Below are 144,179 nucleotides of genomic sequence, written 5' to 3' on the forward strand. Positions count from 1 at the left end.
TTGGCTCAGTTGATGTGATGTCTAAAAGCTGCTTAAAGGCACAGAAGTGACCTGCACAGCTGCTTTGCTATCTTGCTTCCCACTAAAGAGGAAGACTGTTTATATATAAAACATGTCCTATTTATATTTCAGCTAAATAATGAACACGTCAATCACATTTCACTCTTGTCATGTTATGGTGATGTCCGTTATTGCATGTGATTATGTGATGGTATGAAGTGTTGAAGTCTTTGTTGCTAAAATGAAAAGGTCAGTTTAGTCATCTCCACTTTGAAAGAGACAATACAATGATAAGCTGTAACCCATTGTTTAAAAGAGACAATACAATGATAAGCTGTAACCCATTGTTTAAACATGTTGCTTCTTGCTACTGCTGGGGTATCCAAGCCACCTCATGATAAGTATTGACTTAATTAAAAGATCAGCAAAACCCTTTGAGTTTAAATGCTGAGGAACCCTAAAAATGAGTCCACACCCTGTTAATCATTATTTAAGGTCTGGTCAAAGTCCTAATTTATTACAGTTGAAATGCTCTTTCTGAGCAGTAGAGCAACAGAGGGACAGATATGTCACATGTTCTGCCCTGCTACTATCAGAAACAAACAAATGACTTATGTCTAGACTTATATTGGCTCATTTTCATTCCAGGGTTGTTGAATGATGGTAGAGTTCACTGAAAATGTCATACAATGAAAAGGATTCTGGCTCTTGCACAGTAAAGTTAGTTATAAGCAATGTTATTCTACCTTTAGATATGACCAACGACACCAGGAAATAAAGAACGGTTAGGAATAGGAACTGAAATAGGAAACAGTAAATTCTCACAGTTAAAGATTCAGTCCGAGATCTTAGGCACTTACAACTTCCTAACATACCATACGAAGTGGATGACATAGTACTCAACTGTTTTCTACTTTCGTGTACCAGTTTTGGCTCAAGAGCACTACTTTCGAAACTACTGGCTGAAATTATACAAAACCTTTGGAGCGTCACTTTAATGGGATTCTTAGTTTTAGAATTACAGATTTCATCGCCCTTTACCTCCCCTTTATGTTGTGCCATTATAACCCACCAAAATTAGTATATATTTTTTAAAGAACCAGTACTGTATGTTTATGGGAAACGTTAGAGTATGCTATTCTTTGAAATCCACCTATATAAGCAGAGATAAGAATGTATTTTATTTCATGAGGTTTAGCTACATAGGTCAAGATGAATCCAGTTTCAGATGTGATGCTTTTGTGATTGTGTATATACCAGTATATATGTATAATATGAAATATCTGTATATATTGTATGTTAGAGATTTACTGGAAAAACACCATGTCCTCTCACAAATACAGTATTATTTTCTCAAATATATATTTAGATACTGTAGCTTCAGTAATCTTCTCTATTGTCAGTTGAGTCAAAGACTGATTACACAATAAACTAACATGGGAATTAAACACAATGTCTGTTCTTTTAGTTTCTCTTTGTCTTGATGTTCAAAGTGTTCTTTTGATATGCTAATGTCAACTGTATCCAGTATCCACAGTACATTGTCATGACGAATCAATGTCAACATTTCTGAGGGTATTCTTGTGTCAGTAAACAATGCCAAACTTATTTTTCATTGCTGTTTGAAGCCATGGGGATAGTGCCAGCTATAGAGAGCAGAAACCACACTTATGTGTCATCTTGCAACATACTGTAATTAGGTTTGGTTGCCCCTCTACAGAGCTTGGTAAACCATAGCCATTTATACTGTAAAAAGAGCTTGTTTGCCCGTTCTTCCCATTGGCAGCTGGGTCTCTTTTTTTCAAATCAACACACTAATCACATGGGACAGGCTCAGACAATCCCACCTGGGACCCTGTGACCTGGGGGTGTTTCCCTGCGTTGGTCCAAATACAGACCTGTCATGTTTTATATCCATGCGGTTGAAACCCAGCCTCGTCAACAGCAGGATCTACTTAAAACACCCACGCATTTTGAAATGAATCGACGCTATTTATATGCTCTGATGAATTTAAGCCCCCTTTCGAGAGATGATGTTATTCTGGGTTGACATCCCCTCCCCCATGTCCATTTCCAGGGTTAATGTTGAGCTACCGTTGTGCGCTATAGAGGTAAAAAAAATTAATAAAAAAAAAGACAGCGGGACACATCCATTTCCAACGTTAATCTCTTCATATACTGAGACCTAGAATAGACTCTCTGTCTGCACTGTAAACCCGCTAGAGTAACCGTGGCTGTGGCACGTCCCTTTAACCACACTGTGTAAAACAGGAACAATCCAGGCATTCTGTGAATTCTTTTGACATCCGTGGGCCTGGCTATACAGCCCAGTGTTGTTGCAATTCTCAACAAGAGCAATATTGTTCTGCTATACGATAACAGTGTGGAGCAGCTGATGTGGGAGTCGTGCTGGAGATAAAGGAGTCCGAGGAAGCAGAAGCGGAAAAGTGAAGACATTAAATAGCGAGTTGTTTTGTTAGAATGTCCAACTGAGAGGAGTAGAAGGAGTAGAAACAGGGTTCTGACGTATTCCAGCATGGGGAACAGGTGACAGACAATTAGATCTAGCCCTGGAGACTTTGGCAGGGTTTATACTCAACAGACCCCCCACACTAACTCAAACCGTCTCAGTCTACATTTGTAATTACTTTTGAGGGGATGAAATTTGAGCTTAACCAAATGACAGCACCATTGCATAAAGGACAACCCTTTAATCTCCCCCCTGCTGGGGGGAAAAAAATGACTTAATGATCAGTTGCTGCTGCTACAGCTACTGTTGATAGATACTTTAAATGTTCAGGCTTCAGGAAGTCCTGAGTCTGCACAGTCGTGCAACATATACAGTACATTATACACTACTGCTGTGCTTTAAGTCCTCGTAGCTATAGGTCTTGCCAAACAGTGCAGCCATAGTTTAAAAGAGAAGGCTTAAAATACTACAGACTGTACATCTGGAAATGATATGATAATGGAGTGAATTGAAAACGGTTGCCATGGAAGCAGTTCCCTTCTGAGAATAGGAGTTTCTTAAGGTAGACTCACTAGAAAGCAGTATTAAGAAAACAACACACTAACCATCATCAGTTTATGTTTCCCTCACTGTCATAACATGTTAACCATTTTAGTTGCTGAAATAAATAGCCTAGTTTGTGGCCGCGTGTCGTCATTTGTAGTTATTTCCATTAATGAACAACGGTCTGTACGATAATATCCATCTGTCGATGTACTATATTCTGTGTGTCAGCTGCAAGTTCCAAATGGGAGAGAGAAGCTGTTTCCAAGAACACAGGAAGTCCTATGTAGGTGAAGAGCATTGAAACATGCTGCCAACTAGCCTGAGGACAGACAACAAGACATGACCCTGTGCCTGGACACAATCAACTCATTGTCTCCCCTCAGCTCCATTGTCAGAGCTACATCTGTGGAGCAGCCAGCAAACAACAACAACCTGCTATAGCCTGACCAGGAGAGAATGTTGATGTTCTTGATGAGAAGACATTGGTGAGGTCACCATGTTTGCCACTGATCCCCTTTACCCTCGTATCCTATGGTCTATTTGCAGAGTTACTAAATATACATAGCATTTGGCCAGGGGCTCTCTATGTTCATTGGATGAACAACAAGAGAAAAGCATGCATTTAAGCTACGTTTCAGGCTGCAGAAATAGCACGAATAGCTATTATACCAGCTAACAGAGGGTTAATACAGTTAACACGCTAAAATAGTAGAATGAGCTGCTATGCTATTAACTGTAACCTGCTGTTAATTAGGTTAAACAGGAGCTTACATGTGCCTTAGAACATGCTAGACCACCTATGTAGCTTGCCCATTTGGTTTATCACTTAAACCTAGCTGTTTCGGTTGGCTGACACCCAGATCCCTCACAAAATCTTTCAAAACACAGCCAGTCGGTTCCTTCAATAACATGTAGCAAAATCAAGTGCAAGATAAGCCTAAATTCTGTAACCTCAGGAAAAAGAAAAACAAGCAGTGATTAAAAAAATATTATTTGAGAATTTCTGGGTGTTGAGCACACTGAATCAGACTTGCAGCCTGATATATTTCCAGTCTTGTCAGTTGGCTAGGAATTTGCTTATCTCCTATGACAACAGCACTGTAGGACGGATGATGAGAGCAATGACCTCATGATCGGAGTAGAGTTGGACTCTGGCTACACTGCTGTCCTGTCCCTGTAACTTCCTCTGACGGCTGATGATAAGCTGTACTACACAACATGGATTTGGGGTGGGGAGGTTTACTTTAGAGACGCTCAGTGAAATCATCCTCCCTGTCCCACCCTATCCTCTCCTCTCCGCTGGGAAGACAACCAGACCAAAGCACATTTTTTAAACACTATCCACCCTTCCTCGCCTGCCAGCCATACTCTATGATCTCTACCCCCTCTCCCTCAGATGAGGACCAGAGAATCAAAAATACAATAACAATGAGAACAGAATATCAAGCAGGGCCCTGGAACCACTGGAGGATCCTGTCCGTGTACGATGCCCCATCATGAGGCTGTGGTTGTGGGTCTGGAAGACTGTCAGAGAGCCAGCAGCATGCCAGGCAAAAAGGCCTGTTAAGTGAAGGCAGATGAATGTGTTCTTCTTCTCCCCAGTTTATTGAAGCCCAATAGACCTCCCACCTCCTTTCCCCCAGAACCCACAGACAGAAAACTGGCACAGACTAATAACATTTGGATGCTGTTCACATTGTCTTGTTCGTAACTTGTTGCGGTATTTGTTGTTGTTCTTTCTTTGATGGTGAGCCTTTCTTTTGTGCTGCCGTACCAAGGGGTATGAGTTGTGGAAGGATTACTCCTTTGACATGTTTTGCATTAATCACAACAAAACCCTCACCCCACCCCTCTTTCTTCATCCTATTATCAAACACCCACTCACCCCCTGAGAATCTAAGCAGTTCATCATAATCCGTCAGGGAGTACAGTACTATCACCGTACATCAGATCGTCTGTCTAATTAGCCTGTTAGAGAGCCATTAACAATGACTCATTGTTATCAATAAACAAGGAACAAGCTTACATTATGGCTCAAAGGATGTCCAATGTGGCACACAGATAGTCATTCTTTCAGATAATGTTGGTCTTTCCAAAAGCAACACCAACAACAACGTGTATGGCACACACGCACGCACACACCTCCTCCTACTCCTCCCAACCTACCTTCGCCAGCGTCGGTGGGAGCCAGTGGGGTGTCACCCAAGAAGACTAGTGCACTGTTCAAGGAGGCAGCTGGACCTGCTTTTCAGAGCGCAGGTGCACAGTTCACTGTGGGTGTGTCACAACAACAGCCACATCAACTGATCCCAGGTCAGTACCCTCTGACCTCTGCCAGATGGGGATATGAAGTACACTATGATCTCTTCTTAGCCACAGTACACTAGCTTTGCCAAGAAGGCACAAACAAGTCTGTTATACTAGAGACTATAGTCTTAGAAAAAAAGGTGCTACCTAGAACCTAAAAGAGTTCTTTAGCTGTCCCCATTGCAGGCCCACGGACCAATAAAAAAGAAAAGAAGCTCAGTCGGGGTCTCAACTTACTGTTGAGAGTTAGAATAATAGAATACACTAAGCACAAATTATACATTTGGTTGTTCATCAGCAGTCACTCAATTAGCCCATGTCAGCTACATTTTTATTTAGATTGGTAAGTTAGCAGCCAGCTATCTAAACATGTAGTAAGATGGTCAAATTATCACCCGGGGTGGGGCCCATTGATCATCAGTAATTATATTAAAAACTGCAAACATCCACCCTATTGGCAAAATTTGTAGAATTGCCTGAAACTAGTTATAACATTTAAAAAATCTTCTCTTCGCCCCATGGAAAAATGTGTAGAATTGCAGAAAACTTGCTTTTAAACGGAAACATTTTCTCTACGCTCCATGGCAAAATGTGCAGAATAGAGGAAATTAACTTTATTTTTTCTTCTTCTCTTTGCTGTCAAGATGGGGCCACTAAAATGGTGGGGGTGGTGAGTTCCATTTTGTTGTGGCACCTGCCCCATCAAAGTTGCCCATCCCTGCCATAGGAGAAACCTTTGAAGAACCCTATTTGCGTCCAGGTAGAACCTGGAACTAAAAAGGGTTCTACCTGGAACCTAAAGGATTCTCCTATGGGGACAGTCAATGAACCTTTTTGGAACCCTTTTTTCTAAGAGTGTATGGCCTCTGTGAATCACATCTGCAGTAAACAAACATTTTGTTGCTATTTTCCATAATATACAAGCTCTCTAGACTCTTGACACAACTATATCCACAAAAAGGACTTCTCGAAACATGCCAAGCCACTACTGTAGCATTGTTTTAGTTAAGTTCATAAATCATCAATTATCAATACTAGTGTGCCTCCCAGTGGTCATCCATTGATGATGCGCCAGTATTTGACTACAGTTTTTCTCAGTTGCTACAAACAAGTTTTGGATCTGTGTTGGAACCTACAGAGTGTGAATTAGACTGTGACATTCAGGGGGTCTCTATTTGTTTTATTCTACAACAAGTCATGAGGTTTTCATCTGATTGTCAAACAAATCACTTAAAAAAGTAGGCTACCTGCAAACGTTCGTCCACTCCAAAATTAATCCAACTTCCAAACAGTACACTTTTTGCATATCTTAGACCACCTTTCGCAGAACTTTAAATACAAATGTCATCAGTGAATACAAAATTCACTCCTAAAGACCTACTCCAGTCTCATTGTGACCTGTTCATCCCGTGATTTACTTGACCTTTCACACGTGGCAGGAATAAGTGTGCTGGTTTATAGTATTTGTTTTGTTCACAGAATGCTTACACATTATTTTCCATATTTCCCTCCCTTGGTTACATAATTTTAGATCATAAGAGAAAAGTGTGCAATTGACCTTTCACTAAGCCCCGCCCCCCTTGGTTACTGTTGCAACCTCCGACAACATTTTCCCTGGACGCTCAATCGCCTCACAATGATCTCATACTGTGGTTCTAATACACAATTAAATTAAACACAGACTACCCCTTGCTAATTAGGAAACTCTTGGGTATGATGTGGTGGACTGTGATTACAATTACTTCACGGGAACCTGGTAAAATTGGGTTTTTAGTGTAGCTAGCCACTGAATGGCTCTGAATTCACTGTCAGCATGCAGTCAAAGCTATAACCCCTTGTAGAGCTAACTAGTGCTCTCAAATCTTATCCTGATGTGGACAGCAGATGGGAGTTGAATTTATAACATTGCTAACTTAGCTAGCTAACATACACTACCTTTCAAAAGTTTTGGGTCACTTAGATATGTCCTTGTTTTTGAAAGAAAAGCACATTTTTGGTCCATTAAAATAACAACAAATTGATCAGAAATACATTGTAGACATGGTTAATGTTGTAAATGACAATAGTAGCTGGAAACAGCTGATTTTTAATGGAATATTTACATAGGCGTACAGAGGCCTATCATCAGCAACCATCACTCCTGTGTTCCAAGGGCACGATGTGTTAGCTAATCCAAGTTTAGCATTTTAAAAGGCTAACTGATCATTAGAAAACTCTTTTGCAATTATGTTAGCACAGCTGAAAACAGTTGTACTGATTAAAGAATCAATAAAACTGGCCTTCTTTAGACTAGTTGCATCAGCATTTGTGGGTTCGATTACAGGCTCAAAATGGCCAGAAACAAAGAACTTTCCTCTGAAACTCGTCGGTCTATTCTTGTTCTGAGAAATGAAGGCTATTCCATGTGAGAAATTGCCAAGAAACTGAAGATCTCGTACAACGCTGTGTATTACTCCCTTCACAGAACAGCGCAAACTGGCTCTAATCAGAATAGAATGAGGAGTGGGAGGCTCCGGTGCACAACTGAGCAAGAGGACAAGTACATTAGACTGTCTAGTTTGAGAAACAGACACTTCACAAGTCCTCAACTGGCAGCTTCATTATATAGTACCCGCAAAACACCAGTCTCAACGTCAACAGTGAAGAGGCGACTCCGGGATGCTGGCCTTCTAGGCAGAGTTGCAAAGAAAAAGCCATATCTCAGACTGGCCAATGAAAATAAAAGATTTAGATGGGCAAAAGAACACAGATACTGGACAGAGGAACTCAGCCTAGAAGGCCAGCATCCCGGAGTCGGGATCCCAATTAGCCAACTCCAATGGGGACAGCTAGTATTACTGGGGTCCGACACATACATTAGAAAAATACATTAGAGACAAGACTTTACAATTTACATTACTTAAAAACATTAACATGTGGTGTGTGTGTGCATCTATCAGTTACACATACATGTCAGTACATACACACAACAAATAGTTCACATTGTGGAGAGTTGTTGTGCCGTGAGGTGTAGCTTAATTTTTGGTAAATGAGACAGAGAGCTAGCTAGTGAACCACCTGAGCTAGCAAACAATGTAACAAAAGCATAATTTCAGATTCTAAAAAAATACTCTATCAAAAGTCTCTGCATTTCAGGAATCACAGTAGCAAGTAGCCTACTGTTCAATAATTTAGCCATTTAAGCATTACTTTTTTTGAAGAAAACTTTGCCATAACCCGCACTATTTTTCATGCGATTTGAACGTGAGCTTGGAGCTCTGCTATTGGTTAGCCAAAATTCTAGGGCGGGTAAATTGTGGTCATTGTTTCCAGCAATCCGTAAATACTACTGCATGAAATTCTAAATTACCCCATCAGTGTCATACCACAGTATGGAGAAAGATCTGTCTAATTGTTGTGATTTTTTAACAATACTGTTGACATGCAGAGATGCAGAAAAAGAAGTTGGGTTACTTCTTACTCCTAAATCATCTCCAACATTGGGACCTTCCATTCGGAACTTTGCTTTGGTGTGGATTTAGACCTATAGATTAGTATCAGTTGTGTTCCTTGTATTCACCTTTCCTTATTTCTATTGTAGATTAAGTTTCTGTGTGCCAATGGAAAGTCTACAAAACTATGAGCAAACCAGCCTTTGTATTCAATTGGATTGTGATGATACTGATGAATGAATGTTGCATACAATGTGCTAATTTGTTGATAAAAGAAAAAAAATCTTGAATAATATTTCGCTTGATGTGTATAAAATATGCAAAAAAGGAGAGCAATTGCCCATAATTCTGCACCTTTGGATAGTTTTCCTTCCAATTTGAATCATGATTTAGTGACTGCAAAGAAAATGTGTTGATCTTCTGGGATTTTTAAAAGACAGACTAACTTTCTGTTTTGTCTGCTTGGACTCAAGAGATAGAGTTGAAGTCGGAAGTTTACATATACCTTAGCCAAATACATTTAAACTCAGTTTTTCACAATTCCTGACATTTAATCCTAGTAAAAATTGTTTTAGGTCAGTTAGGGTCACCACTTTATTTTAAGAATGTGAAATGGCACAATAATAGTAGAGAGAATTATTTATTTCAGCTTTTATTGCTTTCATCACATTCCCAGTGGGTCAGAAGTTTACATACACTCAATTAGTATTTGGTAGCATTGCCTTTGAATTGTTTAACTTGGGTCAAACATTTCAGGTAGCCTTCCACAAGCTTCCCACAATAAGTTGGGTGAATTTTGGCCCATTCCTCCTGACAGAGCTGGTGTAACTGGGTCAGGTTTGTTTTTTCTTTATTTTGACTATTTTCTACATTGTAGAATAATAGTGAAGACATAAAAAATTTGAAATAACACATATGGAATCATGTAGTAACCAAAAAGTGTTAAACAAATCAAAATATACCACAATCCCCCGACCTCGACCAAATTGAGATGGTTTGGGATGAGTCGGACCGCAGAGTGAAGGAAAAGCAGCCAACAAGTGCTCAGCATATGTAGGAACTCCTTCAAGGCTGTTGGGAAAGCATTCCAGGTGAAGCTGGTTGAGAGAATGCCAAGAGTGTGCATAGCTGTCATCAAGGCAAAGTGTGGCTATTTGAGGAATCTCAAATCTCATTTGTTTAACACTTTTTTGGTTACTACATGATTTTATGTGTTATTTCATAGTTTTGATGTCTTCACTATTATTCTACAATGTAGAAAATAGAAAAAATAAAGAAAATCCCTTGAATGAGTAGGTGTTCTAAAACTTTTGACTGGTAGTGTATTTTATATTTTATATTGTTCAAAGCAGCCACCTTTTGCCTTGATAACAGCTTTGCACACTCTTGGCATTCTCTCAACCATCTTCATGAGGTAGTCACCTGGAATGCATTTCAATTAACAGATGTGCCTTGCTTAAAGTTAATTTGTGGAATTTCTTTCCTTCTTAATGCATTTGAGCCAATCAGTTGTGTTGTGAATAGGTAGGGGTTGTATACAGAAGATAGCCCTATTTGGGAAAAGACCAAGTCCATAATTATGGCAAGAACATTTCAAATAAGCAAAGAGTGGAATAACTACAATGCTGTTGATTTATCCTCAGTTTTCTCCTATCACAGCCAGTAAACTCTATAACTGGCCTCATGGTGAAATCCCTGAGCGGTTTCTTTCCTCTCCGGCAACTGAGTTAGGAAGGACACCTGTAGCTTTGTAGTGACTGGGTGTATTGATACACCATCCAAAGTGTAATGAATAATTTCACAATTTTTGTACCTCTACCAATAGGTGCCCTTCTTTGCGAGGCATTGGAAAACCTCCCTGGTCTTTGTGGTTGAATCTGTGTTTGAAATTCACTGTTCGACTGAGGGACCTTTTTATTTTATTTTATTTCACCTTTATTTAACCAGGTAAGCTAGTTGAGAACAAGTTCTCATTTACAACTGCGACCTGGCCAAGATAAGGCAAAGCAGTGCGACAGAAACAACAACACATAGTTATATGGAATAAACAAGCGTACAGTCAACACAATAGAATAAAAAGAAAGTCTATATACAGTGTGTGCAAATGGCATGAGGATGTATGGCAATAAATAGGCCATAGTAACAAAGTAATTACAATTTAGCAGATTAACACTAGAGTGATAGATGAGCAGATGATGATGAGCAGATGATGGTGTGTAAGTAGTGATACTGGTGTGCAAAAGAGCAGCAAAGTAAATAAAAACAATATGGGGATGAGGTAGGTAGATTGGGTGAGCTATTTACAGATGGACTATGTAAAGCTGGAGCGATCGGTTAGCTGCTCAGATAGCTGATGTTTAAAGTTAGTGAGGGAAATGTAAGTCTCCAACTTCAGTGATTTTTGCAATTCGTTCCAGTCACTGGCAGCAGAGAACTGGAAAGAAAGGCGGCCAAAGGAGGTGTTGGCTTTGGGGATGACTAGTGAGATATACCTGCTGGAGCGCGTGCTACGGGTGGGTATTGTTATCGTGACGAGTGATCTGAGATAAGGCAGAGCTTTACCTAGCATAGACTTGTAGATGACCTGGAGCCAGTGGGTCTGGCGACGAATATGTAGCGAGGGTGTCACGTCCTGACCAGTAAAGGGGTTATTTGTTCTTATAGTTTGGTCAGGACGTGGCAGGGGGTATTTGTTTTATGTGGTTCAGGGTGTGTTTGTGTATGTGTTCATGTAGAGGGGGTATTTGGTTTATATGGTTCGGGTTGGTTGTGTATGTAGAGGGGTATTTGATTTATTAGTCCAGGGTTTTGGTTATTGTTCTATGTTAGTTTATTTCTATGTTCAGTCTAGTCGTTTGTATTTCTATGTTTAGCTAATTGGTGTTGGGGCCTTCAGTTGGAGGCAGCTGTCTATCGTTGCCTCTGATTGAAGGTCCTATAAATAGGAATGTGTTTGTCATGGGATTTTGTGGGAGATTGTTTCTTGTTTTGCTGTGTGCCTGACGAGACTGTCTAGTTCGTTTGTTTTTTGAATACCTTGTTTGTGTTTTTCCCTTCTTCACTAATAAAAAGAAGAGTATACATTTTCCCACTGCGTTTTGGTCTACATCCTACGACACCCGTGACAGAGGGCCAGCCGACTAGAGCATACAGGTAACCTTACAGATAATTGTATGTGAGGACAGTGGTGTAAAGTACTTAAATAAAAATACTTTAAAGTACAACTTAAGTCGTTTTTTAGAGTTTCTGTACTTTACTATTTATATTTTTGAAAACTTTCACTTTTGTACTTTTTATAATGTACTTTTTACTCAAATTTTGCCCGAGACCCAAAAGTACTTGTTACATTTCAAATGCTTAGCAGGACAGGACAATGGTCCAATTCACACACTTGTCAAGAGAACATCCTTTTGAAACTTAAGTATATTTAAAACCAAATATTTGTAGACTTTTACTCAAGTAGTATTTTACTTGGTGACTTTTACTTGAGTCATTTTCTATTAAGGTGTCTTTACTTTTACTCAAGTATGGTAATTGGGTACTTCTGCACCACTGTGTGTGGGCTACAGAGATGAGGTAGTCATTCAAAAATCATGTTAAACACTTATTGCACACATTGAGTCAATGCAACTTAATATGTGACTTGTTAATTTCTGGGGGGAATGGCCCTAGCCCTCACCCTCTGATCCAATGGGTCCCAGACATGCTCAATGGGATTGAGATCCGGGCTCTTCGCTGGTCATGGCAGAACACTGACATTCCTGTCTTGCAGGAAATCACAAACAGAATGAGCAGTATGGCTGGGGGTCATGTCAGGATGAGCATGCAGGAAGGGTACCACATGAGGGAGGAGGATGTCTTCCCTGTAATGCACAGCGTTGAGATTGCCTGCAATGACAACAAGCTCAGTCCGACGATGCTGTGACACATCGCCCCAGACCATGACGGATCCTCCACCTCCAAATCGATCCCGCTCCAGATTACAGGCCTTGGTGTAACGCTCATTCATTCGACGATAAACGCGAATCCAACCATCACCCCTGGTGAGACGAACTGTCACTCGTCAGTGAAGAGCACTTTTTGCCAGTCCTGTCTGGTCCAGCGACGGTGGGTTTGTGCCCATAGGCGACGTTGTTGCCGGTGATGTCTGGTGAGGACCTGCCTTACAACAGGCCTACAAGCCCTCAGTCCAGCTTCTCTCAGCCTATTGCGGACAGTCTGAGCACTGATGGAGGGATTGTGCGTTCCTGGTTTGACTCGGGCAGTTGTTGTTGCCATCCTGTACCTGTCCTACAGGTGTGATGTTCGGATGTACCGATCCTGTGCAGGTGTTACACGTGGTCTGCCACTGCGAGAACGATCAGCTGTCCTTCCTGACTCCCTGTAGCGTTGTCTTAGGTGACACACAGTACGGACATTGCAAATTATTGCCCTGGCCACATCTGCAGTCCTCATGCCTCCTTGTAGCATGCCTAAGGCATGTTCACGCAGATGAGCAGGGACCCTGGGCATCTTTCTTTTGGTGTTGTTCAGAGTCAGTAGAAAGGCCTCTTTAGTGTCCTAAGTTTTCATAACTGTGACCTTAATTGCCTACCGTCTGTAAGCTGTTAGTGTCTTAACGACCGTTCCACAGGTGCATGTTCATTGATTGTTAATGGTTCATTGAACAAGCATGGGAAACATGTTTAAACCCTTTACAATGAAGATCTGTGAAGGTGTTTGGATTTTTACGAATTATCTTTGAAAGACAAGAGTCCTGAAAAAGGGCCGTTTCTTTTTTTGCTGAGTTTATTTAGGCTTGCCATAACAAAGGGCTTGAATACTTATTAACTTGAGACATTTCAGCTTTCATTTTCAATTAATTCATAAAAATACTGAAAACGTTATTCCACTTTGACATTATGGGTTATTGTGTGTAGGCCAGTGACCAAAACATCTCAATTTAATCAAGTTTAAATTCAAGCTATAACACAACAAAATGTGGAACAAGTCAAGGGGTGTGAATACTTTCTGAAGGCACTGTATGTACCTCAAGTGCTTTTCGGTCCCAAATGCCACCCACCACTCCTCAAATTATATTTCAGAAAATAACATTTCCATTTTGGAGCACTTCACAATTCTCCTTTATGATTGTATCAAGTCAAGTCAAGATATCATAAATCAAGCTGTTTTTGAAATGTTCATGAAGAAAGCTACAGAGGAGCAAGTCCTCTCACAAATTATGCTTTGGTGCGGCACATCAAAAGCAAATAATACACGTTATTTATATAGCTTTTTCCACAACATTGAGTGCTTCACAACAACCTGGCCTAAACCCCCAAAAAGCAAGCGGTACCAATGTGGAAAGGAACAATTTAAAAAAGATGAAAGGAACCTTCTTTAGCTGTACCGGGTTGAAGGTTGGAGTGCATATGACCATCTGGTCCAGATAAGTTGTAAATTTAGACGAGAGTATGGTAGAGTATGTGACAGTTAATGAATCAGTTGTTCATTTAGGCAATATTCATGGAAGGGATGACCAACAGGGTCATAGTAGATGAGAGTGTGCAAGACCCTCTAGCCAGAGAGTTGTCCACATAGGTTGACAAAGATCTCATATTCTATATTTCAATACACTTCATCACTATTGGGACATAAGTCCATAATGAGTCTATATCTTGGCATTCTGAGAATGTGGCCAAGCCATCAGAGATGTGCTGTGACATTTTGGCAACTGGTCTTTTTGTATAGCTTACTGAAGTATATTTTATTCGTCCAGAAGACGCAGCAGATTCTCTTGAGACAACCACTGCTAAAAGACTCCACCCTTCTCATGTCATTCTTGACAACAGGGCAACATGCCAGTCCATAAAAAAGAACAGATTTGACATACAGTTGAAGTTGAAAGTTTACATACACTTAGGTCGGAGTCATTAAAACTTTTTCAACCACTCAACAAATTTCTTGTTAACAAACTATAGGTTTGGGAAGTCGGTTAGGACATCTACTTTGTGCAGGACAAAAGTAATTTTTCCAATATTTTTTTTACAGACAGATTATTTCACGTATAATTCACTGTATCACAATTCCAGTGGGTGAGAAGTTTACATACTCTAAGCTGACTGTGCCTTTAAACAGTTTGGAAAATCCCAGAAAATGATGTCATGGCTTTACATCATTTGAGTCAATTTGAGGTATTTCAAGGCCTACCTTCAAACTCAGTGCCTCTTTGCTTGATATCATGGAAAAATCAAAATAAATCAGCCAAGACCTCAGAAAAAAATTTGTAGACCTCCACAAGTCTGGTTCATCCTTGGGAGAAATTTCCAAACGCCTGAAGGTACCACGTTCATCTGTACAAACAATAGTATGCAAGTATAAACACCATGGGACCACGCAGCCGTCACACCGCTCAGGAAGGAGACCCGTTCTGTCTCCTTGAGATGAACGTACTTTGGGGTGAAAAGTGCAAATCAATCCCAGAACAACAGCAAAGGACCTTGTGAAGATGCTGGAGGAAACGGGTACAAAAGTATCTATATCCACAGTAAAACGAGTCCTATATTGACATAACCTGAAAAGCTGCTCGGCAAGGAAGAAGCCACTCCTCCAAAACCACCATAAAAAAGCCAGACTACGGTTTGCAACTGCACATGGGGACAAAGATGGTACTTTTTGGAGAAATGTCCTCTGGTCTGGTGAAACGAAAATAGAACTGTTTGGCCATAATGACCATCGTTATGTTTGGAGGAAAAAGGGGGAGGCTTGCAAACCGAAGAACACCAACCCAACCGTGAAGCACGGGGGTGGCAGCATCATGTTGTGGGGTTACTTTGCTGCAGGAGGGACTGGTGCACATCACAAAATAGATGGCATCATGAGGAAGGGACATTATGTGTATATATTGAAGCAACATCTCAAGACATCAGTCAGGAAGTTAAACCTTGGTCGCAAATGGGTCTTCCAAGTGGACAATGATCCCAAGCCTACTTCCAAATTTGTGGCAAAATGGCTTAAGGACAACAAACTCAAGGTATTGGAAAGGCCATCACAAAGCCCTGACCTCAATCCTATAGAGAATTTGTGGGCAGAACTGAAAAAGCGTGTGCGAGCAAGGAGGCCTACAAACCTGACTCAGTTACACCAACTCTGTCAGAAGGAATGGGCCAAAATTCACCCAACTTATTGTGGGAAGCTTGTGGAAGGCTACCCGAAACATTTGACCCAAGTTAAACAATTTAAAGGCAATGCTACCAAATACAATTGAGTGTATGTAAACTTCTGACCCACTGGGAATGAGATGAAAGAAATAAAAGCTGAAATAAATCATTCTCTCTACTATTATTGTGACAATTCACATTCTTAAAATAAAGTGGTGATCCTAACTGACCTAAGACAGGGAATTTGTACTAGGATTAAATGTCAGGAATTGTGAAAAACTGAGTTTAAATGTATTTGGCTAAGGTGTATGTAAACTTCCGACTTCAACTGTAGCTTTTCTATTCTAGGTGGATTTTTGGCAGCTCTGCTAAGACATCGACATGGGATGAGTTGCGTAAATGCAGAATGAGAGGAGTTTGTTTAGAGATGCTACAGCTGAGAGAAGAGGGTCAATACCTCTGCGTTTGTATGATGTGGTTTTGGTCATGATCCATTCAATTGTATTAAAGGATAGGAGAGATGACTGACCCTGGCCTGTCTCACTCCAGACTGCACAGTGAACCACTTAGAGAGGGTACTGCCAAAGAGAATATACATGAAGAGGTCCAGAAACTGATTCTCCAATAGAAATCCTGATCATGTCTGTAGTCGATGTCATAGCGACTTTAGCTAGCTAAGCTCATGCACAGTAACACGCCATCGGGTCTAACGGTCATGCAGGCCATCAAATCAAAGGGACTCCTTCGATATAAAGCTGTTTTTGACAGAAATTAGAACATGTAGCTTTGACAAGGTTGTTTTAATAGCATGATGAGCTACTTTACATTGGCTTGAATATAGGTTGTGCTTTCACAGAAAAGTAACTACTAAGGAAGACAATTTTCTTTCTCCCAATGACTCCACAAACCCCACATTGGTCACTTGGAACTCTGGGTGTGAAAATTCTTTGGTATTGCCCATAATGACTCTGCATTTGAAGTAGTCGAAAACATGTCCATGATTGTAACAATACCATAGAATCTCAGAATCTGTGGAGAGAGCATACATCTATTCCATCCTTGTCATGTGCAGAATCCTTCTTGCTCCTGCCTTAGCTTGGTGTCAATGGCTGACTCCATACATACATTTTCAGTAAAGCAGAATAAAAATGATTGATTCCGCAGTACTCCTAAACTGGGTTTTAAGTCGCACTCCAGTCTCCGTTTCATTGCATTTATCACCTGATTTACTTAACAAAAGGCACATCTCAAGGTCGTCCAGATATCCTCATGGCATGACACAAGTGGAGGGTTCGGCCTTTCCTCTTTTGTTCTCTATTGCTCCTCTATTGTTCCCGTAAGCAAGGGGGAGGCCGATGACATCAGAGGGCACCATGAGACCAACTCCTTGAATGGCCTACTCCTTGAAGTTTGCTGTTATGTCAACAACAAAAAACTTTTACTCAAAACATACTTCTTTAATTAATATAAGTGTGTATACATTACTGTATTTATACATGGGATATTGTTTTTCAACAGGAAAGTAAAAAAAAATTGCTGGAGTGCATCTTTCAAGTATGAGGTTTCTCAAAATATATATATATTTTATGAATCAACAACATAAATAATATGATATAGTGTACGTAGTCAGAAACTGATTTCATTGGATTTGTTCACATGGCTTACCATGGTAGTCCACAATTATATAATGAACTGAACTGTTTTTTATGTTGAGCACGGCATCACGTTGTTCATGGCTCCAATCAGGCCTTTATGGTAGAGTGGCCAAACGGAAGCCACTCCTCAGTAAAAGGCACATGGCAGCCTGCTTGGAGTTTGCCAAAAGGCACCTAAAGACTCTCACACCATGAGAAACAAGATTCTCTGGTCTGATGAAACCAAGATTGAACTCTTTGGCCTGAATACCAAGCGTCAGGTCTGGAGGAAACCTGGCAATATCCCTACGGTGAAGCATGGTGGTGGCAGCATCATGCTGTGGGGATGGATGTTTTTCAGCAGCAGGGTCTGGGAGATTAGTCAGGATCGAGTCAAAGTACAGAGAGATCCTTGATGAAAACCTGCTCCAGAGCGCTCAGGACCTCAGACTGGGGCGAAGGTTTACCTTCCAACAGCACAACATCCCTAAGCACACAGCCAAGACAACGCAGGAGTGCCTTCGGGACAAGTCTCTGAATGTCCTTGAGTTGCCCAGCCAGAGCCCGTACTTAAACCCGATCGCACATCTTTGGAGAGACCTGAAAATTGCTGTGCAGCAACGCTCCCTATCCAACCTGACAGAGCTTGAGAGGATTTGCAGGGAAGGAAAAAAAGTAATGGGGTCTGAATACTTTCCGAATGCACTGTATCCTGGAGACAGGCCTGATCTGGAATAAGTCAATGTCATAATGACCCACTCACTCTACGGGGCATGTTAGCAGCACAGCCATTCAGAGAGGGTTATGAGAGGACATGAAAGCTACAGTATGTTGAATAGAGAGTCTCTATGGTGCATGGGTGAGCCGTGCTTCCAGGAAGCTGGCCCTCTTTAGAGTGTGTTATCCTCACCACTGGGCCCCGCGATACACTGGGCTCTGACAGGCAGTCATGTAGTCCGGCTCCTACAGCACCCTGTATGGAGCACCACTGTAATTCACCAATAGGCATACAGTACACAGAACCAGGTCCTCTTACCCACTGGGTGGGTATTCATACTGTCTGGAACCCATTGAAAGTCATCACATGACTGTGTGATATGAATGCATTATGAATGGGTGTTGGGATGAGTGTTCTCATTATTTGTGAATTATCTCCTAGCTGTTTTGATGTTGTAGCTATATGATTGAAATGTGCTATCCTCCTTCTTAAGGCTCCACTCCTTTTTTTTCAATTTTCGCCTAAAATGACGTACCCAAATCTAACTGCGTGTAACTCAGGACCTGAAGAAAGGATATGCATATTCTTTATACCATTTGAAAGGAAACACTTTGAAGCTTGTGGAAATGTGAAATGAATGTAGGCGAATATAACACATTAGATCTGGTAAAAGATAATACAAAGAAAAAAACATGCATATCTGTTCAATTTGTTGTATGATGACTGCCCAAATGTGCCTAATTGGTTTATTAATACATTTTCAAGTTCATAGTTGTGCACTCTCCTCAAACAATAACATGGTATTATTTCACTGTAATAGCCTTCCCTGTAGCTCAGTTGGTAGAGCATGGTGTTTGCAACGCCAGGGTTGTGGGTTCGATTCCCACGGGGGGCCAGCACAGAAAAATAAAAAATGTATGAAATGAAATGTATGCATTCACTACTGTAAGTCGCTCTGGATAAGAGCATCTGCTAAATGACTAAAATGTAAAAAAAAAAATGTAAATGTATAGCTACTGTAAATTGGACAGTGCAGTTAGATTAACAAGAATCTAAGCTTTCTGCCCATATCAGACATGTCTATGTCCTGGGAAATGTTCATGTTACTTACAACCTCATGCTAATCACATTAGCCTACGTTAGCTTAACCGTCCCGTAGGGAGGGACACCGATCCTGTAGAGGTTAAGGCTTAAACATCCATCTTTAACCTGTCTCTTCCCCTTCATCTACACTGACTGAAGTGGATTTAACAACTGACATTAATAAGGGATCGTAGCTTTCACCTGGATTCACCTGGTCAGTCTATGTCAGAAAGAGCAGGTGTTCATAATGTTTTGTACACTCAGTGTATAATTTAGTGTGGAAATAGCTTATTTATGCCAACAGGATCTTTGTGTTTGCCTGTGCATCTGTACTGAGATCAGTTACACAATGCATAAAGAAATAAGCCCCCTGTGAAGAAGAACTTCCTGTTTTGGTGTCAAGGCCAAAATGAGCAGCATCAGTCTGCCTGCCTCAGATACACAGTGTGAATGGCGATGTAGAGCAGTTAGTATGGTAGTTACATGAGCAGTTCTGTTCCATCCACCAGATGGCCGTATCTAAACACAGACTGGCTCTGTACACTGTCAGATAGCTCAGCTGTCACAGAGGCACTACACTATCCACCATCAACCGCAATAAGAAGAGGGACACAGTCATAATATATTTAATAAAGTCTTCAATTGGGTCTACTGTCTGTGACTGTCTGTGACCCACTTGCTGACATTAAGGACCAACCTCAGAGGAAGTGTTCAACTATGAGCCTCATCTAAGCATCATCTGGTGTCCATCCCTCTTTCTCTCACTCCCCCCTTTTCTTTCGTCAAAATGTATTCTGCTCGGAGGTTAATTATCTTCCCTCTTTTTTGCTTTCTCTCTTTACTCCTCCTGTTTTTCTCATCTTGATAACAAAGCTGTGTTGAAGAAACCAGAAGCCTCTAAAGGGCATCAAATGTAATTATGAGGAGAATGGGGCAAACTCACAACTCACTTTGCTTTTAATACATAGCGGGGTCAACTATTACCTGTAAAATATAAGGAAGCCATGCTTGGCTGTCCTCATTTGGCCTCTTGAAAAAATATCTGTTTATAGTCATGGGTGTTCACTAACAATTATCTTCTAATCTATGAGTATCCTATACAAAAACAGTTAGTGACTAAAATGTTTTGTGATTGAGAGCTCTGCATACCCTTTTGGGACTAACAAATCTATTTACCTTCTACCGCCTGGTAAGCTTTCTTATCATCTGTGTTTCCCTTGGAAGCAGGCTGGTAAAAGTGGCATCAGTGGTATTTACTGGAGTTCCACATTAAAGCCACTCATGCCAGATTCCCTCCAGCTGGACCCAGTTAGGCTGTCCTATGCCAAATGTTTTTCAGTGCTTTTTGAAACTAGTGAAATATGTTCACTATGCAATGGAAACATTAAACAGATCTGCTGTGAACAGGATGTCAATGCAAACTCCTTTGAGAGGCTTAACTAAGAGGAATGAGGTATATGCCTATAAAGTATATACAGTATAGTGATGTATGACTATGACCTTATACAAACGATATACTGTATTCTCTGACGGGATGTGTACAGCGCTGTGTTTTCCTTGCTCAGACTAGATGGACTCTACAGATGAGGCTGTTTCCTCGGGCTACTGTCTATAGACTATGTACATAGAGACCTGGGCCAAGTTACATCTGGAACCTTTAGAAGATCCCATAGCATCCACACACCTCGCTGGGTTAATAATTAGGTCACGAAACCTGAACGCTGAATGCTTTGAGCAATTCAGGTAGGGTTCAGGGAGAGAGGTGTGAGGGAGGAGGGGAGAGGAGGAGGAGGGGGTAGATGAGTGAGGGAACAAGCATGGTCACAAACAAAGCAAGTTTCATGAGGGAGGAGGTCTAGTGATCAGCTCCCGCGTTTGCTTGAGCGCTCTCTCCTCCTCTTCTTCTGGCTCCTCTCTCTCTCTCTCCCTCTCTCCCTGGGTTGGGGTGAACAGCAGGTGGCGCAGGCAGTGAGTGCAGCCTCAGCTGGACATGGGGATTAGAAATCGGTGACACTCCACTGACTTCTGCACTGGAGCTTCACACTGGATGGACAACAAGCCCACCACGGAAAAGTAAGTGGTTTTCTCTGCTCTCCATCCCTGTGTGATATTGTAGCTGTTTTATAACTATTACAGAGTTGAAGAAAATAAATAGTCTCAGATATTAGAAGGAGAAGGTGCAAACTTGAATTGGATGGGAGGTTTCAATAGATCAGGACCAGAGATGAATGGGGTTTTTCCTCTGCTCATTGTTAGATTTCATTTCACTTCAATGGTGTTACAAATTAGACAGTTCAAGTTGTTATTTTCAGATTTAAGATTGTGTAAAAAATGGGGACATTCAAGAGTCCATTCTAGAAAAGAAAATGAACGTGTAGCCTGGTGCGGATAAGCTGCCTGTTGCGTTTGGGGTTGATGGACCATTTGTACCTTCATGCCCAGTGAACAGAAAGTGATTTGTGATGTATCATTTGTTATCCGCTCTTCATTTTTTCACACTAACCTACATGTCTGAACTGGTAGATTGACATCCTGTTTCCCTAGAGAGACAGGGAGCTGTCAAGTCTCATGTCTCACTAGCACCATGCATCTCTTCTTCTGTCCACAACAACATAACCCCTCCTTAGTTTCTAGCGATAGATGCCCAGCTTGATTGCAATAGGGCCATTGCGGGAGCTTTTTGCCTGGTGCTTAAGCTTTTTAGCTGGCTTATAAATGGGGTGTTATGACAAAAGCTGTATAATAACGCAAAATGGGGTCACCAGACAGTGCAGATGGAGGATAAACAAATTACATATCAAGCCAATTAATACAGATAGAATGCCTCACATCATTCTGCCTCAGGCTATAAAAGTCTTCCTGGTAACAGGAGTTTTCATGTATGACTGTACTAAACGACATAAAGGGTCAAATAAAATGTACCAGTATGTTTATCTTTGAATTATACAACTGCCTTTATAAGGGAATTATATTAATCTTAGCTTTCCTAACGTGGGTCCTGTTGATTCCTGATCAGCCATCCATCTTGGTCCATATCAAAATAAAGTCCCCATGTCTAATCTAAGTGGGCTGGCATGTCTTTCTACACTTATCTGCCTCCTAGGACTGCCAGTGCCATTTCATTGGCAATATGTTCCAAAACCATCACAGCAGTTTGAGGCTGCATTGTGGAAACGTTAGATGATGTATTGCTCTAAGTGTCAAATCCTTCATTCTGCTGGAAGTCAAAACAGACAGTCAACGTTTGTTTGCCAAAGGATAATGGTAATATACTGCATGGTTGGGTTAGCAAGGCTTCCTGGATGTTTCTCAGATGGCTCAGAGGCTATTCTCCCTGTGAGATGAGATCCCTATATCTCATTTATCCAGTTTTTTTTTATTTCCTGTGCATACATGCTTCATGGCTAAGGTATGGCTGTGAAAGCCAGCACTCAGGGGAGAGGAGGCAGCATTAATATTGCAGAGGTTTTCCTTTTTGTAAATGAAAAGACTGAGGGTCTGAGTGTGAACGCATGCTAAAGGTCAAGGTTCCCTCTGCACTGACGGAAAACAGGCAACGGGAAGTGTCATGATATTATTTACACTGTAAAGGGGTTGCTGTGAATTGAACAGTAAGTTACAGGCAGCAAAGAATCATGTAAGTTACTGTATTTCATATTGCACACACCACATACTGGTTAAATTGGTACAGCATTCTTACTAATAGGTGGAACAAATATTACAAGGCAGGCGTCAAAATATTTTAATGAGCCAGAAACAACAATACCATGCACCTAGAAGTGGTTAAAAGGTTTTGGCGCTCCAAAAAAATACAGTACAGGGATGGATTACAGTACCATTCGAAATACAGCAATTCTTTCCCCTCCTACATCATTTTCTCACAATGCACCATAATTTACAATATGCTGCAGTAAAAAGTTTCATGGTATTTTCCTGTTGATAATATCCCCAAATTACCATATAACTTAGTTTTCCTTTACAGTGTAGCTTAGACTATTGTTTAGCTAAGACCAACGTGGAGAAATTAAAATTGGGATAATGTGCAAAACAGTCAGGGTTAGATTAATGTTGTATTTTTGTTAGTAAAGGCTGGTGCACGATATCTAAGGAAGTCTCAAGGTTTTGCTTGCCTGAGGTAGAGTATCTCATGACAAGCTGTAGACCACACTATCTACCTAGAGATTTTCATCTGTATTTTTCGTAGCTGTCTACATACCACCAAAGACTGAGGCTGGCACTAAGACCGCACTCAATGAGCTGTATTCTGCCATAAGCAAACAGGAAAACGCTCACCCAGAGGTGGCTCTCCTAGTGACCGGGGACTTAATGCAGGAAACTTAAATCGGTCCTACCAAATTTCTATCAGCATCTTAAATGTGCAACCAGAGGGATAAAAACTCTGGACCATCTTTACTCCACACACAGAGACTCATACAAAGCTCTCCCTCGCCCTCCATTTGGCAAATCTGACCATAATTCTATCCTCCTGATTCCTGCTTACAAGCTAAAATTAAAGCAGGAAGCACCAGTGACTCGATCAATAAAAAAGTGGTCAGATGAGGCATATGCCAAGCTGCAGGACTGTTTTGCTAGCACAGACTGGAATATGTTCTGGGATTCCTCCGATGGCATTGATGAGTACACCACATCAGTCATTGGCTTCATCAATAAGTGCATCGATGACGTTGTCCCCACAGTGACCATACGTACATACTAGAGGTCGACCGATTAATCGGAATGGCCGATTTAATTACGGCCGATTTCATGTTTTTACAACAATAGGTAATCGGTATTTTTGGACACCGATTTGCCGATTTTATTTAAAAAATAATAATAATTTTATACCTTTTATTTAACTAGGCAAGTCAGATTAAAAACACATTCTTATTTTCAATGACGGCCTAGGAACTGGGGTTAACTGCCTTGTTCAGGGGCAGAACAACAGATTTTTACCTTGTCACCTCAGGGATTCGTTTTTGCAACCTTCCAGTTACTAGTCCAACGCTCTAACCACCTGCCTTACATTGCACTCCACAAGGAGCCTGCGTGGCAGGCTGACTACCTGTTACGTGAGGGCAGCAAGAAGCCAAGGTAAGTTGCTAGCTAGCATTAAACTTATCTTATAAAAAACTATCAATCTTAACATAATCAGTAGTTAAACTAGTAATATCATCAACCATGTGTAGTTATCTAACGTGTCCTGCGTTGCATATAATCGATGCGGTGCCTGTTAATTTCTCATCGAATCACAGCCTATTTCGACAAACGGGTGATGATTTAACAAGCGCATTTGCGAAAAAAGCACTGTCGTTGCACCAATGTACCTAATCATAAACATCAATGCCTTTCTTTAAAATCAATACACAAGTATATATTTTTAAACCTGCATATTTAGTTAATATTGCCTGCTAACATGAATTTCTTATAACTAGGGATGTGACGTTGTGTTACTTCTCTTGCGTTCCGTGCAAGCAGTCAGGGTATATACTTCAGTTTGGGCCGCCTGGCTCATTGCGAACTGTGTGAAGTTCATTTATTCCTAACAAAGGCCGTAATTAATTTGCCAGAATTGTACATAATTATGACATAACATTGAAGGTTTTGCAATGTAACAGGAATATTTAGACTTAGGGTTGCCACCCGTTAGATAAAATACGGAACGGTTCCGTATTTCACTGAAATAATAAACGTTTCGTTTTTGAAATGATCGTTTCCGGATTCGACCATATTAATGACCAAAGGCTCGTATTTCTGTGTGCTATTATGTTATAATTAAGTCTATGATTTGATATTTGATAGAGCAGTCTGACTGCTCTTCGCAATTCTTCAAGCATTGCGCAGTTTATGACTTCAACCCCCAAGATTAGGCTGGTGTAACTGATGTGAAATGGCTAGCTAGTTAGCGGGGTGTGCGCTAATAGCGTTTCAAACGTCACTCACTCTGAGACTTGGGAGTGGTTGTTTCCCTTGCTCTACATGGGTAACGCTGCTTCGAGGGTGGCTGTTGTCGATGTGTTTCTGGTTCGAGCCCAGGTAGGAGCGAGGAGAGGGACGGAAGCTATACTGTTACACTGGCAATACTAAAGTGCCTATAAGTCATCCAATAGTCAAAGGTATATGAAATACAAATCATATAGAGAGAAATAGTCCTATAATTCCTATAATAACTACAACCTGAAACTTCTTATCTGGGAATATTGAAGACTCATGTTAAAAGGAACCACCAGCTTTCATATGTTCTCATGTTCTGAGCAAGGAAATTAAACATATTGCACTTTTACTTTCTTCTCCAACACTTTGTTTTTGCATTATTTAAACCAAATTGAACATGTTTCATTATTTATTTGAGGCTAAATTGATAGTATTTATGTATTATATTAAGTTAAAATAAGTGTTCATTCAGTATTGTTGTAATTGTCATTATTACAAATAATAAATGAATACAAATCGGCCGATTTAAATTAGTATCGGCTTTTTGGCCCTCCAATAATCGGTATCGGCATTGAAAAAGCATAATCGGTCGACCTCTAGTACATACCCCAACCAGAAGCCATGGAATACAGGCAAAATCCGCACTGATCTAAAGGCTAGAGTTGTCACTTTCAAGGAGCGGGACTCTAACCCAGAAGCATCCCGCTATGCCCTCCGACCAGCCATCAAACAAGCAAAGCCTCAAAGCAGGACTAAGATCAAATCGTCCTACACCGGCTCTGAAGCTCGTCGGATGTGGCAGGGCTTACAAACCATTAAAGACTACAAAGGGAAGCACAGCCGAGAACTGCCCATTGACATGAGCCTACCAGACGAGCTAAACTGCTTCTATGCTCACTTCGAGGCAAATATCACTGAAACATGCATGAGAGCACCAGCTGTTCCGGAAGACTGTGTGATCACGCTCTCCGCAGCCGGTGTGGGTAAGACCTTTAAACAGGTCAACATTCACAAGGCCACAGGGCCAGACGGATTACCAGGACGTGTACTGCGTGCGTGCTCTGACCAACTGGCAAGTGTCTTCACTGACATTTTCCACCTCTCCCTGTCCAAGTCTGTAATACCAACATGTTTTAAGCAGACCACCACAGTCCCTGTGCCCAAGAACACTAAGGTAGCCTGCCTAAATTACTACCCGTAGCACTCACGTCTGTAGCCATGAAATGCTTTGAAAGGCTGGTCATGGCTCACATCAACACCATTATCCCAGAAACCCTAGACCCACTCCAATTTGCATACCGCCCCAACAGATCCACAGATGATGCAATCTCTATTGCACTCCACACTGCCCTTTCCCACCTGAACAAATGGAACACCTATGTGAGAATGCTATTCATTGACTACAGCTCAGCGTTCAACACCATAGTGCCCTCAAAGCTCATCAATAAGCTAAGGACTCTGGGACTGAACACCTCCCTCTGCAACTGGATCCTGGACTTCCTGACAGGCTGCCAGGAAAACAACCTCTCCCTCAACTTGATCAAGACAAAAGAGATGATTGTGGACTACAGGAAAAAGAGGACTGAGCACGCCCCCATTCTCATCGACGGGGCTGTAGTGGAGCAGGTTGAGAGCTTCAAGTTCCTTGGTGTCCACATCACCAACAAACTAACATGGTCCAAGCACCTATTCCCCCTCAGGAGACAGAAAAGATTTGGCATGGGTCCTCAGATCCTCAAAAGGTTCTACAGCTGCACCATCGAGAGCATCCTGACTGGCTGCATCACTGCCTGGTATGGCAAATGCTCGTCCTCCGACCGCAAGGCACTACAGAGGGTAGTGCGTAAGGCCCAGTACATCACTGGGGCAAAGCTTCTTGCCATTCAGGACCTCTATACCAGGCGGTGTCAGAGGAAGGCCCTAAATATTGTCAAAGACTCCAGCCACCCTAGTCATAAACTGTTCTCTCTGCTACCGCACAGCAAGCGGTACCGGAGCACCAAGTCTAGGTCCAAGGCGCTTCTAAACAGCTTTTACCCCCAAGCCATAAGACTCCTGAACATCTAATTAAATGGCCACCAAGACTATTTTAATTTGTCCCCCCCCCTCCCCTTTACACCGCTGCTACTCTCTGTTGTTATTATCTATGCATAGTCACTTTAATAACTCTACCTACATGTACGTATTATCTCAATTACCTTAACTAACCGGTGCCCCCGCACATTGACTCTGTACCTGTACCCCCCCGTATATAGTCTCGCTATTGTTATTTTACTGCTGCTCTTTAATGACTTGTTCCTTTTATTTCTTATTCGATAATGTTTACTTTTTTTACATTTTAACTGCATTGTTGGTTAGGCGCTCGTAAGTAAGCATTTCACTGTAAGTTGTTGTATTCGGTGCATGTGACTAATAAAATTTGATTTTGATTTGAGATTGATCTAATAGCTTTGTGAGTCTAAATAAATTACGGTACATGATCTATTATCAATAATACAATTAAGCAAATGTAAAGTGAAGAGAGAACAGCGACTGGAACGAGCTGCAACAAACACTCAAACTGGACAGTTTTATCTCAATCTCTTCATTCAAAGACTCAATCATGGACACTCTTACTTACAGTTGTGGCTGCTTTGCGTGATGTATTGTTGTCTCTATTTTCGTGCCCTTTGTGCTGTTGTCTGTGACAATAATGTTTGTACCCTGTTTTGTGCTGCTTCTGTACCATGTTGTGCTGCTGCCATGTTTTGTTGCTACCATGTTGTTGTCATGTTGTGTTGTTACCATGCTGTTTTGTCATGTGTTGCTGCCTTGCTATGTTGTTGTCTTAGGTCTCTCTGTATGTAGTGTTGTGTTGTCTCTCTTGTCGTGATGTGTTTTGTCCTATATTTTTATTTAATTAATTTTAATTTTTAATCCCAGCCCCTGTCCCCGCAGGAGGCCTTTTGCCTTTTGGTAGGCCGTCATTGTAAATAAGAATTTGTTCTTAACTGACTTGCCTAGTTAAGTAAAGGTTAAGTGAATAAAACATTGATTGAACATTGATTTATGAAATGTCTTTACTGCGTCACTGTTTAGGAATATAAACATATCGTCTCACAGATTAATGATATTTGCTTATCAAGAGTATAACAAGGGCTGTCTCTTACGTGTATAGAAAGCATGTGCCCCGCTCTAGCCAAAACATCAGATTTAGAATGGTTTTGTTCAATGTTAATTAGCTCGAAATCTATTTTCCCACCATCCCACCAATTAATAAAAATTAAGTCTGTAGCAGGATGATAGACTGAGCTAGCATTGGCTGAAGATTTCAAAGCAGCTGGTTTTCAATGAATCTGTTTAAGCCTGAGAATGTGCATTTTAATGTCCTTTGGTAACCACCAACGAACTTCGTCTCATCTCGGAATTAGTAGAGACAAACTGTTGAGTTCAACCATCATATATGATTGATTGCTGTGTATACAGTTCGATACCAGTAAATCATTTTACCTGAGATGAAACCTCTGGTCCTTTGGAGTTTGATATGTGCTCAGTCACTAGACAGACAATCAGACATATGTCATTTGACCAAAGGCTGCTGAGCACCTAATCCTTCTTTCATGTAATGACTTTCTTCTTCTGTCTTCTCCACAGCTCAGGTGTCACAGCAATAGCGTCACAGGCTGAGGTTGGGTGAATAAACATGCACATGGACTGGATGAGACAAGCCAGCACTGGAATCAGAACGTGTGAAAAACAAACGGCTCAAAAAAAGAGAAAGAAGCAAAGTCCCTAAGTACATGTTGGTCCTTAGGTTGAACCACATGGATCATGTAAGCCCTTAAGTTGAACCACATGGATCATGTAAGCCCTTAGGTTGAACCACATGGATCATGTAAGCCCTTAGGTTGAACCACATGGATCATGTAAGCCCTTAGGTTGAACCACATGGATCATGTAAGCCCTTAGGTTGGACCACATGGATCATGTAAGCCCTTAGGTTGAACCACATGGATCATGTAAGCCCTTAGGTTGAACCACATGGATCATGTAAGCCCTTAGGTTGGACCACATGGATCATGTAAGCCCTTAGGTTGGACCACATGGATCATGTAAGCCCTTAGGTTGAACCACATGGATCATGTAAGCCCTAGCAGCCTCTGCCGATAAGAAAGGATGATATCAAAACATGGAGGTGCTGCTCTGTGTCTGTACCCTCTGTCATCTATTGCTAGGCAAACCTTGATATCAACATGGGGTCAGACAACCCTTAAACTATTTATATATTTATAAGAACTGACTTCTGTCAGCATGCAAATGGAGCATAGATGAGAGAACCATTTGAGACAGAGAATCGGGCATTGACACGATTGAAGTATGTAGGCTATATGACCTATGATTCAGGACCTTCAAAGCAAAGACACAGGCAGTATGGAAGTGCAGACCACCTCTCTGGTTCAGGTATATGTCAACGGTACGGAGCAACTAAACACCTCATACGACTACAACGTCACGGACGCGTCTGAGAACCCAGACACCTATCAGTTCTACACCATCGGCCTCTTCCTCTCCTGCCTCTACACCATCCTCCTCTTTCCCATCGGCTTCATTGGGAATATACTCATCCTTGTGGTCAACCTCAACCACAGGGAGAAGATGACCATCCCAGACCTCTACTTTGTCAACCTGGCGGTTGCAGACCTCATCCTGGTGGCAGACTCCCTCATCGAGGTCTTCAACCTCAATGAGAAGTACTATGAGTACGCTGTTCTGTGTACCTTCATGTCCTTATTCCTGCAGGTCAACATGTACAGCAGCATCTTTTTCCTGACATGGATGAGCTTTGACCGCTACGTGGCTCTGGCCAGCTCCATGAGCAGCAGTCCTCTGAGGACCATGCAGCACGCCAAGCTCAGCTGCAGCCTCATCTGGATGGCCTCCATCCTGGCTACGCTGCTCCCCTTCACCATCGTCCAGACCCAGCACCGCGGCGAGGTGCACTTCTGCTTCGCCAATGTCTTTGAGATCCAGTGGTTAGAGGTGACCATCGGCTTCCTGGTGCCCTTCTCCGTCATCGGCCTGTGCTACTCGCTGATTGTGCGTATCTTGATGCGAGCGCAGAAGCACCGGGGCCTGTGGCCTCGCAGACAGAAGGCCCTGAGGATGATCGGGGTGGTGGTGCTGGTGTTCTTCATCTGCTGGCTGCCTGAGAACATCTTCATCAGCATCCAGCTGCTGCATGGCACGGACGACCCGGCCCAGCGCAGCACCTTCAGCGGCCACCTGTGGCACGACTACCCGCTGACGGGCCACATCGTCAACCTGGCCGCCTTCTCCAACAGCTGCCTCAACCCCATCATCTACAGCTTCCTGGGGGAGACCTTCAGGGACAAGCTAAGACTCTTCATCAAGCAGAAGGCCAGCTGGTCCGTGCTCTACCGCTTCTGCCACCACACCCTAGATTTACACATACCTGTGAGGAGTGAGGTGTCGGAGGTGTGATGCTGCAGGATCAGCAACATCTTTGTATGAAAGGTTAGGATGTAACAGAAGTCCAGGGGGGAGGAAGAGCTATGTGCTGATGTGTCTACCCAGCAGGATCCTGGGAATTGTCTTCATGACACTCTCAAGGCTTCCAGAATTCAGCTTCTTATAAGTGGTAGAGATACCATGGAGGAAAACTGAAACTAACCATGAGGCAGCCATTTTGTCTCCTGTAAGCGTGGGTGGAGAACACACTGTGTATCTACATGTCATTAGATATAAATAATGAGATCAGGTTATCAAATACACATTTGGAAAATGGAGAAGGCAAATTGATGAAAATACCAGGTTTGGTGTTCTTTCAATGTCTTCTCTTCACTTATCAAAAGACAAAGTCATTATTCTAATGTAACAAAGCTATACCTGTCATGAAACCGCAACAATCTACTCAGAGAAATGGCAGTGATGGAACAAATTAAAACAGACACATCAAAGGGACCAGTGACTTGCTTCTCCTTGACCCCAGTGTGGTTATTGTAACACTGTATACTGCTCAGAACTGTTTGAGTAACCCATAAGACTGCTAGACAAACCTGTTGTCGGATCGGTTTTTATGTACTGACAATTCACTGGATTGTAAGTAGATGTCCCTTTCCTCGTTTGCCTGTGCAAGCAATTGTCCACTAACACCACTTTTATTTAAATAAATAAAATAAGCGTTTGTTTTTTAGGAAGCTGTTGAGAAGCTCTTTGCTGACTTAGTACTGACAACCTTAAGTGTATTACAAAAAGTGGAAGTGGAAGACATGATATGCCTTCCACAAATCTAAACAAATCATTTTTCTACATATGAAAACAAATTGTAGGTGGTGACCTGCTGCATGCGCCCGGACGTCAGAAAAAGCTTCTTTACCTTTAATTTTTTCCTATGTTTACAGAATTCATTTGAAATATTTTTAACAAAAATATTCTTCAAATCAGGGTAGATAGCAAAGGAAACATGAATGTTCATTTTCCTCAAGCATACAGAAACAGTTGTGTGCCAGTGCCCTCAGTATTTGGAGAACGCTAAATATATCTAGTCAAGACCGATACTCATTCTAAAGACGGATGTTATCCACAGTATTATGACCCTAGTTGTCAACTCCTGTTTGCCTGAGGCAGAAACAAGGAGGCAGGTGTTGCTCTGAGCGGAGGAGATGGGACTATATGTAAACACATTACTCAATGAAAACGACAGAGGCGCTGCGATCATCTCTTGTGTTTACTCTGTCTCCAACAGTTTCAGTCATTCTAAAACTACAGTGAGCAGGGACAGACTTATTTACCAAATACTATTTTGGGTAAGGGATGAGAGTAAGGATTAACGTCCTTTTAAACATCCTTTTCTGTCTTGCTAATCTGTCTGTGAAACAAGGCTGAATAAAGACCAGATTTTTAGTTCTTGTTACAGTGGAGAGCATGTACAGTAGGCTACTGTAAGGAGTCGCACCTGCTCCTGTTTTGCTAGAAAAAATCTCCTCAATTACAGGAAGCCGGCAAAAGAACTGCTCCCCTCAACTATTGTTCTCATTCACTATAAACACAAACATTCTGCGGAAATACACCAATCTTTGTAAGTTTATGCCATGACCCTGTTAACCCTTATTGAACTCTAAGACCATTGCCTCAGTCATTACTGTGTATGATATCCTTACTGTGCATTACGGTGCATTCTGAGAAAAGTATCCATTTCCCATGAATGTAAAAGGAACCAATAGAAAAACAAACAAATACAATGGATTCCAGTAATTGCAGTTCCCAGCAGTTAGGTTTTTGTGCTATTTGTTTGTGTTTGTGAATTGATCCTAGGTTACTCAAACTGTAACAATCCATTCTATCTCTAATTTGAATCTGGGGAAATGATGGATTAGTGCATGTGTCAGATATTGTTTGACTAATAGGCCTACTTACTGAAACCACAACAGAAGAGGCATGGTATGTTTTTATAGACATCATAAAATATCTTATAAAATCTGCCAACAAGCCTTTTATGTGCGCCTGAATTCCCACACGTGAACCATCCAAAACAAGCAAACTATTTTCAGTCAAGATATCAATAATAACATAGTCTGGGTGTTACTTCCATGGCATTTCCTTTCCACCAACATGTACACATCAATAACCTCGAGATTTGAGATGTCGATGTTTGGAACCAGTTCAGCTCATCATTGGAATGTGTGTTTGGTAGTAGAGTAGTGTGAGGGTTCGTAGAGAAATAACTTTGATTCGTAGTTTAGCAATAACAAAACACACGCACAGCGTGTAACTGCCATTGCTAGTCATAGGCAATTTGAGGCTATGTACTTCGGGATTATGCAACAGGCGGGCCACACAAACAGGATGGCAGTGGCTCATTTGGGTGCCACCACTTTGTAACATTTATGGCCTAACCCATGTGCGTTGTTGAAGAATACAATAGCACATTGATTTTATTTTAGAGTGCCTGGCTAAAAAAAGCCAGGGAATCAAAAGCTGGGTTCCTAGTTGGAAGTAGATAGACTATCATGATCAACTTGTTTCTTACCTTGTAATAAATACTAACAATACACACTATGAAAGGAGAAATAAGGAGTAGTAATTAACAAACTATTCCTAATAATTACAAGGCAACTAAATACTGGCTACTAAGCCACACAAGAGGAGTAGAAAACCCATTGGACAGTGCTATAAACTTGTTAATTGAGGCTCCAAATCATCTGACATAAATCCAGTTTACAGCCTCTGTGTATATCATTGTCAGCCAGAGCAAGTGCAATAAACAGTTAATGCATCAGGTTGAATCTAACATGGCTAAAAGTGACCTGTCTTTTTATTACTCTCATATTACTGTGAATTGCACCCTCTATCCTAAACAACATGTTGGAATTAATATTCTCAAAGCTACAAACAAAAAACTACTTCGGTATCATTCCAGAGAGCAAATAGGTTCCCATTGAAAAATGGTTTCAAGGATGATACAGGGCACGCCTGCATCTAGCATGTACTGTAGTCGTATCCTGTGGTTTAATTATTGTTTCTGTGGGTGTTGCTGAGACAACCTCCCTGTGGGTCTGTTACAGTAATGCCAGTGAGAGTTCAGTAAGTTACATTGTGTGTGAATGGGACAGTGTGCTGCTGGGCTGGATGGTTGTTAGGGCTCCATGGCCAGCCTGTGGCTGTGATAAGGCTGGGCTGTATTTGTGGACGGAGCTGCACAGCGGGAGATGGCGGCTTGGCGTAGTCTGGGAAAAGCATGAGCCCAAACCACAAACTGTTTTTCCAGCTGTGATGATCCAGGCAGCCTGGGAAATCAGCTCAGAGCATTGTTTGAATAATTGTTTGTAGGGGGTCTTTCGTGAAAATGTCAAACTTGTTGTGGTACATGATACAAAGATCTGTCCTTTTCACACAAAACACATCATATCCTTTCAGAGTACCTCATCTCTTTTGGGTGAAACAGCATGTTAAATTGCTTGTGCATGAGAACATACAGGAGATACTCTCTGTGTACACTTGTGAACCACATATAGCAGAATGTTAAAAAATACTAGAACAGGGCTGGGTATGTCTGCCTATACAATGTTTGTATGAGATTTAGAAATAAAATAAAGATCCCTGTGAGAATGACCTGAGGATGCGACTATCAAGGAAGGCGACAGAAGGGACCAAGACAGGAAGATAAGTGAGTGATTACGCAAGGATGACTGAAAAGTTCAATAATATACAGAAGCGGCGGCCAGACGGACGGAACCAAAAGCACCCCAGGTCACCCACCCCCTGGGGTGAGGCAGAGCAGGACCCGTCCGGCACACGTGTGGTGTACACAGACACACACACACAGGGAAATATAGACTGTGAGAAGAGTTTGACAGGGGACTGTGTGCGCAGCTGTCTGTTGAGTAGGGATCAGAGTTGGATGTGACTGACGTCATAGAAAGCAGAAATGGTGTGACTTTTTCCTTCGATTTATCTACCGCATTTTTTCTCTTTGAATGAGGTTTGCTTAGACCCTTGAGCATGCTTGGGCAGTATAACTTGACTTTTAAAGATGACCAGAGTAATACACCCTGACATTCTATGGCAAATTGAAGAAAGGTGAAACCCATTCACCACAGCCAGTGTTGGGAAACTACTCCGAAAATATACTTTACCAAGGTACCAATTACTTCACACAAGAAGTTAAGCTACACTAAAGCAACCTTAAGAAAAATATATTTTACTTAACCAAAGTTACTTTGAAAACTTAAATTAGAAATTGAACTACATGGAGTTCACTACTCCCCAACACTGACCACTCCAAGGAGTGAGAGAAGGCTGCTGCCATGTCAAAGTAATTAAGACTGGATAGGGCTCATGCATAATTGTATGACAATGCACGCTGTAGCGCTTGGTAGATGAATAATGGATCTGACTCATAATTGCATTTGTAAATTAAAATTATTCACAGAAAAACGAGAGGTGAAAAAGAAAGATTGCATTCTGGGTAATAGAAAAGGCGAAGGATGATATTTGCACGTATGCTGAGACACACAAGCGTGCATTCAAGCAAATGATTGGCTGATTTTGAGACAAGTTCAATTTAGACAGCAAGCATACATAAAATGAAGAGGGCACGTGGTGACGAAGTTGATGTACTCTATCTGAAGCTGAGTGAAAGCTTAATGTGTTTTCATCATTCCTCCCCCTTGCCTAGCAGCACCCCTGCTCTACGTATAGATTTGACCTGCTACAACAACTGCACACACACCAATACGTGCAGACAGACAGACAGACAGACAGACAGACAGACAGACAGACAGACAGACAGACAGACAGACAGACAGACAGACAGACAGACAGACAGACAGACAGACGGGATATAGTAAATATGGTTATGGCTATGTCCGAGGTAGATCAGAAGAGTATGTACTGTATGCAGCCACTGATAAGTGAGAAGTGTTGAGCAGGGTGGATATGGGCTTCCTCTCCATCTTCAGTTCTATTTGTCTTTATCATGCAACGTGATGAATCGCTGGATAAAGCACAGTCAGATAATACTACTCTGCCCTCTAGTGGTATACTAACCAAGCATTATACTCTCTCTTTCTCTCACTCAAACATGCATGGCATGCATGCATGCATGCACACACACACACACACACACCGACATACACACACACACACACTACAATCAATAGAACATCCAGCGTCACTTTACTTGGACTAAGAAAATGCACTTTGACACTGTCAAGTAGAATTATGACCATCCTGTGTCACTTTACTTGGACTAAGAAAATACACTTTATGACACCATCAAGAAGCATTACGACCATCCTAATTATATAATCCAGCAGTGGTGAAAAAAGTACTCAATTGTCATACTTGAGTAAAATTAAAGATACCTTAATAAAAAATTACTGAAGTAAAAGTCCCCCAGTAAAATACTACTTGAGTAAAAGTCAACAAATAGTATAGTGGTGGAAAAAGTGCAACATTGTCATACTTGAGTAAAAGTACAAAGTAAAAGTAAATGCTATACTTCAAAATCCTCATATTTAGCAAACCAGACGGCACGATTTTCTCTTCTTTTTTTTCCGGACAGACAGGGGCACATTCCAACACTCAGACATAATTTACAAACGCAGTATTTGTGTTTAATGAGTCCGCCAGATCAGAGGCAGAAGGTATAACAAAGCATTATATTGATAGGTGCGTGAATTGAACCATAACTCTGTCCTGCTAAGCATTCAAAATTGAACGAGTGGTTTTGGGTGTCAGGGAAAATGTATGGAGTAAAAAGTAAATATTGTCTTTAGGAATGTAGTGGAGTAAAATTAAAAGTTGTCAAAAATATAAATAGTACAGATACCACAAAAAACAACTTAAGTAGTACTTTTTTGCCTAAGTACTTTACACCTCTGTAAGCCAGATAGGCCTATCACGTACATGCCCTTATGCCAATCATCAGTCAAAAAGAGGGTGTCTTGTCCTGCTCTTGAAATCTGCTTCTGCATTCATCCCAGTCATCTGAAACAGAGCATTAGGGTAGGTGCATGTCTGACTTCAATGAGTGCGCAATTACAAAAATAATTACATTTATTAGGTTTCCCTCTCCAAAATTACAATTGAACGTAGGCCCTACACATACAGTAAGTGAGCAAATATTACAGCAGATGGTGTTAACAACTATAGCATATCCTACCTGTGTTTAGTTTCAATCAAAGCACATAATGCCAAGTTGTGCGTGCTGTTGAGTTGTGGCCGCAAGAGAGAAAAACGAGACCATTCGCACAATCATCAGTGGCGTAGCGCCGTTTCGTGGGGCCCCCTGCAAGGGAAGAGAGAAAAATGTGCAGCTGTATAGGTATTCTCATGATGTTTTACCAGTGGCGATTCTAGCATGTATATCTTGGTGGTGCAAACTCAACTTTTTTGGGGTTGTTGCATGCCAGCAAAGCCACAACACAACACAACACAACACAATAGTAAACAATACATTAATTGCACTATAACAATAATGATAATTGCACTATTATGACAAACGGTGCCCACAAAATTTTAGGGCCTACATAAAGTTGTTCCAACAGCAGAACTTTCTTCTCAGCACCATGGAGTGAGCCCTTACCACTGCTATAACTGGCTATCAGCGGAGCCTTGTCTGGCAGCGAAACCGTTCATTCAGCCTCATTTACTGCCTTTTTAAAAAACATAGCTGATATGACTGACTTTCTTAAATAAATGTGGTTTCTACTGACAATTGAGATGTACAAACTATGGCATAAGGGAATGATGAGCGAATTATAGGCAAACCATCATTTTGATGAATACATTAATGTGCGAGCTAAGATGGACATAGGCAAGATAACTGATTCCAGTTATCCACTGATTCCTTCCAAACCACTCATTGTTGAATTTGCAATTTTCAAATTCTTGTGTAATGTTTATGTCCAATGCAATAGCCGATGAACAGCGATTCGTTTTATCTATAATTTATTTTCATATGACAAGGATTGAAAAGGATTTGCCAGTAGATTGTCGACGTGATTCATGATGATGACTGCTTGTCTAGCTTGCTAGCTAACATTTTGAAAGTATGTTTACACGATCAGTCCAATCAAAGCTACGGTAGATATAACATGATTTGACATCATTTTATCTGTGGCCACCGACCTTGAGCCTTCTTGGATGGGCACTTCTAATGTAACTCTATGGCAGCACCCAAGGGGGCTTGAACATTCTACCTCTCCCTGTAGATTTTGCAGTGACATAGTGTCCCCATGAGTGACAGAACACTGAGCCAATCCTGGCGCAACTAGAGAAGATGACCAACCCCTACGCACTGTATTTTCCGCTGGCTGCCCCTCAACCACAGAAAACACTGAGCTAGACTGAAACACCTGCATTTTGGAGCTGCCTTACTCAAGAAAGCAAAAAGGAGACCATGTTTGTATGCGGCTTTATTAACTCAATAAAATAAATGTTAAATTTTTTGCAAACTGATATGTGACACATATTAATGCCAAAATAACATGCAAAACAGGCAACAACAAAATATATATATGAGCAGTTACTGCCTTTTTGCTTGGTATGGCAGAGTACAAGTCAGAAGTTTGGACACATCTACTCATTCAAGCGTATTTCTTTATTTTTTACTATTTTCTACATTTTAGAATAATAGTGAAGACATCAAAACTATGAAATAACACACATGGAATCATGTAATAACCAAAAAAGTGTTAATAAACAAATCTAAATATATTTTATATTCTTCAAAGTAGCCATCATTTGCCTTGATGACAGCTTTGCAAACTCTTGGCATTCTCTCAACCAGCTTCACCTGGAATGCTTTTCCAACAGTCTTGAAGGAGTTCCCACACATGCTGAGCAGTTGTTGGCTGCTTTTCCTTCACTCTGCCTCCCACCATCTCAATTGGGTTGAGGTCGGGTGATTGTGGATGCCAGGTCATCTGATACAGCACTCCATCACTCTCCTTCTTGGTCAAATAGCCCTTACATAGCCTGGTGTAAAGAAACCCCCTTGAATTAGTATGTTTGTCCAAACTTTTGACTGGTACTGTATATATGTATTATTGGGGTTTTTTGCAAAAAAAATGACGGGTTGCCACTGTATTTTACACATTTTTCCATGAGGCCGAGAGAAAGTGTTGCTGTTTTAGAGCTAACCATGAGGCTGAGGCAATCATTCTAAAATATCATTCGAAATTAAGTTTTTTGTTGTTGTTGTCTTACAGTAAGTTTTACTATGCTATTATATTTGGTTCTGATATGTACAATACTGTGATTTGTGATCTTGCAGACATTGATTCAGCAATGATCTCACTTAATTAAACAAGCACCCTTCCTCAGAGTAGCCTGTTCTCTAGGAGTAGAGTAGAGACGGCGCGTAAAGTAGAAGCATCGGGCCTTTAGCTGTCAGGAAGAAGGGTCGAGTAAAAGTCGAATCCACAGTAGGGTGACAATATGTTCCGGATTGTGCGGGACAGTCCTGCATTTTGGTCCTTTGTCCCGCAACCAAACAATCATGTCCCGCATTTTATCAAACAAATTCTAACACCACTAATTTACAAAAATATATGATTTATTACGTATTTTAGTTAGGCATTCAAATGTCTCTTTTCAGCAGAGAGGAAGAGGCGAAGCAAGAGGTTTCAATCGCCAAAATATGTCAAAAATAAGGCCAACGCGTTTCTTTGTGCTTATTTCGACCTAAGCTTTTCGCCTGCCTTCCCGCCTTTGGGACAATGACTCCCATTGTTAGGAAGCATACATGGGCATCTCGTCATTATATACTGATCTCTGTTTGCAGTCCCGTTTCTCTTTAGACAAGATATGCATCATATAGATGTGGTACTGATGATGATAAACACTTCTCCAATCCTTGTTGAGATCTGATATTCTGCGCAGCGCAAGGTGATAGGGCCAATGTCATACCGTCAATCAATCACTTTTGTAAAATCCTTTCGGTCTAAATTCCAGCTAAACTTGATGGGAACGTTTTAAAAATCATGCTTCTGACAAAAAGCTACAAAAGTAAATAAATAGCCGTATTTGAAAATATATGTAAGGTTATTAAGCTGAAAATATAGAATGTGATTTTATCAAATTTGTGAGGCTCTCCATGCTCATCAGTTGTTCGTCTAACATATCTGCTGCTACATCACTCAATCCGGTTGTCAAAGTCTCCCTTACTAACTGTTTTACATTCCCTGAGACCAACCAGAAATGTTTCCTTGGCCAAGTATTCCCAGATTTTCACAAAACAGACACACATTTGCTTTCTCATTTCTGCGTGATCGAATTTTGCGTGAAGCAAAGGAGTAGGCTGTAGGCGCGCTTCAATTAGCTTGTTTGGTGCAGTGGGAGTGTGTTTTTTGTGTGTGCTTGTGTGTGGGGGGTGCGTGTGTGAAGTGAGACTTCCTAACATGAATGCCATTGGTGGTCCCACCTATGAAAAAAAAATGTTTTAAAGCTCAGGTTACCTCGTTCAAATTACAGGTCAGGTGTATTCAGGATTCTCTTAAAGTTGAATACAAACTAAAAACTTGACGACTTGGTTTGAAGTTACTGTGAGATTATTTCTGCATGGAATTTAGAGTATGCTTTTGCATAGGTTTTTTGTTAGAAAATGTTACTAATAATGGTCTAACCATAGGATGGATTGCAGTCTCTCCTTATCCATAAGTGTAAATACCAACATGTAAATAATAATAGGAGTGTAAAAAGTCCTGCCTAGAGGTAGCTCTCCAAGGGGTTTGGCCAACCCTGACCTATCTTTCCCAAATACTGGGGTTTGAATATGTTCATGTGACATTTGACATTCTACAAAGTATCCCACATTTGAGAAAAATCGAATGAAAATCAATCTTCAGGTGGTTGAGGCTGATTTACAAAACCTTGCCATCATCCTATTCTACATAGGCAAGATATTTTGCAATTATGCCCACCGTTTCTGCCTAGTAGCTTGTGCACAATACTAAAATGAGAAATCAGGATACTTGAGGCAGGGGCATTTCAATATCGCCTATTCTCATTTTTAGACTACAGTGAGCTCCAAAAGTATTGGGACTGTGACACTTTCTTGTTGTTGTTTCGTCTCTGTACTCAAGTACACAATAACTATGAAGTTAAAGTCCAGACTGGCAGCTTTAATTTGAGGGTATTTTCATCCATGTCGGGTGAACCGTTTAGAAATGACAGCACTTTTTGTACATAGTCCCCCATTGATTAAATCAAGCTTGTGACTCTACAAACTTGTTGGATGTATTTGCTGTTTGTTTTGGTAATTACAGATTATTTTATTCCCAATATAAATATATGGTAAATAACTGATTGTGTCATATTGGGGTCACTTTTAAATAAGAATAGAATATGTTTCTAAACACTTCTGCATTAATGTGGATGCTACTACCATGATTACGGATAGTCCTGAATGAATCGTGAATAATGATGAGTGAGAAAGTTACAGACTCACAAATATCCTAACGGTGAGAAGTTAGCATGTCCTGAGGGTATGATATTTCTTTGTTTTTATTTTTTATTTTACCTATATTTAACTGTGTTTGTAACTTTCTCACTCATCATTATTCACGATTCATTCAGGACTATCCGACTATCTGTAAAACGTGTCACTGTGCCAATTCTTTTGGAGCTCACTCACAGTCCATAAATGCTTACCAAAATGCAAAGCCCTCGTTGACATTTATTTTGTTTCGTTTTTTTCAAAGACACAAGTTCGCATATCAGATTTCAAATAGCCTAATTAAACCAGCAAACTTACTTAGATGTGAAATAATAAAAGTATGGGGAATAACAATAGCATTTTTGCTGTGATAAGGTTGATCATGGGACTCCTTTTTTTTTAAAGGAAAATCGCCGCGGTCATTTTAGGGTACCACACTTATCGTTGTTCAACCCCATCACCTCTGGGTGGCGCTGCGGTGTAGACTACATTTGAACCACGATCGACTGTAAAAAGCTGTTACAGATGCATGCAAATCACTCAACGTAGGCTATGACGAATTGTAGCCTTTTTGAGTAGCCTATAGTAAAACTCATAACAATATCACAAGCAGTAGAAGTAGATGTAACAAGTAGGATGGCTAGTAACCAAACAGATTCTGACTATAGCCTACACGACGTGATGGAATACTTTTTAACACACATCCATAATATTTTGTTCCTTGCTGACTCATACAGTGAATAGCCAAATAATTCGGGACTTCACTCTTCCTCTAAGGGAGCATTTCCTCTGTTACAATGACCGCTGGTGAAGAGATGCCTTGGTAGAGGAACATGCTGTGATTCATAAGGGAGTTATACTATAGACTTTAAAAACTCTGTAATAATGTTGCGCGTCGTAGTGGAATCAGCCAAAGGCATCCCCAAAAAGAAACTCGGAAACCCAGATCCCATAGCAGCGGTAGTGTTCAAAGGTGAGTTATTGTTTTGTTGCCTCTTGCTGTGGCATTTAGCCTACATTTTCTCTTTGGCTTCAATGCCTTGATTGTTGGCTATTCTTGAGAAGTTCAAAACATCTGGATCAAAGACGTTCTCCAAATGTAGGTTAATATAAATCAAAGATGAAGACATGTGGAGTTGCTTTCAGGTTGTAGCCTACTTTTTAGTTAGGCTACTTTATAGTTCTCTTTATTTTAAAGGCACATTATCCTTTCTGCCCTTTGCTGTCAATGTTGGGTTAGTCGACCAATTTTCTGTCTATCATTTATTCTTTGAACCAACAACTGCAATATTCCACAATAAGATGATATTCTGATGGATTTTGTAGTCCCCAAACATTTCACATGTTCAATAAACACAAACATGATGCTCTTTGTATTCAAAGTGGAGATACTGCATTATTAACTGTGAGCATGTAAGGGCACAAAACTACTATGAATTGCATTGAAGGTACAACAATGGTACTGTGCATTAGTTCTGAGCGTCCCGAACCTCCTTTTACCTGCTTTAAGGCAATGAGTCACATTAAATAATGTTGCCTATATTGTGTTACACAGAGGGAAAACACATTCCCTTATAAACGGTTGGAATCATCCATTCTCCCCCTGTCATGAAGAGCTCTGCAGCTGGGTCAATGTGCTTCATTTTTGTATGGATATTTTAGGACATGAGTCAGTCCAAGATGCACATTCAACTTTTATGGTTCAATATGTTGCCACTGTAAGTTGTCTCTCTATGTTAGCAGCCCCAGGGACGTTGTAGTTATTACTCATTTTAAAACTACCTGTATAAGTTAAAGGCCCAGTGCAGTTAAAAACATGATATACCTGTGTTTTATATATATTTCCATTATGAGGTTGGAAATTGAAATTGTGAAAATGACGATAATGCCCTTTTAATGTAAGAGCTGTTTGAAAAGAACGCCTAAAATGTCAGCCTGTTTTGGTGGGATAGAATTTTGGCCTACCTGGTGACATCACCAGGCAATAAATTAGTTAAGAGACCAATAAGAAACAAACCACTCTGCCAATAACAGCTAGTTTTCCCCTCTCCACTTAAACCACTCCTAAACAGTCCTAGAAAAATGATTGCTTGAGAACTTAGCATTTTTGCAAAGAAGCTATTTTTGTTTATTTTTGACCATTTAATTAAAAACAATCACAGTAACATAATTGTTATCCAGAAATGATTTGATATTCAGATAAAAACGTCTGCATTGGACCCAGAGAAATATATTCCACCCATGGATATACTCCCGAGTGGCACAGCTGTCTAAGGCACTGCATCTCAATGCTTGAGGTGTCACTTCAGACACCCTGGTTTGATTCCAGGCTGTATCACAACCGGCTGTGATTGGGAGTCCCGTAGGGCGGTGCACAATTGACTCAGCGTCGTCCGGGTTTGGCCTGTGTCGGCCATCATTGTAAATAAGAATTTGTTCTTAACTGACTTGCCTAGTTATATGCAGGATACATATAAAAACGTATATTCCATGTTTTAATCTTGCCACTTTGTGTGAACGCTACAGGTGAAAAGAAGAAAACTAAAGCAATTAATAGTGAACTCAATCCCGTGTGGAATGAAGTAAGTATAAATATTTACATTACAATCCATCCTCTCTCTGGCAGTCTCTGGGAATGTTGAAAAAGGCCTTGAGAGGAAAGTTTTATGTGGATTAGGGAATGAGGCAAAAATTTTGTCCGCTGTGTTTACTGTTTGTTGATGACTCAACATGGAGTAGTTATTATTAGATAGAGGAATGATAACTGTGAACACTTCCCCTTTGATTTAAAGCATTTGTACCCCCCCATGTTTCATAATTTAACTAACATTGGCAAAGTTGCGTTTTTTATGAACTAACTCAATTTGTGGTTGCAGGTGCTTGAGTTCGACCTAAAGGGCTCCCCATTGGATGCGTCCTCCTTTATAGACGTGATTGTGAAAGACTATGAGACTATCGGCAAAGACAAGTATGTACCTGACATGTAGCTACTGTATATGTCTCAAAGGTTTTGTGAGAGAACACACATCACACACACGCACACACACCTCCTGCTAATCGGACGCTGCTAGTGCTGCTAGGGAGGAGGTGGGACATAGTGTTTTACTCAGTTTGACCTCTGTCATTTCTCAGTCAAAGTGCCCCTCCATTAGTATGTGAACCTGGTCATTACAATACAGTGTCTGGTAAGCACAGGGTATACAGAGAATGACTTAAAGGGAAAGTTCAAACCCTGAGGCCATTGCCGAGTTTAAACTGAGTTGTAAAAAACTAGAGTAAGCACTTCTGCGGAGGGAGATCCATAATGTTCATTAAGGTCAAATCTTCAGGTTACTTGCGTAACCCCGGGTTCTCTGATAATATGAGTGAGCTATCTTACATATGGGGCGAGATCATAAGGAAGCTCCAATCACACAACATCTGTCGTAAACAGACAGGAGGCGTGGCGAATAGTGAGGAACCCCACTTATTATAATGCGTCAAGTCCCACACTCTAGCTCATTATCAAACATATGTTTTCCTCCTTATGCATATTGAGATACCCCAATCATATTATCAGAGAACAGGGGTTACGCAAGTAACCTTAAGATTTGACCTTAATAAGGAACATTATGGATCTCTGACGGCAGAAGTGCTTACCCAAGTGCTCTTTCAAATACTTTTTTCGTTATCTCAAATATGGGTTTCTCACATACAGTCAACTCCCATAGCGCTCATGTGCTCTCCGAAGCAAGATAGTCTCGACATAATCATTCCTCAGAGGCCCCAACACAGCAACGTATATGTCAGCAAGGGCACAGTGACGTCTAGTTCGTAAATCCTCATAAACGTATGAGGGGTAGCCCAACATGCCGCATTGCAGCGTCACCGCTTGCTAGTTCAAAAAACAGCGGGCAGTGTGCGTCTTTGCGCATACGTAGAGATCTATGGACATTTGTCCATATTTTTCCACCACACTTGAGCCACCACTTCAGGATGGAGTCCCCATACAAGTGGTTCCCTCTGGACTACAAGTCCGTACCTGTCACAAAAAGAGCCGTGTTGAATAGACCAAACTGCAGCGGGAATATGGATGCTCATGTTTTAATTCAAAAAAGGAGTAACGCATCCACTGGAAAACAATATACACGACAGGAACAGTTTTGCAGGCACACAACACGCAGTGCAAAAACAACTACCCACGAAAACCAAACAAACACACACCTACTTATGGGACTCCCAATCAGAGGCAACTAGAAACACCTGCCTCCAATTGAGAGTCCAGCACCCAAAACTACACATAGAAAAACAAACCTAGAACCTATACCAAACTAATACACCCCACTACACCACACACAAAAACCCATAATACAAAACAAATATACCTCTGCCACGTCCTGACCAAATATAATAGAAATAATACCTAAATATTGGTCAGGACGTGACATTCCCCCCCTAAAGGTGCAGACCCCGGAATGCACCTTAAAAGAAAACATAAAAAAAATCCCCATTACCCCAACAAAACCAAAAAGCAATACCCCCTAAACAATAAGGGAGGGAAGGGAGGGTGGCTGCCGTCAACGACGGCACTGTGCTACACCCTCCCTCCCCAACCCACCTATCCTGGAGGTGGCTCCGGTGCAGGACGTGGACCCTGCTCCACCCTCGGCGTCGCCCACTTCGGTGGAGCCGATAGCTGCGCCAGGCAGACGGACCCCTCGGGCTGGGCCGGAGGACAGGAGGGCCCCTCGGGCTGGGCCGGGGGACAGGAGGGCCCCTCGGGCTGGGCCGGGGGACAGGAGGGCCCCTCGGGCTGGGCCGCTGGGCCGGGGGACAGGAGGGCCCCTCGGACTGGGCCGGGGGACAGGAGGGCCCCTCGGGCTGGGCCGGGGGACAGGAGGGCCCCTCGGGCTGGGCCGGGGGACAGGAGGGCCCCTCGGGCTGGGCCGGGGGACAGGAGGGCCCCTCGGGCTGGGCCGGGGGACAGGAGGGCCCCTCGGGCTGGGCCGGGGGACAGGAGGGCCCCTCGGGCTGGGCCGGAGAGCAGGAGGGCCCCTCGGGCTGGGCCGGAGAGCAGGAGGGCCCCTCGGGCTGGGCCGGAGAGCAGGAGGGCCCCTCGGGCTGGGCCGGGGGACAGGAGGGCCCCTCGGGCTGGGCCGCTGGGCCGGGGGACAGGAGGGCCCCTCGGACTGGGCCGGGGACAGGAGGGCCCCTCGGGCTGGGCCGGGGACAGGAGGGCCCCTCGGGCTGGGCCGGGGGACAGGAGGGCCCCTCGGGCTGGGCCGGGGGACAGGAGGGCCCCTCGGGCTGGGCCGGAGAGCAGGAGGGCCCCTCGGGCTGGGCCGGGAGAGCAGGAGGGCCCCTCGGGCTGGGCCGGGGAGCAGGAGGGCCCCTCGGGCTGGGCCGAGAGCAGGAGGGCCCCTCGGGCTGGGCCGGAGAGCAGGAGGGCCCCTCGGGCTGGGCCGGAGAGCAGGAGGGCCCCTCGGGCTGGGCCGGAGAGCAGGAGGGCCCCTCGGGCTGGGCCGGAGAGCAGGAGGGCCCCTCGGGCTGGGCCGGAGAGCAGGAGGGCCCCTCGGGCTGGGCCGGAGAGCAGGAGGGCCACTCGGGCTGGGCCGGAGAGCAGGAGGGCCACTCGGGCTGGGCCGGAGGACAGGAGGGCCACTCGGGCCGATCCTGACAGGCAGGGCACCCTGGCAGATCCGGGCAGGCGGGCACCTCTGGCAGAACCGGGCAGTCTGGCCACCCTGGCAGTTCAGGGCAGTCTGGCCACCCTGGCAGTTCAGGGCAGTCTGGCCACCCTGGCAGTTCAGGGCAGTCTGGCCACCCTGGCAGTTCAGGGCAGTCTGGCCACCCTGGCAGTTCAGGGCAGTCTGGCCACCCTGGCAGTTCAGGGCAGTCTGGCCACCCTGGCAGTTCAGGGCAGTCTGGCCACCCTGGCAGTTCAGGGCAGTCTGGCCACTCCGGCAGTTCAGGGCAGTCTGGCCACTCCGGCAGTTCAGGGCAGTCTGGCCACTCCGGCAGTTCAGGGCAGTCTGGCCACTCCGGCAGTTCAGGGCAGTCTGGCCACTCCGGCAGTTCAGGGCAGTCTGGCCACTCCGGCAGTTCAGGGCAGTCTGACCTCTCTGGCGACTGTTGACTGGCGGGCAGCTCTGACGACTGTTGACTGGCGGGCAGCTCTGACGACTGTTGACTGGCGGGCAGCTCTGACGACTGTTGACTGGCGGGCAGCTCTGGTGATGGTTGACTGGCGGGCAGCACTGACGACTGTTGACTGGCGGGCAGCTCTGGTGACTGTTGACTGGCGAGGCTGGGTTGACACACTAGACTCCTGATGCGTGGGGCTGGTATAGGACGTGCCAGCCTGGAGACACGCACCTCCATGCTAGTGCGTCTGGCGGGAAACACCGGACCGAAAGGGCGCACTGGCGGTCTTGAGCGCAGGGTTGGCATCACCCCTTCCGGCTCGATGCCTACTTCGCCCTGGCACATGCGGGGCGCTGGTACCTTGCCTACCGGCCTGAAAATCCCAGGCCTCACCACAGCCCCAACCCCAAAGCACGGGACCTGTCCAGTCTGCCCTACAAGGGTACGGGGAGCTGGCCTGGGGCTGTAATCTCGCCCCGCCAAATAGCCCTTGTGCCCCCCCCTAAAAAATTCTTGGGGCTGCCTCCAACATTCCTCCCTCACTTGCCTCTGTCCTCTTCTCCGCTGCTTGGTCCTTTGGTGGTGGGTAGTTCTGTCACAAAAAGAGCCGTGTTGAATAGACCAAACTGCAGCGGGAATATGGATGCTCATGTTTTAATTCAAAAAAGGAGTAACGCATCCACTGGAAAACAATATACACGACAGGAACAGTTTTGCAGGCACACAACACGCAGTGCAAAAACAACTACCCACGAAAACCAAACAAACACACACCTACTTATGGGACTCCCAATCAGAGGCAACTAGAAACACCTGCCTCCAATTGAGAGTCCAGCACCCAAAACTACATATAGAAAAACAAACCTAGAACCTATACCAAACTAATACACCCCACTACACCACACACAAAAACCCATAATACAAAACAAATATACCTCTGCCACGTCCTGACCAAATATAATAGAAATAATACCTAAATATTGGTCAGGACGTGACAGTACCGGACATGAATCACATGTAAAGAGTGATGTGCGCTGCTCCACAGAATAATTTTGTGGGCTGGTCTGCACAAACGCAGAGATCGGGTGCCACCTTGGTGGTTGATGTATGCCACTACAGTCGTATTGTCCATTCTGACCAGGAAAAGGCAGAAAATGCTTTAGTGCAAGCAGCACTGTAAGCAACTCAGGATAATTTATGTGAGCATGACGTAGTTGTGGGGATTACAATCCATTCAATGCTCTCCCCTCACAGACTCCGCCCCACCCTGTGAGAGATGCGTCTGTTATCACAACTTTCCTCACAGACACTACCTCTAGGGGAATGCCCTTGGCGAAGATCGAGGGGTCCCGTCAGTGGCGGAGAGATGCTATGCTTGGTGAGGACACTGTTATCCTCCGATGGAGGTGACTACGGGGACACAGGCGTAGGGCAGACACCCAGTACTGAAAATATCTCATCCTCAATAGTCCCAACAGAACTACTGAGATGGTGGAGGCCATCAACCCCAACATACAGAGACACGTCTTGAGCGTGACCGTATGACCCCATTGGAACATGGAGAGACACTGGTGAAGCAACATGATTCGCCCGTCTGATAGTGCGGCCTGGAAAGAGGTAGAATTCAGAACCACGCCTAGATATTCTATTCTTTATGTGGGCACTAAACAACTGTTTATCTGATTGATCCTGAAATCTACAAGGGCAGCTCTGTCTCTCACTGCATGCTTCTGTTAATGGGAGCAGAGCAGGTAGTGGTCTATGTACGTGGAGATCCTGTGTCCTCTGCATCTCAGAGGAGTTAGGGCCACCTCCACACACTTGCTGAATGTCCGAGGGCCTAGTGATAGCCTGAAGGGAACAGCTAGATACTCGATACCTTGACAGACAAACTTGAGAAATCTCCTATGTGCTGGCAGAATGCTTTTGTGAAAATCCTGCAAATTGACTTTAGTGAACCAATCGCCTCGACAAACAAAGCAAGACGGCACTTTGTGTGTAAGCATAAGAAATGTGAACTTTTTCAAATAGCTGTTGAGGATCTGTTGGTCCAAGACGGGGCGCTGGAGAATGGATGAAAATAAATGTTTCATCATGCCAGGGAGAGACCTGTCGGTGAGGGAGGCACAGCGTTCGGGGTGGAGGTGGTTGGTGAGATTGTTCCACTGCTCCTCCATACCTTGCATGTCCATGGCAGTGAAGTCCCTCGGTGGGACCTTACCGGAAAGGGGTTTGTCCCAGTTGTGTTTAGCCTCCACCAAGCATGCTGGGATCATGGGGACATGCTGTTTCCTAGGGACGGTACGGGATGAGAATCTATTCCCATCGAACCAGTCTATTTTGCCGTTTTCGCACAAATGGATTAGCCTGTACTCCAGGCTGGGAGAGGAGGGCCCTCCACTCAGGGTGCTGAAGGCCTTGAGGCCTGAGCCTTGGGGTCTTCCTCACCTTCCTCATCCTCATTGCAGAAGAGTCACACAATACTGTTGTCCTCCTCCTCGTAAACCCCTATACCTCCTTTCCCTGCTGCTAGCTCGTCAAACAGAGAGTGGATATCTGGGGGGAGACCGCCCATAACCTTGGCCCAGCTCGGGGTTGTTTCGTTGCCTCTTCGTCCGAAGGCTGGGAGGAAGAGGAGCCTCGAGGGGGGGCTGCTCTGCACACCCTCCATCTGAGGCTGGACTCCGGCAACTCCTTGCAATGCTCGCAGGACTCTGGGTTAGCAAGAGCCGCCTGAGCATGCTCCAGTCCCAAGCAGGCAATACAGATAGGATGTGTGTCCTTCACTGACATCATGGACCCACACAGGCATGGGTGAGCCGGTTGGGGAACAGGAGACCAGCTGGGTACACACTGTGAAGGGGTAGTAGTATCCATAGCTCCGAATAGTGGAGGGTTCAAGGCTATGCGTGTACTGGCCGATGCTTAGCTGTGTAGCAAGTCCTGACATTAGCTAGCTAGTGTTCACCCCGTGGGCTATTAGCCTAGCTTTTGCTAACACACTGCTAGCTGCGGATAGCATTCGTTTTTGATGAGCTAGCTGGTTAGCTTTACCTTGCAGCGTGGGCTAACAGAGTAGAAAGAGCTAGTGGAATGAGCTATCTCTAAGCGTGTGCTGGTGTAACAGTGTAGCTTCCGTCCCTCTCCTCGCCCCTACCTGGGCTCGAACCAGGGACCCTCTGCACACATCGACAACAGCCACCCTCGAAGCATCATTACCCATCGCTCCACAAAAGCCGCGGCCCTTGCAGAGCAAGGGAAACAACTACTTCAAGGTCTCAGAGGAGTGACGTCACCGATTGAAACGCTGTTAGCGCGCACCCCACTAACTAGCTAGCCATTTCACAACGGTTACACCGGCCGACATTTAGCTGTGAAGCTTGTCCTGGTGTTAGCTAGCTAGCATTCACCCTGTGCCTAATAGCCTAGCTATTGCTAGCACACTGCTAGCTGAAGGAAAAGAGTGTGATGTAAGTCTTCGGTGAGCTAGCTAGGTTAGCTTTGCCTTGCACCGTGGGCTAACCCCTTTTAAAAAAGATTGCCATTTTGAAACTACAGTAAAAGTGCAGTAACTGCAGTTGACTGTGGTATTTCAGACACAGTAATTGCAGAATAACTGTAGTGTACTGCAGTTAAGTTATACTGCACTGTAACTGCATTTACACTGCAAAATGACTGTAGTAAAAAAAACGGTGTTATTTTGGACGCATGTATTTGCAACATACTGCAGTTATACTGCACTCTTAACTGCAGTTTTACTGCAGTGTATTGCATTTATACTGTACTCGGACAGCAATCTTTTTTTGAAATGGACCGAATCTCAAAATTGTCTTTTCTCCCTTCCACTGTGGTGGTAATTAGCAGCACGAAGCAGGTACTGCTAAGTGGGCGAGTGGGGCAAAAGTTAGCCATGTGGCGCTAGTTTTGACTGGAGACTGAGAACAACCCAACTTTTCATTTTGGTAAAAGTACTTAACACCCTACACGAGAAGCAGTATCCTGTCCTCGGTGGCGAGTTCACAATTAAGTCGGAAAACAATGAGACAAGTCATGCTGAGGAGAGTGTAGAGAGAGCTTGTGATCTCCGTAAGTCTATGCAGACGACACCATTCTGTATACTTCTGGCCCTTCTTTGGACACTGTGTTAACAACCCTCCAGACGAGCTTCAATGCCATACAACTCTCCTTCCGTGGCCTCCCAACTGCTCCTAAATACAAGTAAAACTAAATGCATGCTCTTCAACCGATCGCTGCCTGCACCTGCCCGCCTGTCCAGCATCACTACTCTGGACGGTTCTGACTTAGAATATGGGGCAACTACAAATACCTAGGTGTCTGGTTAGACTGTAAACTCTCCTTCCAGACTCACATCAAACATCTCCAATCCAAAGTTAAATCTAGAATTGGCTTCCTATTTCGCAACAAAGCATCCTTCACTCATGCTGCCAAACATACCCTCGTAAAACTGACCATCCTACCGATCCTCCTGCGACCTGTACGCTCTCGTTGGCTGGCCTTCGCTTCATAATCGTCGCCAAACCCACTGGCTCCAGGTCATCTACAAGACCCTGCTAGGTAAAGTCCCCCCTTATCTCCGCTCACTGGTCACCATAGCAGCACCCACCTGTAGCACGCGCTCCAGCAGGTATATCTCCCTGGTCACCCCCAAAGCCAATTCCTCCTTTGGCCGTCTCTCCTTCCAGTTCTCTGCTGCCAATGACTGGAACGAACTACAAAAAATCTCTGAAACTGGAAACACTTATCTCCCTCACTAGCTTTAAGCACCAGCTGTCAGAGCAGCTCACAGATCACTGCACCTGTACATAGCCCATCTATAATTTAGCCCAAACAACTACCACTTCCCCTACTGTATTTTTTAAATTTATTTTGCTCCTTTGCACCCCATTATTTATTTCTACTTTGCACTTTCTTCTACTACAAATCTACCATTCCAGTGTTTTACTTGCTATATTGTATTTACTTCACCACCATGGCCTTTTTTGCCTTTACCTCCCTTATCTCACCTCATTTGTTCACATTGTATGTAGACTTATTTTTCTACTGTATTATTGACTGTATGTTTGTTTTACTCCATGTGTAACTCTGTGTTGTTGTATGTTGTCGAACTGCTTTACTTTATCTTGGCCAGGTCGCAATTGTAAATGAGAACTTGTTCTCAACTTGCCTACCTGGTTAAATAAAGGTGAAATAAAAATAAAATAAATAAATAAATAAAAAGGAAGAAAATTATAATGAGCTAGAGGGCGGGACGTGGCGCCTTACGATAGGTTGTGTGATTGGAGTGTCCTTGTGATCCCGTCCCGAAGGGCTTACCCCATACGTGAGATACAGAAACAAGTATTTGAAAGAGAACTTAGTTGATCTACAATTACATAAAAAAGCTCAAGTTTTTCCATTGCAATGGGCCACATAACGTTTACAGGAACTCCTCTTGCCATGCCAACATGTGTTGAGGAACATTGTGTTACCGCAGAGCTTCAATGATTACCACATTGGTAAGTGAAAAGTGAGGGGTGATTTGAAGTCGCACAACCCCTTACAGCTCCACTACCACACCCTGTACCTGCCTCCGTGTTCAGACTCGCTGTGCTATGTGAGGAGGATTTATCTCTCAGTATGATGGAACCGTTTTCTCTCTCCAAAAGGCTATTGCTTCACCATGAGCACAAATCACTTCAAACTCAATAGATTCAAAATGGTGTCTTATGTGTCTACTCTGTATCAAGAGAAACAGGTCTCAAAATGCTTTTTACTTCACATATTAGTGCTTTTATATTGATGAAACATATCTAAGCTGTATTGATGCTTCATTGTTGTTTCATTTCCAATGTGACATTTTTAAGTCACGTAATGCGCCGCCTCTATTTAGCACCATGCTTTTCACCACTTATCAGCAGGAACTCAAATCTAGATGTCTAGAGAGAGGGGGAGAGAGAGGGGGAGAGAGAGGGGAGAGAGAGAGAGAGAGAGAATTTAAGTGAATTGAGAGAGAGAGATAGAGAGAGAGAGAATTTAAGTGAATTGAGAGAGAGGGGGGGATAGAGAGACAGAGAATTTAAGTGAATTGAGAGAGAGGGGGGGATAGAGAGAGAGAATTTAAGTGAATTGAGAGAGAGGGGGGGATAGAGAGAGAGAGAATTTAAGTGAATTGAGAGAGAGGGGGGGGATAGAGAGAGAGAGAGGAGAGGAGAGAAGAGGGTGGGAGAGAAGAGAATGGGGGGAAGGTGGGATGTTGTCATGCCTCTCCCCTCTTGGCTATGTCACCTCAGTGTGGAAGTCATTTGTCATCACACACAGAGAGATAAACAATCATGCGTTAAAACAGGTCCTGGAAATGAAGTTGAACTACAGGGTCAGCGGTAGAGATCACACCTTGGCATTGAAAGCAGGCTACTCTGAAGCTGAGAGTCTCTCTCTCTCTCTCTCTCTCTCTCTCTCTCTCTCTCTCTCACACACACACAAGGCCAGAGTACAGGCATGCCTGTGGTAGATGCTAATTGCTCCCAGCGGTTAGTCTTTCCTCGTCCTCCCTTTCATGATTCTTTGCCCTCGTCTATGGGAACGAGTGTTGTTCCTAACTACAGAGCACAGATTACTTTTTTTTCCCCCAGTGTTCTCCGGGGAAGGCTCTAATGATTGCCAAAATAAGCTATGCTAGGCTGATGTTTGTCATTGTGACAGTTTATTAAGATCACTCAGTTACAGGAAAGTCGTCTTCTCGCTACAATCCTGTCACTTTGTTTTTCTTGAGTCCCTCTAGTCCAGTACAAGCAAAGTGCCTCAATGGTATCAACAATATGTTGACATATACACACTTCTTTAAATTGTGGCTGCACGGCACGGTGGTGGCTTTGTATACATAACGGGAATAACTGAGATTAAGCAATGCAACATGATTCTTAATAATTGGGTAATAAAGAACCCTTGGTACCTTTCTAGTTAGTCCTCAGTTCCCCCATAAGGGACTTTCATCAGATCTGTGTGGCCAATATAACTGCTCTATAGGACGATTTGCTAGGTTTGTCAATTCTGAAAGAAGTACAAATGAGAACTGGATACTGCCTGTGATTAGTCAAAAATGAATATATTCCTACATATAAAATTACATACATCATTGTACACAAACAAGAGGAAATCTACACCTCTTTATGCAGTAGACCAGCAAGCATAATACATACATTTGTTTAAGTGATCTGGGTATGATATTATTATGTTACTGTATGCGTTTCCACAAGAAAGATTCATATCACAGACATACAGGTGGTGCTCATTACTTTTTACCTGTATTCCAGATTTATTGGCTCAGCTAAGATCTCTCTCCTAGACCTGGCTCATGGTCATACCAAGTCCCTCCCAGCAAAAAACCTGTCCCTGGTCAATGAGAAGAAACAGGACACTGGGGTGAGTTTCTCTATGGCTACACACTTGTGTCACTGAGAATTAACAGCTTCAAGAATGAGCTAGATTTATAAACATGTATAAGCATTTATAATTGGCTTATTCTTAAAAGTAAATGAAGTGTAACCAATAATACACTTTATTGTAGTGACATTGTCAAGAGGTTTGGTGCTTTTGTGCTTAACGGCTAATGTGTTGGATTGACAATCGCTGGACCCGGGTTCGAGTCCTGGTCAGAACTAACACACAAATTCCCTACATTGGTGTAAGAAGTGGGATGGCGCCCATAAGGTCATCGGAAAGGCGTGTACACATGAAGGACATGGAATAAAGAAGCTTGGGGAGATGTTCTCCTGAAGGGAGGGGCTAGTGCAGAGTATTTCACTACACTACAAGCATTTCGCTACTCTCGCATTAACATCTGCTAACCATGTGTATGTGACCAATACAATTTGATTTGATTGGAGTAGCGACCTTAACCCAACACCTAGGGACCTCGTCAAGAGGTTCAGGTCTCTTGGCGTAACCGCTAAGGTGCTGGGTTGACAGTTGCTGGACTCAGGCCTCAGTCAGAACTACCCCATGCATATAATAACTAGGTTAAAACTTCTTGATCATTGACCATAACATGTCAATGTAAAATAATGTAAGTTAAAGTTGTCAATACATTGAGACATTGTCTTGAAGCAGCATGTTTACATTTAATCCCATCTTTTTTTAGGCGACCATTCATTTGATGATTGGGTATGAGCCGCCAGCGAACACAACTCCTAACCCTAACAATCAAACTGATGAAGACCAGTCGTATGGGGACACAGGTCAGTTTAACATAACAAATATGTGCACGCCATCTTTTGTTTTGGTTAAGCAAAATGGTGTCCTCTCATGAGATCAGTTCCAATGTCTTTGGTATGCCAGTAATGTAAGTAAACTCTTATACATGCAGTTTGGGAAAAGTATGCAGCTATCTCAGTGGTATGTTTGGGTTTGGTATTGCAGTGGTAGCCTGGTTCCCAGATTTGTTTGTGTGTTAGCCAACTCCTCTGTCGTTCAATGTCATGTAATGAGCAGTTGACTAAAGTACAGACAGATCTGGTAGCCAGGGTTGTGTTCATTAGGGCACACAACAGGAAGCGTTTGAAAACGGAAAACAAAAGCTTGCATTTCTTATTGGGCAAGTCCAGGTAGTCCCTACCTGTTTCAGAGTTTTTTTTTCTCACCATTTGGTCTCTAATGAATACAACCCAGGTAACCAGGCTAGTGAGGTGGTGTGATGTTGTGGTTTTAGGCTTTGGTTGGTAGTATTGGAGTGGTACTGGCTTGTCTGTGGTCATTACACAAGTGAAAGGCTGCTCGCTGTTTATGGAAATGGAGGATGCAAATTGAAAAGACAAACAACACTTACAGCCTTTGGCAGACTCTGCCACGAGGAAACAGAATCAATAGAACATATTTTGTAGTACGTTCCATCGGGGGCTCGCTTTTGGAGTCAGGTCCGGGAATGGGTGTTATGTCATAATATCAGGATATAGATGGACCTGCAAACTCTTTTGTTAGGTGATCTGAAAAACCACGATCAGTGAATGGGAAATATAATTTAACTCCTGGGTAAAGTATTTATTTTTGGGGCAATATTGGTAGAAATGTTACAAATAGGGAGGTTCAGGACTCTCATAAGACATCATAGTAAAATGGATGGATGTATTGCAAAAGGAAATAGCAAAATGGCATTATACTGGGAAAGATGGGTGAATCTGTGGACATCGGAGGGTTGGAGTTCAGATTGAATGGTGGATTGGCGCTGTGGGTAAAAATCTAGCACTTGAGGAAATTAGGAATGTTTCTGTATGTCTAATTCTTTAGCTACAGGTACTGTAGATATGAGGGAAAATAGCTGTAAGTAGCAGTAGAAGTTTTGTTGTCTGTTAGTTTACTCTAATCTAATGGTAGGGTATGAATTTTTTAATGTATATTTGTATTTTTTTTTTAAATATACACACGACACAAGTACTCTCAGCAGACAATATGCTGAACACAAGTCACCTGGACCAGAAGTCCCCACAAGAATTGTAAACTAAAATGTTTTTACCAACTGGAGACATTTTGTAGGTCCCCACAAGGTCAAATTCTATTTCTAGGGGGTTTAGGGTTTAGGTTACAATTAGTGTTAGGGTTAGAATTAGGGTTAGGAGCTAGGGTTCGTTTTAGGGTTATGGTTAGGAGCTATGGTTAGGTTTAGGTAATGTTTTCGGGTTAAGGTTAGGGTACAGGTCAGGGTTAGGTTTAGGGTTTTAAATGGGACTGAATTGTGTGTGTGTGTGTGTGTGTGTGTGTGTGTGTGTGTGTGTGTGTGTGTGTGTGTGTGTGTGTGTGTGTGTGTGTGTGTGTGTGTGTGTTCTGGCTTCCCAGGTGGGGGTGAGGAAGGGAAGGATGGGGAGGAGGTATCCCTTGGGGGTCAGGTGGGGACCCCTGGAGTTCCACCCACACCTGGCCAGCCTGGTAACCCCAACCAGAGGCCTGTCCGGACCAGCCGCAAGAGACACCGGGCCCTGGCCAACAAGCCCCAGGACTTCCAGGTAGAGTACATAGCTAGGACATGAAGTGCATGTCAAAAGTTTAAAGTATCCTCTCCTCCTCATCTCTCTTTCCTTCATTTGCACTGATCTGAAACCACAGGACAGATGAAAGCAGTATGGTGGATGGTGGCTTTCAACCTCCAGTTCTTTCAGATCAGTGGGAGGGAAGACTAGCAAAGGACTATTGAGATGCAGCCCTGGATGGTAGTATGGGGCCCTGTTTAAATACTTATGAAATGCGTCCTTCATCCTATTTTATCTTACTTGAGGTAATCACTAATCTGTATAGGCATGAGAGGTGACAGCAATATGATAATTATGCATTCATAAATCCAATCACTAACAGATCAGTGATTGCCTCAAGGAAGGAAGGAAAAAAGGAAGGAGATATGCATTTTGTAGTAGAACAGCGCATCTTTGACCTCTCGTATTATTGACAAATTAAATAAATAAAAGGCGTAATTAAGGAATTTTGTGTTTGTTGAAGTCACTCAGTGTTAGTTAAACTCTTATACTCTTGTCTTCAATGACCAGATTCGCGTTCGAGTTATCGAGGGCCGACAGTTGCCGGGAAACAACATTAAACCAGTTGTCAAAGTGAATGTGTGCGGACAGACCCACAGAACCAGGATCAGACGAGGAAACAACCCCTTCTTTGATGAGGTAATCTCTTCATAACTCCATACTTTTAAACTGCCCTTACACTCCAAAATCAAAACCACTAGGGCAAAGTTACACTTCTCTGATTGCGCTGAAGGGAATCTTTGTTTCAATATTTAATCTTTTGATTGACTGTCTTTTTCACCTCTTTAAACGCTTGTCTTTCTAGGGAGTTTTTCCTAGCCACCGTGCTTCTACACCTGCATTGCTTGCTGTTTGGGGTTTTAGGCTGGGTTTCTGTACAGCACTTTGTGACATCAGCTGATGTAAGAAGGGCTTTATAAATACATTTGATTGATTGATTGATTGTCTATTTGACTCCTGCTCCTCTTTTATCTTGTCCTGCTGATCCCTCTCTCAATCCTTCTCCTGCTTCAGTGTTTCATTCGGATCTTCTTCTCTCTCTGCAACAGTGATATGTTTGAGTAAATCTAAAGCGTAATCCTCCGTTAGATACATTATCTATCCCCCTTGACCTCTCACATGCATTCTCAACCTTTTCTAGTCAATTACTATACAATTGCTAAAGTATGTCTGTATGAATTTCCTTCAAAATCAAGAGTATAGAAAGCTATGGAAAATGGTCATGGTTATGCCTAACTCTTTACTATGTACATAAATAAACCATGAAAATACTGTATATATCAACATATTTATAAACCCTCTCCACAGATGTTCTTCTTCAATGTCAACATGCTGCCTTCAGAGCTTTTAGATGACTGTATCAGTATTCGGGTAAGTACAACACTCCCTCTTAGACTGGGTATAGTCTATATACAGTGTGTTCACGAGTTTGGCTTCTCTCCATCTGACGAACATGTCGGAAGGGGTAGTAGTTGGAGTATGGTAAGGGAGTTTTGGCGTGGATGGTGGACAGGGAGGCTAGACCCCGATTGGGGATCGGGGTTGGTAGCTGTCCTCCCAGCAGGATCAGCCCCCAGTCATGGACTGAGGTTGTGCTGAGCCTGCTGGCAGTGCCAACCCCTGGCCATAAGCCAAGGTTGTGTGAGCATGGATCTGATGAACATGCAGGAAGGGGTTGTGCTGGCCCACCATTGTGCAGGAAGCCTGGAGGCGATGGGGAGGCCAGACCCTGGTCGGTGATTGTGGTTGGTAGCTGGCCCCCCAGCAGGATCAGCCCCAAGCCATAAGCCAAGGTTGTGCTGGCCCCCCTGCCAGTATACAAGAGTGAGAAAGACTTTCTGACAACGAGGTCGCTACTGTTGAACTGACCAAGTTGCACTTCGGTGAATAAGCTTTATCACCTACTCAACCTGGTTGAAGTACTTGCTGTAGACATGCTCTAGAGTGAAGCACATTGAGTGTCAGATGGTGCATTTAGCACAGAGGCGAAATGAGCCAAAGGGAATGGAAGGGGTGAGAAGGTAGTGTAAGGAAGGCCCAGCCCCTGGTCGTGTACCAAGGTTGTGCTGAACCCCCTTCCTGGTAGGGCCAACCCTCAGTTGTTGACTAGGTTTGACCGGACTTCCCAGTGCAGGAAAAGGCCCTGGTCATGGACCAAGGTGTGGTCTGGTCAAACATGTGGTTTCCATATGGTTGATGTGTTTGATACTGTTGCAGTAATTCCATTCCAGTCTTTAGAATGAGCCCGTCCTCCTATAGCTCCTCCCACCAGCTTCCTCTGGCACACACACACATTCACACACACACACACACACACACACACATTCACACACACACACACACACACACACACACACACACACACACACACACACACACACACACACACACACACACACACACACACACACACACACACACACACACACACACATATATTCACACGTTATCTGCTCCAAGATCCTCCACTTGACCTATATGGTGTGTATCTGACCGTTGGGAGGTTATCCAGAGTATGGTTTAAATAGAATGATATACACTGAGTCTACAAAACATTAAGAACACCTTCCTAATATTGAGTTGCACCCTCTTTTGCCATCAGAACAGCCTCAATTCGTTGGGGCATGGACTCTAGGTGTCGAAAGCGTTCCACAGGGATGCTGGCCCATGTTGACTCCAAAGCTTCCCACAGTTGTATTAAGATGGCTGGATGTCCTTTGGGTGGTGGACTATTCTTGATACATACAGGAAACTGTTGAGAGTGAAAAATCCAAACAGTGTTACAGTTCTTGAAACAAACCGGTGCTCCTGGCACCCACTCATACCCCGTTCAAAGGCACTTTTGTCTTTCCCATTCACCCTCAATCCACATCTAAATTGTCTCAAGGCTTAAAAATCCTCCTTTAACCTGTCTCCCCCACTTCATCTACACTGATTGAAGTGGATTTAACAAGTGACATCAAAAAAGGGATCATAACTTTAACCTGGATTCACCTGGTCAGTCTATGTTAATCTATGTCACTTCCGTGTTGTCTCCGTACGGCTGTACTTTTTGTTGCTACTTGGCTACCTGCCAAACCTTTTAACTATTTAATCAAACTCTGTATTTAACAAATTTACCAATGTCTTAGTTTTGTCCTCACACAACTTTTTTAATTGAACTTTTTCACCCCGGATACTTTATTTGGACATAGATCTGCAGGACCTCCTCCGGCCGAAAAAAGACAGGAGAACCATTGCCTTATGGTGAGCATAGCCAAGTTTCAAGCTCGGCTTCAGACGCAATCGTTAGACAAGGGCAATTTAAGTGTAGGAAATCACTGATCATAACCTTGATGTGATTGGCCTGACTGAAACATGGCTCAAGCCTGATGAATTTATTGTGTTAGATGAGGCCACTCCTCCTGGTTAAACTAGTAACCATATCCCCTGCGCATCCAGCAAAGGCGAAGGTGTTGCTAACATTTACAACAGCAAATTTCAATTTATAAAAAAAATGACTGCACTTTCTTCTTTTGAGCCTCTAGTCATGAAATCTATGCAGCCCACTCAATCACGTTGTATAGCTACTGTTTACAGGCCCCCTGTGGCGTATACATCATTCCTCACTGAGTTCCCTGAATTCCTATCGGTCCTTGTAGTCATGGCAGATAATATTAAAAGTTTTCTTGACTTCAATATTCGCATGGAAAGTCCAAAAGGCTTTCGGAGCCATCATCGACTCAGTGGATTTTGTCCAACATGTCCCTGACCTACGCATTGCCACCGTCATACCCTGGATCTAGTTTTGTCCCGTGGAATAAATATTGTGGATCTAAATGTTTTTCATCATAATCCTGGACTATCGGACCACCATCTTATTACACTTGCAATCGCAACAAATAATCTGCATAGATCCCAACCAAGGACCCTATTCCAACTAAACTACTGAAAGGCAGCAACTCACTGTCTTCCTAAAGACAAATAATGTACATATATAAGAAACGCTCCAGCCTGGTTTTATACCCCATCATAGTACTGAGACTGCACTCGTGAAGGTGGTAAATTACCTTTTAATTGCGTCAGACCAAGGCTCTGCATCTGTCCTCATGCTCATAGACCTTAGTGCCGCTTTTGACACCATTGATCACCACATTCTTTTGGAGTGATTGAAACCCTAATTGGTTTACACGGACAAGTTCTTGCCTGGTTTAGATCTTATCTGTTGGAAAGATATCAGTTTGTCTCTGTGGATGGTTTGTCCTCTGACAAATCAATTGTAAGTTTTGGTGTTCCTCAAGGTTCCGTTTTAGGACCACTATTGTTTTCACTATATATTCTACCTCTTGGTGATGTTATTCGGAAACACAATGTCAACTTTCACTGCTATGCGGACGACACATATTTCGATGAAACATGGTGAAGCCCCAAAATTGCCTACCCTGGAAGCCTGTGTTTCAGACATAAGGAAGTGGATGGCGGCAAATGTTTTAATTTTAACTCGGACTAAACAGAGATGCTAGTTCTAGGTCCAAAGAAACAAAGAGATCTGCTGTTTGATCTGACAATTAATCTTGATGGTTGTACAGTCGTCTCAAATAAAACTGTGAAGGACCTTAGCGTTACTCAGGACCCTGAACTCTCCTTTGACGAACATATCAAGAATATTTCAAGGGCAGCTCAGAAACGTTTTGTCCAAAAATTATGCAGAAACGCTAATCCGTGCTTTTGTCACTTCTAGATTAATCTACTGCAGTGCTCTACTCTCTGGCTACCTAGATAAAGCACTAAATAATGTTTGGTTAGTGCTAAATTCGGCTGCTAGAATCTTGACTAGATCCCAAAAATTTGATCATATTAGTCCAGTGCTAGCCTCTCTACACTGGCTTCCAATTAATACGGACTTAAAGATCGAGACCAAGTCTGGGTCTCTCACATGGATAGGCAGACCTTTCCATAAAAATTGAGGTCTATAGGGGAAAGCCCTGCCTCCAGCTGTTTGTTTAGAAATTCTAGGGACAATAAGGAGGTCCGCGTCTTGTGACCGTAGTGTACGTGTAGGTATGTATGGCAGGACCAAATCGGAGAGATAGGTAGGAGCAAGTCCATGTAATGCTTTGTAGGTTAGCAGTGAAACCTTGAAATCAGCCGTAGCCTTAGCTATACTTGACTTGAGTGGGTTGAGTCACTGAAGTGATCCTCCTCTTGCTGGTCTTGCGCCCCCTCGGGCTCGTGTGGTGGAGGAGAATTTTGTGGGCTATACTTAACCTTGTCTCAGGGTAGTAAGTTGGTGGTGTGTTGATATCCCTCTAGTGGTGTGTGGGCTGTGCTTTGTGGGGGTTATATCCTGCCTGGTTGGCCCTGTCTGGGGGTATTGTTGGACAGGGCCACAGTGTGTGTGTGTGTGTGTGTGTGTGTGTGTGTGTGTGTGTGTGTGTGTGTGTGTGTGTGTGTGTGTGTGTGTGTGTGTGTGTGTGTGTGTGTGTGTGTGTGTGTGTGTCCACCTTTGAATGCTCGGCTATGAAAAGCCAACTGACATTTACTCCTGAGGTGCTGACCTGTTGCACCCTCTACAGCCAGTGTGATTATTATTTGACCCTGCTGGTCATCTATGAACGTTTGAACATCTTGAAGAACAATCTGACCTTAATGGCCATGTACTATTATAATCTCCACCTGACATAGCCAGAAGAGGGCTGGCTACCACTCAGTGCCTGGTTCCTCTCTAGGTTTTTTCCTAGGTTCCTGCCTTTTCTAGGGAGTTATTCCTGGCCACCGTGCTTCTACATCTGCATTGCTTGCTGTTTGGCGTTTTAGGCTGCGTTTCTGTATAAGCACTTTGTGACATCTGCTGATGTAAAAAGGACTTTATAAATACATTGGATTTGATTTTGATTTGATGTCATGGAAAGAGCAGGTGTTCGTAATGTTTTGAACACTCAGTGTAAATCAATCATTTTAAAACTCCTTGATTGTGGTAAACTATGAAGCAGTTTAGGACTAAGGGCTGTATTTGTTTCAACATCTCTCTCTCTCTCTCTCTCTCTCTCTCTCTCTCTCTCTCTCTCTCTCTCTCTCTCTCTCTCTCTCTCTCTCTCTCTCTCTCTCTAGGTCTATGATTCCTTCTCCCTCAGAGCAGACAGTCTAATGGGGGAGTTCAAGGTGACATAGACATTTAAATATCCTTACATCCTAATTTGCAAAAAGTGCATTTCATTTAGTTATTTACAGAGCAATACATCAATTACATCCCATCTATTATGTTAGCCTTTCATAACAATGACAGAAAACATTGGATAAATCACAGGAATCCTTTGTTCAAATATGGTATGGCTACAATGCACACTACCACGCTGTATTTATACTGTATTGAATCTGTAATCATCCTTCCAGGCAATAACCTCAATATCCATATTTGTTTGATATTTAATTGAGTTGTCAACAAACATGCATTTTTATTGAAATTAAAGTAAAATGGTTGAAATCTGGTTAAAATCAGTTGTGTGATGTATCTGTAACCGGACTTTATTTTGATTTGAACAGTTGGATGTTGGGTACATATATGACGAACCTGGTAAGTTCCTCTTTACAGAAGAGTGATACAGGAAACAAAGTATTATATTGATCTTCAATTATCTTCAAAGACATCCTTTGTGTGTGTCTGTGTCTGGAATGTGTATATTCTTATGGTCAACAGCCCACGCCATAATGAGGAAGTGGCTTCTCCTGAGTGACCCTGGTGACTCTAGCTCGGGGGCCAAAGGTTACCTGAAGGTCAGCCTGGTCATCGTGGGGACAGGAGACGAGCCACCGGTACGACTGCTGTTTCACTATGCTATGTCACCTCACACCTCACCTGTCTTTCTCTACATTCTCTACCATTGTACTTAATGTAATATTGATTATATAGTTTATAAACTCAGCAAAAAAAGAAACGTCCTCTCACTGTCAACTGTGTTTATTTTCAGCAAACTTAGCCTCTCCAGCGTCTGATCCCGTCAGCGGGATCAAAATCCAGCGAAAAATCATATCGCCAATTAGCATTAAAAAAAAAATCATAATTAAAAAAAAAAAAAATTAATATATATATCTTTTTTTTATAGATACACCTCTCCTGAATCGACCCACGTCATCCGATTTCAAAAAGGTTTTACAGGAAAAGCAAATCATTAGATTATGTTAGATGAGTCCATCGTAAAAAGCAGCTTCATAGCCATTTTCCGACCAACCACTTGCATCACATATAATCAAAAAACAGCTAAATGCAGCACTAACCTTTTACAAACTTCATCAGATGGCACCCCTAGGACATCATGTTATACAATGCATGCATTCTTTTGTTCAATAAAGGTCATATTTATATATAAAAACAGCATTTTACATCTCTGTCTGACGTTGACTAAATAATTTCCCCTCAAATGCGTCCCGGTAAACAATGCTACATTTCCCTAAATTACTAGCCAATAACGAATTTTTTAATTTATATTGTCAATCTAACATTTATAGATGAATATCTCTTGAGAACACCTGTCATACCAGATTTTAAATTAACTTTACTGGGTAATCACACTTTGCGATAAAAGGAGATGCGATACTCAGAAAATGAGCTAATATACAGAGCTCGGCGCCATCTTGGAAACAATCGCATGTCACATCTCATCTTGTATAATATTGTCAATAATCGCCTACCTTTAGTTGTCTTCATCAGAAAGCATCCCAGGTCCACAACAGATGTATTTTCGGTCAAAAAGTCCATACTTCACGTTCCATTAGCCGTATGTTGGTAGCGCGTCCTATGGCTCTCTCCAAGCGCAGGGCTGAAGTTCCGGATAAAATGAGATTCTCCCGCCTGTAGGTTCGTTCAAACATGTCAAACGTTGTAAAACATTAATCTTCAGGGCCTGTAACACCAAGAGAGCCAATAAGATTCGAGGGGGATGATTTAATTGTCTTTCAAACCCATTCCAAAGGTGGGGGTAGACATGGCCGCCGGCGTCATAATGGTGATGGCCCATCCCCTGTGACCAATTTCAAAAGAGTCTCATTCACTGAGTTTCGACTGTATAAGGCTCAAACCACTGTGAAAAGACTGGCGACATCTAGTGGAAGCAATAGGAAGTGCTCACTGAACCATGGTTAACGGTGTGATTTATAGAGAAAGATGAGAAGTCGAGTCCACAATTCTGAATTCCACTTCCTGTTTCAATCGGTCTCGGGGTTTTGACTGCCATTTGAGTTCTGTTATACTCACAGACACCATTCAAACAGTTTTAGAAACTTTAGGGTGTTTTCTATCCATATATAATAAGTATATGCATGCCCTAGCTTCTGAGTTTGATTAGTAGGCCGTTGAAAATGGGAACGATTTTTTTTCAAAATGCGCTGTGGCGCCCCCTATCCTAGGGTATCCTCAAGAGGTTTTAACATGTGTACATATTTGTATGAACATAACAAGATTCAACAACTGAGACATAAACTGAACAAGTTCCACAGACATGTGACTAACAGAAATGGAATAATGTGTTCCTGAACAAATGTAACAGTCAGTATCTGGTGTGGCCACCAGCTGCATTAAGTACTGCAGTGCATCTCCTCCTCATGAACTGCACCAGATTTGCCAGTTCTTGCTGTGAGATGTTACCCCAGTTTTCCACTAAGACACCTGCAAGTTCCCGGACATTTCTGGGGGGAATGGCCCTAGCCCTCACCCTCCAATCCAACAGGTCCCAGAGGTGCTCAATGGGATTGAGATCCGGGCTCTTTGCTGGCCATGGCAGAACACTGACATTCCTGTCTTGCAGGAAATCACGCACAGAACGAACAGTATGGCTGGTGGCATTGTCATGCTGGAGGGTCATGTCAGGATGAGCCTGCGGGAAGGGTACCACGTGAGGGAGGAGGATGTCTTCGCTGTAACGGACAGCATTGAGATTGCCTGCAATGACAACAAGCTCAGTCCGATGATGCTGTGACACACCGCCCCAGACCATGATGGACCCTCCACCTTCAAATCAATCCCGCTCCAGAGTACAGGCCTCGGTGTAATGCTTAGTCCTTCGACGATAAACGCGAATCCGACCATCACCCCTGGTGAGACAAAACTGCGACTCGTCAGTGAAGAACACTTTTTGCCAGTCCTGTCTGGTCTAGCGACGGTGGGTTTGTGCCCATTGGCGACATTGTTGCCGGTGATGTCAGGTGAGGACCTGCCTTACAACAGGCCTACAAGCCCTCAGTCCAGCCTATTGCGGACAGTCTGAGCAATGATGGAGGAATTGTGCGTTCCTGGTGTAACTCGGGCAGTTGTTGTTGCCATCCTGTACCTGTCCCGCAGGTGTGATGTTCGGATGTACCGATCCTGTGCAGGTGTTGTTACACGTGGTCTGCCACTGCGAGGACGATCAGCTGTCTCCCTGTACCGCTGTCTCCCTGTAGCGCTGTCTTAGGCGTCTCACAGTATGGACATTGCAATTTATTGCCCTGGCCACATCTGCAGTCCTCATGCCTCCTTGCAGCATGCCTAAGGCACGTTCACGCAGATGAGCAGGGACCCCAGGCATCTTTCTTTTGGTGTTTTCCAGAGTCAGTAGAAAGGCCTCTTTAGTGTCCTAAGTTTTCATAACGGTGACTTTAATTGCCTACCGTCTGTAAGCTGTTAGTGTCTTAACGACTGTTCCACAGGTGCATGTTGTTAATTGTTTATGATTCATTGAACAATCATGGGGAACAGTGTTTAAACCCTTTACAATGAATATCTGTGAAGTTATTTGGATTTTTATGAATTATCTTTGAAAGACAAGAGTCCTGAAAAAGGGACATTTCTTTTTTTGCTGAGTTTAGTAGAATGTGCATACAATATCAATATGTTATACAACTACATAGAACACACCATTTTTCATCAAGGCTCTCCTCTACCCTCTCCTCTCCTCTCCTCTCCTCTCCTCTCCTCTCCTCTCCTCTCCTCTCCTCTCCTCTCCTGTGTGTTCAGATTGAGAAGAGAGAGCGGAACGAGGAGCAAGATGACATAGAGAGTAATCTGTTGGTGCCGGCTGGGGTAACACTCAGATTGGTCACTCTCAACCTGAAGGTGTACCGTGCAGAGGACTTGCCTCAGAGTACGTGTATATTCCTTCTTTCTCCATCCTCCACCCTTCTTCCTCCATCAGCAGCAAAGTATCATTTAGTCCAGTCCAAAAACAACCCCTTGCCCCTTTCTTTATCCCTAAACCTCTTGTTTCTTCCACCTATCACTTGCCCCTTACCCCCTACCCCATTGGGTATGCATTTTTCTAGGTAAAGGAAACATGTAAGCAATATGGCAGAAGTTAGTGTGAACAGCCAACACCATATTGATTGCACGTATCTGCAAACACCAAGTGATTAAGGGTTATTTTTGAATTTGGAAATTAATTTCAAGTAATCCAACATTGTTATCAGTGGGCCTATTCTTTCAAAACGTTGATTGAACATCTGTTATTTTTTTATGTTGGTGTATGTTAATATCCATTCATTCCATCTTACAGTGGATGATGCATTTGTACAGACTGTGAAACAAGTATTTGGAGGGGAAGGCGATAAGAAAAACTTAGTTGATCCATTTCTGGAGGTCAGCTTCGCTGGCAAGAAGGTAAAGCTAACACTCAGAACTCCTAGAATGCAAGAGAAAGACAAAACGCAAGTCATTAGGCAAATATTTTCAGATGTTTGGTTTGATGTTGCTTAATGATGACATTGTTTTGGTTTCAGCTGTGCACCAAAATTATCGAGAAAAATGCCAATCCTGAGTGGAACCAGCTGATCAACCTTCAGGTCAAGGTATGAACTAGCTCTCTCGTATTACATGTAGTACACCACAACACAATTGGATGATATGAATGGAAGCCAAACAAACACAACATGCTCTCATTTCCCTCTTTAGTTCCCATCCATGTGTGAAAGCATCAAGTTGACTGTATTTGACTGGTAAGACTTTGGTTATCCTCCCTGGAAGACAGATATGTATGTTTGGATTTTCAAACAATTGTTATAACGGTTTACTGTGTATTACACTATACACATTCACGTATACCTTCACCTTCAAATGCTGCTACTTTGAGTTTGAAGACATGGATCTCGTATGAACGTTTATTAACAGCGTATTGATCTTTTCACACAGGGATCGTCTGACCAGGAATGATGTGATAGGAACCACATTTCTAAATCTGACCAAAATAGCCTCATCTGGTGGTGAGGTTGAAGGTATGGTATTGCTCTTTCTCACTCTCTCTCTCTCACTCTTTGTGTGTATGTGTGTGTGTGTGTGTGTGTGTGTGTGTGTGTGTGTGTGTGTGTGTGTGTGTGTGTGTGTGTGTGTGTGTGTGTGTGTGTGTGTGTGTGTGTGTGTGTGTGTGTGTGTGTGTGTGTGTGTGTGTGTGTGTGTGTTCCCTGTCTCATCCACATTGCATCTGTCCCTTCAAACAGATACACCTGCAGAAAATTGCACCAATCTGTCATCTGAAGGTAAAGAACCATCATCTTTTTGTATGAGGCCTCCCTATAGGGTGGCAGGTAGCCTAGCGGTTAGAGTCTTGGGCCAGTAACCGAAAGGTCCCTTGTTGAATACCTGAGCTGACCGGGTGAAAACATCTGTCTATGTGCCATTGAGCAAGGCACGTAATCCTAATTTGCTCCAGGGGTGCCTTACTACAATGGCTGACCCTATAAAACAACACACTTCACTGCACCTCTCTGGTGTGTGACAATAAAACTTTTTCTTTTGATTGCTTTTGTCAAACAGGGACAGCATTTGTAAATACTAAAGTTTGACTACAGATGTAGCAGAGGCACCAGACCACGTTGTATTACCATGTAAAAAAAAAAGGTGGGGAAATAACAGAAAAACAGCTTCCATCTCCAGACCATCAGATTGTTAAATAGTCACCCCTAGTCGGCCTCCGGCCAGTAGCCTGCCCTGTACTTAGTCACTGTTACTAGCCGGCTACCACCCTGTACTCTAGCCTGCACTTTAGAGTCTGCTGGCCTACTGTATGTACATAGTCATTGAACACTGGTCACTTAAACACTGTTTTACCCACTTCATATGTATATACTGTATTCTAGTCGAAGCTCATCCTGTATAACTACTGCTGTACACACGTCTATTCATATACTGTCCATAGCGTCTATACACACCATTATATACATACATACACTATATACAGTATATTTCTATTCCAGACTCATTCTGATATTTCTACATTTCTTTCTTTAAATTGTTTTGTATTTGTCTGTATTGTTTTGTATTGTTAGTTATTACTGTACTGTTGGAGCTTGAAACATAAGCATTTCACTACTTCGATAACTTCTGCAAAATATGTATACACGACCAATAACATTTGATTTGTTTTGTTAACACTATCGCTCAGAGTCTGGTCGCCAGGCTAATTACACTGTACTTGGCAATGGACTGGAGTAAATATTACATTAATTCAAAATATCTGTAGCAAACCATTTCACAAAGAGAACCTGCCTTTTATTTCAGTGAGCAGTGGGGAGGCAGGGGTGGGTTTCCTCCCAGCGTTTGGGCCTTGCTACCTAAACCTGTACGGCAGTCCCAGGGAGTTCACTGGCCTACCAGACCCGTACGAGGAACTCAACTTTGGCAAGGTAAGACCATCCCTGGGGTTGAGGACAAGTGCTTCAGCTCTGGCAGGATGTTTTGTTATTTCTTATTGTAAATATTTGCATATCTAACATGCACACCTCTCTCACAGGAACATGCAATAGTTCAGGTTCAGAATGTAAATTGTTGTAGAAAATTAGCTCTTGTAGTCAAGAAAATTATGAAGCATTCACCCAGGGTTTATTCAATAGTGACCTGTGCAGGGGAGACCTTTTCTGGACGCAGCCAGCATTGGTCTCGCTTAGACAAAATACATTTTAGCTTATATAGGCAAGGAACATCAGTATTCTCTTTTCTGATAAGTTTCTTGGCAAGCTTATCTATTCTATAAAACATACAGGTATCCCCCCCTCTTCAATGTATAACACGTGGGATTGCCACGTTTCATACTCCCCTTCCTCAAATCCAGATTGTCCGGTTCTAGTTCAACTTGGATAATAGCTTTAAAGCACACACTACAGTTGTCTAACACAATTGTCATTAAGCTGAATTTTTCCTTCACATTGACATTGACTTTTTTTTTTCTCAAGTAATTTCCTGTGTTGATAGGAACATCTTGTGTAGCAACACGATTACAGTATCACTGTGTTGTTTCGTCTGTCTGTCTGTCTGTCTGTCTGTCTGTCTGTCTGTCTGTCTGTCTGTCTGTCTGTCTGTCTGTCTGTCTGTCTGTCTGTCTGTCTGTCTGTCTGTCTGTCTGTCTGTCTGTCTGTCTGTCTGTCTGTCTGTCTGTCTGTCTGTCTGTCTTGTCTGTCTTGTCTGTCTTGTCTGTCTCTGTCTGTCTACCAGGGTGAAGGGGTGGCCTACAGGGGCAGAGTCCTCATCGAGCTCTCCACTCAGCTGGAGGGCAAAGCTGACAGGAAGCTGGACAACATCTCCAGTGATGACATCCTGGTGGCCCAGGTACACAGAGAGGGTGGGACCCTGTCATAGCTGAGATATTGTTGCTTCATGTATTAATTAAGCTCTGGAACAGGGTTGGTGTCAATTCCAATTGAAGGCAGTCAATTCAAGAAGTAATTTGAAATTCCAGATCAATCATTTAAAAAAGGGCATATATTTTCCATGACTTCTCAATAAACTGTAAGGTGGAAGCTATTTACTTCAAAAGTAATTCAAATTACTTCCGGAATTGACTTCCTTCAATTTGAATTGACCCCAACCCTGGTACAAAACTTGCAAAACATAGAGAAGAACTGATGAGAAATGGATAGAGATAGCTAGAAGGGAAAAGTTTACCCTCCATCCAGATTTCTTGTGTGTAGACCAGTGTTTCCAAATCCAATTTTGTTTTAGTCCCACAGTAACACACCTTTAATGAATGTACAATGTAATTAAGCACCCCTGACCTCTTGTTTGTGCTTTCAGAAGTACCAGCGGAGGAGGAAGTTCTCGCTGTGTGCTGTGTTCCACAGCTCCTGCATGCTCCAGGAGCCCGGTGAGCCAATCCAGTTCGAGGTCAGCATCGGCAACTACGGCAACAAGCTGGACTCCACCTGCATGCCGCTGGCATCCACAACCCAATACAGCTGTGCTGTATTTGACGGTGAGAAAACCTAGACTATACACCAGTGTTCTTCAACCTGATGGGTACCCTCCTGGTGTGCTAGCTATTGTTCCAGCCCAGTGCCAACACATTAGACCTTGATTAGACCTGATATCTGAATGTTTACAAAATAAAGCTTTTTTGTAGCTCCCATGCTTCGAGAGCATGTGTTTGTTTATCTATCAATTCTAAAGGCACAAGGCAGACGAACTATACACAGTCATGCATATCAAAAAAGGAATACATACAGTGCCTTCGGAAGGTATTGAAACCCTTTGACTTTTTCCACATTTTGTTACGTTACAGCCTTATTCTAAAATGGATGAAATAAAGCAAATTCCTCAGCAATCTACAAACAGTACCCCATAATGACAAAGTGAAAACAGGTTTTTAGAAATGTTTGCTAATTTATTAAAAATTAAAAATGGAAATATCACTTTTACATAAGTATTCAGACCTTTTACTCAGTACTTTGTTGAAGCACCTTTGTCAGCGATTACAGCCTTGTGTCTTCTTCGGTATGAAGCTACAAGGTTGGCTTAGCTGTATTTGGGGAGTTTCTCCCATTTTTCTCTGCAGATCCTCTCAAGCTCTGTCAGGTTGGATGGGGAGTGTTGCTGCACAGCTATTTTCAGGTCTCTTCAGAGATGTTCGATCGGGTTCAAGTCGGGCTCTGGCTGGGGCACTCAAGGACATTCAGAAACCTGTTTTTGCTATGTCATTATGGGGTATTGTGTGTAGATTGATGAGGGGAAAAAACAATTTAATCAATGTTAGAGTTAGGCTGTAACCTATCAAAATGTGGAAAAAGTAAAGGGGTCTGAATACTTTCCGAGGGCACCATTCATGCCTATCAAAACTGCATTGCTGCTCCCAATGCAGTAGAAACATCCCCATACAGCAGGACTAAATTGTCAAGTTCTACAGGTATATACCACTCTGCAGCTTGAACTGAATATGACTCAGTTCTGTTTCTCCTGTAGGTAACCACTACTATTACCTGCCCTGGGCTGACACCAAACCTGTTGTCATCCTCACATCCTTCTGGGAAGACATTAGCCACCGATTGGATTCAGTCAACATCATCCTCTACATCGCAGATAGACTGGTGAGAAACACTTTCAACAAATCGACCAATCAAATAATCAATCAACCAATCATGGGATAATTCTCAGTTGTTGCAACTTATTATTTTGTTGTCATTTCTTCCAGGAATCCAACCTCACTTCTTTGAGAACAGCCATCCTTGCCAAAGCCTCAGAGGCGCGCTTGGCTGAGATCTGGCTCAAACTCATCAACCACATGATTGAGGATCTGAGCAAGTAAGACATTCATCGATTGTATCTTAGCTTATGATAGTTTCTTGCTAGGTTCTGTTAGCTTCCTTCTGACATATCCTAGCTTCATGCTAGATTCAGATCGCTTCATGATATGTTCTGATAACTTAATGCTTGGTTGTGATAATTTCATGCTAGGTTCTGGTAGCTTTGTGCTTGGTTATGATAGCTTCACCCTAGCTTCACATTCGTTAGTTGACGTTACCCTAGGATAGGGGGCGCCACAGCGCATTTTGGAAAAAATTTGTGCCCATTTTCAACGGCCTACTAATCAGACTCAGAAGCTAGGATATGCATATAATTAATACCTGTGGATAGAAAACACCCTAAAGTTTCTAAAACTGTTTGAATGGTGTCTGTGAGTATAACAGAACTCATATGGCAGTCAAAACCCCGAGACCGATTGAAACAGGAAGTGGAATTCTGAATTGTGGACTCAACTTCACGTCGTTGCCTATTATTCACACCGTGAACTATCGTTATTTGAGCACTTCCTATTGCTTCCACAAGATGTCGCCAGTCTTTACAAAGTGTTTTGAGCCTTCTACTGTCGAAACTCAGTCAATGAGACCGTTGGAAATTGGTCACAGCGGGAGGGCCATCACCATTATGACGCCGGCGGCCCTGTCTACCCCCACCTTTGGAAACGTTTTGAAACACATTGAAATCGTCCCCCTCGAATCTTATTGGCTCTCTTGTTGAAACAGGCCCTGAAGATTTATGTTATACAACGTTTGACATGTTTGAACGAACCTAAATGGGAAAAAATAGCTTTTTTCCGACACGGCTGTCCCGCGGCCGGCAGAGCTTTTGGATACTGCCTTGAGACGCGCTAACAACAGCATGCTAATGGAACATAAAGGATGGACTTTTTCGACCGAAAATGCATCTGTTGTGGACCTGGGATTCCTGGAAGTGCTTTCTGATGAAGACAACTAAAGGTAAGGGATTATTGACAATATTATACAACATAAGATGTGATATGCGATTGTTCCAAGATGGCGCCGAGCTGTATTTACTAGGTCATTTTCTGAGTATCGCATCCCCTTTTATCGCTAAGTGTGATTACCCAGTAAAGTTATTTTTAAATCTGGTATGACAGGTGCTTTCAAGAGATATTCATCTATAAATCTTAGAATGACAATATTACATTTTAAACATGTTTTCGAATAGTAATTCAGTAAAATGTAGCACTGTTTCATCGGATGCTTTTGACGGGAAAATAGTTACTCAATGTCAGACGCCGATGTAAAATGCTGTTTTCATATATAAATATGAACTTTATTGAACAAAAGAATGCATGCATTGTGTAACATGATGTCCTAGGTGTGTCATCTGATGAAGTTTGTAAAAGGTTAGTGCTGCATTTAGCTGTTTTTTGGTTATTTGTGATGCAAGTGGTTGGTCGGAAAATGGCTATGTTGCTGCTTTTTACGATGGACTCCTCTAACATAATCTAATGATTTGCTTTTCCTGTAAAACCTTTTTGAAATCGGACGACGTGGGTCGATTCTGGAGAGGTGTATCTATAAAACGAAGAAAAAAAAACATTTCAAATTATTAAATTTTGTTATGCTAATGGCGATATGATTTATCGCTGGATTTTGATCCCGCTGACGGGATGAGACGCTGAAGAGGTTTTTAATGTGAGGTTGTAATAGTTTCATGCTAGGTTCTGATAGCTTCATGATACGTTTTGATAGTTGAACACTAGCTTCTGATAGCTTTATGCTAGGTTTTTATTGCTTAATGCTAGGTTCTTATAGCGTCATATAGGTTCTTATAGCTTTAAAGCGTTTGATAGCTTCAGTATAGTTTCTGTAGCCTCATGCTAGCTTCTGATAGTTTTCAGGTACCAGAGCTTGAGGGCAGGCCCAACCTGACGGCGCTGGACGTCCAGATTAAGAAGCTGCGTGATTCGACGGTGGCCAACATCAGAGAGATGGCCAAACGCTTGAAGGAGGAGGCCACCGACGTTATAGCCACTCTGACAGACATCGAGGACTGGCTGGAGAGACTGAAACAGCTTGCAGAGGAGGTTAGGAGCAACAAGACATTGACATTCTCACGACATTCAGGGTTCAATAGCACATTGATTATTGGGATGTCCTTAAAGTAAGTGCGTGCCCTTATTTTGAGGGTGCCATGACTTGTTATGGGAGTGCCAAGCCCACTCAATTTGAACCCTGAGCACACGTACCAGCCTCTGAATTGAATTGCCTGTCTCTCTCTCTCTCTACTACTGTCAACGGAAAACTCTCTCTCTCCCCATCTCTTAATAATCTCTCTTTCATAGCTGTCTTTTGCTCTTCCCTCAGCCCCAGAACAGTATGCCTGACGTGGTGATCTGGATGCTGCGTGGAGAGAGGAGGGTGGCGTACGCCCGTCTCCCAGCCAATCAGATCCTCTACTCCACCTACAGTGAGCAGGCCTGTGGGAAATACTGTGGCAGGACCCAGACCATCTTCATGCAGGTACTAGGATGGAGAACAGACGGATACTAGTGATAATAGTAGTAGTAGTAGTAGTAAGTGTAGCAGTATGATAATGGTAGGGAAATTCTACGGCAGTACCCATACTATCTTAATGCAGGTATTATGATGGAGAACAGAGACTACTGATCATGCTACTACTATTATCACTAGTATTAGTAATATTAGTGCTAATAGTAGTAGTACTTGTTTAAGTAGTAGTAGTAGTAGTAGTAGTAGTGGTATAATTAAGCATAAGGCCCGAGGGGGTGTGGTATATGGCCAATATACCATGGCTAAGGGCTGCATCCAGGCTCTCTGTGTTGCGTCGTGCGTAAGAACAGCCCTTAGCTGTTGTATATTGGCCATATACCACACCCTCTCAGGTCTTATTGTTTAAGTATAGTACAGGGGTCGGCAACACGTGTCACACGAGCTAAAACCAGCCCATAAGTGATTTTTTTTTACCCCCACCCCACTCAATGTTTTTTTATGGCAAAAATATATATAAATAAATAAAGGATTTTTGTATTATTTAAAAAAAAATTGCAGTAAAAAAATAATTAATTTAGGTATTCTGTACCCAAGTATTCACACAAATAAAAAAAAGTGGCGTGATCATGTCTCAATGTAATCAAGGTATGAAATAATTATTTTCAAATACAATCTCTTTTTGGAATTAGTTGTGGTCAGTTTGCAGTGTACAAATTATTCTAATTATGTTCCGGCTCCCGACCATCCGATCCGACAAAAATCTGCCCGCTGCTGAGTCTAATTGCCTACCCCTGGTATAGTGGTATGATAATAGTACAGGAATACTGCAGCAGGACCAAGACAGTCTTCATGCAGTTATTACTAAGGTGTACAGAGACTTAAAACTGATGCCACAGACATTGTTAGTGGATATTAAAGCGAAACTGGTTGAAATGACGTCATTATAATCAGAAAGTGATGTCCTTTCAACTAGTTTTTCTCAGTTTTTCTCAGTTTTGGCTACTGGGAAGAGGCTCAAAATCAATCAGTTTTGTGTCAATGTCCAATGACAATGTCTGTCAGAGTGCGAAGAGAGGAAGAGTCCAGGGGGCAGATCTGTTTAAACGCAGGTGCATTGGTTTAACCTGAGATATGGCATAGACATTCGGAGATAACATGCACTTAGCTACTTGCCGTTTTCATAGGTGATGTACAGTAGGGTTGGATGATATACCGTATATACCAAATACCAGTGAATTTCGAAAACTCCCAGGTAGGATTTTCAATACCGTCAATATAATTTCAACATTAGCCGGTTAGCTAAAGGTAGCTAACGCCGATTAGTGCTAGATATGAAACTCTGTATACCGCTCAACCCCGATGTATAGTATTTCGTTTTGATGTTTGTTTGTTTCGGCCAGTACCCCATGGACAAAAACAAAGGCGTGAAGATCCCTGTCCAGCTCCGTGTCAACATGTGGCTGGGGCTCTCTGCCCATGAGAAGAAGTTCAACAGCTTCTCAGAGGGAACCTTCAGTGTGTTCGCAGAAATGGTATTATTATTGTTATTCACATTGGTTTTGTGGCAATGCTTTGTTTTACAGTCCTAAAGTTGGTATTTTAGCTGGTCTTTACTATGCTGACAAATCTCTTTTCCCTCACCCCCTCGTTCTCGCTCTCCCTCTTCACCCTCAGTATGAGAACCAGGCCCAGGTGTTTGGGAAGTGGGGCACCACAGGGTTGGTGTGCCGGCATAAGTTCTCTGACGTGACGGGGAAGGTGAAGCTGAAACAGGAGCGCTTCATGCCCCCCAGGGCGTGGGAGTGGGAAGGCGAGTGGTTCGTCGACCCCGAGAGAGGGTGAGAGTGACCTGTTGGCATGCTTAAACACACACACAAACACATGTACGCGCACACTCACACACGCATACTTATACTCATATCCACACACACTCACTCAGACACACACACACACACAGAAGTTTGTGGACCCTGATAGATGGTGTGTGGGAGATCTCTAGCGCTATAAATAATTGAATTTAAGTAGAAACTTCCTGTTTTCATTGTTTGTTTTCAGTAGTTTACATTTCAGTTGGACTACTCCACCCACACGAATCTAGCTTGGTCTGACATTGTCTGTGGTTGTGGTTAGGGAATCATCCTCTTTCCGTCTCTATAGATGTGCAGGGAGTCATAGTGCTGAGTATAGTACTCAGTACACAATAGTCCCACTTCCACCTCATCCACTCCACCTAAGTCCTCATTGTTTGCCTCTAAATCAGGAGTGCACAACACCATCCCCCTCATAGTACTCCTATATAAACACTTCCCCAGACCTCATTGATTTGGTTGATTTGACCTTTCCCCAGACACAGTTACCTGATTGATTTGGTTGATTTGACCTCTTTCAATACATTTCTTCAGTGGTTCTGTAATCCTACCTTCTTTCCACTAGAAGTTAGCGTTCCTGGTCTAAGTTCCAGTTGCCAGTACTCGATGGGTTAGTGGGATCAAGCCCGCTATTTGTGATGTGTATGTCTGTGTTTCGTTTTGCTATCCTTGTGGGGACCAGAAGTCCTCACAGGGATAGTAAAACCAGGAACATTTTGACAAGTGGGGACATTTCGCCGGTCACCACAAGGAAAAAGGCTATTTTAGGCTTATGGGTTAGGTTTAGGGTTACAATTAGGGTTAGGGTTAGGTTTAGGAGTTCGGGTTTGGATTAAAGTTAGGGTTAGGGGTTAGGGTTAGGGGTTAAGGAAAATAGGATTTTGAATGGGAATCAATTGTTTGGTCCCCACAAGGATAGTCAAACAAACGTGTGTGTCTGTGTGATTCAGCCTGCTAACAGAAGCAGACGCGGGGCACACAGAGTTCACAGACGAGGTCTACCAGAACGAGACACGTTTCATTGGCGGGGAGTGGAAGCCTGCTGCCGACCCCTTCACAGACGTGGTGAGACAGAGCAACACACACAGACACACACACTATTGCTAGAGACAACCCTGTCGCCTGTACTCAGACCCCTCTATCTACAAGAGGGAAGAAATATGTAACACTGAGAAGTTAAGCTGACCCCTCAGTGTCACATTAATTCTCTTTTTAGGACGAAATTTTATGTTCTCTTTTTCTTACGAAAAGAGGCCAACGAAGACTGAAGCCATTTAGCCTGTTTCCTATGCAATTTGATCTACTAGACTAAGTAGCGACAGGTGCTCTTCCATGGATTCATTTAATGCACATATCACTCACTGTCGTGTTTTAAGTCATGTTTCCCTTGAGAGCTGCATATAGCCCGAGTACCATTCCACTTTTTGTCTCTCCTTGTCATGCCAAGAATTGTAGCTAAAAATAAAATAAAAGTTGTTTCTTAATAACAGTATTTATAGTTGTTCTTAAAATTCTGGATATTGAACGTTGAAATTGCAAATGTTCAGACTGTTAGGCATATGACACCGAGTACAAGGAATGAAAACAGGTCTGGATTTCAGGCTAAGCTGCGTAGCCTTGATGTTTTCAAACTGTGATGCTTATTGTTTTGGTGTCGGGGAGTTTACACAGACAGCTACCTTTTACCACAATCGTGCTTGTTTCAGTGAATCCCATATATATAGAGGCTTAGTTAAATACTTGATAGGAGACTAGAAACCAATGTGAATCAATCCCTCCCACACAGAATACCCAGAGGGGAAAATAAAGTGCTACTTCCCTACTTTTATAAACGGTGTCTCTGTATTGTTTTGATGTTGTATGTGGTGTCATTGTCACATGTTGATATACAGCCATTGTGTAATGTTGGAAGTGACTGTTACGAATCCCCTTGGCCCAGCAGTCTAGGGGGGGATGGCAATGAGACCCGTAACATAAATCATGCAAATTATAATAGTGATAAAGAACAGTGAGAACCAAAAACCACAGACAACTGAAATCTACCGTCAAACTCAAAAGGTTTATTTTACACACACAGTAAAGGGGTGTGAGAAAAGGGGCTGAGCTGGACCCAAGCAAAGAAACAATAATCAAAAACACCCCTAAGCTAGACTAGCCTATTTCCACAACAGCTAGCTAACTAACCAAAAATACAGTGGGTGGTCCGCACAGTTCTAACTAGGGTACTTAGACAAAGTATTCCTACGGGTAATGTATGCCCATGGGCGACTTGTCTTAGTACCCCCTTTTCCCACCAAACAACACTTTAACAAAATAGTACTCACGAGAGAGAGAGAGAGAGAGAGAGAGAGAGAGAGAGAGAGAGAGAGAGAGAGAGAGAGAGAGAGAGAGAGAGAGAGAGTTTTAAACCAAGGGGCTGTGATTGGGTGAGGGAAGAGGAGCGGCTGTCTTCTGATTGGGGGAATGATGATTGTCACCTGTGAGGGGAGAAGGAGAGAAAAGAAATACAGGATACACACTAACAGTGACTGACTGCGACTGTTCTGTGTAGAATGGGCAGAAGAGCCAGAGTCCAGGGGAGATAGAGTGTCCTGCTGGCTGGAAGTGGGAGGATGACTGGAGTTTCGACAGCAACAGGGCTGTGGATGAGAAAGGTAAAGAACCACTGGAATTATTCTCCTTCATATCCATTACCCAGATGATAACACTGGAATTGATTTTATAATGTACTGGTGTATACTTGTTTCAAACAATCAATATTGTTTAAGGATTGCATTATCATATGTAGAACAATATGGCACTGTATTGTATACAATTTAATTGATACACCTCTTCTGTACTGTATTTTGACTTTACCTATTATAACCAATATGATACTACAGTATAAAGCTGAATGTCCTCTGACTCTGTATACCGTTTGTCACTGTGTGTGTTGTGTACCAGGTTGGGAGTATGGCGTCACCATTCCCCCCGATGACAAGCCCAAGTCCTGGGGAGCAGCAGAAAAGATGTACCACATCCACCGCAGGAAGAGACTCTTACGACCACGCAGGAAAATAGCAGACACTAAAGCAGCACCTGAGGTGAGCGGAGGAGGAAGAAGAGAAGCGGAGGGAGGAGGAGGAGGAGGAGGAAGGGGAGGGAGAAGGAAGAGGAGGAGTTGGAGGAGGAGGGGAAGGAGGAGAAGGAAGATGAGGAGGTAAGGGAGGAAGAGCAGGAAGAGGAGGCGGGTAGGAGAAGGAAGAGGAGGGGAAGGAGGAAGGGGAAAAGGAGGAAGAGGAGAAGGGAGGGGAAGGAGGATGGAGGAGAAGGAAGAGGTTATAGAAGAGGAAGAGGAGGGGAAGGAGGAAGAGAATGAAGAGGAAAAGGAGGAAGAGGGGAAGGAGGAGGAGAAGAAGGGAAAGGAGGATGGAGGAGAAGGAAGAGGTTATAGAAGAGGAAGAGGAGGGGAAGGAGGAAGAGAATGAAGAGGAAAAGGAGGAAGAGGGGAAGGAGGAGGAGAAGAAGGGAAAGGAGGATGGAGGAGAAGGAAGAGGTTATAGAAGAAGAGAGCAGGAAAATGTTTAGTGTGCAGGGTAGAGTGGAAGTATGTGTGTGTCTGTATGTCAATTTCAAGTGCTAAAGTTCAAATTCTTACACACTGTCCACTGCCTCTCCGTTGACTCTACAGAGGCGGGATCCCGGCGAAGGCTGGGAATACTCGTCCTTGATTGGCTGGAAGTTCCACAGGAAGGAGCGTTCGTCTGACACATTCCGCCGTCGCCGCTGGAGACGCGAGATGGCTCCGTCAGATGGGATAGGAGCGTCAGCCATCTTCAGACTGGAGGGGGCGCTGGTCAGTAACTTCTTCTGAGTTCAAAAACAATTGACTACACAGGAAGGCTAGACTTAAACTAGACTCTCATGCCACACATCAAAAGTGCTTCATTTTACAAATGTTGTTTTTTCATGGGCAGAAGATTGACTATCAATCATCAATTTTATAATTGTTGCTCTCTCTCAGCTGTGTGACTGGGTTGTGGAGACAAATAAAGTACTACTTTAGTTACAAAGTGTTAGGTTCTAGATAAACAGAGTAAAAAACTCACAGATGCTTATTAAAGCTCATTTTTTTCACCCACTGGGTCATACAGCTGCATAAGACAAGGAACATATTCACACAAGCACTGGTATTTAATCATTTCTACTATGCTGAGCCCCTCGTTACACATCAGAACCTCCAATACACCTCTGTTGCTATCCAGAAGATTAGTGATATATGTTCTTCCTCACTTCATCTAACCTGACCTCTGCCCAAATTGCTCACACCTCCCCAACTCACGGCTGTCATGTTGACTTGTACCAGACTGTGTCTCTTCTCCTCCCATAGGATCCCTGATGGCTACCAATAACATATCCCGACAGAATGTAAACATTATACATTCCCCTCTCTCCCTCAGTGACATGAACACGTGTATTTCATATCTAAAAGTCAGAACCCATCAAAAGGTTTTGGGAAACCCAGTCCATGATAATAAAAATGGAATTTGGCCAAGTGCCTTTTAGTGTGTTATCTTGATTATAATATCCTCTCATTATTCTCCTCCATCTGCCCCTTCCTGCCCAGTGATCCTGGTTGGCAACGCACTCAAAAGGCACAGATTAGACCAGAGTTGACTCATGCCCTATTTATTTATTCACGGTGGTGTGCTATTTGTGCTGCTGTACCATCATGGGCCCTATCCAGAAACAAACCCAAACCCCTAGTCCCTGGACACTTATGGAGATTCAAGAGGATTGGATAGATTTAAGCAATATCGTTATAGCTCCAGCAGGGTCCAATAATCTAAAATCTTCTATGTGTCTAGGGGGTAGGGTCTAGGGTTTATTTTTTTGGACTGGGCCATGTTTGTGTTGGTTGTGTTATTATGTCCTGATGTCATGTCATGATGAGCTTGTAATCAATGCACATATTTTCCTAATGGATGATCATGATAAAGTGATAACTATAAAATAAAGACATGTATTCAACTTTCACCACTCTAGAATTACCCATCTCTCAAATGAAGGCATTGCTAGTCCTGTTCTGATCTGGTCTCTGTCTCTCTGGCTGTGTTTACACAGGCAGCCCAATTCTGATCTTTTTCCCACTTATTGGCAAAAGAGCTGATCTGATTGGTCAAAAGACCAATTAGTGGGAAAAGGTCAGACTGGGGGTGTCTTTGTAAACATAGTCTCTGTGTTTTGTCTACAGGGGGTAGATGTTGATGAGAAGGCCAGTAAGAAGGATGCAGCCAGACTGTTTGGTGCCAACACACCCACCGTTTCCTGTAACTTTGACCGTGAGTAACATTGACCCATGCCAGCTGATTGCAAACATTGATTAAGTGATTAAGGCTGTGGCCATACAGAGATAGATGAAAGAGTATGAAAAACACATAAGCATTGGTCACGGTCCAGTTTTTCCATCAAAAAAGTAAAATCATTTCCACATTTTGCATACGAGTTGCATACATAACAAGATGGACAACATCAGCATTTTTTTGTTGACAGATAGACATTCATCATCTCCTTTGTTCGTGAAGGTATGACTCCGCTTAAAAAAACACTGGGCCAAATGTTGTTGTTTTTTACGGAGAATCTCTGTCTGGCCGCGGCCTAAATGTTGATTTCTCCTCAGATTCCTCCACTGCTCTTCCTCTCAGGAAGTCTGGGCCCACACTTTTCAGATTACATTAAATCACTATCGCTCTCTCTTCAGGGTCGTATATGTACCAGCTGAGGGTGTATGTCTATCAGGCCAGGAATCTCATTGCCATGGACAGGGACAGCTTCTCAGGTGAGGAACATCATAAAATGTAGATAAATGGATAGCTCACTTTTTTTCAACTTACCAAGTGGGTTGTTACATCCAAACCATTTGTTTGTTAGCTAGTTATTGAGCACCGTCCACAATCTCCTGGCTAGCACTTTTGAAACATCTAAGCAATACTAGTGGGAACAGACTGGGTTGTTTCCACTGGCCTTGCATGGGGAAAGAGAGAGGTGGAAGCGTAACCCGATCCTCACAGCAGTTGTAATTGAACCACTAGCTGATTAAATCAGTTGTATCAATACAATGACTGTGCTCTGGTCTCCTGCTTCAGATCCCTACGCCCATGTGTCCTTCCTCCATGTGAGTAAGACCACGGAGGTCATCAGGGCCACTCTGAACCCCACCTGGGACCAGACCCTCATCTTTAATGACATCGAGATCTATGGAGACCCCCAGACCATTGCACACAACCCCCCCAACGTGGTGCTGGAGCTCTATGACAGTGACCAGGTGGTATGTACCCTATCCTACCCTACCAGTTGTAGTGTATTAGTGGTGACACTTAGTGGTGCAATACCAGCCGAGCACTGTACATACATGTGATACACTTATGTACATGTATGTGGTCAATGTGTGTAACCACCACTAAGTACATTTCAATGAATCCTGTGAGTCCGAGTCAAGTCAATACATTACACCCATCAATTTCCATCCACTGCCTGCTCACCTGGACTTATTTACCTGTGCCCTGTTAAGTCACATCCAGCCCTGTCTATTTCAACAGTGTCATATTCTAAGTTCAAGAAAATTTCGGTACCATTGTTTTTGACTAGTGCAAGCAGTTGATACTTGTCTAGCTATCTGTTATTCTTATTTTTTTAAGTGTGTATGTTGGAAGCATCTTGGATGAGTGCACTGTCCTTGAGACAAAAAATACCAAAATAACTGTTGTTTGTGTTTTTCTTTACTGTTACTCTTGTACTATTAGCTAGTCATTTTTGAAGATTTTACTTGAAATTATCTGGATATGTGGTTGTTTTGCCTACTTTAGTTGAATGCACTGATTGCAAGTTGCTCTGAAAAAGAGTGTCTGCTAAATGTACTAAAATGTAAATGTAGATGCTACATATCCCTGTGCTGTGTCTGACTCTCAGGGTAAAGACGAGGCCATGGGTCGCTGTACGTGTCCCCCTGTGGTGAAGCTGAACCTCGACACGGTGGTCTCCCCCAAACTGCTGTGGTTCCCCGTCACCAAGAAAGGCCGCAACGCAGGAGAGATGCTGGTGGCTGCCGAACTATTGCTGAAAGAGAAGGTAAAGTACTACCCAGCTAGCACATAATGTTCTGAGAACCGTATGTTTCTTAGAGCTTGGTGAAAGCTTTGTGGTCCTATGGTTATTTTGCATACAACCTTCCCGCAACTTTCTGGGAATGGTGCAGGATAGTTACTTGGCTTTGGAACATTCTCAGCACATTTAAGGAACCTGACAAAAAACTTTATTTTCTTGGTATTTCCTTACTTTAACAGAACATTTCCTAAAAGTTCAAAGATGGTTACATTCAATTAAAATGCTGGTAATGTCCTAGGAACATTCTCCAATTTGTTTGACATTGGGAATGTTCTCAAATTGTTCCGAGAACGTTAAGAAACAACATTCTTCTGTGGGAATTTCAGTACTTCAGAATAACTTTTCCTACAGGTTTCCTCATGGTTCTATTTAAAGTTATGTTCTCAAATAGTTCGGAGAACGTTAAGAAAACGTATTTTGTAACGTGCACATAACGTTTTTAGAATGTATATTAAAAACATATACATTCTGTTCTTCTCAGCATCAACAAAACTCTCTCTATCCTCTATCTTGTTAAGTGTGTTAAGGTTTGTTGGCCGCGCCCACTAATTGGCCACACCTGCTCTTAATGAGTACTTGTTTCCTTTGAAATGGGGTCTGTTTGAATAGACTAAAATTAACAGCTTTGTATGAGTTTAAAAAAAATATGGCATGCTATCTCCAACCTGGTGGTGCAGTGAGCTAATTCCATGGATAGACAACAGAAGCTCATAGGTTTGCATCTCACTGACGCTGTGCCACAATAAAAAAATAAATGTGTTTGCATGATTAATGCCTAAGTAAATTCATGTTCATGTGTCCTGTCTATGCTTGGAGTTCAAAACAGTTAACCCAAACTAAGCTAGCAGTTTTATTAAAAGTCTCAGAACGTTATTTAATTGTCTTCAAATAACCTAGAATTTCTATTCTCTGAAAGTTTAGAAAACCTGCCAGAGAAACGTTCAGAGAACCATAATAAAACAAATATGCTAGCTGGGTAGTGCCCCGTGTTGCAGTGTTTGTAAGGTGAAAGTAGCTCCTAACCACAGATCTAGGATCAGATTGCTCTACACCTAACCTCAAGTGCCAGGTGGGTGGAAAATATCTGTGTGTCAGTGGTTGGTGCAACTTCCACCAACTCCAGTCTAGGTCGAGTTACTGTAGAGCACTTTTTGTGAACATCACGATATAAAATACTTTTAATTGATTGATGTGTATTACTTTTAGGCCAATGAGAGTGACTTGCCCCTGGTGCCCCCCAGACGAGGAGCCATGCTCTACATGGTTCCCCAGGGAATCAGGCCTGTCGTACAGCTTACCGCCATCGAGGTGAGGCCTCAGGCAGTCTGCAACACCATCAAACACACACTCACATACACGCTTGTGCATGCATGAACTCACACAACACACACACACGCAAACACACATTCACACACATGAAGACACATACACATTCTCCTCTGTGTTTCTCTTTCTCACGTGTGTGTGTGTGTGTGTGTGTGTACATGCACACTTGTGCTTGTGTGTGTGTGTGTGTGTGTTGTGTCCTAGATCTTAGCCTGGGGTCTGAGGAACATGAAGACCTACCAGTTGGCCACAGTCACCTCTCCCAGTCTCATGGTGGAGTGTGGGGGGGAGGTCATCCAGACTGCCGTCATCAAGAACATCAAGAAGAACCCCAACTTCCCCGGATCTGTCCTCTTCTTTAAAGTGGTACTGCAACTTCCCTTCAAACTCAGTGTACTGTATAACAGTTCTCTCTATGAGATATACTATTAATATCAGGGACTGGAAAGAAAAGACAAATGCTCTCGACGTAAACAAAGTGACTGAATGAACGTGACATGAATGTACTATATTTGAGTGGTATTTACCTGTATTTTCACTGTACACCATAAAATGGATACGTACTGTAGATTTGTATCCAAGGTGATACTTAACTTGTTTAGTTTCAGATATGTTTGTGTTTGACATTGACAATGACCATAGGAGCTGGCAAGACCACTCAAATAGATCTGGGACTCGGCTAATCCTTAAAGCTAAAATCCACGAAAGGCGTCACTGGTCGCCCCGCAGGTTGACGTTTACTGTCCTGGAGGCAGAACTGAGCAATTTCCCTTTAGATAGGAAAGGGAAAGGGGGATACCTAGTCAGTTGTACAATTTAATGCATTCAACTGAAATGTGTCTTCCGCATTTAATCCAAACCCTCTGAATCAGAGAGGTGCGGAGGACAGCTTTAATTGACATCCACGCTCGGGGAACAGTGGATTAACTGCCTTGCTCACGGGCAGAATGACAGATTTTTAGCTTGTCAGCTCGGGGATTCGATCCAGCAACCTTTTGGCAAGTTGCAACGTCAAAATTTGCGAAGGAGATGAGCATCCATCATCATGGTAAAATTTTTTATAATTCTAGTACGAACTCTGATGTTCTATCGTTCCTGCAATGATGTCAGAACCAAATAAACAGCGTTCGTTGTTTGAAATAACGTCTTTGTTGTAATATCTCAAACGGACGTGGAAGTATCAGCACTACAGATTCCAGCTTTAAGGACCCCAATTATTGATGCATTTTACATCCCAATAAATAATTACTTAGGTTGAAATGTTTGACAACCATTAAGATAAACCAGTTTAAATGTCTCTGCATTTAAGCTGATTGATATTATGCTTTCTGTTGAATTGATTGATTGTCTTCGATTTGATCCTACAGTTTATGAACTAATTGTAAGTCGCTAAGAGCGTCTGTTAAATGTCTAATATGTATATGTAAAATGTAGTTTCTGTATCACTGGTAACACTGTGAGTTGTCTGAGCCAGGTTAACCCTACCCACCCCCTCCCACCAGCTCCTACCCAAAGAGGAGATGTACACCCCTCCCATCGTTCTGAAGGTGATGGACCACAGGCCGTTCGGCAGGAAGCCCATTGTGGGCCAGTGTACCCTCTCCCTGGAGGAGTTCCGCTGTGACCCTTACGTCACCAATGCTGAGGTGGTCATGTCTTCCAAAGGTACACACATACAAACAGAACCACGTATGCACGCACACAAATACGCATGAACGTATGAATGAATGCGCACACAGATACACACACACACACACACCCACATGCAACATTGCTGAAGTACTGGACCCCCCTCATCTATTTACTACCCCCCCTTCTTTTCTGTTGTGTATTGTTGTATTAGTGGCCATGATGGCAGCAACTCAAGGAGACATCATCATTAACATGGAGGATAGCCCCATCCTTAATACTGAGGTAGCTACTGTAAAACTCATAAAGGACTTTACAGTATGAGCTTGTCTTAGTGTTGTGTTGTTATATCAGAAATGTACCAGCACTGTAGCCTGGGTGCCAGGCTGTTTCTGCTGTATTGTAAAAATAGCTTGGCATGACAATGAGTGACAAAGAGTTGACAAGATGGTACAAACAGATCTGGGATCAGGCTAGCAAAAATGTGTTGTGTGGTTACACATTCTGATGATTTTATTCTGTTTTTTTTCTTAGCTCCACAAAGAGAAGGTGAGATTTTTCCTTTCTTTTATGAATACATATTATCAAGGATGGAAAGAATCAAGGATTTGATGGCTTGTACACTTCTGACAGAGTCAAAATGTGCTGTTATTGAGGCTTATTTGAGTCTGCCTGTTTTGCAGGAGGAGGAGGCAGTTGACTGGTGGAGTAAGTTCTATGCCTCTGTGGGAGAGCACGAGAAGTGTGGGCCGTACCTCAAAAAAGGGTACGACACCCTAAAGGTACAGTAAGAACGTTCTACCACTTCTGTGGCCATGACTGAATGGTTTGAGTTTACCTGTTTTTTTTTATCTCTTTTGTCTTACAATGGTCACAAGGACTGTTCATAGGACTTTTCCCATCAATATTTAACACCCAGGTGGGTTTTACACGACAACCAGTATAATGGTGATGCTGTGAGAAATGTGTGTTTTCTTATATGCATGATGGTGTGAATTGTGTGTGTCGTCTCAGGTGTATCAGGGTTGTACATACAGTCAGGTCCCAAATCATTGGCACCCTTGATAAAGATGAGCAATAAAGACTGTATAAAATTCATAATACAAATTCTGAGCTATATTGTGTATGCTCAAAGAAAATGGTAAATTATATTATTTTATATTAATTTCATTGTTCAGAGAAAGAGGTTTTGTTAACAATAGACCTTAGACCATTCCGCCATACAGAATATTTCCAGATCCTTGATATCCTTCGCTTATGGACTGCCCTCTTCAATTCAAACCACAGGTTTTCAATGGCGTTCAAGTCTGGAGACTGAGATGGCCATTGCAAAATGTTGATTTTTGTGGTCAATTAACCATTTCTTTGTGGATTTTGATGTGTGCTTGGGTTATTGTCTTGCTAGAAGATTTGTTTGAAGCCAAATTTCACCCTCCTGGGAGAGGAAACCAGGTTTTTGGCTAAAATGTTCAGGTACTTGGTAAAGTTCATGATGCCGTTGATCTTAACAAGGGTCCCAGGACCAGTGGAAGCAACATAGCCTCATAACATCAAAGATCCACCACCATATTTTACAGTAGCTATAAGGTTCTTTTCTGCGTATGCATCCTTCTTTTGACGCCAAATCCACCACTGGTGTACATGGCCAAAGAGCTCTATTTTCATGTCATCTGACCATAGCACAGCCTGGATTTTGCTAAATGGCATTGGCACTTGGATTGGAACTGGTGCTATGGTCAGATGACATGAAAATAGAGCTCTTTGGCCACAAAATCATCATCTTGCAATGGCCATCTCAGTCTCTGGACTTGAACTCCATTGAAAACCTGTGGTTTGACATGAAGAGGGCAGTCCATAAGCGTAGAGGAAGGATATCAAGGATCTGGAAAGATTCTGCATGGAGGAATAGTCTAAGATCTATCCCAATATGTTCTCCAATGTTATAAAACATTTTAGAAAAAGTGTCAGTTATCCTTGCAAGGGGAGGGTGCTGGAGTATTTAAAACAGGTGCCAATAATAATCTTTTTTAGATTTTTTGTTATTACTTGTTTAAAAAAGTCTCTTTCCCTGAGCAATTGTATTAGAATAAATAACAATATAGCTCAGTGTTTGCATTATTTATTTTATACTGTCTTTTTTGGTAATCTTTATTGAGGGAGCCAATCATTTTGATTTGTGTGTTTCTGTGTCTCTGTGTGTGTCTTAAGGTGTTTCAGGTTGTGTGATGCGTGTTTGTCATCAACATATTAAGGTATGTGTCCTCATGTGTATAACAGTGTGATGTGTGTGTTTTCCCAGGTGTATGAAGGGGAGCTGGAGGAGGTCCCAGATTTCCGAGGGCTGACAGATTTCTGTAAAACGTTCCGACTGCAGCGGGGGAAGACTGAGGATGAGGACGACGACCCTTCAGTGGTCGGAGAGTTCAAGGTGATCACAGACCTCTTTTTCTTTCAGGAATGTATGATCCTTCATGTGTACATGTCATCCTGTTAAGATATATTTTCGAAGGGAGTTCTGTCCAGAGCCTGTTTTCAATAACAAGGAGACATGGAGTGGGGGCCTTTTAAAGCCCTGCACATACAGCTAGCTGGTGGGGGGAAAAACAACATTACGTAGAACCAATGATAAAATGTCCTTATTTTCTCCACTTTATATGTGAACCCAGCCTAAGTATTGACACACAGCCTGACTTTTGACCCCTGACCCTGCTGGTGTCTCCTGTCCTGTAGGGCTCGTTCCGGGTGTACCCCCTATCTGATGACCCAGAGATGCCAGCCCCACCACGTCAGTTCAGAGAGCTGCCTGAGAGCGGGTTGCAGGAGTGCCTGGTCAGGATCTACGTGGTGCGATGCATGGACCTGCAGCCTAAAGACAACAACGGCATGGTGAGTGGACGCCAAACACAGTCTAACAGACTCTACACACTGAGAACACTTCCAACGCGATCCTGGATCAGGCGTATGTCAAAAGCTGGATTAATTTCAACTTTCAGCTGAGCATTTTTGCTGTGCATTTACATAAGTCTGCCCTTCCCCCTCACCAACCAACAGTTCTCATTAAAATACATGACTTATATAGCCTTTTCCCACGCTAACACATACCATATTTTAACAATTGTGTTTGTTTTTGCTTTTTAGTGTGACCCTTACATCAAGATCTCTTTGGGGAAGAAAACAAAAGATGACAGGGATGACTACAAACCAAACACCCTCAATCCAGAGTTTGGCAGGTAAACATTTTTTATTTAACCTTTATTTAACCTTTATTTAACTAGGCTAGTCAGTTAAGAATAAATTATAATTTTACAATGACGGCCTACAGTGGTAGTTTTAACTAAAACCTTCACTTACAGAAAACTGTCAAAATGCCACTGAAACTGTTGAATTAATTAATTAATTAATTGATGGATGGATGGATGGATGAATGAGTTATTTTGAAATGTATAAAGTTGTTTCGCCAAGTGAAATCAACAATGCACACATAAGTGCATCTGACCAAGTTAACCTCATCTCTTCCTCCTGTGTCAGGATGTTTGAGCTGTCCTGTTTCCTCCCTCAAGACAAAGACCTGAAGATAGCCGTGTACGACTATGACTTGCTCAGCCGAGATGAGAAAGTGGGAGAGACGGTCATTGACCTGGAGAACAGACTCCTCTCTCGCTTCGGCGCCTACTGCGGCCTGCCGCAGTCCTACTGCATGTGAGTGTGTATGTGCGTGTGTCCATGTGTCTATCTGTAACGCCCAACGCAGTAGATGAGAAGCAGGTACAGGGAGTGAACCATTTAATACAGATGTAATGGAACAAGAACAGCGTCTGGCCATAAACACGAGACGACAGACAATGCTACTACAGGGAACAACACAGAGGAGCAGACATACACTACTGTTAAAAAGTTTGGGGTCGCTTAGAAATGTCCTTATTTTTGAAAGAAAAGCTCATTTTTTGACAATTAAAATAACATCAAATTGATCAGAAATACAGTGTAGACATTGTTAATGTTGTAAATGACTATTGTAGCTGGAAACGGCAGATTTTTAAAGGAATATCTACATAGGCGTACAGAGGTCCATTATCAGCAACCATCACTCCTGTGTTCCAATGGCACGTTGTGTTAGCTAATCTAAGTTTATCATTTTAAAAGGCTAATTGATCATTAGAAAACCCTTTTGCAATTATGGTAGCACAGCTGAAAACTGTTGTGCTGATTATAGCTGCAATAAAACTGGCCTTCTTTAGACTAGTTGAGTATCTGGAGCAGCAGCATTTGTGAGTTCGATTACAGGCTCAACATGGCCAGAAACAAATAACTTTTTTCTGAAACTCGTCAGTCTATTCTTGTTTTGAGAAATGAAGTTTATTCCATGCGAGAAATTGCCAAGAAACTGAAGATCTCGTACAATGCTGTGTACTACTCCCTTCACAGAACAAACTGGCTCTAACCAGAATAGAAAGAGGAGTGGGAGGCCAAGAGGACAAGTACATTAGAGTGTCTAGTTGGCAGCTTCATTAAATAGTACTCGCAAAACACCAGTCTCAATGTCAACAGTGAAGAGGTGACTCCAGGATGCTGGCCTTCTAGGCTGAGTTCCTCTGTCCAGTGTCTTGTTCTTTTTCCCATCTTAATCTTTTCTTTTTGTTGGCCAGTCTGAGATATGGCTTTTTCTTCGCAACTCTGCCTAGAAGGCCAGCATCCTGGAGTCGCCTCTTCACTGTTGATGTTGAGACTGGTGTTTTGCGGGTACTATTTAATGAAGCTGCCAGTTGAGGACTTTTGAGGCGTCTGTTTTTTTTTTATTTTTTTATGAAATTTTTATTTCACCTTTATTTAACCAGGTAGGCCAGTTGAGAACAAGTTCTCATTTACAACTACGACCTGGCCAAGATAAACCAAAGCAGTGCGACAAAAACAACAACACAGAGTTACACATGAACAAACGTACAGTCAATAACACAATAGAAAAATATGTACAGTGTGTGCAAATGTAGAAGACTAGGGAGGTAAGGCAATAAATAGGCCATAATGGCAAAATAATTACAATTTAGCATTAACACTGGAGTGATAGATAGGCCACGGAAGGAGAGTTGTATGGCATTGAAGCTTGTCTGGAGGTTAGTTAACACAGTGTCCAAAGAAGGGCCAGAAGTATACAGAATGGTGTCGTCTGCGTAGAGGTGGATCAGAGAATCACCAGCAGCAAGAGCAACATCATTGATTTATACAGAGAAAAGAGTCGGCCCGAGAATTGAACCCTGTGGCACCCCCATAGAGACTGCCAGAGGTCCAGACAACAGGCCCTCTGATTTGACACACTGAAATCTATCTGAGAAGTAGTTGGTGAACCAGGCGAGGCAGTCATTTGAGAAGCCAAGACTATTGAGTCTGCCAATAAGAATGCAGTGAGAGACAGAGTCGAAAGCCTTGGCCAGGTCGATGAACAGTCTTTTATCGATGGCGGTTATGATATCGTTTAGGACCTTGAGCGTGGCTGAGGTGCACCCATGACCAGCTCGGAAACCAGGTTGCATAGTGGAGAAGGTATGGTGGGATTTGAAATGGTCGGTGATCTGTTTGTTAACTTGGCTTTCGAAGATTTTAGAAAGGCAGGGCAGGATGGATATAGTTCTATAACAGTTTGTGTCTAGAGTGTCTCCCCTTTTGAGGAGGGGGATGACAGCGGCAGCTTTCCAATCTTTGGGGATCTCAGACGATACAAAAGAGAGGTTGATTAGGCTAGTAATAGGGGTTGCAACAATTTCGGTGGATAATTTCAGGAAGAGAGGGTCCAGATTGTCTAACCCAGCTTATTTTTAGGGATCCAGATTTTGCAGCTCTTTCAGAACATCAGCTCTCTGGATTTGGGTGAAGAAGATTCGGGGGGGGCTTGGGCAAGTTGCTGCAGGGGGTGCTGAGATGTTGGCCGGGGTAGGGGTAGCCAGGAGGAAAGCGTGGCCAGCCATAGAAAAATAGTTATTGAAATTATCCATTATCGTAGATTTATCGGTGGTGACAATGTTTCCTATCCTCAGTGCAGTGGGCAGCTGGGAGGAGGTGCTTTTATTCTCTATGGACTTTACAGTGTCCCAAAACTTTTTGGAATTAGTGCTACAGGATGCAAATTTCTGTTTGAAAAAGCTATCCTTAGCTTTCCGAACTGACTGTGTATATTGGTTCCTGACTTCCCTGAAAAGTTGCATATTGCGGGGGCTATTCGACACTAATGCAGAACGCCACAGGATGTTTTTGTGCTGGTCTGGGGTGAACCACAGGCTATATCTGTTCAAGTGTCTACATTTTTTGAATGGGGCATGCTTATTTAAGACGGTGAGGAAAGCACTTTTAAAGAGCAACCAGGCATCCTCTACTGACGGGATGAGGTCAATATCCTTCCATGATACCCGGGCCAGGTCGATTAGGAAGGCCTGCTCTCTGAAGTGTTTTAGGGAGCTTTTGACAGTGATGAGGGGTGGTCGTTTGACCGCGGACCCATTATGCACGCAGGCAATGAGGCAATGATTTCTGAGATCCTGGTTGAAGACAGCAGAGGTGTATTTAGAGGGCAAGTTGGTCAGGATGATATCTAAGAGGGTGCCCATGGTTATGGATTTAGGGTTGTACCTGGTAGGTTCCTTGATAATTTGTGTGAGATTGAGGGCATCTAGCTTAGATTGTAGGACGGCCGGGGTGTTAAGCATGTCCCAGTTTAGGTCACCTAACAGTACGAACTCTGAAGATAGATGGGGGGCAATCAATTCACATATGGTGTCCAGGGCACAGCTGGGGGCTGAAGGGGGTCTCTAACAAGCAGCAACGGTGAGAGAATTGTAGATCTTTGCAGTAGATTACAACTCTGCCTCCTTTGGCAGTTCTATTTTGTCTGAAAATGTTATAGTTAGGGATGGAAATTTCAGTATTTTGGGTGGCCTTCCTAAGCCAGGATTCAGACACGGCTAGCACATCTGGGTTGGCGGAGTGTGCTAAAGCAGTTAATAAAACAAACTTAGGGAGGAGGCTTCTAATGTTAACATGCATGAAACCAAGGCTTTTATGGTTACAGAAGTCAACAAATGAGAGCGCCTGGGGAATGGGAGTGGAGCTAAGGGCTGCATGGCCTGGGTTAACCTTTACATCACCAGAGGATCAGCGACGGAGTAGGATAAGGGTACAGCTAGCAGGCCAGGGCTAGCAGGCTAGTAGATGGGCCTTCGGGGGACGTCGCAACGGAAGAAGCCTGTTGAAACCCCCTCAGATGGTTATGTCGACAGACCATTCATGATGGATGGGTGAGGCTCTGTGTCGACAGTAAAAGGGTCCAGGCCAATTGGCAAAATAGGTATTGTAGCCCAAGAATTGGCTGATGGACCTCTACAGCTAGCAGGGAGATGGGCCTAGCTCGAGGATAGCTCCAGGCTAACGGGTGCTTGCTTCGGGACAGAGACGTTAGCCAGGAGTAGCCACTCGGATAACAGCTAGCTAGCTGCGATGATCTGGTGTAAAGGTTCAGAGCTTGCGGTAGGTATCCGGAGATGAGGTAGAGAAAAAGCAGTCAGATATGCTCTGGGTTGATATCGCGCTGTGCACACTGTTTCTCAAACTAGACACTCTAATGTACTTGTCCTCTTGCTCAGTTGTGCACCGGTGCCTCCCACTCCTCTTTCTATTCTGGTTAGGGCCAGTTTGCGCTGTTCTGTAGAGGGAGTAGTACACAGCATTGTACGATATCTTCAGTTTCTTGGTAATTTCTCGCATGGAATAGCCTTCATTTCTCAGAACAAGAATAGACTGACGAGTTTCAGAAAAAAGTTATTTGTTTCTGGCCATTTTGAGCCTGTAATCGAACCCACAAATGCTGCTGCTCCAGATACTCAACTAGTCTAAATAAGGCCAGTTTTATTGCTTCTATAATCAGCACAACAGTTTTCAGCTGTGCTACCATAATTGCAGAAGGGTTTTCTAATGATCAATTAGCCTTTTAAAATGATAACCTTGGATTAGCTAACACAACATGCCATTGGAACACAGGAGTGATGGTTGCTGATAATGGGCCTCTGTACGCCTATGTAGATATTCCATTAAAAGCTACAATAGTAATTTTCAACATTAACAATGTCTACACTGTTATGCTCATTGTTGGAATGAGACCAAGGTGCAGTGTGGTAGGCGTACATTTTACTTTTAATTAAAAATGACACCGGGAAAAAACAACAAAATACAAAAAAATGAACGTAAAGCTATATGCAGTGCAGAAAGCAACTACACACAAACAAGATCCCACAATCACAGGTGGGAAAAAGGGCTGCCTAAGTATTATCCCCAATCAGAGACAACGACAAACAGCTGCCTCTGATTGGGAACCATACTAGGCCAACAAAGAAATATAAACATAGATTTCCCACCCTAGTCACACCCTGACCTAACCAAATAGAGAATAAAAGGGACCTCTAAGGTCAGGGCGTGACATACACTGTATTTCTGAACATTTGATGTTATTTAAATAGACCAAAAAATTGCTTTTCTTTCAAAAACAAGGACATTTCTAAGTGACTCCAAACTTTTGAACGGTAGTGTATATGTAGGGGGAATCAACAAAGTGAGGTAGTCCAGGTGAGCCCAATGACCGCAGCTGCACGTAACGATGGTAACAGTTGCGTATGATGACGGGTAGCCTGACGCCCTCGAGCGCCAGGGAGGGGGAGAGGGAGCAGGCGTGACACTGTCTGTCTGTCTGTCTGTACGACTGTCAGTTATACAGGTCTCTTAGTCCAACTTTCCCACTGTGTCTCTGATCTGTTGAATTTATGATTCATGCCTTTTAATTGCCTGTAGTTGCCCAGTTCAGCTCAACTTTTATTCTGGCATAATCCAGCCACCACTAGAGAATGCTATTGTATTGTACACTGCTCAAAAAAATAAAGGGAACACTAAAATAACACATCCTAGATCTGAATGAATGAAATAATCTTATTAAATACTTTTTTCTTTACATAGTTGAATGTGCTGACAACAAAATCACACAAAAATAATCAATGGAAATCCAATTTATCAACCCATGGAGGTCTGGATTTGGAGTCACACTCAAAATTAAAGTGGAAAACCACACTACAGGCTGATACAACTTTGATGTAATGTCCTTAAAACAAGTCAAAATGAGGCTCAGTAGACTGTGTGGCCTCCACGTGCCTGTATGACCTCCCTACAACGCCTGGGCATGCTCCTGATGAGGTGGCCAAATCCTGGAAAGTCTGTGGTGCAACGTGGCGTTGGTGGATGGAGCGAGACATGATGTCCCAGATGTGCTCAATTGGATTCAGGTCTGGGGAACGGGCGGGCCAGTCCATAGCATCAATGCCTTCCTCTTGCAGGAACTGCTGACACACTCCAGCCACATGAGGTCTAGCATTGTCTTGCATTAGGAGGAACCCAGGGCCAACCGCACCAGCATATGGTCTCACAAGGGGTCTGAGGATCTCATCTCGGTACCTAATGGCAGTCAGGCTACCTCTGGCGAGCACATGGAGGGCTGTGCGGCCCCCCAAAGAAATGCCACCCCACACCATGACTGACCCACCGCCAAACCGGTCATGCTGGAGGATGTTGCAGGCAGCAGAACGTTCTCCACAGCGTCTCCAGACTGTCACGTCTGTCACATGTGCTCAGTGTGAACCTGCTTTCATCTGTGAAGAGCACAGGGCGCCAGTGGCGAATTTGCCAATCTTGGTGTTCTCTGGCAAATGCCAAACGTCCTGCACGGTGTTGGGCTGTAAGCACAACCCCCACCTGTGGACATCGGGCCCTCATACCACCCTCATGGAGTCTGTTTCTGACCGTTTGAGCAGACACATGCACATTTGTGGCCTGCTGGAGGTCATTTTTCAGGGCTCTGGCAGTGCTCCTCCTGCTCCTCCTTGCACAAAGGCGGAGGTAGCGGTCCTGCTGCTGGGTTGTTGCCCTCCTACTTTCTCCTCCACGTCTCCTGATGTACTGGCCTGTCTCCTGGTAGCGCCTCCATGCTCTGGACACTACGCTGACAGACACAGCAAACCTTCTTGCCACAGCTCGCATTGATGTGCCATCCTGGATGAGCTGCACTACCTGAGCCACTTGTGTGGGTTGTAGACTCCGTCTCATGCTACCACTAGAGTGAAAGCACCGCCAGCATTCAAAAGTGACCAAAACATCAGCCAGGAAGCATAGGAACTGAGAAGTGGTCTGTGGTTACCACCTGCAGAACCACTCCTTTATTGGGGGTGTCTTGCTAATTGCCTATAATTTCCACCTGTTGTCTATTCCATTTGCACAACAGCATGTGAAATTTATTGTCAATCAGTGTTGCTTCCTAAGTGGACAGTTTGATTTCACAGAAGTGTGATTGACTTGGAGTTACATTGTGTTGTTTAAGTGTTCCCTTTATTTTTTTGAGCAGTATATGTTATAATAATTATATAACATTACAAAACAGCTCAGGGACCAACCAGTGGAGGGATCAGCTGAAGCCCTCCCAGATCCTGGAGAACCTGGCCAGACTGAGAGGGATCCCTTCACCCCGCACCTCTGCTGACGGCAGCACTCTCTCCTTCGGGGGGAGAGACTACAGCCTGCTGGACTTTGGTACAGAAAACCACTAAGTAGCAAACCACACGTTGTTAGCTAGGCAAGAGTTGTGTTAATAACTTGAGGGATGTGTAAATCACTTTAGACCTCCTTGTAAACCATCCATTTCAATGGGAGATTTGTCCAAGAAGTTAGTATTCAACCATCTGAGGTACATTCAGTTCTATTAGGGGAGTTCCACAGATAAAGCAGAAAGAATATTACTTTTTTTTAAATACATGTGGCATTTGGCATTTTACTTAAACCACAACATAGTGAATGTGTTAGTCATCTGAACGTCAACCCAAACTTCTGTCTCCTGACTGAGTTGTGTGTCCTGTCGCTAGAGGCCAATAGAGTCATCCACCAGCACCTGGGTCCAGCCAGGGAGAGGATGGCCCTGCATGTCCTCAGTAAACAGGGTCTGGTACCAGAGCATGTGGAAACCAGGACTCTCTACAGTACTTACCAACCTACACTGTCCCAGGTTAGTCCCTTATTCTCTTTTTCCTGATAACACTTTCTAATAGCCTTCATTGTAAGCCATTGTAAATGTTTATAAGTGCTTCATAAAGTTTATAAGCATGTAAAAAAAATGCATTTAGAAATAATGAAATGCTTATAGTTTATTATAGTTATTATAAAGTGTTTCCTTATTGCCCTCATGAAACGTCCAAACATTGTACTGCATTATCAGGCCACATTATCCAAGAAAAAAAGAAGAAATGTCTACATGAGGTGTTTGTTTGTTGTGTGACAACATGACATTGTCTAGAGCAGTGCTTCTCTAACCTCTCCTCGGGGACCCCCGGGCGTTTCACCATTTTGTTGTAGCTCTGAACTAGCACACCTGATTCAAGTAGTAAGGGCTTGATGTTGATGTTGAGTTGACAAGTTGAATCAGCTTTGCTAGCTCTGGGGGGTCCCCAAGGAGAGATTTGAGAAAGACTGGTCTAGGGAATACTTACCAATTGTATTGGCTCTCACTCTCCCCATCGTTAGGGAAAGATTCAGATGTGGGTGGACATCTTCCCCAAGAGCCTGGGTTTACTGGGACCTCCCTGCCACATTACTCCACGCCAAGCCAAGAAGTGAGGGCCTTTATTACATTCATTAAAAAATAAAGAACCTGCACAGTCAAAATCATATTTTTTATCATATTTGATGATATTTGGATGAAACCAGATCAAAGTAGGATGACCAAAGTATGACAAATGACTGGTAGTGGTACATTGATGAAGTTTGATCATACACTTACTGGCTTCCTCCTCTGTGTTAAAAACTTGAACTCAGGAGGCAGGGTTAATTGAGGCTTTATGTGACATCACATACATTTTTATTCACCTCCTTTTAATACACCAATGGTAACGTCTTATTCTGTTACCCAATTTAAATAAATACCACCTTGTAACCATCATTGCGGAGGGGAGCGGTTTACATAGCTAGCTAGTCAATTGGTGGCAAGATTTGACTGCAGGGTGTCAGCAAATATAATTACTTTTTTCCCCTATTCATCTATAGCAAAGTTACTTATAGGTTTCCTCTTTCATTTGTGTCTGGTGTTAGCTAGTTAATGGCTAGCTAGGTCATCAGCCAGCATGGGAAAAAAAGGGGGAAGGGTCGTTCAAAACTCCTACGCAGTTGTCATGTCAACACATCTGTCAGTGCTGCTGCGAACTGCAACAGAAGAGACATGCCAAATAGGAGATAACAGAGGTTAGACCAAGTCATTGTTTTACAAGTCACAAGTAAGTCTCAAGTCTTAGCACTCAAGTCCCAAGTCAAGTCCCAAGTCAAGACAGGCAATTCCGAGTCAAGTCTCAAGTCAAGACCGACAAGTCTCAAGTCGAGTCTCAAGTCTTAAACTTTGAGTTTCGAGTTCTAAACAAGTCATAATGTGCTCTTCACCAAATGTAATACCATTTCATATTTTTAACAAGAGTAATAGTTAGTATGTTACATTTACACAAATCATTAATGCTTTTAAAAATATATATATTTATTACTTTCCAAATAAACTTTATGTTTTCATAGAAATACATGGGTAGCCATGAGAAAGATCCCCCACCCCATAGCGATCGACTATCGAGGATCTATGGGGCGCAATAAGGTGATGTAGGCTTGTAAACAATCGCCTAACCTCAACACATACACACACACATCCTCACTGTGTGTGGTTACAGTAGGCTAACGTATGTCAATGGTTTTAGGAACAGCAGTAACATCTGGCAGGATTTAGGCTACGAACTGCCTAGCCAGTTGTAGCTCAATCTTGGGTGCAATGATCACGTTCCCGCACTGACTGACTGTGAGGCTCATTGATTTAACATTACGTTAACCTACATGCTACACTAGCAAAGTTAGAAATTATATAGCTGTCGGCTATATTAGCCACTACTTACCCTTCTTTGTGCAGCTTCAAATGTCGAACAAATTTGGAAGTTGTTGCGTCTCCGTCTGTAATTTTCTTCCCGCATGTTTTGGAAGTTGCAATTCGTTTTTTGTTGATACAGCGTAGTCTTTATATCTGAAAATAATAATTTGGGGTATCATCTTTCCAAGGGCTTCATCTGAATTCACCTGCCGACGTTCCTCTGCACTGCCACGCACAACTTTTTCTCAGCTGGCACAATTTGATTGGCTGCTGTCCGATTCAAACTGTAATCCGTTAAATGAAGAGTTGATGCGCTGCACACATTTTTTTTATAGCATAATTTTTAATAGTTGGGCTTGGGGAGGGTATCAAGTCAGTTCGAGTCAAAATGCTCAAGTCCAAGTTAAGTTACGAGTCATTGGTGTTAAAGTCAAAGTTGAGTTGCAAGTCATCATATTTGTGACTCGAGTCTGACTCGAGTCCAAGTCATGTGACTCGAGTCCACACCTAATAATTGATAGTCATGGTTTATGAACATGGTCTCGCAGTCAAGGTGCCTTCGGAAAGTATTCAGACCCTTTGCTTTTTTCACATTTTGTTACGCTACAGCCTTGTTCTAAAATTGATTTTTTTTTAAAATATTTCCTTAGCAATCTACACACAATACCCCATAATGACAAAGCGAAAACAGGTATTACATTTTTTGGGCAAATGTATAAAAAAAAACAGAAATACCTTATTTACGTAAGTATTCTGACCATTTGCTATGAGACTTGAAATTGAGCTCAGTTTCATCCTGTTTCCATTGATCATCCAGATTTGGAGTCCACCTGTGGTAACTTCAAATGATTGGATATGATTTGGAAAGGCACACACCTGTCTATATAAAGGTCCTACAGTTGACAGTGCATGTCAGAGCAAAAACCAAGCCTTGAGGTCCAAGGAATTGTCCATAGAGCTCCGAGACAGGACTGTGTCGAGGGACAGATCTGGGGAAGGGTACCAAAACATTTCTGCAACATTGAAGGTCCCTAAGAACACAGTGGAACCACCAAGACTCTTCCTAGAGCTGGCCGCCTGGCCAAACTGAGCAATCGGGGGAGAAGGGCCTTGGTCAGGGAGGTGGTCACTCTGACAGAGCTCTAGCATTCCTCTGTGGAGATTGGACAACCATCTCTGCAGCACTCCACCAATTAGGCTTTTATGGTAGAGTGGCCAGCCAAAGCCAATCCTCAGTAAAAGGCACATGACAGCCGTTTGGGAGTTTGCCAAAAGGCACCTAAAGACTCTCAGACCATGAAAAACAAGATCCCCTGTTCTGATGAAACCAAGTTTGAACTCTTTGGCCTGAATGCCAAGCGTCACGTCTGGAGGAAACCTGGAACCATCCCTACGGTGAAGCTTGGTGGTGGCAGCATCATGCTGTGGGGATGTTTTTCTGCGGCATTGACTGAGAGACAAGTCAGGTTTGAGGCAAAGATGAACAGAGTAAAGTACAGAGAGATCCTTGATCAAAACCTGTTCCAGAGCGCTCAGGACTTCAGACTTGAGCGACGGTTCACCTTCCAACAGGACAACGAGCCTAAGCACACAGCCAAGACAATGCAGGATTGGCTGAGGGACAAGTCTCTGAATGTCTTTGAGTGGCCCAGCCAGAGCCCGGATTTGAACCCGATCTAACATCTCTGGAGAGACCTGAAAATAGCTGTGCACCAATGCTCCCCATCCAACCTGACAGAGCTTGAGAGGATCTGCAGAGAAGAATGTGAGAAACTCCCCAAATACAGGTGTGCCAAGCTTGTAGCTTCATACCCAAGAAGACACAAGGCTATAATTGCTGCCAAAGGTGCTTCAACAAAGTACTGAGTAAAGGGTCTGAATACTTATGTAAATATGATATTTCTGTTTTTTATTTGTAATAAATTAGCAAAAACTTCAACAACAACAAAAAATTGTTTGTCATTATGTGTGTCACGTCCTGACCAGTAGAGGGTGTAGTTGGGTCAGGACGTGGCAGAAGGGAGTGTGTGTTTTTTATTGTTTCATTGATTTTGGCCGTGTGACTTTCAATCAAGCACAGCTGTAGAGGGTTGTGGTTGATTGGGAGTCAAACATAAGTTGCCTACGTTTCCTTTGTGTTTCGTGGGTAATTGTGCTTGTCAATGTGGTTGCACCTGACAGGACTGTGTTGGCTGTCAGTTTTTGTTGTTTTTGTAAATGCATAGTGTTCGTGACATTAAATATGACGAACCCTAACTCCGCCGCATTTTGGTCCACTTCTTCCATAGACAGCCGTTACAGAATTACCCACCAAACCCGGACCAAGCGGCGGAAGAGGAAGGAGCAGCAGGAGTATAGCGTTATGGACCAATGGACTTGGGAACAGATCCTGGACGGAGAGGGACCATGGACTCAGGCTGGGGAGTATCGCCTCCCGCAGTGGGAGATTGAAGCGGCGAGAGCGGAGAGGCACTATTACGAGGAGAGAGAGCGCAACGAGTGCGAGAGGGAGCCCCAATAATTTTTTGGGGGGGGGCACACGGGACAGTCGGTGGAGCTGAGGTCGGAACCAGAGCCAGTCGGGATAACATTGGAGGTGAGCGAGGGATATGAGACAGAGACTGTGACGGGATTAATGGGGAAATTAGGAGAGAGAGAGATGAGAGAGCTGCTAGTATGGTGCATTAAGTACGGCATTCGCCCTAATGAGCGTGTCGTGGGAATGATGTCACTTGAGGCAGCTCTCCATACTCGTCCTGAGGTGCGTGCTGGTTGTCTGGTAAAGACTGTGCCTGCGCCCAGAAACAGGCCTCCTGTATGTCCTCCCAGCCCTGCACGTCCTGTGCCTACGCCCAGAACCAAGCCTCCTGCATGTCTTCCTATCCTGGTCAAGCCCGTGTCTCCTCCACGGACCAGTACTCCAATGGGTCTCCCTATCCTGGTCAAGCCCGTGTCTCCTCCACAGACCAGTCCTCCAGTGGGTCTCCCTATCTTGGTCAAGCCCGTGCCTCCTCCACGGACCACTACTCCAATGGGTCTCCCTATCCTGGTCAAGCCCGTGTCTCCTCCACAGACCAGTCCTCCAGTGGGTCTCTCCACCCTGGTCTCTCCTGTGCCACCTCCTCAAACCAGGCCTCCAGCGTGTCTTCCCAGACTGGTGAGTCCAGGGCCTGCGCCCAGAGCCAGGTCTCCGTTATGTCTCCCCAGCCTGGTGAATCCTGAGCCGGAACTGCCAGAGTGGCCAGACTGCCCGGAACTGCCACAGTCACCAGAGCTGCCCGCCAGTCAACAGTCACCAGAGCTGCCCGCCAGTCAACAGTCGTCAGAGCTGCCCGCCAGTCAACAGTCGTCAGAGCTGCCCGCCAGTCAACAGTCGTCAGAGCTGCCCGCCAGTCAACAGTCGTCAGAGCTGCCCGCCAGTCAACAGTCGTCAGAGCTGCCCGCCAGTCAACAGTCGTCAGAGCTGCCCGCCAGTCAACAGTCGTCAGACTGCCCTGAACTGCCGGAGTGGCCAGACTGCCCTGAACTGCCGGAGTGGCCAGACTGCCCGGAGCTGCCGGAGTGGCCAGACTGCCCGGAGTGGCCAGACTGCCCAGAGCTGCCAGAGGTGCCCGCCTGCCAGGATCTGCCAGGGTGCCCTGCCTGTCCTCCGGCCCAGCCCGAGTGGCCCTCCTGCCCTCCGGCACAGCCCGAGGGGCCCTCCTGCCCTCCGGCCCAGCCCGAGGGGCCCTCCTGCCCTCCGGCCCAGCCCGAGGGGCCCTCCTGCTCTCCGGCCCAGCCCGAGGGGCCCTCCTGCTCTCCGGCCCAGCCCGAGGGGCCCTCCTGCTCTCCGGCCCAGCCCGAGGGGCCCCCCTGCCCTCCGGCCCAGCCCGAAGGGCCCTCTTGTCCTCCGGCCCAGCCCGAGTGGCCCTCCAGTCCTCCGGCCCAGCCCGAGTGGTCTGTCTGCCAGGGTCAGCCCGAGTGGCCCGTCTGCCCGGCGCAGCTATCGGCGCCACCAAAGTGGGCGACGCCGAAGGTGGAGCGAGGTCCACGTCCTGCACCTGAGCCACCTCCAGGATAGGTGGGTTGGGGAGGGAGGGTGTAGCACAGTGCCGTCGGTGACGGCAGCCACCCTCCCTTCCCTCCCTTATTGTTTAGGTGTTCGTTTTTGTTGGGGATTTTCTTGTGTGTTCTTTTTTTAGGTGCATCCCGGGGTCTGCACCTTGAGGGGGGGGTACTGTCACGTCCTGACCAGTAGAGGGTGTAGTTGGGTCAGGACGTGGCAGAAGGGAGTGTGTGTTTTTTATTGTTTCATTGATTTTGGCCGTGTGACTTCCAATTAAGCACAGCTGTAGAGGGTTGTGGTTGATTAGGAGTCACACATAAGTTGCCTACGTTTCCTTTGTGTTTCGTGGGTAATTGTGCTTGTCAATGTGGTTGCACCTGACAGGACTGTGTTGGCTGTCAGTTTTTGTTGTTTTTGTAAATGCATAGTGTTCGTGACATTAAATATGACAAACCCTAACTCCGCCGCATTTTGGTCCACTTCTTCCATAGACAGCCGTTACAATGTGGTATTGGGGGTATTATCAATTTTAGAATAAGGTTGTAACCTAACAAAAAGTGAAGGGGTCTGAATACTTTCCGAAGGTACTGTATATATATATATTCTATGAGGTGTAACCAGACCTCACCCTGTCCAGTTTCAACTGAAAGAGGAACTAGATAGCTAGCTTGATAAATCAGTGCTGACAATTCCATCTTGGCTAGCTAACTCAATTATACAGGTATCATTATTTATATATATATATATATATATTGATGCTGTTACAATAATCAAACAGTTGGAAAAACAAATAATTTGTTAAACCATGATGTGATGTATGACAGGATTGGATGTTGCATACAACTTCAATGCTGTTTGAGTTGCTTTGTGTATCAGCATATTTGCTTGGATGATCTCACTGCAACACTGCTCACTGTGTCCAAGTTTCTTGACATAGGTGTTTCAAAGAACTGTCAGTCAAGGTGAGCTTCCTATCCACTCCGGCTGTCAGTTCTTGCATTCTCAGCTCTGCTTATGAATTTGGTGGTTACATTCCCACCTCATACCTTTACATTTACCAAATAAAGTGGCAGTGTTAGGCTGTTTATTGAAATGATAGATTGCGCCTTTAAGTGTATGATATTTTTCAACAGGTACTTCATGCGGGCTATCGTCTGGAACACCACTGATGTCATACTAGATGAGACCAGCATCACCGGAGAGAACATGAGTGACATTTACGTCAAAGGGTACGGCAGAGCATGATTGTCTACTCAATGGTACAGTATTGAGTGATTGGCTACTCATACGGATCATACTGTATTGCTGATCAAGCAAGGGTAGTGAACCCTACATTTTAAGTGTGCAAAAAAGAAGTGAAAACCATGTGCACAGCTGTCCATCTACTTTAGATCTAGGTGCTGGTTCTAGCAGGAAAAGCTAGGTGTCCAAAACAAATGTAAAAAAATACACACAAGTAAAGACACAACCAACTTTGACTTCATAATTATGTTGAAATGTTTTCATTGCAGAGTGCATGAGAGTGTACCCCATTGCCGACTCGATCGGTGGCATACAGTAAACAGGGAATTGATAGAGAAATAATGATGTATGGTTGATCGAGTAAATAGGCGCAAGAGCAGTGGTGTCAAACTCATTTTGCCTTGGAGGCCGCATTCGGTGTTCAACGAGGTCTGAAGGGACGCACTGAATATTTGTTATAATTCCTCGCCGTCAAAATTTGCAAAGAATAGTGCTTTATCCATTGTTTTGGGAATTTTTGATGCTCCCTGCTCTAGCTTTCATTTTGGTGATTATTAGCGAGCTGGAAACAGTCAAGAAACTATATGAATGTAGGTCCATTATATTTACTACACTGCTTTGATTTGGTTTTAGTCATTTTAACGTATATTTATTTACAGATGGATGCCTGGTATGGAACAGGACAAGCAGAAGACAGACGTCCATTACAGATCCCTGGATGGTGACGGCAACTTCAACTGGCGATTCGTCTTTGGCTTTGACTACCTGCCCGCAGAGCAATTGTGCCTCGTTTCCAGGAAGGTGCGTTTGAAGAGATTTATTGCCTTTATTTGACTATGATAATGATATACGCCATTTAGCAGACACTTTTATCCAAAGTGACTTAGTCATGTGTGTTGTGCATACATTTTATGTATGAGTGGTACCAGGAATCAAACCCACTATTCTGGTGTTGCAAGCGCCATGCCCTACCGACTGAGCTAACACATTCTCTTTTACAGTTTTGACCTAAATTGAAGCATTTTGACAAATTTAAGTCAAAGTTTGACAGTAAATAATAGTTTCAGAAACGTATATGTTGGGCAGATGTTGAGCTCCAGACTTACATCCAAATGTGTTTGTTTGGTCTGTTGTCAGGAGCATTTTTGGAATCTGGACCAAACCGAGTTTCGAACCCCCCCAAAGTTGATTGTCCAGATTTGGGACAATGACAAATTCTCACTGGATGATTACCTGGGTAAGATACATTTATTTCCTCTGAGCTAAACTAACTGATACAAAGTGTTTCTCTTTTTCTCATCACCGGATGTCTCCAAAATTCTGACTGACTGACTGGTTAACTCATTGAATGAATTGATGTTTATTGTCCATGAAGACAATAACAAGAAACATCCATCAGCATTTGAAAACCAATCTTATTTCAACCCAGGTCTGCAGTACATAACATATAACGGTGAATAGGAAATGTGGGAAGGAAACAGTGATATAAAGGGATTGCTAATGCAGTTTGTGTTGTATTTGGGACACAGGCACAGTTGAGCTGGACCTGCTTCATCTGATCCCCCCTGCCAAGACCCCTGAGAAATGCAGTCTGAAAATGTTACCAGGGGTTACAGGCTCCACACCTTCCAAACAACCACCGCCCAACTCTCTGTTCTCCCAGAAGTCTGTGCGGGGCTGGTGGCCCTGTATGATCGAGCAGGATGGAAAGCACATCCTGGGTGTAAGTCCTGTTGTAGTGAAACTGAGAGAATAAATGGCAAATTCTAAGTTAATTTTCCCATTTTGCCATGAATACAGAAAATATTGAAATTCTACACATTCTGCCATGGGGCGGAGAGAATATTTTGCAGTTTTAAAGCTAATTTACTGCAGTTCTACAAATTGTTCCATGACTTATGCCATGTTCATACAATACCTGGATGAGAGCGACTAACAAAATTGTCATTTAGCAGACGTTTTTAACCAGAGCGACTTACAGGAGCTCAGCTCAAGGGCACGTCAGATTTTTCGCCTAGTCAGCTCTGGTATTTGAAACAGCGACCTTTCGGATACTGGCCCAACTCGCTTAACCGCTAGACTACCTTTGTGCCCCCAAAATCAATGGAGGAACACTACCAAAGAAATAAAAATTGCACCTTGTGTTTTCTACTATTTTAATTCTCAACAGTAAGTTGAGACCCTGACACCGACCTAGCATCCGCTTATGTTGATTATCGGTAGGGCCGGCCCTGTGGACAGAACACACGCACACACACCAACCTTTCCCTTTGGGAATTTACTGTAACTGTGGTATGTGGTTGTCATACCTAGCTACCTTAAGATGAATGAAAGCCTCTCTGAATAAGACTAAGATGTAGATGTAAATTAAGTTAATACAGATTTCCTCAAAATAAATTCTTATAGTTGATCAGGTGTCATTATGAATTTATAAACAGAAATGCCTGCTCATAGGTGACAGTATTTAATCACTTTGATCCTTTGCACAGTATTGATAAACATAATGACGTGAAATGGATGTCTGAAGTCACAAGCTTTAGGGCTAAATGTGTTTATAGATCACATAGAAGATGGATGACAAAGTCTGTGGAGTGTTTATGACTGTCTCTGTGTTCCCATAGGGGAAAGTGGAGATGACCCTGGAAATAGTGGAAGAGAGGGCGGTAGAAGAGAGGCCTGCTGGGAAGGGCCGGGACGAACCCAACATGAACCCCAAACTAGACTTTCCCAAGTAAGACAACATCCACAAGTCACCTTTCAACCACCTATGACAATAACATTGTAGCTTGTACATTGTAAGTAGAATGTTTTAACATACAAACTACATAGCGCTATAGCATTCAGTAACAACATGGCACCCAATAAGAGTCTACATTTCAGACTGGGCTTGCCTAGACCTACCGCCTAAAGCAATGTGTTTTGTTGTTGTTTCTCTCCCCATACAGTCGCCCCAACACTTCCTTCTTCTGGTTCACCAGTCCATTCAAGACCATGAAGTTCATCATATGGCGCAGATTCAAATGGATCTTCATTGGTTTGATAGTCCTCCTGCTTGTGCTCTTGTTCCTTGGGATCCTGCTGTACTCCCTACCAGTAAGATATATGTCCTTGTAATCTATAATACGAATATATCTATGCCACTTAGAAGACACTTTCATCCATAGCAACTATAGTGAGTACATTGTGCATACATTTGTTGTGTTTGTATGTGATTCACTCATATAGTGTAAACAGGCAACGTGCTTCATTCCTTTGATATAGCTGAATTGCAACATAATATGGTAAAATTAAGCATAACTGCATTTATTTGATCTGATAATAGAGTGCAATATTGCAATATTTCCACTCCACGAATGCATCCTGCATATGAATATAACAGAGGATTTAACCTTACTTTAAATAAAAGTAAAATATGTGTTTTATTAATTAAATCTTTTCTCTTTCCTCTCCAGAACTACATCTCAATGAAAATTGTGAAGCCTTTCTCTTAGGAGTTACTCTACAGCGCAGCTGAGTACTATACCTGTCTTCGTCCAAGGGATAAGGCAACAGAAGTCTTGACACAGGCCCTCACAAACTCTATGCAATGTATTCCTATCAGTGTTGTCTTCAGAGTTGCATGCATCATTTAAATGTTTACATTTTATCAATCAAGGCTACACTTCACTTGCATTAAATACTGTAGCTACACAGTCCTTTTAATTGTACTGTACTTGTACTGTTCTTACCTGTCTGTTTTTCCCTGAAATACAGAAAGTGAAAGGAAAGGGAAAGGGGATACATAGTTAGTCGCACAACTGAATACATTCAACCGATAATGTGTCTTCTGCATTTAATCAAATGCTATTTTGTATGCATGCTTTACTAAACCTAATATGGAGATTTTGTCATCACTGATAGAACGAACTACTAACAACAAACTGTCACGCCCTGACCGTAGAGATCCTTATTATTCTCTATGTTTGGTTAGGTCAGGGTGTGACTCGGGTGGGGAAGTCTATGTTTTCTGTTTCTTTGTTTTTGGGCCAGTGTGGTTCCCAATCAGAGGCAGCTGTCTATCGTTGTCTCTGATTGGGAATCATACTTAGGCAGCCTGTTTTCCACCTGTGTTTGTGGGTGGTTATTTTCTGTTTAGTGTCTGACGGAACGTTTTGTTTTGTGGCTTTTGGTTATTCTTGTTTTCAGTGTTTCTTGAAATAAAGTATCATGAACACTTACCACGCTGCGCCTTGGTCCACTTTTCCTTCTAACGACGAGCGTTACACAAACACTGTTGTTGTGGCTTCAAACAATGTCCCAACGTTCTAATAAGCCACTTCCTTAGACACCATACAGAGAAGGCCCCAACAAATTTCCATGAAAGCGCATGAGATCATTTCTTGGTTGTAACAAAAATCCCATTTAATTTACTCACAGAATGTCTAGGTATGTCATACAGTCCGGGTAAATCCAGGTATGTCACACATAATAAATTAAGCATGGTTTCCATGTAAGCATAGACAGTTTTACTATAAATATTAATTGGGATCTAGCTCAAAAAGGTACACAAAATGATTAAGGTAAAATAGATGATTGGATTTAAACTTTTGATTTCAAGACAAAGGTATTAATCCACAAATGAAACAGCATTATTAATCCACAAATGAAACAGTATTAATCACTCTAGTTTTTGGAAGGCATTTTTCTAGCAGGCTTATTTCCCCTGTTCTAATTCAGTTCCACCATAGAGGTATAAATAAGGCTCATCATTGTATCTGTGCTATAATGGCTTCTAGAGACAGGATGGGCAATGCAATTGAGGGCTATCTCCATTTTAAAGTAACTTTCCAGTGATAATCTCACTTTAAAAATGTCATGTTCTTATAACGCATACCCAATAATGTTGTTGGCTCATCCTATACTAATTTGTGGCCAAAGCAGAAATTGGAGAAAAAAACACTTTAAAATCCCAACCTCAAACTTGTATCTCAACCAGAACAAAATGCTTGCTATTTCCTCATAGAGGAGGATGACATCCTCATAGAGGAGGATAACATCCTCCTGAGGAGGATGAGCTAGCCAATCAGCGGTCTACTCGTGTTAATATTGGACAGTTACTTTAAAGTAGTCAATTTCTTCTTATTCGACTTTTATAAGTCAGTAAACAAACTAAAAGGGTGCATACTGCCACCTGGAGTGTGTTGTCTGAACAGGTATAAAGCCATGGTTGGTGATTTACTGCCACCTGCAGTTCTGGAATGTTTCCTCACGAGTATAATTAATTGGCTGATCCCTCCTGATTACCTGAATGGAATTATGTGATCCTTCCTTAATTTAACCCATAGGAAGTCCCAAACAGTTGACTACTTTAAAATGGCGAAAGCCCTCAATGGCAATGTTCATGCTGAAACAGGTTCTATCCATTCAGAGTCCTCTTTCTACCTCTATGGGTTCCACTGATGCATCTTAGCGTTAACCCATTATATTTCCATATAAACAGTTTCCATACTGTGAATAATAACTAACATATTTTATTTTCACATACAAAATGGCTCTAATAACTGTTGTGTTAATATTTCATTTATATCAATAGGCTTTTCTATGTTTTAATAAAGAACAATGATTATGTACAAAAGTGGCGGTTGCGGATATACTGTAAACGTTTCTCTCCACACTGATCCTGAAGGCAGAGTTTTAGATCACTTACTGATACCTGGCTGGTGTAGCGGTAGTTCCGCAGCCCTGCGGCACACATGGCTAAAAGTGTCCATATAGGTTTGAATCTGGCCTACTGCCCTTTGTCCCAACCATAGATTGTGTTCACATACTGTGTCAGTACTCAATCAATCAATAGACAATTCCACCAATTTATCAATTGGCTGAATGATCTATTGGCTGACTTTCAGCAAACTCAACTCAGGCAAAGCACATTAAGTTGTGTAATTTGTATTGGTGATTCTACAGAAGTGGTTCAAAATTGCTGTCCCCAATCAAAGTACTATTAAAAAAAAACAGATAAGTCTTCAAACGTTGATTTATTTACTTTGAAATGTATTTATATCATAATATATTCTAATTAATTACAAGTCAATTACAAACATTGTTAAATTAATATAGTACAAAGTCATTGTTTAAATACCCATTCCTATTGAGAGGTGGCTGTCCCACACCCTGACTCCTAAAATTCATGTTTGAAAATAAAGCAATTAAAGATTTTTGTAACACTTTTATCAAAAATTGAGTTAGTTAGTATTATTACATTGAAAGACACTGATCTAATTAGTACACTCTTAGAAAAAAGGGTTCCAAAGAGGTTATTTGCGGAGGGACAGGGTTGTACCAAGAACCATTTACATCTGAAGAACCCTTTTTGGAAGACAAGGGTTCTACCTAGAACCTTTTTCATCCTAAGAACCACTTTTCGAAAGAAAGGGTTCTTTAATGATTTTTTGGTAGGAAAGAAGGATTCTTTGGAAGGCAAGAGGGTTCTACTGTACATAGGCTTTTAAATAGTGCCTAAGCATTAGTATTTACCTCAGTGTTTAAACTTTAACATCAGGAGTTTGAGTTATCCGATAAGGGTGGGAATGTTTTAAACTGTACCTACAGTATACTCCCAGTCGGTATTAGATAGAATGTCGCGGCCCCACCCGCTTTGGGGGAAAATGACCCGTGGTTACCCATTGTCTCACAGCAAAAACATCACCTTTTTGCTACTGACCAGAACATTAAGCTAGCCAAGACCAACTAACCCAAACAAACTGACTATATGAAATGAGTTAAATGCTTTACCTGTGATTAAATGTTTTCCACACACATAGCTACGTGTAGACTACTTGGACACAGAGTTCTCACATTTTCCCACTCTCCCACACTGAATAGCCTGAAGCCACAGCACTCTTCTCGCAGGATCTATTTCCATACATGGGAGCATTGCAAACTGTAGGTCGTGATCTTTGACATAGTTACATGTACAACAACACAGCATCTTTTCAGCATGTTTTGTTATTTCTGTATAACAGAAAATTTGACATTTGACAATGGGGTCAATGGGAAAGAATGTTTGTTTCCCCCAATTTGTGGGTGTGGTCGAGGGGAATTACTTCTTATGGCGTGAATATCGACCATCGAGTATATGGGAATATTTTTACATGTATCTGGTATTCCTGATGTGTCTGGTATTCCTGTGTGTCAGATAGTTTTTAAACCGATTACATGCAGCCTGATCCAGGCCAATGACCTGGTCTAAAGCCAGACTGATGAACATTTACAATACATTTCTTAGATAAGAAAGTTCTTAGTTGAAAGTTAGGCAGGTAACTCCAAGAGTTACCTGTCTAACAGAACACAGAGGGTGTTCTTTAATAGTAGCCTCTCCAACAAAATCCAAGTAGAATCAGACATTCCCCAGGGCAGCTGTCTAGGCCCCTTAATCTTTACTAATGCCCTGCCACTGGCTAAGTAAAGCCTGTGTCTTCATATATGCGGATGACTCAACACTATACACGTCAGCAAGTTAAATCACTGCAACACTTAAAGAGCTGCAGTCAGTTTCAGAATGGGTGGCAAGTAATAAGCTAGTCCTAAACATTTCAAAAACTAAAAGCATTGTATTTGGGACAAATCATTCACTAAACCCTAAACCTCAACTAAATCTTGCAATGAATAATGTGGAAATTGAGCAAGTTGAGGAGACTAAACTGCTTGGAGTAACCCTGGATTGTAAACTTGTGGTCAAAACATATTGATGCAACAGTAGCTAAGATGGGGAGAGGTCTGTCCATAATAAAGCGCTGCTCTACCCTCTTAACAACAATATCAACAAGGCAGGTCCTACAGGCCCTAGTTTTGTCGCACCTGGAGTACTGCCCAGTCGTGTAATCAGGTGCCACAAAGAGGGACTTGGGATAATTACAACTGGCCCAGAACAGGGCAGCACGGCTGGTCCTTAAATGTACACGTAGAGCTAACATTAATAATATGCACGTCAATCTCTCATGGCTCAAAGTAGAGGAGAGATTGATTTCATCACTACTTGTTTTTTTTACTCAAGCAGTAAAATCAGATTTAAAAGAAAGTGCGGACTGAAGAATCACACACAGGTACAAACACACATAACATACACACTATACACACACGTACACTTGGATTGTGTGTTGTAGTAGAGTAGGGGCCAGAAGGCACACACTTAATGTATTGTGAAATCTTTTGTAAAATGTATTTTAATGTTTAGAAATTGTATTATAATGTATATTACTGCCATAATAACTACAAATACAAATGATTAATACTTTTGCTAGGTAAGAAAATTTAGAAATAGGGCAATCATTATTTAGGGCACAAGGGTCACCACCTTTGTGGAAAGGGAGCACATGGGCCGCCTTCTAAACCCTTGTGATAGTACCAGATATGATCGTCAAATACAAAAATCTGGGTTAATGATTCAGCAATCAAGGGGGCAGAGAGCAGTAAAAACGGGTCAAGCATATCAACCCCGCATGGATGTATTAACTTCAATCTTATGCAAGGCCTTCAGCACATCACAGGTACAGTAGTAACTTGTTGAAATTAAAACACAGATTCACTAGTAGTTGACAGGTTATCATTCAGGTCAGCTAGAGGATGGGAGAGAACTGACTGACAAGGGTTATTTAGACCACCATTTCTCTCAAATAAAAATGTGCTAATGTAATGCTCATAATGTCCAGGAGGGGGAATTCTGTTCACTGTGCAACCCAATATGCATTCCATACACAGTGTATTGCATTTGGGGCTATGAAGGGGGTGGCATAAAAAGCCAGCAGCAGGCCGTGTGACACAGTCCCCCTCAAAAAGTAACCATATCTGGTTAGTAGAGACCCTACTAAGTATTTTTCACCCCACTTTATTTGAGACAGGTAGTAAAGTTGTTTCTCTACAACCAAATACTGTATGAATACCATATAGTATTGCATTTGGAGCTATGGGGCCAACGTAAAAATCCAGCAGCAACTCGCGCGACACAGTCCCGCACAAAAAGTAAATATTTGGTTAGTAGAGACCCTACTGAGTATTTTCCACCCCAGTATTCCATATACAGTGTATTGCATTTGGGGCTATGGAGGGGTGGAGTGAAAGGCCAGCAGCAGGCCGTGCAACTCAGTCCCCCTCAAAAACTAAGGGAATGCAGGTGACAAGTTTAGATCTGCATATTATGCCCATTGAAACGCATTGGGCTTATTCAGGACAGATTTTGGCGACAGTGAGCCCTCTCGCCTCGCCTCTTCCTCTATGCTGAAACTAGTGAGCGAAACAGCGCTGCTCTGTCTTACTATAGGTAGCCCATGTATCTGATGCTGTCTGCCCAGAAACAGTATGACATGCCATACTCCTTCTGTCCAGACAGCATCAGATACATGGTCTACACATACGGAGACAGAGGGGGGCTGTTTCGCTCGCTCGGATGCTTTATCTGAGATCATAAATCCGGCCCTAGCTATTTGGTGGCACAAGTGGGGACACTTCAGGTTGAGGAGTAAGTTTCACACATCCCCGTGTGCTACATTCATCCCTGAAATTTACCCAACAGCGACCCCAGTGCAATAGTAGAACGAAGTCACTAAGCACCACAGACAGATGCTGGCACTAAGACCGCACTCAGTCAGCTGTATAAGGAAATAAGCAAACAGGAAACCACTCACCCAGAGGTGGTGCTCCTAGTGGCCGGAGACTTTAATGCAGGGAAACTTAAATCAGTTTTACCAAATTTCTATCAACATGTTAAATGTGCAACCAGAGGGAAAAAAAATCTAAATCACCTGTACTCCACACACAGAGACGCGTACAAAGCTCTCCCTCGCCCTCCATTTGGTAAATCTGACCACAATTCTATCCCCCTGATTCCTGCTTACAAGCAAAAATTAAAGCAGGAAGCACCAGTAACTCGGTCTATAAAAAAGTGGTCAGATGAAGCAGATGCTAAACTACAGGACTGTTTTGCTATCACAAACTGGAACATGTTCCGGGATTCTTCCGATGGCATTGAGGAGTACACCACACCAGTCACTGGCTTTATCAATAAGTGCATCGAGGACGTCGTCCCCACAGAGACTGTACGTACATACCCCAACCAGAAGCCATGGATTACAGGCAACATTCGTACTGAGCTAAAGGGTAGAGCTACCGCTTTCAAGGTGCGGGACTCTAACCCGGAAGCTTACAAGAAATCCTGCTATGCCCTGCGACGAACCATCAAACAGGCAAAGTGTCAATACAGGGCTAAGATTGAATCATACTACACCGGCTCCGACGCTCATATAATGTGGCCGGGCTTACAAACTATTACAGAAAAACAAAAGGGAAGCACAGCCACGAGCTGCCCAGTGATGCGAGCTGCCCAGTGACACGAGCAAGCAACACTAAGGCATGCATGAGAGCATCAGCTGTTCCGGACGACTGTGTGATCACGCTCTCCGTAGCTGACGTAAGACCTTTAAACAGGTCAACCTACACAAGGCTGTGGGGCCAGACGGATTACCAGGACGTGTGCTCCGGGCATGTGCTGACCAACTGGCAGGTGTCTTCACTGACATTTTCAACATGTCCCTGATTGAGTCTGTAATACCAACATGTTTCAAGCAAACCACCATAGTCCCTGTGTCCAAGAACACAAAGGAAACCTGCCTAAATGACTACAGACCCATATAGCACTCACGTCCGTAGCCATGAAGTGCTTTGAAAGGCTGGTCATGGCTCACATCAACACCATTATCCCAGAAACCCTAGACCCACTCCAATTTGCATAACGCCCAAACAGATTCACAGATGATGCAATCTCTATTGAACTCCACACTGCCCTTTCCCACCTGCGCAAAAGGAACACCTACGTGAGAATGCTATTCATTGACTACAGCTCAGCGTTCAACACCATAGTGCCCTCAAAGTTCATCACTAAGCAAAGGACCCTGGGACTAAACACCTCCCTCTGCAACTGGATCCTGGACTTCCTGACGGGCCGCCTCCAGGTGGTAAGGGTAGGGAACAACACATCTGCCACACTGATCCTCAACACGGGAGCTCATCAGGGGTGCGTGCTCAGTCCCCTCCTGTACTCCCTGTTCACCCATGACTGCATGGCCAAGCAAGACTCCAACACCACCATTAAGTTTGCCGACGACACAACAGTGGTAGGCCTGATCACCGACAACGATGAGACAGCCTATAGGGAGGAGGTTAGAGACCTGGCAGTGTGGTGCCAGGATAACAACCTCTCCCTCAATGTGATCAAGACAAAGGAGATGATTGTGGACTACAGGAAAAGGAGGACTGAGCACGTTCCCATTCTCATCAACTGGACTGTAGTGGAGCAGGTTGAGAGCTTCAAGTTCCTTGGTGGACCACATCATCAACAAACTATAATGGTCCAAACACACTAAGATAACGTCTATTCCCCCTCAGGAGATTGAAAAGAGTCTCCTGACTGGCTGCATCACTGCCTGGTATGGCAACTGCTCGGCCTCCGACCGCAAGGCACCACAGAGGGTAGTGCGTATGGCCCAGTACATCATCGGGGCCAAGCTTCATGCCATCCAGGACCTCTATACCAAGCGGTGTCAGTGGAAGGCCCTACAAATTGTCAACGACTCCAGCCACCCTGGTCAAAGACTTTTCTCTCTGCTACCGCACGGCAAGCAGTACTGGAGCGCCAAGTCTAGGTCCAAAATGCTTCTTATCAGCTTCTACCCCCAAGCCATAAGACTCCTGAACAGCTAATCAAAGGGCTACCCAGACTATTGCATTGCCCCCCCCCCCCCCCTCTTTTACGCTGCTGCTACTCTCTGTTTATTATCTATGCATAGTCACTTTAACTCTACCTACATGTGCATATTACCTCAATTACCTCTACTAACCGGTGCTCCCGCACATTGACTCTGTACCGGTACCACCTGTATATAGCCTTGCTATTGTTATTTTACTGCTGCTGTTGAATTATTTGTTTCTTTTATTTAAAAATGTTTACTTATCTATTTTTTACTTAACACTTAGTTTTCTTAAAACTGCATTGTTGGTTAAGGGATTGGAAGTAAGCATTTCACTGTAAGGTCTACACCTGTTGTATTCGGCGCATTTGACAAAATACAATTTGATTTGATCACTTGGCTCTCAGCTGCTCAACATGCAGTAAGTCATTGTTTTGCAGGCCAGGAGTGTCCGTATAGCCTCTCCCTGCTAACTATTGGTTTAATTTAAACAACATTGTTCCATAATGTTACAGTGTTAGCTAAACCTGCTCAGTTTACAGTATCCTGGCACCAGAATTGCAAGCTTAATACTGTAATATTGCTTTGCAGCAGAGATTATGTAAAATAACTGACTTAACTGACTTGCCTAGTTAAATAAAGGTAAAAAATAAAAAATAATGCTGTAAATTTACAGGGAAAGATTTTAAGGTGTAACTCACAAATAAACCATGACCTGTAAATATGTAAAAATATTTCACAAATATTGACCATATGTCACTTAAGCAATAAGGCACGAGGGGTTGTGGTATATGGCCAATATACCACGGTTAAGGGCTGTTCTTATGCACGACGCATCGCGGAGTGAGGTGCCTTATTGCAATTCTAAACTGGTTACCAACATAATTAGAGCAGTAAAAATAAATGTTTTGTCAAACCCGTGGTATACGGTCTGATATACCACGTCTGTCAGCCAAGCAGCATTCAGGGCTGGAATCACCCAGTTTATAAAAATAAATATATGATCTGTAAATATATTCAACATAGCTCACACATAAAACTACAATTTGAACAAATGTAGAACGATTTGTGAGCAAATGTTCAGAAATCCCTAACATTTAAAACTGTGGAATGTGCATTTGCACATTCAAAAAGTGCTTGTGGATCTGTATTCTGTGTTTACAGAATTTTTTGTTTTTTTCCCCCCACCTGTCCATGTACTGCAATCCACAAATGTAGCTTCAGATGAGAGTCGGCTATCTCCATTCATTGGGATAATCTTTATGTCACGTGACGAGCGGTGACGAAATTACATCACGACTGTGTACTTCTTGTCCTTAGCTAGAAGAAAGAACAGCTTCATGAAATGTGAGTATAACGTTTATTTATTCAACAAATTATGTTAAAATGTTCAACAAATGACTTTCGTATGAATATTACATTTGACCATTGGGTGCATGCAATGCCGAGTGTGTGTACCGATAGCTAGCAGGCGATCTCGTCACCTGTTCAGACAAACCAAACCAAAACAAATTAAACTTACTAGCAGTTGTTGAAAAAGTACCCAATTGTCATACTTGATTAAAAGTAAAGATACCTAGAAAATGAGTCAAGTAAAAGTCATTCAGTAAAATACTACTTGAGTAAAAGTCTGAAGTATTTGGTTTTAAATATACTTAAGTATCAAAAGTAAATGTAATTGCTAAAATATACTTGTGTATCAAAAGTAAAAATCATTTCAAATTCCTTCTATCAATAAACGGCACCATTTTTTTAACATTGTATTTACGGAAAGCCAGAGGTATACTCCAACAATCAGACATAATTTACAAATGAAGCATTTGTGTTTAGTGAGTCCATCAGATCAGAGGCAGTAGTAGAATGGCCAGGGATGTTCTCTTGATAAGTGTGTGAATTGGACCATTTTTCTGTGTTGCTAAGCATTCAAAATGTAACGAGTACTTCTGGGTGTCAGGGAAAATGTATTGAGTAAAAATAACATTATTTTCTATAGGAATGTAGTGAAGTAATAGTAAAACTTGGCAGTACAGATACCCCAAAACATTACTTAAATAGTACTTTAAAGTATTTTTACTTAAGTGCTTTACAACACTGCTTAATAGTTCATTGTTAATTCAGAAATGTGTCAATTGTTGGTGATCTGGCTAGCAAGCTAAATTGAAATGTTGCAAATCATCTTTTTCAATCTGTCTTTCAGGGACTTAACAGGGTAATTGATGCTTTGGCAGGACACATCACTCTTTCCCAACTGGTGTGGAGGTATTAAGAAATTGTAACATTATTTGATTAGAAATGTTAGAAATTCAGCTACTGTTTTCTGCTCCGTTTAGGCTTGCAAGCTAAGCAAGTCATTTGTTGTGCATCCTTAGATACATGTATTAATATGTTGTTTCCTAGTCAATAAATGCATTCTGTGTCTGAGTACTGTCAATACATCTCTGTATTGTGTTGCATCATTGAGTTGAGGGGCTGGGCAATGTTGCCTGTTCAATAAAAGGCAAAGTTGTAAAAATTATTAACCTGACAATAACGCTTGACCAGCTGTTTTTGGACCCTACTGCAACTCCCCACTAGTCAATCTGCCATTTATTTCAGACCTTTCCTTAGTTGTTTGATCTGACAGCTGACTCGCCCAAGGACCCACAGCAGCGTTTCCCAAAAACGGTGCTAGGGACCCAAAGGGGTGGACTTTTGGGTTTTTTGTCCTAGCATGACTACATAGCTGATTCAGGGCAATTGGTCAAATTGATTATTTGAATCCGCTGTCAAGACCAACCTGTACAAACACTCCTTTACCCCTAATGGCTATTGCCCTTTGAATGCAGGCGTGCGGGCAAGTCTGTGAACAGGAACTGGTATCATTGTCCTTGGTCATCATAACATAGGGATGATGGTAATGTGATGGTGAGGTTGATGGTGTTGCTGATGATGATTTTGGTCAGCACATTTTTGATGTGATTCGAGGATGTGCGCTTTGCAACTTTGTACTATTGCTATTTTTACAGATCCACATGCACTTTTTGAATGCGCAAATACACTTTCCACAGTTGTAAATGTTAGGGATTTCAGAATATTTGCACACAAATCTATCTCCATTTGTTCAAATTGTAGTTTTATTTGTGAGCTATGTTCAATATATTTACAGATCATATTTATTTCTTGATTTATGGTTAATATTTGTGAAATATTTATACAGATTCACCGATTATGGTTTAATTTGTGAAATATATTTTTACATATTTCTGGACTATAGTATTATTTTAATATATTCACACATCAAAGTTTTATTTGTGAGTTATGTTGAACATACGCACGGATCGTGGTAGACAGACACATTTACAGAATAAAGAAACAAATCTCACTCCATACGCAAATGGAACGAAACGGGACAGTTCGCGCAGGCGCGTTTCATTGTTTTGACTGAAAATGCCGTCGGTTTCGAAAACGGCGGCGAACGCTTCTCCTCAAACCGAGAAACCAACCCACTATACGTAAGTAAAGCAAACGTTAAATGGACAAAGACGTATTCGTTAAAATACCGTGCTTCTTTTTTGTACAGAATATTGTTTTATAGTTGGACTGCTTGATATTTCTTCACTCGTAGTGCAGTAAAACATGGTGCTTTTCCTTTTGTAAATTCTTCCCAATGCACGTAGCTAGCCTAGCGCTAACTTGCTAGCTACATATTCAAATTGATACAGTAACTGAATTTTAACAAATACATTTGTATAATTGTATTGTGTGACCGTGAAAATGTTCCACATAAAAAAGAGGCGTAACATTAAAAAGCGGAATTCGCAGGAACTTGGTTGGTGGTTAACGTTAGCTAGCCAGTCAGCGTGCTAGCGTGGACTGGGTAACGTTAGCGAAGTTGAATGGTTTGCCAGCCAGCAGTGTTATCCTTTTCCTCTTTCCACCTCGGCCTTATTTGCTGTCTGTCTACGCATGTGTTTTGACGTACGTTCTGGTTGTTTGATAGAATGCAACGTCGAAAATCTTGCGTGGATTGTATGTGAATGGTCAAAGTAGATAGCTAGTAACTATCACTACCAAGTAGTTTTATCAGTTCGAGTGATTGTAAAATTCAGATACATAGCTAGCTAGTGTCAATCAAATATTAGTTGTAGATGATGTAAACGTTTATCTCCTTACCTTTAGCATAGATATGGTTTACTTTAAATTTCAAATAGCGAAGCTGTAATATTTCTATCAAAGTTAGATGTGATATTCCCCCTGAGCTTTGGACTTCATTAACACCGCCTTTGTCTTTCCATTTTGCAGATATTTGAAGGAGTTTAGGACCGAACAGTGCCCTCTCTTCTTGCAACACAAGTGCACACAACATAGACCCTTTACATGTTTTCATTGGCATTTCCTCAACCAGAGGCGAAGACGACCGATTAGAAGAAGAGATGGAACTTTTAACTACAGCCCTGACGTTTATTGCACAAAATATGACGAGACTACGGGCATTTGCCCAGATGGAGAGGAGTAAGTGTGAAGCTTCAAGTTTTTTTTTTCTTCTTCTGTGAATTGTTATGTTCTGGTTAGATTGTTGCTACTGTATCATGCTTATCAATGTTGTGGCTGTTGTTCATTCCGGTTGAGAATTCACTCAATTTGTGCAGGTTGCCAGTTTAGTGAGCACACATATAACGGTGTTGCTAATATTTTATGGATGCTGCATTGTTTCAGTATGAAGTCAGATTCATGCGAATTCCTGAAGTGAATGATCATCGTTGCACAGAATTCAGCTCGCACCACGAGCTTGGTGATGACCTAGCTTGCACATGGTGTTGTTGACTTGTCTATTGTTCGAGCTAATGTCGATCCGTATGGCCCCGGAGTGGGACGACAGCCGTTCTCAATAATGCGGAACCAACTGAATGATTCAACCACATTCATTGTCATTTCATGGATGTTTTTTTGTAATTCTTGCTGGACACGTCTGCTTTGAGCTGCAGAGTGGGGTTGAGCTTCTTCCTCCAGCTTGCAAGGAAACGATGAACACACCCCCTGTTTTCTTGCTCGTGATTGAACCGCCTTTGCACATAGCCTTCTCCCATTGGTCGAGCAAGCAATGTTTATTGTTCATGAGTCCGTTGAATATGAGGTCGCATTGAACGAGTCCCTGCATTGTATTTGTAACCTTAATGTTAATGTTGTCACAAGTACTTATACATGGACGTGTATGGTTTTTACCACTTGTACTGTATCGTTATGTTCATTGAAACCTAAGTAGCATGAATTGATACGTTTCCGTGTGGTTTCATGCAAGTACAATACCAGAGGGATTTCCTAATTCAAGTATCAGCTCAGCCTAAGCATAACTACTCTTGTATGATAATTAGTAGAGATGTACTGAGGGGTAGAAATTGATTATGTAAGTCTTTATATATTCTTGCTCTATTATTTAATGGCTACTGCAGCATTTTTAGGCCCAACCCTCAAAGCATCAGCTAATTTCACTTTATTTTTTTTACAAAATCAGAGGAACATATTTTGAATGAGCTCATAAGCTCATTCTTAGAACTGTAGTTTTCATTACTGGTGTGACATCAATCTACTGAAAATGAAAGTAACAAAGAATAGGCCTTATGAGCCTACACATTTGTAAAGACATAATCATGATAATGATAGCATAAACAAATGGTAATAGATGTAGCCTAAAATATTTGTGACATGATATAGCAAGTCAAGTTGTGCGGATACAGTTTGTCACTTGAGATTACATATGAGAAGGCTTGTGGTGGTGCGGATAGACACCAAAGGAAGGATGAATAAATTCATAAATTAGCAGTTCATCTGCATCTACCTAAAATAAAAGCTACAGTATTCAGTTCCCATGTGTAACAAAGTCACAGCGTTATTGTAAAAAAACAAAAACAGAATGCTACCCTGTAGTGAAGGGGGAACTTACATATCAGGATATTATTTTTGACGATATATGTATTCATAATATCATGTTATTTCTGCTATAGTTACTGGTACCTACACCAAATCTCCAGTATTTTTCCTTCATAGAGAACATGCTATCTTCTTTTTCAATAGGAAGCCAATTGCAATACTTATTGTATCAGCACTTAAGTATTGTGAAGTCCCAGGTATTTCCCAGCCCTACTAACCTGTCCTGAGTAATATTACAAAATGCCCATACTTGGCCTACTGGAGCAGATGTACTTGTTAGTATACTTACTGGCAGCTCTATCAGTTAAAAAAAAAAAAATGGAAATGTTAATATTTTTATTTAAGGTAAAGTCAAATTCTTATTTTCAATGACAGGGGGCAGAACGACAGATATTTACCTTGTCAGCTCAGGGATTTGATCTTGCAACCTTTCAGTTACTAGTCCAATGCTCTAACCACTAGGCTACCTGCCACCCGATGTGTTGGTTGGGGATTTTACAAGTCTCCCTACAGAATTAAAGGTTCACTGAAAGGAAGCAGGCTATACAGCTAATAACCTATCCTATTTAATAAGACATGATAGATGTTCTAGATTATATCTTGAGAAAGATGCTGTTCAACACTAAGAAGAACAGCTCTGAAACACGATGTTCAAGCCACTCCTATAATTTGGGCCTATTTGTGTCAGAGCACCATAAAGAAATTGAGTAATGTCTCACTCACTAGTTCAGTGACAATCCTCAATGGCACAGGTCTGGTTAAAGTGCTTTGGTCAGATCCACAGTTTAGTGGTAGAGACTAGCTGCGATGTTAAGTATTTGTGGCAAATGTGTAGCATACTGACTACTTTATAGAGTGGTTTATCATTGAGAGGTTGAGTTCCAGCTTCCTATATCAGTGTATTTGGAATTTCACAGCAGTAAGTAAACAATGTTCCTCAATTCAACCAGCTGTCATATTGAAAGTTCTATACAATATTTGAACTCTGCCTGAGAGCGAGCACTTGCACTCTCTATTCCTCATTCTACCAGTGGCTGCTCTCTTCTCATGACATCACATCCGTTGCCATGGTTACTGTTGCTGAGTAAGAAGCTTTTTGCTGTATTTGAGGAAATTATTGGTTTTCAATGTGAATTTGAGCACATTCATAGCAATGTTGCTATTATTTCTGTTCAATTCCTCACCATACATCAAAGCCTGTGAGAGCGCTGTATCTATAAAAGGCGTTGCATTCCTCTGACTCCCACTGTGGGCATTGGCTACATTTTTGTTTGTCTGATGTGCATATTAAGCACCAAGAAGAACGTTTGCCACTAATAAAGGGATGAAGACAGATATATCTCATTATGCTCTGTAACTCATTTCTTTAGCCTCGGTCTGTTTCCTTTCAATTAAAATCTGTGGAATGACTTCTCAGGATAAGCACAGCATAGAATTCTAGAAACATAGAGTAGAGCCCGATTATATGCAGATTGTATCTCTGTCACATCAAATCCTGATCATTTTAATGAGGAAGCCTGCATTTGTCTAATCGCTTCCTTTCCTGTCTAGCTGTCCTTACTTGCACCGGACTACTGGTGACACAGAGCGCAAGTACCATCTTCGCTATTACAAGACTGGTACCTGTATCCATGAAACTGATGCCCGCGGGCACTGCGTGAAGAACGGCCTACACTGCGCCTTTGCCCATGGCCCACATGATCTCCGCCCCCCTGTATATGATATCAGGTGATCTATCATGCCTTTAGTAACCACTCTGTTCTCAAGGTGTCATACCTTCAACAAACATGTGAATGGGCTTGTTAAGCCAGTTAGCTGAGTACACAAGGATAAATCATGCAAGGTCTGATCATGCACTAACAAAATGTACCAACTGATTCCATTCGTACATCATAGTTTAATGAAATTCTTAAATTTACCCATAGACTATATTTTTGAAGCTGGCTGTCAACCCCTTCTCTACCATTGTTAGTGTAACTTTGATTCAACATGGTACGTCTAGCTGTCTCCGCTGAAGTGATAATAGTCTGTATCCACTCCAGTACATGCCCATACATGGCAGTGGGAGAATGAAGCATGTTCATCTATTTTCTTAGCTCAATTAGTCTCCCTGATGCCTCTCAAATTGGCTGGGGCTAAGAGCAGATGAAAGCACAATTTTCTCTTCATAGACATCAGTCATAGTGTACTTATTGCCAGGGTTGTTGGTTTTGTTGAGTACCATTTACTGTGCAAACAATTAAAGTGTTAAATTATGGTTATTTCTTTAATGGGATGAAAGATTCAGTGGTATATTTGAAGTAATATCCCCCATGTATCTCAGAGATGGATACAAAAAGTAGGCCAATATCTGTATAATGCAAGCAATGGACTTAAACTTAACAATAACATACATTTGCTATTTTACTATGAACCATGTGTTCACATTTTAAATACCCGTCACTAGAAAATAGCAATACCCTGTCCAACGTCCCATGAATGACGTCACATTAAGGAATGGGAGCTTGAAATAATTCAACAAAAACAACAGTAAATGTGGTATCAGAGGTACGCTCAAGCGTTGCCTAGCAACTGTTGAGCAGAACAAGTCTGTAAGAGCAAGGCATTGCCTGAATATTCTACATTTGTCTCTTCCTCTTTTTTTGTTTGTTTTGTGTAGTAGCTCTCTCACTAATCTTCTTCATGTGCACAGAGAGATCCAGGCACAGGAAGCCCTCCAGAATGGCCAGTTGGGATCTGGAGAGGGTATCCCTGATCTACAGCCTGGCGTACTGGCCAGCCAAGCCATGATAGAGAAGACTCTTACAGAGGACCCCCGGTGGCAAGGTGAGCAGGAGACGCATTGATTCTGGTGGCGGTGTCACCCAGAGCCACATTAATTTTCTATTGATTTGATTTCCTTGACCTGTTGTTATATTTTGGCATTAGGTCAAGAACAGAATGTCTTATACTGAGTATGTTTATATGCACATTAATAAATCAATATTAAACTGATTATGGCAGAAGGCAGAGTATGGCATTAGTCATGTAAGGTGTTTACATGACTATCTTAATCAGCATAAGATCATAACGGTAGTAAGCATACGCCGATTAAAACACCTGGATTTCGGCGCAATCTTTTGCATTTTTAGGACATGTAAATGCTTTAATCAGAGTTCAGAGGTGTGCACGAGCTTCCTTTTGTGTGAATGAGTATGCATATTAGAAATAGTTTTCACATACAAACTTTGTCTGAACTAAGAATCAAAATGTTTTCGCAAAAATAACATGGGCGCTGTGGTAGAACATTTATTTAGATATTTTTTTATTCCTTTTTTTTATTTTTTGCATTCATCAAAGTCCCGTCAGGTAGCCTGATTTCAGATGTCCATGTAAACAGGATTATTAGGCGACTCGTTCTTGAAAAGCATGTAAACGTTTTAAATCAAGTGATTATGTTAATCTGACTATCCACAATAATCGTTTTATTGTGTGCATGCAACATACTCATTGTGTGCTTTCCTTCCAGACACCAATTTTGTTTTAGCGAACTACAAAACAGAGCAGTGCACCAAGCCTCCACGACTATGCAGACAGGGCTATGCCTGCCCTCACTACCACAATAGTAGAGACAGAAGACGAAATCCACGCAAGTTCAAATACAGGTAGGAGATTAGGACTGTCTAACGACAAAGAGAATGCCTTTTTACAACTGTGTAATAATTCTGTAATATGTAGTTAACCCCTTGAATGATGTGTCAGGTCAACTCCGTGTCCCAATGTGAAACATGGGGATGAGTGGGGAGAGCCATCGAAGTGTGACAGTGGAGACAGCTGTCAATACTGTCACTCACGCACTGAACAGCAGTTCCACCCAGAGGTAAGTGGGACATTGGACACTTTATAAACGCTTAGCACATTTTGTTTCTTGCAATGAGGAATCTGTCAGACCTTGTTTTGGGAAAATGCCACACAGTTATGAGCAGAGAACCTGTCTTTCTCACTTCAGATCTACAAATCCACCAAATGCAATGACATGAGGCAAACTGGTTATTGTCCTAGAGGGCCGTTCTGTGCATTTGCGCATGTAGAAAGTAAGTGAAGCTCCTCAAAATAAGTCAAGGCTGTCTTGCTTGTTGGCAACTTTTCAAAGTTAAAACCTCTCCTGTCTGTGATTTGTGTACTTTTTCAGGAATTCCCTCCACGGAAGAGACCATGAACTCGTTGCTAACAGCGATGCAGTCGGGCTCTCAGGCCAAGCTGGGCTCTCAGCAGTATTCAGAGTGTCCGGTCAGCGAGTGGGGCAGCAGTGCACACTCCATCAGCAGCATCAACAACGGCCAAGTGGGGAATGTATGTGATCTGATTACTACTCCCTCTCTGCTTCTCTCCACTGTCTTTTACAAAGGCATCTCAGTTTGTATGAAAAACATGCTGTCTATAGATTAGACCCTGAATAGATATTTAAGCTGTTAACTTTCCTTATTCGTTACACCTTTGTTTTGTATATTCTTGTCATTTTATGTTTCCATTCTTCTGTTTTCTATACTTGCCTTGTATTTCACTAGCCTGTAACATCATTTTGTTTCTGGTAGTACTAGTGCACCAAGAAATATACAGCGTAATTCAAATTAATATAGGATTCAACAGAAACCAAACCTTAACAATTCAGTGTCCTCTCTCTCTTTTTCGCTCTCGCTCTCTCTCTACCCCCCCCCCAATATTCCATCTTCAGCTATCATCTGCTCTCTGGCCTTGTTAGGAAAGCTGGGCTTGTTTGGCTGGCTCTAAAACCCTATTAAGACCATGTGTACTTCTCTCCCTCAGGTTTCATATTCTAATAGTCCGACTGTAACACCAAGCTCAGGAAGCAACAGTTCATTGTCCCCAATCGGACCCATCGGCAGGTCCAAATGCTTAACTAATGGTAGCTTATGTTCAGAGTCCACCACGTCAAGTGTGTCATCTCTGACGTCTAACTATCCCAAAGCGCCGGGCTTTGAACGCGAGGATCAGGTACTACAATAAGACTGCTCTCTCTCTTTCCCCGTCCTTACGGGAAGACCCCCGTACTCAGCTTAGTGTAGGGCCTGACCCACTGCTGTACACACTTTGGTCATAGTTTCCATTCTTTTGATTCAGAATTTTGATTTATTTCTATATTCAATTATTTGTCAGTCACATTTTTTATGTTATGTCATTTTCTATAAATTTGATAACTTGGTGAATACTGAAATTAACAACCAAGGCTAAATAAATAATAATTTACCCGTTCCAGGTCAAATTCAGTGTTGTGCTTAACGTTTTATGAACCTAGATTAGACATTATGTTTGGATATGGAACTTGTATTCATGTTATCTATTAGTTATAAAACAAATGTCTGCTTATTTAGTTTTAGACTGTCTTAATGGGTTGTGCTGATGACATTAGACATTTTCTCTCTTTTGATAGGGCTGCAGATGACTGATTATTAACTGAATTTTCTTCACTTAAGAAAGGTGTTGGCTTTCTAAGACCCAGCCAATTGCTGGGTTTAAGTGTTGGGTCATGTGAATGTGCTGTCTGTTTTCAGATAAAGAACTATAAGGGACATAGCGATCAAAAGATGATGGACCAAGACAAGCAGGTGAATAACTAAAGCATTTGCCACTGCCTTTGTATTCCTAGAGGTTAGTGACTGTGTTTCCCCTATATTAATTTCCCGCTGGCCCAAAAAATATGATTTATGGAGAATCATTTTCATTTTAAGTGTAAACTTAAATGACTAAAACCACATATAAAGTATGTAGAAAAGATAATGGATCTATACATTTTTTAAATAAGATCATCTTTGAGAACTAACAATCACCAAAAATAAAAGCCGTAGTCAGGGAGTCTAAAATTCAAAAAATGGCATGGGGCATCCATTGATATGTTAATGTTTGAGTCACTGATAGCATAAGCCATGGCAAAATGTGTAGAATTGCAGGAACTTAGATTTAAAACTGCAATTTTGCCGCCTATGCTGAAAATAAACACGGGAAACACTGCAAGTGATATGTAGAACATTTTCTATTTAAAGGTATTCCTGTGGAGGCAAAAGGCTTTTGCTGTTATAATTTCAAAGTCATTGGGATTTGTCCAATCGACTTGATAAAAAAGGCCTATTCATAATCTCCCATCTAAAGCATATGACCAGGCACGTAATCTGTGGCTTGTCTTACTTCTTAACCGAGCACCAATGTAGTAAAGCTAAGTATTGCTCAAATTGACGCTCAAAGTGACACTATTAATGAAACAATGCCTTACTATGTACGCCTCTTTTACAGACACACAATAGTGTATTCTCTGGGATGAACCCTCTGGCATCCAGCATAACCTCCAGTATAGAATCTAGCCTGGCCTCCAGTATTGGATCAGATAGTTCCTCACCCACCACCTTATCAACAATGAATGCAAAAGCAACCCCATTCTATCCTGGGAGCAATACTGTGGAGTCAGTTATAGGTAAGTGTACTTGTATTGTGCAAACTTGTTTGAGGGGTTAATGTACCTCTTTATACAAGGAATACTTCTTTTTCAAATAAATAAAAACGATTTGCCTTTTCTTTCAGGTTCTGCTCTTGACCTGAATTTTTGTGACATCAATGTTGCCTCTCTTGATAAAGAGTTTGAGGAGCAAGAAAACAACAGTCTTGGTTTAAGTAAGCAAACCTTGTTTGAAACATTGAACACAATTGACTTAAGTGTGTTCTGCATTTTTTAATTGCGAAATTGATTTATGCTTCCTGTTGCACTCTAGGTCAAAGGATGTTGGGAGGATCCGCTCCGGTCAACATTCCTGGCTCCCTTGCACGGTCTTCTTCATTGAATTCCAACTCATCGCTCTCTGCCTCCCCTCTGAGCTCTCTCTCCCAGTCCCTGTCCCAGTGCCTGTTGTCAGGAATGGCTCCACAGCAGACTCAGCCTCAGGGCCTGCTAACCAAACCTGAGCATGGCCTTCTGGGAACACCTACCTCCTCTCAGAACTCTCTGGGTAAGTTAACAATATAATATTTACTAGTGATCTTGACAAACATGCAAGAGTGAGCATTATTCTTTTACTTATGAGGCATCATCAACAATTTTATAAATGCATCACTTTTTTTGTTGTTGCGCTTTGACATGAAACAATTGTCCTGATCCCACCTTGTAGGTTTGAATGGGGGAGCTAGCAGCATATGGGACTTTGTGAGTGGCAACTTCTCTCCCAGCCCATCACCAGTGTTCAGCAGCCTGGGCTCCACCACTGTGAGCAGCAGTGCTGACCTGAACCGGCTCTTCAGAGAGCTGGACGAGGCCAAGAGGAAGATCAAGCAGTGGGAAGACGCGTGGCACCAGGTCAAGCAGGTCAGCCACTAGTCCCATGCAAGAACTATGACATGAACTAAAGGCACTGCCTCAGTAAGCAATACATCCTGACCCTTGTTAAACCAATTATATATATATATATAGACATGTCTGTCTGTTCCAGGCTTGTGAGGCCTGGCAGAAAGACTCCCATGATGCAAAAGAACAAGCAAAGTCAGCCGAGGCGGAGCGGCAGCTGGCAGAGCAGAAGCGAGAGGATACGGAGCGCAAGCTAAAGGAGCTCCAGGGGGACTTTGACGTGCTGTGTCGCTCCCCTGGCACACCCCTGCTTAGAAGCTATGGAGACCTGGACCAGCTCCCTCTACCAAAGCTCCACTCCATCCAGAGCCAGCTGCGCACTGACCTAGACCTTATAGATGGGGTAAGACGGGCCAGATACTAAGCACATTCTTATTTATAGTGATCAGGATATACATTATGGCAGACTATTTAGCCTAGTGAAGCATGTTTAAAAAAAACACAAAAAAAAACGAATATATATTTAAGATCTTGCTTGGAATCATTGTATTGAGTTATTATGTTGCGAATAGTTTCTGATACAACCTCTTCTCTTCCCAACACAGGTAATATATCAGCTTCAGTCAAAGAAATGTATAGTTTGCCAAACGCATGATCGTTGCATAGTCCTGCAGCCTTGCCAACATTATGTACTTTGTAAGAACTGTGCACCTAGTAAATCAGAATGTCCATACTGTAAGACAAAAATATTGAAGTGGTAATGTACAATTATTCAAGGTACTACTTAAGGAATTTGCCCTTTGAAGAACTACTAATACATATAGTATGCTTACATTTTCTAAATAGCATTTTGTGTTTCAGTATTTCATATAGTAATTCAATTAATAGTTTAATTGAACTACATAAATGGTGTTTGATAAATCAAGTACTTAAATGTAGTATGTTATTTTGTATTATAAAGGATCACTTACATTTTCCAAAAAGTTTGGGCATCCATAGTTCAAGTGGGCCTAATTTGACTTTATCACTGAAACACATCAGTCAAACGTTATTATTAGTATTGCAACCATCTTTGTGAAGATTGATTTCTTGTAAAGCACTTTGTTGACCTGGGAATTTAAAGGGTATTTTAGAAATTAGCTTTGAGCTGGTTTTGTTTGTTAAATTTTTTTTTCTTAATATGCTAATGTATGGAGCTTCTGTGTGTACTGTGAAACATACTAGAATATTTCATGTTTCCTATTGTTAAATCATGGTATAGTTCTATATATCTTGTTAGTTTCAATAGAAAAGTACTAAACAATAGTTTCTACTTTTCATTCTTTAATTTACACCTTTCCATCAAAAGTACAAACTTTTGAATGCATTTTAGGCATAACCAGCAGCTGTAATATCAGTAAAGCACATTTATGCTAAAGGAGTTAGGAAATCAATTACTCTGTCTTTTAGTGATTACTGAATTGTTCATTATGTAGTTGTTAGAGGAGCATGTCTTGATGTACATAAGTCTGACATGGTGAAATTGATAGGATTCCTACTAGCTCTCAAACATGTCTAGAACATATCTGATACTTGGCCTCTACTCTAGTCTCAAGTGCCTTGCCTTAGATGATAACCATGACCATCGATGCTTAGAGGATTGTTGTAAAAGCAGACACAGGTAGTCAAAGCCTCTGCACACGTTTCTGCATATATGTCTACTTAATTTTGCTACTTTGCATCATGTGCATTGCCCAATCCTATGTCAAAGTATTTCCTCAGATTATAGTTGTATGAAGATAAAAATCTTGTCAGTGCCTGTGTCCTGACTTCACGCTTACAAACATAAAACAATATATTTTCCTTGTCTACACAGGCAATGGTGCTTTTTTTTTGATGCGGCTTCAGTATAATTTCAAATGACCATCTTTGATTTAATGTTTGGGAGTATGCAAGCAAGGAAACAACTCTGGTCTTGTTTTTAAACAAGATAAAAACAGGCTCTGCTATACATTTTAGACAGGTGTTTGTTGTAAGATGCATCATTGGTGTTGAACCTGTAAGTTGTGTTTTCAAATATGACAGTGTAATGTGCTTAGCTAGGTTAATCTAATTGAAATGACCTTCTACTGTGTTCAAAATGTATTTTTCCTCGCTCTATATCTTGGTCCTTTTAATATTTACAGCAATTAGTATGTTCAGTAGAAAGAACCTTATAATATTCCCAGGTACACGATTTGTAACTTAGTTAGAAAAATTGAGAAATACAATTGTTTACATTTACATGGATGGTAATTCAGAAACTCAGAGAAAAACAAAACTTGTGTTTCTCCTAAAATAAAAAAGGTATTGTGTTCCCTCATGTTTATCAAGTTAAAATGGCAGGTGAAACAATTTTATTGCATGTCTTATACGCGTCATATGTTAACCAGCTACAAATCTAGATCACTGCCAGATATATTTGTATTGTCAGTAGCATACTGTAGAGTCGATCACTTCACTTTTGCAAGCTTTGTTGCTGCTGAGAGAAAGATGTATACATATAGTTGTAATGCATTTAGATTCTTGAATGTTATTGTGCATACACAGTTCAGACATCAGTATCCTAATTTCTCACACAAGTTAAGCAGTGACACATTTTACTTTACATATAATCAAAATGGCGTCATAACAATGACTCTTATTACCTAACATTCAGAGACATGTCATGGCGTCTAACATTTGGTATACCAAGTTTATAACTTCTTTAATGTTATAGTTCAAGTAAAGTACCACTTAAACAAAGACTCATTAGATTAAAATGTTTTGATTTTCGTTTTAGGCAGTCACACGTTCGGGTACTTTTGTGAATCTTCGAAACGTTGTTACAGGCCAATCAATGTACTGCTATAGAATGTCTCGATTCTTAAATTGGTTGGAGAATCCTAATAAAGCTACTGGGCTACAGTAAATGCTCACCCCAGTTTTTAATATCGCAGGGTTTTTTCCTGTGATGCCAACTAAGTTAATGTGGACTTGACTCAAATGAACCAAAGTGGTGTTGTAGTTTGTTCTTGTAGTTACTTTTAAAATGTATTGAAATGTACAATTTAGTATAACATTCTCTTCAATGGTTCAATGACAGAAATAACTATGCCAACTGCTTTTGCTGACAATAGTAATGGACTTGAAGCCCATTTGTAGTTTTACCAAAGACCTTTATTGCGATTATGTTTATTTTTTTTTCATTTTAGTAATCTAAGCAAATCATTAACCTAATTTGAAACAAACCTAACCTAACACCTAATGTAGATTGGTGTGCATTTACAGAAACTAATGGCATCGCTGTCCTTTTTTGTAAAACAAATGACTGGTTAGCAGCATACACACAATTCTAATTGGCAGTTGTCTACAGTGAAGGAATTTCAGAAGTTAGGGACATGTTAATATTCTTAAGTGGCCATATAGATGAGTACCAGTGGAGGCTGCTGAGGGGAGGACGGCTCACAATAATGTCTGGAACGGAGTGAACCATTCCACCGATTCCGCTCCAGCCATTACCATGAACCCGTCCTCGCCAATTTAAGGTGCCACCAACCTCGTGTGATGAGTACTATTTTGAAGTATGTTTTTCTTTTCACTTTACAGCTAAAATCTCTTAATCAGTTTTAAATATTGATGGTTGTGCACTACTTGTATGCTGTCAGGAGTATAGAGTATAATTTGACTGTAATGTGCTTTTGTTTTCATTTGACTGGTGTTTTCTTTGTTTTAATTCACAATTTACTGCAGTCATTGGAAAGATGGTGATAGCGTATCATTTGTTTATTGGTTAGATATTTGAGTGGGTCATTGACGGGTGAAATGACAGAACTTGATTTATTTAAACCAGCATCAATGGCAGATACAGACGTGAGTAAGTTGAGGAGCAACTCTTCACTCATTCGTTCTTGGTCCTTAAGCCCTCTTCAATGTGGCATACTAAGTATACATCTTCCTTTTACACTGAATAAGAAAAAATTTAAGCTCATATTTTATAAATATGGCTCTAAATCATTCAATGTTATGGCCATATTAAACTAATGTTCTTTTACTATGGAACAATTTTTTAATTTTTTTTATAAATCTGTGCCTTTGATGTTAAAATGTCACATTTTAACTGGCATTTGAAGAGTATTTCTCTTAATGATGGGTGGCTTCATTGAGGGTAAATTGTTATTACAGTAAAACTGAAGAAAAAAAATCCAAATTCTAGTGCCTTTAGATAATTGTATGTACCATAATCTCCCCAATTTAAAATCTGTGGTGGATACCACTCAGATGATTCGATTTTTCGATATTATCACTTAATGGTTCTCGAGTGGTAAAATTTGCTTTGTCACTCTGAAAAGTTAAGAATTCTGTGTAAAGAGCTTGCATTCGTAAGTGATCAGAGAAGGGCCGTTTTGAACCAGACTGCATGTTTCGTAAGGGTGGCTTAGGCAACCTTAGAATGATGAATACTGCTTCTTCATCTGTCTGTATTTGCCATATCAGTCTTCATAACATGCCACAATACCTACCACCAATAAATATGATTCCTTCTGTACTCAACTTTATTGGCACAAGAAAAAAACAGACAATTAATTTTAAAGAAAAGCACCAAGTAGGACTCATTGTTTTGTAAATTTAAATGTAATTGAGATGTAACAATGCTCTGCAGTGGATTAGCATAATCTATTTTGCATTCTTGTGAAGTGTTGTTTCCTTGTTTTATTAAATATTGTGATCATGGAACCTGAAGAATTTATGCAATCTTGTACATACATAAATGTATGAAGCTGTTCCAATTTTAGAATGAAAAGGAAAAAAATGCATATTGCAGCATAAAACATTTAATTGTTCCCAATAGTTAATTTCAAAATGTTCATTTAACATAGAAACCCTGAAATATTGAATGTACCGTTCTAAATTAGATATTTAATAGGTCACTGGAATAATATGGAGAGCAGTTCATCAGTTAGCTATGATGTAGCATCTAGTTTTGTGAATTGCTATACAATGAAATAAATGTAAGACTTAAACACATGCAGTTTTCCGGTCTCTGTATTTATCAGTGTAATGATTAAGGGGAGGGGGAATACATTTTATTTTCTCAGGGTTTCAGTTATGACTGTAGGATAAAAGGTTTAATTGTGAACTGTAGTTCATAGATGTATTTACGCTGATGTCGATGGAAGTAGACATTTGTATTACGAATGAGAAACATGTCCCTTATTTTGTTACAAGTATGGACAAATAGGACATTGTATATTGAATTAGTATTCAACTACCCCATAGAAATTATCAATGGGAGTTCCCCTGTCTTAAAGTTGATCCTCTTTATGGAATCAAAGGCCTGATTTGGCTTTTTACTCAAAATTAAGTAGAAGGTATTGAATCTTTTACTTGTAGTATCATTAACTTGTTCAATTGTACTGCAACATTATGCAATGGTTTGCAAAATTCACAATTTGTATCATCTTGGGAATTAAAACCATTTTTGATCTTAAATGTGTTGAGTATTTGTTTCATGCATTTTAAAACCAAGGTATGTACTTCTAGTTCACTAAACTCCAACGATTAATGCCCCTTGACAAGTATAATCTTGCAATAACAAACATGAACCAGCATTTTAAGTATTTATTTTCTTCACATGAAAATACCCTTTTTTTACTTTTCTTTTGGGGGGGGTTACATGAAAAGGTTTCTTACTACAACCAATTAAATAAAGATCTCCTTTATACAGTATTGGGATGTATCAAATGAATTATAATCAAAGATTGGCACAGAATTCCAGGAAATAGGTTGGCCCTCTTGGTAATGCTCTATAGAATTAAGGTTCACTCAGATTACTGTGGTATGATGACTATCAGGAGACAGGACATCAAATAGATAGCACAGCAGCTGCAATGCCTAGAGCCAAAACAGATGAGATATTCTCAGAGGTGCTTGTTATCAATGGTGCTTTCTTCATAGACATTCACTCACAATCTGTTTTTATCGAGGTCACTTGATCCTGTTAACTAAACATAAGGGTCCATTTTGCCATTATTTGGTACTACAACACAATGTTTCCGCATTTAGTACAAGCTTACTTTAAAAAAAATCTGTGCTGGGATAAATCAGCATTTTCCCCACTTTGGCAAGGTTAGACCTCTCTCCGTAAATACTATAGTGCAAAATAAATAAACCATAGCATATTAATCTATGCATTCCATTATGAAGCAAAGAAGAAGAAATGCAAAACACTAACTGGTACATGTTTGAGTAGCCTATTTCCTTACCTTTCAAGCATGGAGTCAAAGCAGGTCACAGCATAATCTTTCTGTAGAACAACGATAAAACAAGCGCCCTCAGGTAGAGCAGAAATCTAGAGGAGATAGTCAATACCACAGTGTTACAGTGAGTGACCACTGCATGATGCTATTGCGCAACTATCAAACTCCTTCTACATAGCAGATACCCACTCCTCACCTTCCCATCCCTCTCAGAGGGTAGCATCAGTGTCTCAGCTATGTGACATCTCTGGGTCTCGTCCAGGGCACTCATCCTCCCGGCCACCAGGTGTCAGCCTGTCCTCAGCAGCTGCTCAAGCAGGTCCAGGTGGATGGGGGCTGGGCCCAGTACACTGGAGGGCAGCAGGTGGTTTGGCAGAGAGCAATGCGGACCGAGGGCCCTGCTGCCACCCACACACAAACAGCCACGTTTACAAAGTTCAATTGCTGTTCATACCACATCAACTAAACACAACAACAGTTGCCCCAGACCAATCATAGGCAACGTCCCAATAAAAAGTCAATGATTAAGGGACCTGTTTTGTATCCACATAAAAGTAGTAAATAAGCGATTCAACAACAAAGATTCAGCTAGGCTAAAACATTCAAAACTAGACCTCACCTCCATTCAGTCCAGAAGCCATAAGGTGTGATAAAGATGGCTTGTTCGCAGCGGCAAGTGTGCCTCTGTTCACGGGCCAGACAAGCCAAATGGTCTGAGTGTACACTGGGTATCTGTGATACAGAACAGTGAGTGACAACAGACACAAAATGTGTTCCATATTAAACACAGGGCATATGAGACGGCTATACATCTAGGAATAGTAAATCATGTCTATTGTAGCACTGTGATGTACCTGCTCCTGTCTCATGGTGTTGGTCTCTGTGCAGCATAGGCCCTGAGGGAACAGCCTCTTCACATCCTGAACAGCTCTCTGATAGCTCCTCGATCCTACAACATAGTATTATATCATTCATTACGCGCAACTAACATTACATCTGAAACATTAAAGCCTTGTTCCAAAGCCAGTCTCAGCCACTCTGTAACTGATTGATCTATGTTGTCTGGCAGGACCTGGAAGGTGGCCCAGTATCGTGCGGGGTCGAGGGGCACTGACTGACCATAGATGCCGCTGTGTAGATGATGTGAGCTTTAACAGGCCCTCCAGAGGAATTGGTCCTGAGCGCGGCCTGGGCAGGGTCCTCAGGTCCCAGCACGTCCAGTAGCCTCTTCACAGCGTTCTCCCTCTGCAGGCACAGAGCCATGGAAGGCCCAGAGCTCAAGTACTGGACATGGGCTTCTACACAGAGGGGTCCTAGAGGAAAACACAAGAGGAAGGGGGGGGGGAGTATGAAGAGTATGAAATGTATGCATTCACTACTGTAAGTCGCTCTGGATAAGAGCGTCTGCTAAATGACTAAAATGTAAATGTAAAAATGTTAAATATTTTCAACCATTTTGTAACCATTGTTGAAGTAATCGACTTTGCAAGTAACCAATGTCTAATAAAACATCCTACATTACATCATGTTATTTAAAGGTCAAAGTTCATCCAAATAAACCCATTTCCAAACTCACCCTGCACCAAGCAGTTTAACAACGACTCACACTGGGAACCTGTAAGGAACATTAAACACAAGTCAGAAGGGAGGTGGGTGAGAGAGTCGTTTGAATGTGCTGATGACCCGGTGACACATACCAGCTACATTAATGCGAGGTGGGGGTAGGAACTTCAGTAATGGGCGCACACTGTGATCTGAAGATGAGAGACAATCCACATAGATCCAGCTATCCTTGACATGATTACCCCAGATAGAGGGTAGTAGTGAAATAGTACCTAGCTTGCACTGACTAGTCTTTACCAGGGATCATGTCTCCCAGGGAGAAGAAGAGGGATGCTTGTCTGAAGGCCAGTTCAGGAGTGGGAGACAACAGTATGTTCAGGTTCCCGGGGTAGTCCCGTGGCAGGAACCGTAGGGTGGCGAAGGCGTCCACCCTCCTCAGGGCACACACCAGAGCAGGGGAGGAGGCCAGGCCCACCAGGCTGCTCTGCCACAGCCGGTCACATACCTCATAGGGGCTCACCTTCCGCGCCTGCTGCCGGGACAATGTGGGCAGCCACTTCATGGCCAGTAGCTGGAATCCATCCTCCTCGACATCGCCTGATGGAGAAACAGGGTAGAAAGGAGAGAAATGCAGAGCAAGGTTAGGTAGGTGAGGAGTTCAGTGCTACAGCTGAATTGCAAGTACAATATTGGTATTATGAATAATATTATGCATTTTAAATATATTTCATTACATGGGCTGTGTTGTGGGAATGGTTAATGTAGGGGTAACGTGCCTGTTGTGTCCCCTGTCCAGAGCCTGTGTAGCAGGCTCAGGCCCTGACTGATGTCCCTTCCAGCCAGCGTAAGCACCACCACCTGCTCCAGCTCTGGGTTGGATGGACACCTGTGATTGGACAGCACCACATTGCAGGGGTTGGGTACGGCCCACATACGCCCACCTGAGAACCAAGCATGAACATAAACTCAATTAGACCAGGAAGCCAAGGAGGGGGTCATCATTGACAGACTGTGTTAACTCTTCCCTTACCAAAGCTATGGAGCAGGCTCTCTCTGTAGGGCAACATGTGAAAGCAGCTGCTCGGGTCCAGCTTTCCTTCATCTGACAGTCTGATGTGGATACATCCCAACAATCTCTGTGTCTCCAACTCTTTCACAAGGGCTGACAAAAAGAGGAATCAGTGTCAATAGACTGAACATTGATGTCACAAGATCAAATGCCTCTATAGTGCCTATCGGCTTCAAATGGGAAGACATGTTCTTTATACACTGACTGTAAAAAACATTAGGAACACCTAAACATGGAATAATCACAGATAGATGGGCATAGACACTGAGTGGACAAAACATTATGAACACCTGCTCTTTCCATGATATAGACTGACCAGGTGAATCCAGGTGAAAGCTATGATCCCTTATTGATGTCACTTCTTAAATCCACTTCAATCAGTTTAGATGAAGGGGAGGAGACAGGTTAAAGAAGGATTTTTAAGCCTCGAGACAATTGAGACATGAATTGTGTATGTGTGCCGTTCAGAAGGTGAATGGGCAAGACAAAAGATTTAAGTTCCGTTCAATGGGGTATGGTAGTAGGTGCCAAGCTTGAGTGTGTCAAGAACTGCAACGCTGCTGGGTTTTTCACATTCAACAGTTTCCCGTGTGTATCAATGGTCCACCACCCAAAGGACGTCCAGCCAACTTGACACAACTGTGGGAAGCATTGGCGTAAACATCGGCCAGCATCCCTGTGGAATGCTTTCAACACCTTGTAGTCCATGCCCCAACGAATTGAGGCTGTTCTGAGGGCAAAAGGGCGTCCAACTCAATACTAGGAAGGTGTTCCTAATGTTTTGTACACTCAGTGTACTTTGAGGTGATAGAAGCAGAGATATTAGGTATTATAGGTTAAGTGCTATACCTGCTGGCACAGTGACGCAGGCCACTCTCTCTCCTCAGAAGTAAGACCAGGCAGTGGGAAGACAGCTCCACCTTCTTCTCATCCACAGTAAAAGTGGGCGGACTGCAGAACCCTGACACCTTGTCAAAGAGAAAGACAAACTTTTAAGGGCATAGTCAACATTGATCTCGCCAGCTCCTCTCAGGCACTTTGCTGTCAATTCAGTGTGGTGTGACTGATCTGGAGACAGTGTGGTGGAGGTGGGGTCATACCTGCTGTCCGGTGAGTCCCAGTGCCTGGGTTCGTTTGGTGGGGAGCTGCAGCCTCTGGACCCCCCTCAGACTGAACCCTCTGCCCTCACACACAGACAGAACCTGGCTGTAGCAGCATGGCGCCACCGCTGGAGACACTATCAAGAACACGTCCACTATGAGGTGGGAAGGGAAGAGTCAGATCCACAGTAAGACATTTTGAAACTTCCAACTACTGTACTTGGGATCTAGACTTGAGTAAAGCATTAAGCTATAAATGTGACATTGTTGACCTCAAGTGTGTACTTGTTTCTGAGTTACCTTTAACAGTAGCACACAGGGTAGTAGAGGACCTGGTTAAATACAAGGGGCTGCTTCCCTCTCCATCACCAGGGGCAGAGCTGAGAGTGTTGGAAGAAAATCATGTTTTTTGTGAAATACTTTGACTACTGTTTGTGTTGTGTTGTGTGTGTTATATATATATATATATATATATATATATAGCCCAAAAAGATGAAAACAAATGTATCAATCAGTGTTTACTGAACCTTCAGTCTCTTGACCTTCCATCTACTCATGATGATTAATGATGTTGTTTTTGAAATTGCTTGTTGTTTTGTTGTTGTTGCTTTACAACGCTTTGAGATGCTTTATGTAAGGTATAGCGCTATAAAAGTTCAATAAATTATTATTATTAGTAGTAATATGTTTGTTTTTCTACTTGTAATGTTTGAGTGATGGTTGTGAGACATCAGGACGGCTCTGGACTACAAACACACCTGTCAGTTGGAGCCTGGTCAGGGTTCTGGGAATTATTTCCTGGAACTCTCCCTGCGAACCACGTGACCAGTTCCCTGTGCACACTGCTGGCCAGGCGAGGGGAGTAGAGGAGGGGCAAGTTCTTGCTGCTGTAGTGCAGGGCGTTGATGGATGCCGGGTCTGTCTTCCTAGCCAGCAGGGGGTCTGAAGGGCCTGTTTAATCCTGCCACACGGTGCGGGCGTGAGGCCCTCGGACAGCCAGGGCAAGGACGGGCTGATCGGCCCCATCATCTCCCTGCCCGTAGGATACTCTGCCTGAATCAGAGACAGAATTACTATAACTTACTGAATCATTCCAGTCTAGGCCACTGAAGATCTGCAGACTAGATAAGAATATAACAGAATAGAAGTTTATTAGTTGATAAACGTTTTACCGACACTGTTGGTCAGAAGGCCAGGAGGAGGGTAAACGAGGCGGAGGCCACAAACATCCAACCCTGAGTTGTGGAGAAGCTGGAGGGTGTGGTGAACCACCAGGGGATGCAGGAACAAAGAAGTGTATCCCAGAGCAACAGCTATCTGTGAGGAGAAGAAGAAAAAAACTGTATGGTTGATTTCCTCATCCTATACCAACAGTCATGATCATGGGGTATTAACACTGAGGTTAGATGATACCAAGGAGCTTTGGAACAGCTGAGACATAAGATGTTCTTACCTCTGTGTGTAGCAGCTGAGTGCACATGGTCTCAGGCCTCTGACAGCTGAGTTCCTGAGTCTCCACAGTCTGCCAGTAGAAGCCAGGGTTCCGACCGAAAGGTCCTCTTCACAGCCTGAGACACAGGAGAAAGATACAGCACATTACAGCGAACACATCCACATCATCAAGTCAATCTCAGATTCTAAGCATTCACCTGTACCTACCACCAACCATTTTGTCTGAGTTGACAGAGATAAAGCTGTCCAGGCAGGAGGCAGGTATGTGGACGGTTGGGGGATAGGCCTGTTGGTCTAATAGGCTCATGAGCTGGGGCAGCCAATGGGTGATGGCTCTGAGGGAGGTCTGAGAGAGGAACCTGCAGACACGCTGCTGGAACACACTATGACCCTTATCCACACCCCGTTTCTATGAAGAAGAAAAAGGAAAATCACTTAACTGCAGAAAAGGTGGTGGAGGAACAGAGGAAATGTTTGGGTGCATTCACATAGAATTAGGAATTAGACTACTACTACTACTAATAATAAGTCATTTAAAAGGATCTCTATGTTCATTCCTCTCACCCGGGGTTTTCGGACAAGTTGTAGGCTCTCTCCGTGGGACACAGTACAGATGTGTAGAGCCAGTCCATCCTCTGTCCACAGCTGCTGTAGGCCAGCCACCCAAAAAGGTACAGCAGCCCTGTCATCACCACCTTGAGGGCCTGGTGCTCCAACCTAACAAGTTAGAGGCCTCAGTAAAACATGGACTCCATCTCAAACAGTAAAAATAATCAGATGATCTCAGTGGAATGACGGTGTCAAGAACTAGTCAAATAAATATTCACCAAAGACAGAAACCAAGCAACCAGAGCATTGTATATATGGGATTTGGTTGTGGCTGACTCCACTGTTGGTGCTTTCCAATGATGACTGCTGCTGGCTACCAGGCCTGGACTGGCATACAGTCAGCAGCAAGCACTCCTTATCCTCCATATCAGCAAGCAGAGTGTTAACTGATAGTAGGTGAGAGGACCCCTGAAAAAAAAAGAACGAAAAATATTAAGGGGTAGCGCTCAATTTATGACAATGACAAAGAAGACTGAGTGGAGAGCTATTGAATTGTGAGCACTGAGTCTCTGTTCCAGATGAACTTACAGTGTCATAAAGAACATCAGTCTTCTCAGCGGCAGGCTCCCTGTCTCCGGCAGACCTTGTTGGTCTAAAGCTTTCCAGCTGTTTCTGGAGCTGTTGCTGGCACTGTGCTCTCTGTTTCTGTTGCTCTCTCTGCTCTCGGTCACTGACAGGTCACAAAACAGGTGTTCAGCCACCAGTGGAGGCTGCTGAGGGGAGGACAGCTCATAATAATGGCTGGAACGGAGTGAATGGAATGGCATCAAACCATGTGTTTGATGTACAGTATTTGATACAATTCCACTCCAGCCTTTAGCACGAGCCCATCCTCCCCAATTAAGGTGCCACCAACCTCCTGTGTGAGCCACTGTGACTAAGATTCAAGATACAGTATATGAGACAAAGTCCCCTAAAATGAATATCTTATCTACCTTTGTTTCTTTGGCTGCCCGGTAGTAGCACTCTGCTGAATAGCAGGTGTTCTCTCAACTGGCGGCCTGTTTTGGTCACGCTTCATTGTGGGAGATGTGGTTTTGTTGTCCACCTCTGGAAGCAGAGATGTTATCTCATTGTTAGCCTCAGGCAGCTTGTCCTTCAAGGCCACTCTTCTGGGGGTTCTGCATGTAGAATCTGCTGGAACTGGATCTTTCCTGTCCGGCTCTCTCCTGTTTCTGTTCGCCTCGCGTAACATTCTGAGTAACAGGCTCTTTCCAAATACTTCCCTGTGAGAAGAAAAAACAACATGAACTCAGGAAGGAGTTAAACTGAATTCATAGTTCACAGCCACAGAGCCATTATAGTATATTTACAAACCTATGTAATAATGTTTAGAGCTTTACAATGGGTCAGTTATTCATGGCAATATTTACTCTTTTCCATTCAGTAAACCAGACCGTATATTACTGTCTGTTTTCTCATAAGATTGTTTTTTGTCGTGTAGGTTGAGGTTGGTCAGTTTCATGGATTGTGATGAAGTGCTGTTACATGGTCTGGTTGTTTTCGTGGGAGGCTCAGGGTTACGTAAATCAATATAAACGGTGGGCGCTTCCTGGCGGCTTGGCTGCAACTCAAATGCCATCCTTTTGAAAGACTTTCTCCATCCACCATTTTGTCTGGACAGTAAAC

At 42.6% G+C, this 144,179-nt stretch overlaps 4 protein-coding genes and 1 long non-coding RNA gene across 9 annotated transcripts in view; 4 read left to right on the plus strand and 1 right to left on the minus strand.

The window, feature by feature from the left end:
- LOC106601053 (probable G-protein coupled receptor 146) overlaps positions 1–1,453 on the plus strand; it is an 18,125-nt gene extending 16,672 nt beyond the window's left edge. The window contains exon 2 of the mRNA XM_014192954.2: positions 1–1,453. This exon is cut by the window's left edge and continues 2,002 nt beyond it. The gene's annotated coding sequence lies outside the window, so the exon portion shown is untranslated.
- A 19,700-nt stretch (positions 1,454–21,153) lies between these two features.
- Positions 21,154–31,452, plus strand: LOC106601100 (G-protein coupled estrogen receptor 1). 2 transcript variants are annotated; one of them, XM_014193024.2, is made up of 2 exons: positions 21,154–21,401; positions 28,893–31,452. In XM_014193024.2, exon 2 carries the CDS (start codon positions 29,634–29,636, stop codon positions 30,738–30,740), a length of 1,107 nt encoding a protein of 368 aa, XP_014048499.2. In that variant the 5' UTR covers positions 21,154–21,401; positions 28,893–29,633; the 3' UTR covers positions 30,741–31,452. The 2 variants fall into 2 exon arrangements, with proteins under 2 accessions (XP_014048499.2, XP_045571030.1); XM_045715074.1 differs by lacking the exon at positions 21,154–21,401 and having other exon boundaries at positions 28,893–29,331; positions 29,363–31,452.
- A 10,340-nt stretch (positions 31,453–41,792) lies between these two features.
- LOC106601099 (myoferlin) lies at positions 41,793–109,766 on the plus strand. The gene is made up of 54 exons (XM_014193023.2): positions 41,793–42,175; positions 43,729–43,784; positions 44,079–44,170; positions 54,639–54,747; positions 55,466–55,562; positions 57,154–57,320; positions 57,855–57,983; positions 58,653–58,715; positions 63,435–63,485; positions 63,867–63,897; positions 64,021–64,136; positions 67,312–67,438; positions 67,847–67,950; positions 68,070–68,138; positions 68,242–68,285; positions 68,479–68,561; positions 68,784–68,822; positions 69,844–69,968; positions 70,774–70,887; positions 71,353–71,530; positions 72,514–72,638; positions 72,743–72,852; positions 74,713–74,905; positions 75,186–75,341; positions 76,733–76,864; positions 77,007–77,170; positions 78,151–78,265; positions 79,752–79,854; positions 80,144–80,283; positions 80,871–81,035; positions 82,434–82,521; positions 82,941–83,018; positions 83,326–83,507; positions 84,149–84,307; positions 85,550–85,651; positions 85,874–86,035; positions 87,172–87,334; positions 87,513–87,583; positions 87,833–87,847; positions 87,982–88,080; positions 89,598–89,726; positions 90,029–90,184; positions 90,437–90,528; positions 90,827–90,997; positions 97,758–97,906; positions 98,236–98,375; positions 98,891–98,979; positions 105,441–105,536; positions 106,209–106,350; positions 106,687–106,786; positions 107,079–107,272; positions 108,171–108,280; positions 108,495–108,642; positions 109,002–109,766. The coding sequence occupies exons 1-54, from the start codon at positions 42,088–42,090 to the stop codon at positions 109,038–109,040; spliced, it is 6,159 nt and encodes a 2,052-aa protein (XP_014048498.2). The 5' UTR covers positions 41,793–42,087; the 3' UTR covers positions 109,041–109,766.
- Positions 109,767–120,599: 10,833 nt separating this feature from the next.
- On the plus strand, positions 120,600–135,990 carry LOC106601098 (putative E3 ubiquitin-protein ligase UNKL). Of its 4 annotated transcripts, XM_014193020.2 has the most exons (16): positions 120,600–120,757; positions 121,548–121,757; positions 124,725–124,901; positions 125,866–125,999; positions 126,682–126,817; positions 126,915–127,032; positions 127,162–127,246; positions 127,345–127,505; positions 127,980–128,168; positions 128,726–128,779; positions 129,462–129,639; positions 129,747–129,836; positions 129,935–130,168; positions 130,328–130,521; positions 130,646–130,903; positions 131,106–135,990. In XM_014193020.2, the coding sequence occupies exons 1-16, from the start codon at positions 120,693–120,695 to the stop codon at positions 131,259–131,261; spliced, it is 2,439 nt and encodes an 812-aa protein (XP_014048495.1). In that variant the 5' UTR covers positions 120,600–120,692; the 3' UTR covers positions 131,262–135,990. The 4 variants fall into 4 exon arrangements, with proteins under 4 accessions (XP_014048495.1, XP_014048496.1, XP_014048497.1 ...); XM_014193021.2 differs by lacking the exon at positions 128,726–128,779; XM_014193022.2 differs by lacking the exon at positions 127,980–128,168.
- Positions 135,991–136,104: 114 nt separating this feature from the next.
- Positions 136,105–137,647, minus strand: LOC106601052 (uncharacterized). Its single transcript, XR_006769185.1, has 5 exons — positions 137,612–137,647; positions 137,377–137,489; positions 136,954–137,158; positions 136,764–136,849; positions 136,105–136,392 (listed from the first exon to the last, which is right to left on the minus strand). It is a non-coding gene; the product is annotated as an uncharacterized lncRNA (long non-coding RNA).
- Positions 137,648–144,179: the final 6,532 nt, after the last annotated feature.

This window comes from Salmo salar, chromosome ssa03, assembly GCF_905237065.1.
Source record: "Salmo salar chromosome ssa03, Ssal_v3.1, whole genome shotgun sequence".
Taxonomy (NCBI): domain Eukaryota; kingdom Metazoa; phylum Chordata; class Actinopteri; order Salmoniformes; family Salmonidae; genus Salmo; species Salmo salar.

Excerpts from the sequence above, each read along its gene's own strand:
- LOC106601100 (XM_014193024.2), top strand. The coding sequence starts at position 29,634 with ATGATTCAGGACCTTCAAAGCAAAGACACAGGCAGTATGGAAGTGCAG.
- LOC106601099 (XM_014193023.2), top strand. The coding sequence starts at position 42,088 with ATGTTGCGCGTCGTAGTGGAATCAGCCAAAGGCATCCCCAAAAAGAAA. Across the intron at positions 69,969-70,773 it reads AGGAACTCAACTTTGGCAAG|GGTGAAGGGGTGGCCTACAG; the intron begins GTAAGACCATCC and ends TCTGTCTACCAG. Across the intron at positions 107,273-108,170 it reads ATGGAAAGCACATCCTGGGT|GGGAAAGTGGAGATGACCCT; the intron begins GTAAGTCCTGTT and ends GTGTTCCCATAG.
- LOC106601098 (XM_014193020.2), top strand. The coding sequence starts at position 120,693 with ATGCCGTCGGTTTCGAAAACGGCGGCGAACGCTTCTCCTCAAACCGAG. Across the intron at positions 126,000-126,681 it reads AGAGGACCCCCGGTGGCAAG|ACACCAATTTTGTTTTAGCG; the intron begins GTGAGCAGGAGA and ends CTTTCCTTCCAG. Across the intron at positions 126,818-126,914 it reads CCACGCAAGTTCAAATACAG|GTCAACTCCGTGTCCCAATG; the intron begins GTAGGAGATTAG and ends ATGATGTGTCAG.